The sequence below is a fragment of the Biomphalaria glabrata genome, chromosome 14 (assembly GCF_947242115.1).
Source record: "Biomphalaria glabrata chromosome 14, xgBioGlab47.1, whole genome shotgun sequence".
Classification (NCBI taxonomy): Eukaryota; Metazoa; Mollusca; class Gastropoda; family Planorbidae; genus Biomphalaria; species Biomphalaria glabrata.
In genome coordinates this window covers 26,811,951-26,923,132 of record NC_074724.1, presented here as the reverse complement: position 1 = coordinate 26,923,132, position 111,182 = coordinate 26,811,951, and the positions used below count along the sequence as shown (strand labels likewise).

The window sequence follows — 111,182 nt, the reverse complement described above, 5'->3', positions numbered from 1 at the left end:
TCGTTCACAAGAAATTAATATGGACGCAAGCATAAACGTAAGCGAATAGTTTGTTGGCCATTCTTTTCCCTTGAATGTGGATAGGTCTCTACATTTCTCTGTTGCAAGAACGTTTCATGTCACTTCCTTTTCAAATTTTCTCTTTTTTTTTATTTACATGCTTCCGTTGTTACTTGAAAATAGCCGGGGGGGGGGGGGGCGTGCAGGGTAAGAAACCTAGGACCATCGAGACGATACTGCAGAGCAAGTAACACACGAACAAGCAGCCATCAAGAGTTATGCTTTACTCTTATAGTTATATCAAAATAATGTAATAATCTAATTAAGATTGTGATTGCACTGTAGTTATTTTTTTTTTTTGTTTTTAATTGAGATTTCCTATAGTCCCTATTAAGTCTCTTTACATGTGGTGGTGGTCCTGGTAGAGATGATGGTCTTCGGCTTGTTGGCCTCCGGATGACTCTGGCTTTCTTTCACCGACATACGTCATAAACCTTCCAGCTGAAAGTCCATCCTCTCCCAGGTTCGTGACTTCTGATAATTTGCTGTTTGGTGTAGCTTGTGGTTTTTGTACAGGGTAGGGTAGCTAGCCCTACGCCCAACCCTCCTCCTTTTTCAGCCGGGCTTGGGGCCATCCTTTGGCGGAGTTTCTATTTACACGTAGAAATACAAATTAACGTCATAGAAACCCACGTTTGCATAAATGGGTTGAGTTTTAAGTAGGCCTATATCAAATGCAATCAAGTTGTGGGCAGAATCGTATGGTAATATCTGGGACGATGTTGACACCAAGTCCGCCCCTGGTAGGGCTAAAGCATTGCTTGATAGTCAATAATATGCGATTAAAAATTAAAATAGAAATTACTGAAAGTAGATCGATACCTATATGCTTAAAATCATTTTTAAAACAAGCAAAATAACAAAAGAAATGTTTTAAAAAATTATCTAAGGGAAAGAACTCGGCACTTACAGCTGTAATATTTTTCAAAAATGCAGAAGTTATTTCTCTTTTTTTGATATCAAACAAAATAATTAATTACCAACAATAATTAAATAATTGGATAATTTTAATTGATTCAAGTTTTCGTTAGATACAATAAATAATTGTTTATAAATTTCAACTTGATCCGAGAATGGATGTGGAAGAAAAAATAACATGTTCAATTACCTAAGGGAACAAAACCCTACATACTTAGCAGTATCAAACAAAATAATTGTTGCTAATAACTAACAAGATACTCGTTTGGAGCAATGTCAAGCTGTTACCAAGGAGTTTCATGAGCTCTAGTTGAATTATGTGAGGGTGTGCAAGTAATGCAAAACGAATTCACGCCTCGTTTTGAACAATGTCAAGCTTGTATGATGCAGATATACACTCGTTTTATCATCATCAAACTCTGTTTGAGTGAGTGCATGAGGGGCCTCTCTTGTAAAAACATACGAAGAAATCATACTGTTGTGCGTAATACCACCTGACTGGTCAAGAACTTGGGGCTTCCCAGACCTTTCGAAACAGAGATCAGCAAGTCTTGGGCAGTCCTTTTTCCTCCCCGCTGCGGTGTACCGTGAGTCGAAGTTTGGCCCTGACCGTGCCAAATATGAACATATGGAACAGTGTCCCGTCCCTCACTATGCTACAGTACATGCGTGGGCGGCATCTACAGCGCCTCATGTGCTCCCAGACTCCGTGAGCTTTGGGATTCAAACTACTTTTCTGTTTAAAATTTTCTATCGTCTGGAATGTTGCCAGAGCTATACGATTGTTTCAGAATCCATTTGCCAGCTCCTAAGCTGTGAAAAAACATTTTCAATATTGAACTTTGAATATACGTTTTACCATTATACTGTTCAGGAATTAAACTAAATCCTTAAAAGAAACAAAACAACAACATGGGGGTAGACGGGTTCACCTAGTCCTTTTCGACATAAAATACTTTTTTTTTTTTTAAATTCAGTAGTTCAAAAGGTTTTACATTGTCAAAGACAAAGAAAACAAATTTCATGGTCTCTCACAACAAGTAACATGCTACGTCAAAAATTGTTCATAGTTCATTTGGTTGTCCTATTTTCCGGCTGTAGACGTCATGGCTATTGTTCTCTGTTGTAGACACATGTACGAACAAATGTATGCATGACGCGTAGGACGTATTATATAAGATGTCCTCACATGCCAAACGATGAAACAGTGATTCTTCCGAAGGCAGCCGTCTCCAGTTTCCACGGAAGCCTGGAAGCCACAAAAAATCCCGGGAAATACAATGCTAAATGTTTTTGTTGGTGCGTTGACTATCTGACAGATCAGCTGGATTTTTCATTGTCTAATGTTGTTATGTCCAGCACTATATACTTAAAACTGGGCTAATCAATGCAAACAATGTTCCTGTGCATCACTCAGTCATCACGTTGTGGATGAGGAGAGTGTTCGGCGCCATTGTATACAGGTCCAAAGAGGAACCTTATTAATCTGACCGTTTTTCCACATAACCATAGGAGAAAACTCCACAAGTTGGCAGAAATTAATGCACCGGCTTCCAGGTGTTAACCTGTCATCAAACCAAGATTGAAGCCAAAAAGCATTGCAGTGAGCTCATGAGGAATTTATATATATATATATATATATATATATATACATATATATATATATATATATATATATATATATATATATATATATATATATATATATATATATATATATATATATATATATATATATATATATATATATATATATATATATATATATATATATATATATATATATATATATATATATATATATATATATAGAGAGAGAGAGAGAGAGAGAGAGAGTTTTATACGCTTAATTTTACCCCTCCCCATTTCTCTAAAACACGGCTACGCCCATGTAAAAACAGAAATGTAGATCAGTGTTTCCCACACTTTTTAGCTCTTTAGAGGAATACTTAGCTTTTTTAAAGAGAGATTAATTAATTTACGGGTGACCTACTAGATCTAGGTTTAATTAATTATTCCAGTAGTTTAATGAGCACCTATACAGGCCTCGCGGAACACTAGGGTTCCGCTAACACAGTTTGGGAAACACTGATGTAGACAGTATCTATAGATCTAGCTAGAATCTACATGTCTTTGAATTATCAAATTCAGATTTAAAAAAAAAACACGAAACAAATCTAGATCTGGGCGAAGCATTTTTAATTTTAAAAAATAGTAAGCGTCTGTTTTTTAAAACTTAGCTAAAGAATTTTGACCCTGAGTTTCAAACTCAAAGCTTTTAGCTAGAAAATAGAACTAGATCTGATCTATGTAGATCTAATCTATAATTTCCTTAGGAAAAAAAAAACAAAACCAAGTATTCCACTTCCGCTGGCGGGTTTGTCTTTTTACCTTACTTCTATAATCAACACATTGTATTGGCTACACATCCAATTTTTGGTGTGTGGTTACTATCACACACAATGACCAAGTATGTTAAATTACCAAAATATAAATCTAGATCTATGTATAAATGTGTTTACAATGAGCAGCTTGAATCTAGAATTCTAGATCTAGAAGTAGATCTAGATCTTATTCTAGAATCTAGATCTAATCTAGAATTTTAATAGTTTAATAAATAAAAAAAAATAGCATTACAATTAATAATTTTCAATTATGAATTAGATCTAAATCTACTAACTAAATGACTAGTCACTAGTAATGATCCAGTGAATTACATTTTTATGTGATTAATAACGATTAATTAAAATGTAAAACAATTACAAAAATAACAGTTACAATATCATAGTCAAAAACTCAAATATCATAATTCATAGTTACTAAAAACTTACTTAACTTAAAAAAACTTTAAAAGATTTAAGTTACACTACAGTCCTACTAGACTAAGGACTAAGTCACTAGTAACTAGTTACAGTCATTACAGTGTTACAGTATAATGATAATGATAATCATAGACGACATAGTCATAGACATACTAAATTGATAGATTGACTCAATTGATTGACATAGATTATATAATTAAAATTATATAGAGATAGATGTAGTCGACATAGATTATAGAGTCTAGTAACAATATAGTTATATAGTATATAATATAGATCTTAAATCTATGTTTACATATAAAATCATAATATATTTTTTATTATTTACATACTTAAATTTACATTAGTCTTGTCTTAGGTCTAGGAATTAGGGGTCCTAGTACTAGACTCATAGAGACAAGAGTTACAGTAGGACTCTAGCTAGACTTTAACTTTAGTTAGTAGACTAGTCTTGTTGAGTCTAGAATTATTAGAATGAACAATTACAATTCCATGATTAGCTATTTTCAATGAATGATAAAAATATGAATCATGAATGATACTGAATAATCAATAATACTGATAGATCTAGCTAGACTTAAGTTAAAATTCTAAATATAGAATATATCTAGATGCCAAGACTAAGATTCTAAGATGACTAAGATCAGATCTCTAGTAGATCTAGACTTAGATTTAGACTCTAGACATTGTATTATTGTATAATATATTTAAATATAATATATAGATTGTATATTGCTCGTCATTGGCCTCCTTCAGTCATAGAACGACTATGGTTCATCTCAGACTCAGAGCACACTTCCTCATGTGGCTGTGGAGCCCTATTTTGGAGAGACACTCCCGTCCACAGATAGCGCAGGTTAAGGTGGCTTTTGCTTCGGTGGTAGAGGAGCTGGCAGTTTTTCGGATTGTGCATTTTTCTTCCTGAGCTGAGACCCATGTACTTTCACTGTCCATAGCTTTCTTGGTCACTGTCTCTCTCCATCTGTTGCCGTCTAGAGCTATGTCTTCCCAATTGTCAGTATTGATGTTCACTGATTTGAGGTCAGTTTTATTACATCTATGTAATGGAGGTGGGGGCGACCAGTTTTTCTTGTGCCAGTCGCGAGTTGACCATAGAGGATGAATTTCTATAGTACTATTGGATCTGACTAGTATACTAGGATCTAGAGTCTGTGGTCTCGATTTAAAAAAGTAGTTAGATCTAATTCTGTTACAGTTGAGTCTGGGCTTGATTTGCATTTAATGAAAACTAGATATAGACCTAAAATCTACAATCTTAATTATTAATTTATCTATATACTATTATAGATCTAGAACTAGGTAGCTTAAGTTAAGCTAGATAAGCTAGATAATATAGATTAGATGTTAGTCTGCAACTTTTATATAGCGCTACTTTCATGCTTATAGCATGCTCAGAGCGCTTTGGTCCAATCTCATTTATGGACCAGTTGGGGGGGTGGGGGGTATCTAGGAGAATGTTTTCTGTGCTGCCTTTAGGTGCTCAGTAAACACAACTCGAGTCGGGTGTCGAATCTCGAGCCCCCTTCATAGTTAGCCAAGTTAAGTTCAAGCGTACTTAGCCTCTCGACCACGCTTCCCACTATTACTACCGGTATTCATTGTTACTCAGCAGAGGCCTCAAAGGCCATGTATACAGCAGAATGATAATCACTAATTAGTGCTAAGAGTTATGTTGGGGAGTAATCCAAGTATTTTTTTTTACTTTTTAATATATAACAGGGTTCGTAGCGCTCCTAAAAACTCCTAAAATCTCCTAAAAATGAAAAGTCTCCTAAAATCCAAAAATTCTCCTAAAAATTGCCGAAAATCTCCTAAAATTTTTCCACTCTCCTAAAATTTTTAATCTTGCTTATTTCTTGCTAAAAATGCAGGGGGGGGGGGGGGGAAGCAGCCTAACCAGGCATTCTGATCGCATAACCTTACGGGCTGGCTGTGTTAATGAGCTGACTAGTGACGCTTCTACACCGCCTTTCACCCACTTGGGAAGCGCAACCTCGTGATTGAGGATGGCCTTGGCTCAAGCAAGCATTTCACCTGGCAGTATTTTTCTGAAGTCAGCGTAGAAATGTTTGTTTCCATTTATTGTTACCACTAAAGACGCGCTAGATCTAGTCTGTAGTGACTATTGTCTATAATTAGTGCAATTACCAGACAAATGTGTAGGCTACACCCCTCCGGGCCCTCCCTCACCTAAAATCTTCTTGTTGTGAGTGTAAGAGTGACTTCGCGTTGAAAGTCCGTAAATCTTCTAGATCTAGCTAGTATCTGGTAATAGTATCTAGATCTAAGTTAGATCTAGTGAAGATAATTCGCACCTAACCTGAAAACTCAGTGAATTTTAGTCAATTTAATAATCTCGATACATCTAATGTCTCTAGAAATACGCTAGATTCTAGATTTACGCTAAATCACTTAGAGTCTAGTGAAGATAATTAGCACAAAGAAGAGAAAAGCCGGCAAATTTAGTGACTTAGATCTAGACTAGATCTACGATATATTCAGTGAAGATAATTCGCACACTGCCGCGAAAAGTCCGCAAATTTTAGTGACTTAGATCTAGACTCTAGATCTACGGTATATTCAGTGAATATAATTCGCACACAGCCGCGAAAAGTCCGCGAATTTTAGTGACTTATATCTATACTCTAGATTTACTCGAAATCACTAGAATCTAGTGAAGATAATTCTCACACAGCCGTGAAAAGTCCGCAAAATTTAGTGACTTAGAGTTAAAGTCCGCGAATTTTAGCGAATTAGTCTAGATCTTATTGTAATAACTGAAGGGAGGCAACTCAACGAGACATAGACGTTTATTTACATAGAGACATGACAAAGAAAGAGGGCATCTGCCTTGAGTACAGCATCTCCATATTGGCTCTACTTGAGCGGAAAACGTTAGTCTCTCATGTCAACATCCGACTTGTCTGGTCACTGATAGTGCGCACCTTCTTTCTGCACTATCTTGGATGGCGGTGCGCATGACAAAATCATAACATTGCCCCCGTCTTAGCACTTTTCGTCCCGAAAAGAAACACTGCAGCTGAGGTTTGACAGTTCAGGTGGAGGTTGATCAGATGGAGCCACAGGCGGCAGGGAGCGTGTTCCCCACGAAGCCATCCGCATTGTTTTCCTCCAGTGCCGCTTTCTCTTTCTCCAGTTGACCAGGCTGTTGTTGCGACGATGACGTGGCCGTTTGACACACAAAGAGACAGTGTCGAGCACTGTTTTCTTCAGCACAGCCGTTGATCGGACACGCTGTCTCAGCAGACCTTCCCGACAGACGCCTCTCAACGGAGCTGCAGGTTCACATGCAGCCACGTTGCAAACAAAGTCCAATGCTCCGCAGTCATCATCAGACAACAGTCTCACGTCCAGAATACAGGTCTCTTCAGTTTCAAGTGGAAAATGTCTTCCTCTTGACGGTTCAGATTTAGAGTGGTCCGATTGACATTCATCTATGCCAATGTCGATGATGATGGTAGAAGTACATATGCCCTGTTGGTGGTTTTGTTGGCATCTAAATTCTATGTGTGATGCGCCGCACGTACAATTCATGGTAAACTTCTGGATGCAGTTGTCGAGCTTCGAATTTCCTTTGTAGGCACCGGAAGATAGGCAGAGGTCTTTAAAGTCCATAGCAACAGGCTCGAACGCAGACCCAACGTTGTCTTGATTTGTCCGGCTCATTGAGGTATTGGTAACAGGTACAACAGGAACAAACGCTTCAGGCACATAACAGACTTCAGTTTCTTCATTTGTCGCCTTCCGTTCAACTCGGTACATCCCGTTGAGATCATCACAGCAATCGCCATCACGTTTCTCGTCTTGAAAGTCACAACCACAAGACTTGCCCACAACACAGACACAGACGGCGCTCAAATCCCCAGCGTCTCCGTCACCACTGTTTGTGCAACCACAGTCTTGACCACGCAACTTCTTGACCAACGAGTCTACAGGCAACTGCTCCTTTACCAACGAGTCTACTCCTTCTTTCAGCTGAGACACCATTTTATCTACCTTGTTCCCCATACTGTTCATTTGTTCACACATTGCATCAATACCTTCATTTATTTTGCTAATAAGCTCATAAATCTCCGGTTCAATTTCAAATAGGTAGGTCTCCGGATCTTCGTCTTCATCAATTAGGGCTTGCCGAAGACGAGCTGTAAGCACCTCCTTGCTACCACCAAGCTTCAGGCGTCTGTAACGAAGTTCCTGCCTTAGCTCTTTAACTAAAAGCTGGTCTAGTTGATTCAAAGATGCCATTGTGCTAGAATCCTACCTCCTCTCGTTGAGTCGCCTATAATCCCACTTCTGAGACCAATTGTAATAACTGAAGGGAGGCAACTCAACGAGACATAGACGTTTATTTACACGGAGACATGACAAACACAAAGGACATCTGCCTTGAGCACAGCATCTCCATATTGGCTCTAGACTTGGGCGGAAATCGTTAGTCTCTTATGTCAACATCCGACTTGTCTGGTCACTGATAGTGCGCACCTTCTTTCTGCACTATCTTGGATGGCGGTGCGCATGGCAAAGTCATAACAATATTTATTATTTTTAAAATCAAATAACAATAATTGATTTGATAAATGCTTAGTTTTGTGTATGTTTTACTATGTATCACACAAACGGATAGAAAACACTCACACATATCATACATTTCATACTTTAAAAAAACCTCCTAAAATCTCCTAAAATTTTGTCATGGAAAAGTGCTACTAACCCTGATATAAATATGATGATAGAAAAACTAGTTTAAGATCATTTTCGAAGTCCAGTGACAGTGTTGAAGGACATCATGATTAGCAGTTAGATTGTAATAATTAATATCACTGCACTGTTAGATCTTGTCTATTTATAGAATTACATAATTGTTACCCCTGGGATATCAAAATAAAATGATAGCAAATTTAGAATCTTGTCACTGTTATAACCCTGATCGAAAAGACAACCAATCAGAAACACTGACACTTATTATGGAAATATACTGGGTAGCTGTTTAAATTAAAGAATCAAGCAATACATAGTTAAATATCCACTTTGTTAACATTAAGTCTAAAAGGCGTTTAATAAATTATCTAATTACATTACTGATTGATTACATTCCACAGTGAGTTGGCATTTCTTAACACTCAAAACCACTACCATACATAAAAGGCTGCTTAACAAATGCATTCTTTTCACACATAGATAGGAAATAGGAGTACTTATAAGATCATTGTATTCAATAAAGTTTTTGTAAGAAGCCAAAGGCCTTCATTGTTACAAAGAGGGGCATTTAAGTTTGCATGAGAGAAATAAAAAAGTTGGGTACTGCTGCTCACAGCCCTTTTTTTTTTTCTCTTTTCATTCATTTAATTAAAGAAAATTCTTAAAATGCTTACAATCCAATGAGCGGATGTTTTTAGGCTTCTGTAAACCCCAAGCCACTTCATTGCTTCAGGTTTTGATAAGTTGATTGGTGGACAGATGACTGCTTAGATTATCATTGCAATGATTCTGATGTTCCTAATGAAACTTAGTAGTAGTAAGATATCCATGTTAAAGTCAACATGCATGGTAACATTCTGTGTCAGAACATTGATGTACGAGAACTTGCTTTCTTTTCTAGGGGTAGAACTGAGTTGGGAGACATAACTCCTCACAACATTAAGCAACTTAAAAGATTAAATCAAGTTGTTTTTCCGGTGACTTACAATGACAAGTTCTATAAAGATGTCCTAGAAGTTGGTGAACTAGCTAAACTGGGTAAGCATTTTAGGCAGAAAGAGGAAACAGTTAATTAGATTAATTATAAACATTTGATTAAAAAAAATAAAACAACTTAGAAGGTTGAATTATTGAAATTTAGAGTTTAGACATTGAAGGGTTCAAGGGTGAATAAAATTCTTTTATACCTTAGGCCATTAGCAAAATTTGGTAAGACTAGCTGCCTATATTCTCACTTGCCAAAGCCATAGCATTTAGAGTTGGTTGAATGTGGCTAAATTTGCTGTTTATGCTTATTCTTTAGCCTTGAGTCAAATGTGTAGCCAAAGTTTGATTCCAGTGTATTTAAGGTTGCAAGCAATACATTTACTTTCACTTTTCTTTTCATACCGGTAGCAAAAGTCAACCAAAAAATTAGCAGTTTAAAATGAGTAGGGCAGTGTTTCCCAAACTGTTTTGCAGAACACTAGGTCACTAGGGTTCCGCAAGGCCAGAGTAGTTGTTCTACAAACTACTGAACTAGTAGGCAACCACATGAATTAATCTCTCTAAAAATTAAGCCAAGTTTTCTGCTAAATACTCAGAATATGCAAAGTGTTCTGTTAAGGAAAAAGTTTGGGAAACACTGGATTAGAGAATGAAATCTTAGTGCTTCGACCCTTTTTTTTTTTCATTATTATTATTTCATCTATTTATATGCTGTAAATTTTAATGGTTTTCCACAGCATATTATAATGATATTGTGATTGGAGCAGTTTGCTGTCGAATCGACACTTCTGAAAATGTTCGACGGTTGTACATCATGACCCTAGGCTGTTTGGCTCCTTACAGAAGACTTGGCATTGGTGGGTAGTCAATCTTAGAAGTTTTGTTAGTGTCTATAAAGTTAATGTTAATTGAAATGAATAGTGGGTGAACTTTTACACAAAGTAAATATTAAGTAGTAAATATTTACATATATCTAAAAAAAATCACATTATTCAAACATTGTAATTTAATATTTTAAAAAATTTCATTTAATATTATTATGCGTCTCTGTAATTATTTGTTTAATTGATCTGACAAGCATGTTTTGTTTCTTTTTTTTAAATTTATATAGGTACTGTTATGCTTGAACATGTGCTCAACATCTGTGAAAAAGATGGTAACATTGATAACGTCTTCCTGTAAGTCTTAAACATTCTGTTGATTTAAGTATTCTGTTACAACATTGTACTCTTCGCCTATTTATGTTACAATGTGAAGATAGCAGCTATTTCAATTTTCCCTAATGCCCTATCGATTTCACATTATTGCACAATGAAATTATTGCCACTAGCTATTTGATAAATGTTAACTTTGATGTTTGTTTGTTTTTTTCTCTTTTAGTACTCATCTAAACTTAGCAACTTTATACAAAATGATGATTTGAAAAAGAATGAAAACCATATTTTATGAAAACCCACTGATACCAAAACCAAAGCAATTTATAAATGTAATTTTAAAAGATAATTTCTTGATGAAATTGAATCATAAAAATTCTGACTTAAAAGTTACAGATAATTTGTTTAATTCATTAGCTATCATTTTCTGCAAGGGAGCATGATTGCATGCAAAATCTTAGTCCCATATCATTGTAGAAAAAAAACCAACAAGCCTTGTTATCTCATGAAAAGCTATAATAGTTGCAACTTTTAAAACAGTTTTAAAATTACATAGCAATGAATACCATTACCTCCATAATGTATTAAATCAGTTGTTTTTTTAGAAAAAGACTCTGTTGTCTTAAAATTATATTGATAATTGTCTGTAGACCTTTTGTGGTGCTTTTTCATGACACCTATCATTTACTGTCAATGAACTTGACTTGATTAAGTTTCTTGTATTTCATGATCTTGTATTTCTCAGACATGTGCAAGTCAACAATGAAGGAGCCATAAAGTTTTATGAAAAGTTTGGCTTCAAGATTGTTGAGGAAAAGAAGAACTACTACAAAAGGATAGAGCCTGCCGATGCCTATGTTTTACAAAAGTCTTTCAAGGAAGGTTCCACAGATGAAAGGAAAACAGCTTCAGAGACCTCTAGTGAAGACACAACAGATAAAATAATGTCATAGCATTTTCCCATCTGCACATTTACCACCTGCTTTAGCTTTCTTAAAATTATTCACTTTTGTATTTGTGTGAGATGACTAAGAATGTTTTTCACATTTATTGACATCAAATAGTTACTTTAAAATTTTCAAAGGGTAAAAATTTATGATTTAAAAATCTCTATAATACCATTAGGCGTTCTTGGAAATAGTATAAAATTGTTATCATGTTGCAAGTTTTGGAACTCTTTGAATAAGTATACATGCAGGTACTATTTAATTAGTACTGTCTTGTCAAACGGTAAAATAAAACATTGCTAGATCTTTGATTTGTGCACTGGTAATTGAAAACTCAAGCTGTGAGTCTGTACTATTAGCATGTTTCAGTTTGTCCTGAGTGATTTATTATCAATCATAATGAATGTTATACCTTTTGTTCTCATTTTACTGTTGGCATTTTTAATTATTATTTTTTAGTATATAAAAATTGATCATGGATTTAAAAAAAAATATTTTAGTTGCTTATTTTTTGTGTGTGAATCATTTAATATTATTGCTATACCAACTTCCTTCCTGTAGGCTGACCATGCATTCCTTTATCTCTGTGGCATAATTTAACTGATAATATTACAAATGAAGGCACTTAAAATTTAAGCCAGATATAACATTGTTTTCCTACATAAAGGAATGTTGATCTTTTTTTTTTTTAAATTAAATTTTTAAATCTCATACCTAAGGTGTGAAAATATAATTTCAGTTTAAAAAAAAAAGTTACAAGTATGCAAGTGTTAAACAGAAGATTTGGTCGTAGCTGAATTCAGTGAAACAAAGTACCTGGTTATGTCATCTATTTGATATAGGCATGTTCGTCCACTTTTACAGTATACGAATGTATGCAAACACAACATGAAGCTCTTCAAAATCGACGCTAACAGCTGGGAAAAAGTGCCACTGGATAGATCCACATGGAGAGCCATCATAAAGGAAGGGTCCTGTATTGCAGAAGCACAGTGATGTCCAAACTATGGCCTGCGGGCCAGATCCAGCCTGCAATGTGGTTCCATCTGGCCTGCCAAAACGTCGGCACAAAGAGTTAAAAAAACAACCCTTTTTTTTTTTTTTTTAATGTATCTTACCTACATTAGGGCCCTCTGATCACCCTAGCCTTTGTATGCTCATGAAATGGGAGAGTTGAAGAAACTACAAGTGGAATTTAGAATCTACCAGGAAAAGTGAACAAATCATTTTTTTTTAACATGATAATAAGCCAACATATTTGATTTCTAAAGAAAATGTGGCTGTTTATTTTTTGGTACCTTTACAGTCATGTGGCCTGTGTCACGAGTGTCGGAAAATAAATTGGCCCACTGGTTAAATTAGGTTGGGTATCACTGCACTAGTAGTAGGAAGGATTAAAATGCAATTGCGCCTGGTGATTACAGATGTCCTCAAGGATTGGCCTCTTTAGTCACACAAAAAGTTGCAAAGGGACATACAATGCCTCTAAGAGTGCAGTTTAGAAGATTTAACAAACTTCAAAATAATGTTAGTGTCAGGGCTGCTAGCTTAGTTACATGTAGGCAAATAATGTGTGCAATACTGAAGCTGACAGCAATACCCTCAAATGACATTTTTCCAACATTAAGAAAAAAAAATTTGATTAAATTACACCTAGATTGACAAGAAGTGATATCTGGTACAAGTCAGGTGGGAAGATTTTTTAATTCTTTTAGCACATATATACACAGGCTAGTAATGAAGTCAGAAAAACTTGACATCTGAAGTACCCCTGAGATGAATGAAAATGTCATATATCAAATTCTGCAATTCAAAAGTGAAATTCTATGCCATGAGTTACATTGTATTCAATTCATGTCTTATTAGTTTAGTCAATGGCAAGAAAAAATACTGGATACTGAAGTCCTTCGAAGAGCAGGTCTGCAAAGCATCCACGCAATCCCAGCTGCGATTGACAGGACACATCCCTAAGCGACTCCTGTATGGCCAATTAAGGGAAGGAAAGTGCTTTAGGGACACCCTCAAAGCTTCTTTGAAAGCGTTCAGCATAAGCCCTGCCACCTGGGAGACAGAAGCACATGACATGGCGTCGCCCTGTGAAAACGGGCACACAAATTGCTGAGGAAAAGAGAACATCGCCAGAGAAGAAAAGCAAGGCCAATGACACTAGCTCCAGCTGGAATAACCTGCCCAGTGTGCTGTCGATCATTCCGAGCTCACGTAGATCTCACCAGCCACATGAGGAGGCACAAAACCCCAGTGCAAAGCCCTCAGCCCCCAGGATGACAGGTGGTCATCATCAAACCACGATGGACGAACTATATATAATATATTCAGTGTTTTGTAAAAGGTGTGGTTTTTGATTAGCCTTTTCTCTGCTCATAGCTTTTCCAAACTCTTTCCCCCCTCCCTCAGGGATGTTCCAATATGGTAAGAGATTGTAAATAATTGCTTTGATACATACAAGTATCATATTACCTATGAGACATTGTCTTCAATTCTGATGAGTGCATTATTTCATAGTGCAACCTACATATATTTTCACATCTGATGCAGACAAATTGTTAACAGGTAGTCTTGTAAAGTTCTCTTTTTGCATTAATCATCCTCAATGGCATTTCTTTGGATGTGTGTCCTGCGACCTTTTTAAGAATTCTGTAGATGTTTCAGAAGCCATTTGCTGCCAGCTTTATTTTTGTCAAAGGCAGTGAAGGCTAAAATACCCAGTATATAATTTGTTAATTACAGCATTGATAGTTACTAATAATGCTTTTAGGTTTGCATTAATGTGTTACATTTATTAAATATTTTAGGCCATTATTTATTTTTCTTATAGAACTCTTATAAAACCGTAGATGCATCCAGTGCATCTTATGGAATGAAAAAAATACAAATAATTTCAGGAAAAAATACATATGCAAACAAAGTTTTCACTAAATGCTTAGCTTGCAAACTCTTCATGGCTTCAAAATGGTGGCTGGATGTTATTTTGAAAAATAGCTCTAATGGTTTTCCAAGAAATTTCATTTTATTTGTATCTTTGGGGAAAAAACAAACAAACTAGCTAATTGGCTACACAGGGAAAACTCTGATGGTTTGACTGTAATAATTGTTTAAAATATAATCATCTTAAAATTTAATTTGGCTTTTTAGTTTGAACATGACTTCTGTGGGAAATACTGCACTTGACTCAAATGTTTGTTTTCAGTCAAGAGTTGAATAGAAGTAGTGAACATTTAGCCCATTATTTTGTGTAGAAATCAATAGCTGGACTATTAATAGAAACACTTGATTGTTCAAAGCTGACTAAAAACACTCTTGCAGCAATGAAGAATTCTCATGTCCCTCAGCTTTCCTCATAGGAGTGCTATGTCCATGTAACCAAATCCCTCCACTTTTCCCTGTCAGTGGCTGTTCTTAGCAGGATATCAAGACTGAGCCCCAGTACATTATTTTACTAAGACTGCTTATGGAAATTTGTTGTGATTACAAGGACTCTTTTCTCATATAAAAACAACACAACAGAAATATTCACATTAATAAAACAAGACACTACATAAAGAGTTCATTGGATGATTACACACAGGTATCTTGGTCCTTTTTGTTTCTTGATCAAAGGGTGGTGTTGATAAAGCCTGACTGAGTAAGGTACGAACTAGTTTTTGTACCGCTCTGTTCTTGTCTTGATTGACAGTACTTACCCACTTTGTGACGACTTGACAAACCGGTAGTTATGATGGAGCGGGTGGCTGTTGTCTTCCAAGATTTTTCTAAGATTTCTGTTCAAAAAGTTGCTTTCAATAATAAGGTGTTTGATTTTTTTGGTCATCCAGGACTTATTGTTTCCATAGACTTTTATTATAATTAACTCCTCGCAGAATAATAAATAAGAGTTATCAGTTTCTGTTTGTTCGCTTATGTCTGGACAGTTCTCAATAAAGATTTCCCAGTTAGTTTTCTCAATGCATCCTCATAGTTTTTCTACAGCTTCTTCCAACCATATCTTGACAGTTTTTATAACTCTATTGTTGTTTTAAGAGTAGGTTTGTAATTAGGTATAAGATGGACTAATGTATGGTCAGATTCTGCAAGTGGGAATAAACTTTTACATTTGTAAGCCTGCTTAATGTTTATGTAGCATTTGTTGGGCGTTCTACCCTGCCTTGTTGGGAGGGAGACGTACTGGCTATTGTTTGGCAGTGTGTTGTCAAGATTTAGGTTGTTGAAATCTCCAGTTGTTATTACATAATGTAATCCAAAGAAAAGCTGGCTGGATAACATAAAAATGAAGGATTACAAGAGGTATATAAAATGAAAAATTATAGAGCAGCATCAGCTTCATAAAGAAGGATTTGGTTTTTAGATACCTTAGTGTCACTTAATGTTCTAAAATATCTTTAAATTTCACTAGTGAAAGTTATCTACAACCATCTACAATTTTCATATTTTTAAGTGAATCTTAGTCAAGGGTGCAAAATGACAACAAAATCTGCTAATGAACACATTGAAATCACAAGTCAAATAGTGCAAGAACAAATGAAAACTGTATTGGTGAACAAAACAAGAAGAAAGGTTATGTACATAATAATGAGATTTTAACAATCTCCCCTTGTAGGAAGTTGGACAATGTCAGCTGCTAAACACAGTGGATTCAATGAGATGTATTTAGGTTTCACAAAAGTACTCTCAGCTTTTTCTTGTTGGTCTTCTGGACTTTCCTCTCCCTTGAGTATTCTTTCAACTTCTCTAAAATCTGAATTAAAATAATAACTGGTAAGCAACATAGAATTGAAAGGTTTTTCAAGGTCAAAGTCATAATTTGATATCAAATGAATCTCAATAATCAAAACTATACAGACTAACATCAATATTAGAAAATAACTTTACTGATGATAATAAGGTCATGCATAGAAAACTGACATAAGAGTACTGCAAAATGAATCAAGGTGCTTGCAAGAAGATTGAGATGGTACTATCTCCAAAGTAAGTCACATTGCAACTGTACAGCATTGTGTTAACTAATGATTCTGTCATGAATCTTTCTTTTTCTTATGCAAATAATTTACTCTCTAGTAACAAGCTTTTAAAAAAATGCTTTAGCCATAAGATAGTTATAACTGCAGTTATATGGTGAAGACATATTGTACTTGTGTTCTGAATGTCTGATTAATTTAATTTCTTTTCTCGATACCTTTGAAAACTTTGAAGCTATGGGTAAATTTTTTCAATGAAGTGATATTTAGTTAATGTTGATGAATTGCTTGTTGTCAATGTGTCTGATGTAATACAAAGTCAGTTTTAGTTTCTACTCAAACAGATAAAAAAAAAAAAAATTTTTTGAAACAAATATTAGATAAGGGAAAGCACAGTATATTCATAGCAATATCGCTATATACTGCAAGATTATCTCCTTCTTTTCTATATAAAATAAATAAATACTACTAATTGATTAATTTCTTGAGCGATTAATGTATTGTCTTATGCATGAATAATTGAGCAAAATTTCAACTTGATCTGAGAATTGGAAGTGGGAGAAAGAGCATGTAAAAAAAAATCCACCCAGACAGACAGAGTGAGCTGATACAACTTTGAAAAAAAAATGAAGTCACCTTGATTGACTGAGTTTATACATTTACATTATTTTATTTATGTGCAATTATCTATATAAAAATACAACAACAGTATCTTTAACTTGTACTAGTAGCATAAACCACTGTTACTTTCAGTACAAGCAAAGCACTCTAAAACTGCAGAAGTTTTTCAATATGGAGCCAAGCACTCTAAAACTGCAGAAGTTTTTCAATATGGAGCCAAGCACTCAAAGACTGCAGAAGTTTTTCAATATGGAGCCAAGCACTCAAAAAGACTGCAGAGGTTTTTCAATATGGAGCCAAGCATTCAAAGACTGCAGAAGTTTTTCAATATGGAGCCAAGCACGCAAAGACTGCAGTGGTTTATGTTTTGTATTTATATATACATGGTTATATATTTATACATGGTTTCAACCCCAAAAGCAAAGAGTTACATTTTACAAAATGGCATCAAGACACACAAACAAATACTGGGATCCACTGTTCATGAGATGCTGGATATTTGTTTTCTAAAAAGTATTCTTAATCCTGTCAAATACTTTTATTTTGAGCGAATATGTTTTTAGTAAAAGCTCTATTCACTTGACATACATTTTTCTGATAATCTTTCAACAGATTCAATTTTTTCATGAGATGCTGGATATTTATTTTCTAAAAAGTATTCTTAATCCTGTCATACTTTTATTTAGAGCGAATATGTTTTTAGTAAAAGCTCTATTCACTTGACATACATTTTTCTGATAATCTCTCAACAGATTCAATTTTTTCTAGCCATGACTAAACTACAAGCTATTAAATATTGTAAAGAAATCTGATCATTTTCTTCAATAATAACTTACCATTATTGAACGCCTGGGCCTCAAAGGGTCCCACAATCTCCTTGGACAGCGTTAAATATTTCTGATAGTATTTCAACTTGAGAAGATCAAATTTTATGTTCAGCACTTTGTTTTGTTCTGTTATGTCCAATTGTTCAACTGTTCTGCGAGTACTATTCATCAAGTCTAATACAACAAGAGACTCTGAAGAGAAAAAAAAATTGTTTTCTCTATTTCTTATAGATAAAAGGGATAAGAAGATTTCCAAGCAAGAAGAACTTCATGAAAAGTGGAAGTCCTGTTTCAGAGATACTATAGATGTGTAGAGTGAACTATGAAATAAATGAATGGTCTGAAAGACAGTTCAGTTTCAGTTTATTTAAAAAAATGAAATATTTGAAATAGCGAATATCAAATTATCAAAAATACTAGACCTAGCTGGTGGGTAAATGTTGTTGTTTTAAATCGAGATCATTTTGAAAGCTTAGAATACTGAACACAAATTAAGTGGATGTATTAAAAAGAAAATGAAATTATAATTTTGTTGTCTTGTAAAATTTATAAACAAAACAAATAAGAGATATAGTCAGAATAATGTTATTTTCAGAATTAATGCTTAACTAAATCTATACTAAATTTATAAGTGATTAAATACTTGTTCAAATGTTGACTAATAATTTGAATTACTAACTTGTTTAACTCTAACAAACCTTAATTTTCTTGTGTTTGATATCATTTTTTAAAGAATCATAACTATAACTATCCTTGTCTGGATTTGAACATCCAGAACATGCTTTTCTAACAAAGGACTTAAAGCTCAATAAAAACACAGAAAAAAAAAAAAAAAACCAAGTAAACTTATTACTAAACATTCCTAAAGAAAAAAAAATTCATTACACATTTAAATATAATTACCAATGTCTGTAAGAGTCTTAACAGACACCCGATCTGCAAAAAGGTCAGTAAGGTACTGGTAGATGTTCTTCCACTGCAGTCGAGGGATTTTACTGTCTTTAAATTGTTCAGTTCTAGTAATCAGCCCAAGCGTCTACAAATCAATTATTTGAATGTTTAGTTTTAAAATGATACAGCAGAATTATTGAAAACAAATTGTTACAGAAGAATCTCTATAGCACATCCATTCTTTGATTTATTAAGCTAATTATCACTTACTTACATGAAGACCTATCAACTCATTAGATTACTGGACTAAAATGTAACTGTTTCTGAAGCCAATAGTTAATATATATATTTAAGTCAAAATTTCTTTGAGAACCAAAGATCTGTATTAGGTGAAATGGAAGAGAGAATTTTTTTCTGGATGCCCTTAAGAAGGTTTTGTCTAGCCAGAATAATGATCACTGCTTAACTGACCTTGTCATCATTCAATAGGTACCTGTTAAACCAAGGCAAACTCAAGTCAAGAAAGAAATTCCATATTCTAGTAAGATTAAACCCAGGGATTTTGAGCTAATGAAGCATGAGTGGATTGCTTCGCCAGTATAATGTTCAGATGCCTTTCTTATACTCTTTAAAGATGAGTATGATACAGATCTTAAAATCCAGATCTTGAATCAGGACATATCAACAGCTGTACCACAAACCCTTAATGATAAGAGTTGATTGATTCCATTAACTATATTAAATAAAAAAAAAAATGTTTTTGTATAGAGCTATTTTCATGCTTATAGCCTGCTATGGTCTAATTTCTTATGTGGACCAGTGGCAGAAAGGGTTTATGGGACAAGGTTACAGTGCTGCCTTTAGGTGCTCAGCAAACACAACTCTGCTAAAGTTGTGATTTGGACTCAAGCCACTCAAAACAATTTGCCACAACTTAGTGCCTAGGACTTATCCCCAAAGCTCTTTGTTTTTTCAATTTGATAATACTAATAGAAAAAGTAGAAAAACTAAGCAAGAAGCAAGAGTATATTATATTCTCACTAATCTTTCTCTTAACATTCAACTGAACTATTCAAAATTGATAGTATCAAACAATTCAAACATTTGATCCCAGAGTGTAATTAATTTGAATATTTAGATGCAATGAAAAACCCAAGGTATAAACAAATGTTTCACTCACCTCTGACAATGTTTGAGAGTAGTCTTTTTCCAAAAGCATAATATCTTGTAATAAATCTGACCAGATCTAAAACAAAGTCATAACTTATTTTGAGTGGAAATATTTTCAGTTCAAACATTGAGTCACACAACCAATGTAAGGGTATGATTCTAATCATTTGGGCTACACAATAATCTAGAACCAAAATATTGTGTTCATGACAGAAATTGACAACAGTAAATAGTTTAGGCAAGTGAAATATAAATTTAATAAGTTACCTACCTCAATAGGTGAATAAACTGTTTCAGATTCTGAAAAAAAATAATTAAATAAACCACTTTCATTACTTAAGATAGTTATCAATTAATTAATAAAATAAAAATTCTGCAATGAAGAAACAAAAAAACTTTATGACTAATACTTTCAGTAGAGACACTTCCTTTGGTCTTGTGTTTCATGTACCAAGTGATCTAAGTTCAAATTGTGGATGAGGTAATCAGGATGTTGGTCAGCAAGAAGTTCAAGCATCTTTTCTTTCCCCCCAAATAAGAAATATCTTTTAAAACTAGTGGATTCTGAGATCTATTATATATCTCTAGAAAATTAATTTCAATCATCATAATATACAGGAACATAAAGTAATCAACAAAGTTTGTAAAGATGCCAAAATATAAATACAGCTATTATTCAAGGCAATCTCTAACCTTGTCCAACTTGCACATGAAATTTTAAGTCTTCAAAAAAAAAAAAAATGAAGTTAAGATTGTGTTGTGCAGTCACAGCAATGTTATTACTTTTCAACTAACTAAATTATAATAATAATAATAATAAAGGTAATAATTTCATTTATATAGTGTCCTTAACAACAAACATAAAGTAAGGCTCAGGGCAATTTGATAACATAAGAGACATAAACACAAGAGTTAAAATGACAAACTAATCTGAAGAGGTTTTGAATAGATAGGTGCTAATGATCTTCTTAAATGTAAAGAAGCATGTTGTTTGTCTGAGCTTATTTGGTCCATGCACTGAAAAATCCTGTGAACTGTATATTTTAAGGGAAAAAATGTGGCACAACAAGATGTCCATGGAGCACAGGGCTCTCTAAGAGACATAAGGAGTGATCAGTTTACTAAGGTACAAAGGAATTTTTTGTTGTAGATGTAATGACGACAAAGTGTGGCCACCTAGTAGGAGTGTATGCAAGAGAGCAATAACAGAATAGTGTCTTGTTTTTCCTAGGACTTTTCATGCTGCGTTGTTCTGAATTTGCAGCAGCTTAGCGATTTTGTCATCTGGTATACCGTTTAGTCAACGTAGAAGAGTATGAATGCTGTATCTAGCCTTTTTTTTTAAAACTTCAAACAAAACACAAATTTTACTTTATTATTTTGATAATGTTCTGGATGTTCATTCATTATTTATTTGCTTTAATGTTTAGTCAAGCAAGTTAACTTAACTCTTTCTCTCCTAATTGACGAAACCATCGTTGATTTAACCTTATTAAATTAAAGTTTCATTTTATAAACTTTACTTTCTGATGTATAAAAAAAGAATGCTTTCCCTTTTAATTCTATACCAAATAAAACATTTTCTGATAACAAACGAAAAAGCTATTGAAGCTTAATCATAACAGGGTAGTGAAACAGTAATGAGCAAAATGAAGAATTCTGTTGAAACATGAACAAATAATTAAGGAGTGAAAGAGTTAAATGGATAAAAAAAAAGGTGGGGGGTGGAGGAAGCAGTGTAAAGGAATATGCTTATTCAGAAATTGAAACGTTAAATATAAGATACAGCACATGAGTTATGTGTGTCGGAGAGGTATTAATCGCTTGGTTAATTATCAATGGGGCACTATTTCTAATCCTGACTCAAGCTAAACTGTGTTTGATGATTGCCTAAACGAAGCACGAAAACCTTCCCTATTATGTGCTAGACAAAAATAATTATAAAAAAAAAAAGGAAAATAAATAATAAAAATATAACAAAGAATTTAAACATAAAAAAAAAAGGAAAATAAATATAAATAAAGACAAACCCTTGATCCTTTCTTCTTTGGCATCTTTTTCTATAGTAAGTGCATCAATTTTGGACTCTACCTGATTTGTGGTTAGATATTTAGAAAAAAAAAAAGATAATTTTATTGAACATCAACATAGAATTGTTTATCTAACATCTAGTTATTTCATAGGATTTACTTTACATTAAATTGAACATAGGCATTCATCTTGTTTTTTTCTACAAGATGAACATTAGCCATCCTACGACTGAAGGAGGCCAACAGCAACAACAAATTGACCTCTAGCAGACAATAGCTTTGTCAGCATTAGGAATGGGAAAATATGTAGATTTCAGCTTGATCTGCAAAGCCACATGAAATGCTACACTCTTTGATATTCGGATAATGTCTTACTGCATAGGATATTATTTGGGGATTATTAAAAAATGAATCGTTGAGATTTTCTAATATATATGATGATAAATTGTATTGTAAAAATACATAAATATAACAAAACAACAAAAACTTTTTTAAAATATGACTGCGAAAAATACCTTAAAAAGATAATCTAAAATAAAACAGAAAACAAAATATTTTTTGACTGAATATTAGCTAAGAATAGACTAAATGTAAGTAGATCTCTATGTAAATGCACAGCCATGCATGCCTTCTAAGTATCAAATAACTATTTTGAATTCTTAGTTAGAATATTATATTATATATAGCGTAACTAGGTACACAATCTTACATGCACAATTGGAATTAATTTTTTAAAATTTAAACTTTACTATGTTGATAAAAAAAAAATATTCGGAAGAAGATTTAATAAAAAAATAATTAGTAAACATTGAAGCTTTTTTTTTTGGCCTAACCTATAAAATACAGACATTACTTTAAAAAAAATATCATTACGACCTACACGTGTCCCTATGTCAATGTAGTCATGCTTATTAGACTATCCAATGGTGGTTCCTTTCCTTAAATACTATCACACATTATAAAGCACTTCGCAGGACTGGCTCAAATTGATCTAAACATGTCTGATATTTAAAATAAATGTATATATTGATCTACTTAGCAAAGAATGTGTATGTGTTTCGTGTGTGAATGTTGTTCTAAGTTTTCATCTATATTGTTATTGTTACAGTAGTTATGCTGAGGTTGTCAATTGTAGTCAAACTGAATTTCCATTTGATTGGATCAATAAAAATTATCTTATCTTTTGTCAGAAACAAAAATAAAAAAAAAAAAACAAAACAACAAATTATAATGACCAAAACCTTGTTATAACTGAGTTAGATATATATGAATCCAAGCATATAATGTAATTATATACTGTTTGTTAAGCACAGTCTACCTCTTGAACAGATTTAGTTCCAATATACTGGGAAATCCTAAAATAATCATCTTGACCATAGCTGCGAAAAAAAAAAGAAGTGTTTAAATAGTGATATTTCTGCTTTTTTTCATTTATTAATTATTTTTATCATAGCTTTTTAAAAAATGTTAAATAAACAGATCAGAATCATATTTAAGGCTCAATACATCATATGATAATATAAAGATATAAAGTGTGTGCAGAAAGTTGAAACATGTCCTTTTATTTTGCCCTGGTAGAGAAAAGAAGTGGCAAAAGCAGAGGAGTTAAATCGAGGTCACAAAATGAATACCATCTGTTACAAAGTAACCAAAAGATGAAGAAAAGTTTTTGATTGATCTTGATTTTGGTGTTAGACAAAATTTGGGGGGGGGGGGGGGGGGGGGGGGGGGGGAGAATCACCAACCAGGTAAAATACTACCTTATAATCTAGGTGTGGAGTCCAAAAATAAAGATGTAACAATGCGAGACAAGTAAAACAAGCTTTGAATTATGACAATGAATAAATGACTGAGCATTAAATAATTGGTTCGAAGAAATTTTTAAAATATATATTCAATGCTGAGAAGTAAAGCACTTGGCTACCGAACTGAAGTCCTGAGTTCAAATCCTGGTGAAGACTGGGATTTTTAATTCTACCAAGCTCTAATAAGTATCTAACTTTAGTTGGGGAAAAGTAAAGGCGGTTGGTCGTTGTGCTGGCCACATTACACCCTCGTTAACCTTGGGCCACAGAAACAGATGACCTCTACATCATCTGCCCTATAGACCTCAAGGTCTGTAAAGAAACTTTAATTTTTTTTATTTGGATTGTAAGGTCCAAACGATGTTAAAAACAAGAGATGATATCCACAAGAAGTTAATGCATAGCTCTAGAATATGAAGGAGAAAGTAAAAAATGGCATTAATCATTCTCATTCATGACTTTAATCATAACTTCATGTCCACTAGAAAACTTTACTTCAGATCTAGATCTAATAATCATTAAATAGGTACCCATTAATAATGGTAATGATGAAAAGTAAACTAAAACTGTAATTCGATCTCAGTTCTTACCGCTTTATAGCTTCTAACAACTTTGTTTTTTCAGAATATAACCAACTGCCAAGCTTGCGACCACTGGTTTCGGATCTGAGCTTTCTTCTTTTTGAAGGCTGCTCTGAAATATCTATTATGTCACTATTAATGCTATCTGATTTGCAATTTTTTCTTTTCCTTCTCTTCTTTGTCGTCTTTGAAGTGCAGAACGCTTTCTCAGATGTGGTAGATGAATTTCCATCACAGTTCAATGAGTTCTCATTCAACTCATTATCATTGTCATTATGATTCTCATCCGAACTCATTTTATTTTACTTGACTAGGAATCTAGATCTAGAATGACTAGAATCTAGAATAGTAGATGATTTGGGTATACCATGATTTGTTATACTATAGTAGTATACTCTATTTAGATAGAATATAGTCATAGATTATAGATCTATCACTATAGTATCAGTATCACTATGACTATAGTATATTATATAATTATAATATATATAGGAATATAGTAATATAGTAGTCTATAGTATAGATCTAGTCAATATTTTAATAAACTAGTATAGTATAGATTTAATTATTTAATAGAGTAGAGAGATCTAGAATAATCTAGATTCTATATTAACTATAATATAATCTAGTATGATGTATCTAGACGATTTTTATAGTCTAGTAACCCTAGCTACAGTCTAGTATTACTCTCTCTCTATAAGTTAACTAATAACTATATCTATAACTAGACTAGAGTTAACTATAACTCTAGATCTAGTATCTACTCTCTAGTCCGAGTACTCGGAGTAGTCTAGAGATGATCTAGATTAGATACTATCATTATATACATCTAGATCTTGATTCTAACTCAAAACTACTCAAACTCTAAGTCTAAGACTAAGTACTCTAATACTCTAAGTAAGTTAGTCTAGTGACTCTAGTTACATAAGTCTAGTCACTCTAGTTAGTATGAGTCTATCAATATCATCTATTAAAGTATTATGTATATGACTAGCAGACTAGTAATAGTAGTAATTTTAAGTAATGTATGACCCTAAGTCGGCCTAAGTTCTAACTCAGTAACTGGCCTAACCCTAGAACGATTAAATCATCTAAATCTAAGATCTAGATATTCTAGTCCTAGGTGATGCTAGATTGCCTAGATCTAGTAATCGCTAGATTAGATCTATCATGATCAGTTGTTCGGGATCTGTCTTATCATCTTATGATGTCTGATCATTTATGCAACAGTTACAATATCAGGCAGGCAGTATCGAGTATGAGTAAAAAAAAAAAAACTTCGATTATCCAGTTTAAAACAGTTTGAAATACAAGCCGTGGATCCCTCATACTCCACGACACACACACACGAGCGCATTTTTTAGAAGATTATACGGCAGGGTAATATATAGATGTAGAATGTATTCAATTTTAAGAATATAATCGAAATATAATATTCAAAATAAGCTGAATTCAAATCCTGGTGAAGACTTGGATTTTTAAATTCGGGATCTTGGGCGCCTCTCAGTCCGCACCCAGCTCTAATGGGTAGGCCTATCTGACATTAGTTGGGGAAAAGCTAAGGTGGTTGGTCGTTGTGCTGGCCACATGACACCCTCGTTAACAGTGGACCACAGGTCGTAATCATATTTTTTTAAAGAAACGACTGTATTATATAAGATGAAGAAATACTTACAATATAGATCTAGGTCCCTTTATCAGTATATGTAGGCTTATTACGAACGGTCACTAAAGATAATCTAATTACTTCGCCTTCTACAAAATAGGTCTACTAAACTGTTTTTGGAACCTGAAAGGGATATAGGCCTACTGATGCTCCACTAAATTGTGATTCATGTTCATAATTAACGATTTTGTTGAAATCGATTTTTTAAAATTCAATCTTGATACATTCGGTGCCAACATCTAGTTCAACGAATATGAACGTGTATTAAGTATGCTATATGGTTAGGCCTATACATTTTTTTTTCTCTACATAGACGTTAAAAATGTATAATTTCAAGATGGTAGGCCTACAAATGTTTCAAAGAGAGTCGTCCTATATGAAGAACTTGTGACAGGCTCAAAGAAAAACTAGCAGTTCCGCCCACCTCCGATATGTGACTGTAATCAAATGGAACCTCAAAGCAGTGAACATTGACGTTGACTACTGGGAAGACACAACCCTAGTCAGACCGCACTATGTGGAGAGAGATGGTGACCAAGAAAGCTATGGACAGCGAAAAGGCATAATTGTCCTCGGCTCTGGAAGAAAAGCGTGCTAAACAAAACATGCCTGGCTCCTCTATCACCAAAAGCCAAAGTTGTTGGCGAGAATGTCTCTCCAAAATGGGTCTCAGAAGTCACATGAATAAGTGTACTACGAGATTTGAACCATTGTCGTTTCTACGACTAATTATCTTTACTTAAACTTGTTGTTCAATGTGATCCACCACAATGAAATGATTTTTAAAATGTCATCGAAAATGCAATACTTAACACAATTTCAAAATAAATGTAATTTTTTTACTAAATACGAGTCTCAGTTGAAAATCAAATAACAAGTAGGGGCCTAACATCAAATGAAATTATTATGAATAAATATGTAAAATATTTGTGTTACACAAATAACAAACTAGTGTTTAAGAGGGAAGACATATTAGGAACTCCATTTATTACGTAAACACAAGCGGTGTTGCACTGACGCGCTAGTGTGCAAATGTACATATAATACTATTATGTTACATCTCTCTTCTTTAATTCAGAAAATCTATTTATCAGAATAACTAACAAACTAGTCAACTAAAAAGTCAATTCACAAATCAAGTCTCTTGGGTTTGTTAACTATTCTGCCTGAGCGTGTTACGTAAGGTTCATGTGGTCTAGCGGTGTTAGAAGAAGCAGTGTGTAGTGGCGGCTCAAAATCTAGTGTAGTTTGTAATCTTGGACTCTCTAGATCTAGTGGTTCTGGTTGTTCTGAGATGTCATCTGGAAAGTCATAATTATTGTCAAATCTGTTTGCTTTCTCAGAAGACTTTCTGATATGTTTTCTGTTTCTTCTGTAGACCTTATATCCCACTTCTGACACCATGTAAAATATTTGTGTTACACAAATAACAAACTAGTGTTTAAGAGGGAAGACATATTAGGAACTCCATTTATTACGTAAACACAAGCGGTGTTGCACTGACGCGCTAGTGTGCAACCTTCTGATTCTTTATTGAGATCTTTTGGATCAATACATATTCTAACTTTGTCATTCCTGAACGAAACAACCATGGAGCTAACCCATTCAGTAGGTTCATGTACGGCAGTAATAAATCCATCAGCTTGCATTTCTTTAAGTTTTTCTTCAACTTTATTGCGTAGAGATGCTGCTAAGCGACGTGGTGGATGAATAACTCCTTTAGCATTTTCCTGTAACTGAATCTTGTATTCTCCTGGCAGTGTTCCAGTTGTTTTCAGCATTTCAGGAAATTCTCTTTGTAACTCGTCTTCTGCCTTGGATTCTATGCTGTCTATCCATTGTAGTAGTCCCAAACATTCTGCTGTGTCACCACTCAAAATGTTCTCTTGGCTAATGTCTACTACCTCAAACCTTACTTTCACCTCTTGGATATTATTTTTCAAAGGTAGCACTACTGCTCCTAAAGTCTTAATAACATGATTAGAGTAAGACTTGAGCGACTTTGCTGAATAAGCAAGTTTTACTTTGTCTTTGAGCTTTTCAAACTCTGACTTGACAAGAATGTTACATCTTGCACCAGTGTCGATACGAAAAATTAATGTCTTGCCATGCACGACTAGTTTTACAGTCCACTTGTCTTCAACGACATTGATATTCTCAATATTACCCTTTTTATACTGGCTACTTGCAGTGCTAACAGGTATAATATTTTCATCACTGTGACTGTCATCTTCTACTAGATTGACGTTGCGTCTTTTTCTGCACATTTGAAACCAATGGTTTTTCTTTTTGCAGAAATTGCATGTGGTTCCTATTGCTGGACATTTTCCCTTTTCGTGGTTCTTGCCGCATTTACTACATATTATAATTTATCTGAGTTATCTTTAGACTTCTGCTTTAGTACATTGTGTGACTGTCTCTTGATTGCTAAAACTTCTTGGCCCCTAAACATTTTCACTTGGCTTTGTGACATCTCATATTGTTGTCCAATTTCTATAGCCTTGCTAAGGGTCAACTTCTGTCCCTGATCAAATAGTCTTAATTGTACCTTTTCGTGTATGACTCCACTAATGATCAAATCAATAAGTATATCGTCTGGGTTGTCATACTCACAGTCCATAATGAGAAGCTTTAGGTCTTTAACAAAGTTATCAAAACTTTCTCCTTCTACCTGCTTTCTCTGATGTGCTCTAAATCTAGACACTCTTTTATTTTGTCTTGGCCTTATGTAGTCTTCTATTTTCTTTAATAGAAATTGCGGATCTCCCTCTTCACTATCAGTAATATTTAGAGTTTTGTAAACTTCACGGCCTTGTTGACCTATCCACATTCCCAGCCATCCGGCTTTTTGTTTACTATCGGCACCAGCTAACGTAACGGTCCTTTGAAACAAAAGCTCACCTGCTGTTGAAACCTTAAAAATTCTTGATACAGATCTTTAGCATTCCAATTCAAGATTGGTTGCTCAAAATAAAAAGAAGCCATTAATAGATTAATAAAAACCTTTGTCTGGACAGCTTTTCAAGTTTTATTCTGACACCATGTAAAATATTTGTGTTACACAAATAACAAACTAGTGTTTAAGAGGGAGGACATACTAGGAACTCCATTTATTACGTAAACACAAGCGGTGTTGCACTGACGCGCTAGTGTGCAAATGTACATATAATACTATTATGCTACAAAATATTTGTTTAGACGTTTGCTATCTCTAAAGGAAGAAATATTAAATGGCTTTTTACCAAATGGAATGGGGATAGATTGAAATAGGCCTACATCCTAAAGAAGAATTCCTATTTTTTTTTAAAATGTGTTTATTTAAATTATGATCATTATTTCATGAACTAGACCTAGATAATACTTCTACGTTTGAATCAAAAACTTTTTTTTTTGTGGCGAGATATAAGGCACATGCAAACACATTAGTCTACCTCAGGGATGCCCAAAATGGGGCCCGCAGGCCTTATCCGGCCCACGACGTGTTTCTATGCGGCTCGCCGTAAAGTCGGTATAAGGTGTAGAAAAATCTCCCCTTAAAAAAGGTTGAACTTGAAAAATGTATCTTCACCCACGTTATAGGGCCCTCAAGTTTTCTCTGATGGATTAGTATCATTATCTTCAACATTTCTGTGTCTATGAAAGGGACTCTAAATGTAGAATCTAGATCAATAAGGAAAAGTGAACGGATCTTTACTTTTTTTTTTGTGGATAATAAACCAACCAACATATTTGTTTTGTAAATTGTGGATGTTTAAAAAAACAACAACATATAAACGCCATTATGAAACAAATATTACGGCATTCTTGGTCTGAGACCCCTAATAAAAGATTTCTAAACTACGTCTAGAGATCGATGGGAATATTTACAAAAAAGAGTGGGTGGTTAAGCTAAGTACAGAAATGAAGTCATTTTTTTGACCCGTAAAAAAATATCCCATTAACTAATGTAAGTACTAGATCCACACAGGTTACTAATAAATAGTTTCAGGTCAATTTCTTCTTTTTTCTTTTTGTACTTTTTCGGTAATGTGGCCCGCGACACGACTGTCAGAAATAAAAATGGCACGTAGGTCAAATAAGGTTGGGCATCACTGGTCTACCTCGTCATGTTGGTTGGCATTTGTTGATATTGGTATTCCTAAAAAAAAATTTTTTTTTTTTTGTTTATAAAAATAAAAAAAAAATATGCCCCGGGTGAGGATCGAACTCACGACCTTCAGATTGCTCGAGCTTTTTAGTGATTATGAGACTGACGCGCTACCTACTGCGCTACCGAGGCAGATGCACTTATTGCCGATAGTAAATTTGATATAAAAATAAAACATCTTTGAGCTTACATTTATGTTTATCCCTCTTTTGTCAGTAGACTATAGAAAATGTATATTTACTTTAAAATTAAATTGACCCAAAAATATAGATCTAGATCGATATATAGATCTAATATAAATCTAGATCTAGATTTAATAAGTAAAGTTCTATAATCTTTTACAAATATTTACTCCGGACCAGCACGTATTTCCGGTAGATTTGTTTTGCTTGGAGAGCAATGTTGCTAGGGTTAATTTGAAATAAGACTATTCATTGGACTTTTTAAGTTACTTCACCAATGATAATAAACCTTACAACATTAAATATACATTTAGTGTTAAATAAGCAATATTTTTGCGCATGGTAGATGGTACTTGCCTTAGCCTTAACTTTAACAGTGCCTTAACTTAGATTTAAGACAAGTTTGAAGTTAAAGTTTTAGTTGGCATAATCAATGATAATCTAATCATTAATGATATCGTGAATTATGTGATAATATTATAATATTAAATAATAATTATGATAATATAATAATAATGATTTAAATTTTAATGATGTAACAGTTAATAACTTAATAATCCTCATATAACTTTTTTTTAAATAAGTTAATCTTGTTCTAAGTCTAAGTAACTAATTAAGTTAGTAAGTTATAAGTATTACATAAGTCAAAGTATAAGTACTAGATCTATAAGTAAGTTGTAAGTCTAAAAATCAAACAAAAGTTGATTCATTGTGATTTGTTTAACTTTTAGTAGATTTTAAAAATAATATATAAATATAATAAAAATAAATACAGGAAATATTCTTCAACTTCAACTCAAGTATTATTGTATAATGTTTAATTGTTATATTATTGTTATCTAGATTCTAGAATAGAGTATAGTCTAGAGAATAAAACTAAAAGAGATAGATATTTTTCTAGACCTCTGTAATCTATGACTATATTAATCTATAGATCTATCTAGCTTCAGCTAGATCTACTTATATAAGTTATACTATAGACACTATAGTAAAATATAGTTAATATAGTATACTATAATAGTATAATTATAGATCTAATATACAGTTTTATACTAGGGTAATTTCCACATTTTGTTCATGGTTTAACTGATGTTTAAAAAAACAACACAAAAAGAAAACAACATTATATTGAAATCTTATTATTTTTATAATTAAAAAATACAGGTACAAATTCTTTTTTTCTTATCATGCCTTTAAATTGATATTTTCAGTTACAACACATTGGGTACAATCTTTTGCTGTTTGGAGAAAGAATACAATTTTAATGAGCCATGATTATATTTGAATGAATCTTCACTTAAATGTCAACCCATAAAGACTGTAAATTGCACATTTTAGTTGTACTACTACCAAAAAGATGGAGTCACAAGAAGCAGTTTTAAAAAGAAATGGTTCACCTAGGCTTGATGGATTGCCTTCCCTTGGAAGCCCAAAGACCACCAAAGGAACAAGACCAGATGGATTTCCTCTTCTGCCTCCCATTCACAAACCTGAAAAACAAACAGAAGATCCATATGCCAATAGCAAGCTCTTGACTTTTAGACTGGCAGATCATCACAAGAATCTGTTGATCAGGATCTTGTAAGTTTGGTAGTCCAGTGCTTAGTCCACTCTAATGTTTGGTAGTCCACGTGCTTAGTCCACCCTAATGTTTAGTAGTCCAGTGCTTAGTCCACCCTAATGTTTAGTAGTCCAGTGCTTAGTCTACCCTAATGTTTAGTAGTCCACGTGCTTAGTCCACTCTAATGTTTGGTAGTCCAGTGCTTAGTCCACTCTAATGTTTAGTAGTCCAGTGCTTAGTCCACCCTAATGTTTAGTAGTCCAGTGCTTAGTCCACCCTAATGTTTAGTAGTCCAGTGCTTAGTCTACCCTAATGTTTAGTAATCCACGTGCTTAGTCCACTCTAATGTTTGGTAGTCTAGTGCTTATTCCACTCTAATGTTTGGTAGTCCAGTGCTTAGTCCACTCTAATGTTTGGTAGTCCAGTGCTTAGTCCACCCTAATGTTTGGTAGTCAAGTGCTTAGTCCACCCTAATGATTGAGTTTACGCAGATATCTTAATCCTATGAATTTTTTTTATATTTTTTTTATCAATCTCAATCTAATCTCTCATTGGAATGAGAATATTGGAATGAGAATGGTTCATTATATTTCATAGTAATTGAGTTTCTTATTAACTTTTTTTTAGGGATTTGTCTATGCTAAAATATGTAGACATATGAATGTGCCTGTGCCCTACAAAATTAAAAATAGTATTTGGGAAGGAAGTGTTTGTGAAATCACTATACTCCTCTCATACTACATTATAAGAATGAATGTTTTATTGATTCTTACTTTTTAAAGTTTTATTGATTCTTCTTTTTTACACTTGTTTTAAATTGATAAGATTGAAAATTGTATATTGATTCTTCTTTTTTTAAACCTGTTCGAAATATACTTTTCACAGACAAGAAGATGCAGTTAAAGCAGCTAAAGAGGAGAAACTATTTTATAAGCAGCACAAGGATGACCCAAAACCAGAAGAGCCTCAAATGCCTGCTGAGGTAACACATTTTTTTAGTTTTTAGTTGTTTTGTTTTTTTAATTTTGTTTGGTACATTTTAATTAAACTATTTGTACAGTCTCTCTCTTGATTTTTTCAATAAATACTAAATATTTCTACATAAATGTTGTAAATTTTTGTTAAAAATAACTGATTTTAAATTTACTTCTATGTAAAAACTATTAAATATATTAATGTTGTAAGTACTTTTATTTAGGAAAAATTATTAGAACCTTTATTTTTAGAACGTAAATACCTTTTAAATAAAAATTTTTATTGTACCTTTTTTTAGATGATGAGTAAAGATAGACGCACACAGGTGAGGATATTTTCTATCATAACTATTTTCTCATATAATTTTTTCTTTTTTTAAAATAAATAATGCCTTCCTAATTGTTACATTTTGAATTTTTTTTTTTTTTGCAACTCCTAATGTATAGTTGTATTGTTCTACTGTTTTTCACCCTCTTGTTATATTTATTATTAATGGTATATTCTAAAAGTGTTTTTTACATTTATTTTAGAACTAAGTCTTATACATATTTAAATAGCTCAAAACTTATCATGTAGCATGAATTTACTTTTTCTTCTATATTTTCTATCTGGTTGTCAATACTTGTAATGCACATTATTATAGATAATATTTTAGCATCAATAATGAAGAATAATATTGTCACTAGCTGAACTATCGCTTCTTGAAAAGTTGCGTAGAAACTGGTCATGTGGAGCCCATGCAGCAGACTTGGTCTGAGCGAGTCCTGAAATTGATTCCAGAGGAACTGAAACATGGCAAACTTTTGAGCCAACTTTTGCAGGAACTATTGGAGGAAGTTAAATCTTTATTTGAGACTAGTATGAAAAAATCTATGGGTTAGTCTTTCATTCATTTTTTTTATTTTTCTGCTAACACATTTCATTGCTATTCATAGTCCAAAAGTGAGATGCTGTCATTTTTTTTTAGTTTTTTTTTAAAGAGATTCAAGTTGTATTGAATTATTTTTTTTAAGTCAAGTAGAATCATGATAATGAGTTATATTTCACTCCACTTTGCTATAATATTGTCAGCAAAATTTGTTCATGGATTCACTTATGGCCATATAAGAGGGAGAAGTATATGTGGATATTTTTTTATGCTATATATCTCATCAAGGAAAATATTTTTCCTCCAATTAAATCACAGCTGCCATTGAATTTGAACAGAATGGTAGCCGAGTGGTAAAGGGAAGGCCACCAGTTCAGATCTTGGTGAAGACTGGGATTTTAATTTCAGAATTTTAGGATACTCAACTGTAATGAGTACCTGACATTAGTTGGAAAAAGTAAAGGCGTTTGATCACTGTGCTGGCCACATGACAGCCTCTTAAAAGTTGGCCATACAAACAGATGAACTTTACATCATCTGGTCTGCCCTATAAATTGTAAGTTCTAAAAAGGGTACTTAACCTTTTATCATATGCCAATAAATTAAATGATAAATTATGACTTTTTATATAGCGCTACTTTCATGCTTATAGCATGCTCTAGAACATTAAGGTCCAATCTCATTTGTGGACCAGTGGGGGAGGGGATATATGGGAGTAGGTTTTCTGTGCACTCAGTAAACACAACTCTGCTCGAGTCGGGTGTCAAACCTCGAGCCCCCTTCATAGGTAGCCAAGACAAGTTCAAGTGTACTTGGCCTCTTGACCACGCTTACCACTTATAGAGATTAATAGAACAGAATGCACAACTTATCATTGTTACAATATATGATTTTGATGAAATTTGAGTTTCTAAATAGTTTTAATTACAAGATAAGTCCTTATGTAAACATCAGCTCCTGTCTATGTGTGTTTTAAATCTCTGTTTCTCTGTGTTCCTTTCCCGGATGAAATGTTTAATGTTTTAGAAATATACTTTTTGATATTTACCTCATAAAAAAATTCATCCCATCACCTTATCAGGTGTCTTTGAAATAACTATCCAGCACAAGCTACAGCTCTCTGACTGTTATTAGTAATATAGTATTGCATAGGTCTAAAAGTGCAAGAATTGACTACAAGGTGGCCACACTTTGTTATTAGTCATCAACAAAGAAATGCCCTTAATGCACTGTCCCTCAGAGAGCCCTTTTCACTGTGGACACAATGCTGCCAGTTGTGCCGTGTTTTCCCCACAAAAGTTACAGTTTAAGGGCTTTTTCAGTACATTGAGCTCAGACAAACCACATGCTTGACTATATTCAAGAAGAACATTAAGACCAACCTGTTCAAAATGTATTTAGAATAGTTTGGCATCTCAATTATTTATTTATGTCTGTTATGTTCTAATAGCACCATGAGCCAATATTGTGTTTGTAAACATCCCTCTTTAAATTAAATTAATATTATTATTATCTGAGACTTGACAATAAAATTACCCAAGATGAAGAAAGCCATCCTGATGACACCAAATTAAATCCTGCCAAAGTTTTGTTTACTACATTGTAGGTGTTAGTGTGCTCCTTAGTTCATACTACTTTGCTGTCTCAACATCTGTCCGTGCATGTCATGGCAGGTATTCCAGCAGTTGATACAATACATTCACCCATAGAATACAAATAAAATTGTGATATTTCTCTTTCAGTTCAACATGTTCTGATAAAACCAGAGGTCAAAGGTCTAGAGAATGAAACAGCAGGTCCACCTCCAGAAGAACCATTGTAAGTTAAAACACTATTATATCATTTATTTAATTAAATGGATTGAAGTCACTAAGAGATAAACTTTTAAACCTGAATGTATTGCCTAAACCTAGGGACATGCATAGGACATTATCTTCTTGTTTGATGTAACCTCTGTATTTTAAAAGATAAGATAAACTTATATGAGATTATTTCTTTCTGACGTCTGGAGCCTTTTTCTCTTATCCATCCACCTAGTTCCTAACAGATTTCTTTTATCCAACTAAAGAAATTAAAAGTTGTTGGTTACTTTGTTGGCTACACAACACTCCTGGTATACTCCATTTAAAATGATGGGTAAACTTTATAACTTGCTTTATACTTTAGGGTTTGAAAGGATACTTTATATTTTTGGGTCTGGAAGAATACTTTACTTTAAATTTTGGGTCAAAATGATAACTTCATTTAGATAACTTCATTTATTGTTGATGTAATGTAACAAGTTACCTTGTTTATAAATATATATTTAAATTTATTGCTTAATCAAACAAATGTAAATGTATATTTTTTTTTTTATATAACAGAGGTTTAGATTTTTCAAATCCATGGCATGAGACCTTCCTAGAAAACACAAAAACTATATCTCACCGTTTGTATTGCCTTCATCCTTCCCATCAAACTGTTCTCAAGATGTGTCAAAGCACTCTGGGAAATATGGTTCTTGTAGATGTGAGTCAGTATAGGTAAGTGAAGCCCATTTGTAATTAATTACCCATTAATTTAAGTTTTACTAAATCATGTATTTAGCCTTAGATGGAGTTTACCACCCGCTTTGGACTTTCTTTCTTTTTTTATATACATTACATTTTTAAAAATATTTTTTTTAAATTATAACAATCTTTATGTATGTATATTGGTAACAATATAACAATCTTTAAACTTATAACAAACAAGCCAATCAATTGTCATGTTTGTTACATTTAAAAAACAACAGAAAATGCTATATTTGTTGTTTCTTTTATCTGAGTCTCTAAGATTAACCCCAAAAAATTAGAAAAAAAAACAAACAACACATACATTGTCAAAATAAACTTACTTTTTTTTCCCAGACTGACTGGCCCAATAGAGTTTGACAGTTTGAAAAACAATGTAACTTTAGACTTGGAAAAAACTGAGGAGAAATTAATGCATAGGTAAGTTCAGCATCACTTCTTGAACATTTTCTATTGTCACTAATATTTTATAGCTTTCTGGAACCATGTCACATTGAACTTGTATTTTTTATTTTCCTTATAAAAGCTGGCATCCAGGAATAATCAACATCTTCACAGACAAAAACAAGTTCTTAGAGATCCCTCAAGATGAGATGGAGCTCTTCTATTCAAGTGTCACAACTCTCATTTCTAACCAGGTACTGCTTTTTATTACACAATTATCTCCATTAATTTAAGCTTTACTTTCTCATGAAGAACAAGATTAATAAATGCAATTAACACTGACATCATTGATAGCTGATCAAGTAGGTTAAGCCCATGTCAGCCATTATCATATAAATTACAGACTTTCCTTCAAACTAGAATAATTACATCCTTTGAGTATCAATATGTTGAAGTTAGTTTTGCTTGATAATTAGAGACTTAAACTCTGTTAAGTGAATGGCTTTTCTTATTCAAGCAACCCTTTCCATGCTCTAATGGCTCTACGGAAAAGGAGAACTTGTACAAATTTGTTCTGGCATATGGATTAAGAAATTTGCATTTCCCAGTGTTTAGTTATTTGTAAACAATGTGAAACAATAAAAAAAAATTAAAGGAAAGTTATTTGGGAATCAAATGAAATTTTGTAATGTCTATCAGTAGACTTAAGGTGTAAGCTGCAGTAGTAAGGCTTTGCCCAATTCCAGTTCTATTGCTGCCTAAAAAGTTATTAAATAGATTTACCTTTTAATTCTTATAACAGCATAAACAATATAAAACATAAAAAGCAAATCAAAACAAAAAAATAATTTTAAACAACCTAATTAAAAAAAAGATTTTTCTTCAAAGCTCTGCATCTGTTAAGCATCAAACATTCTCTGAAAATTTTCTACAATGCAATCCTATGAGGATAGCCATTTTAAATACTAAATAAATAAAAATTTAATGGTCTTTTACTTATAAAAATGGCCAATATCTAGTCCAAAAAGAAAAAAAAAACTGCTTTGTTTTTTTATTCAGAAAAAAAACAACTCCTGAAACATTTGTTTGCTAATGTTTTTCATTTATCATGTTTCACAGTGCACATAGTTGACTCCAACTCTTTATCCATTTTAAAACAATGCATTTCATTCCATTTTTTTTAATAGCTCAAAGACTTGATAGTCCACACCCTTGACTCCTATGTCAGCCTGTTCTCTCCAGAGAATCACCTTCTTCTGCCTGTGCTGAAGATGGAGCTGACTTTTGATGATGAGAAGATGCAGTTCTACCCTCCTTTTGAGGACCTTGAGGAGACAGTGCTGTTTGTAGTATCACAGATATGTAAGACTCTGCAAAAGGTAATCATACAATGTGCAGCATTGAAATTGTGGAGCGTATCCACTTAATATATTTAGGTCAGTTTCATTCTAAATGTCACAGTCTGTGCTCGTTAAGCTATTATTAATATTCTTTTAGTACATAAAAAATTTAACCTATAGATTTTAATTTTTTAATTTAAAAAATTTTTTTTTCCCACTATTGATTTTTTTTCCCTCTTATAAAGTGTTTACCAGGACATATAAAACAAAACAAAATAAAGAATTGTTGTTTTAAGAAATTCTAGGAACAAGTATGAAGATCAGTTTGCCCGGACTTCCCTTCTAAAATATCTCCTCTGAACAGAGCCTTTTATACATATTTCTTATAAAAAATCTCGTGTTTTACATTTTTTTAGTGTCAGCTATGGTGTATTTATAAGAGTGAAAATTTAGAAAAAAATGTTTATAAACATCGGACGTTTATTTCTCTGCTTCCTTATTCCACACATTAACAGTTACTGATATTTTCACACAGGTTCCTACAATTCATTCCTGGCTTGGTGGTGGCAACACAGTGACTTACATTGATGCGAAAATTTCCCCACACATCTTGGATGCTTACAAACAGACACTGAAAGAAGCAGTCAGACGTCTGTTTGAGGCACCAAAGCAACATTTAGAATCCTTCAGTAGGTTTCTAGATTACTGTTCTCAATCGGCCTTTATGTAACTCGATTACTGTTCTCAATCAGCCTTTATGTAGCTAGTTTACTGTTCTCAATCAGCCTTTATGTAACTTGATTACTGTTCTCAATCAGCCTTTATGTAGCTAGTTTACTGTTCTAAATCTGTAACTAGTTTCCTGTTGCTTATTTTTAATAACTGTAGTAAAGTTGACACCCTGCTAGTTTACCTTTGGCCAAAGAAACAGATGACCTTAACATCGTCTGCCCTATAGATTGCAAAGTCTTAAAGGGGAACTTTCTAGTAAAGTTACCAGCAGCTGTTTTTTTTAACTCAATTGCACCATTATTTTGTAACCAAAGATATAATGAGTAATTAATTTATTTGGCTTTGCATAGACTGCTGACATCATTACTTAACGTAGGTATCTGTTTTGACTATAAACTATTGTTTCCTCTTTTTTACTTGACAGTGTCCAGATATAACTACATAGTCAATGGTGAAGCTCTGGCTGAGATCAAAGAATACATGAAAGATGAACATACATTTGCAGAATACACAGTGGTATGGTTTCTATATACCAGACACACACAAAAATAATTGCAGTAAAATCTTGATACTTAGAATTTGGTCGATTTCAAAGTTATTCTTTAGTCTTGGCCAAATATATATATTTTTTTGAAGCTTCATTGTAATGATCTAATTGAGTCTATCCTGTTTGATATTTTTCATTGCTCATGTACGCTCATAGAATAATATATCAAGTAGATTATTTTAATAAAAAAAAATATATAAATATTCCTACATAAAGTAATATATTTAACAAGTCTTTAAAAAAAAAAAAGATATCAGGTTTCCTCATAAAATACTTGTTCTGAAAGTTGTTTTTGAAATGAAAAAGTCGCTTTGATGAAATACTAATTCTTTGTTCTTTAGGAAATAGAAAAGTTTCGTAGTCTGGCTTCAGAAATCATGGGACTTCCAAGCATTGAGCATTACGACATGATCCGATTAGATTGTGAAGATTTAAAGAGAGGTCTGGCTAAAGTCTGCCGTAGCCATGCTGATGAGCTGTTGAGCCGGGTTTCCTCAGATCACCGCAGGGAGAATGAAGGGTATGTGTTCTTGCATTTCAGACTTGTGTGTTTATTTGTCATCAAATCATTACAATAAGATTGAAAGGTAGATATACATTTTGTGTTTATTTGTCATTACAATAAGATTGAAGGGTAGATATACATTTTGTGTTTATTTGTCATTACAATAAGATTGAAAGGTAGATATACATTTTGTGTTTATTTGTCATCAAATCATTACAATAAGATTGAAGGGTAGATATACATTTTGTGTTTATTTGTCATCAAATCATTTCAATAAGATGGAAAGGTAGATATACATTTTGTGTTTTTATGTCATTAAATCATTACAATAAGATTGAAGGGTAGATATACATTTCAGACTTGTATTTAGAAGTGGTAAGTTTTAAACTCTATTCTTCTTCTTCTTCTTCTTCTTTTAGCCAGCCCTTTGCTGCTGAGCTGTCGGCTCTTTTGCAGACTGTGCCAAGGAAAAAAAAAGTGTGCTGTTTTCTTTAGTTGTTCAGCACTGCCGTACAGGGTGTTGGTTATGTTGGGCTGTAGTGGTAGTAGGGTCTGCCTATGGTGGATAAGGAAGGGCATTCAAAAATGATATGGTTTACGGTTGCATAAGGGTGGGCGCAGTGTCTACAAAGGGGAAGTTGTGTGGAATTTATTTGATTGAGATGGTAATTTAACAGAGGTGTGTGTCCTGTCCTTATTTGGAAGATTGTGGATTGCTCTTTGTGGGGGAGGAAGTTAATACTGTTCAGTTAGTTAGGCATGTTCATTTCTTTGTACATGGCTCTGCCTGTGTTTCCTGATGCCCATTGGTTGAGCCACTCCTCTTTGTGGTTGTTGATTAAACTCTATAAACAGGAGGCATCTAATGTCTGAGATAACACTGGATGCTTATATAAATTAATTCTTTCAGTTGAATAGCAATCCTTTTGATCTCAATATATTCTCTCCATATTTATTCCATATTTCTCTTTTTATTTTGGGCTGTTCCTCAAACTGGATGTGTATGCTAATTTTGACAGTTAAAAAGTAGCACAATTCATACAATTTTTGTTTCTTGATTTTTCTCAACATTCATGTTTGTTTTTCTCAAAGGAAATAAAAAATTAAACTTCATAGTTATCCCCCTTTTCATCATTTCTCTTCAAGTCTCCTGTAGGGTGTATAATACAACCAGCTACTATACTTTTCAAAGTGAAGATCAAACTCTACAGACATCTTTCAGTACATAAAAAAATGAGATTGTTTTCTCCTTTGATTGAGGTGGGGGAGTCGCAGTGGTTATTATAGCTTAACTCAAGCATAATAAGTTCTCACTTAAACAATTTTCCAATGAAATATATATAAATACGTTGTCATTTTTTATGCTTATCTGGTCGTCCCGTTAACTTTTTATATTTTCATTTCTTTGGTTTACTATTTGATTGGGTGAAAATTCTGGGCATTATGTTTGCACATTTTTCCATTGCAGCATTTGTAAAGAGTTTCACAACATTAAGGAGAAAGCTCTGGCTGTTCCAAGTTCTAGTGAAGAACTTATTGACATGCTCAACTTTGTGGAGGTAGCCAGAACCACAGGCATGATTCAACTCAATGAAAGGATTACTGTAAGCTGCTGTTCATTTTATTTATTTTTATATTTTTTTTTATTCTGATAGGAAATACATTATGATGTTCTTTCACTTTTTAAAAATGAAATTGTGTGTTTTTTTTAAATTCTTACATCCCTTTTCCCCCCCCTAGGAATCCAAGGACAGGTTGGCTTACCTTATAGATGTTTTCTTTTTTGAGCCAAAAGATATTGAGCTGAACTGTGAGGTGCTTACCTGGCCTAAGAGAATTATGCCAATATTTGATGAAAATGATGTTGTAAGTGGTCAATTTGTGCTCAGCTTTTTATATTTTGGTTTCTTTGGTTTAATATTGGATTGGGTGAACATTATACTGGATATTATTTTTATTTTCTGATTTTACATACTAACTTCTAGTAAGTTAAAAAAAATAAGTATAGATCAATAATTCTGGCATTATAGTATGAATCACTTCAATTTTGTCTCTTAAACCACCTCACTCTATTCCTTATTTTTTATGCTTGAACAAAAATGTACAAATAAGTTTTCAAGTTTTGAGCAAAAAAAGTAGTTGCATGAGCTATACTGAAAAACTGCTTTAAACAGCAAGTGCAACTAGATTAACCAAAGAAAGCAAATGACACACTTTTGCAAAGAATTGCTTAAATCTAACAAGATTAACTAATTTAAAAAAACATACTCAGAAGTTTCTTAACAAATTTTAAACCATATTCCATTAGTTATTTAATTAATTTGGCTTCAGATTGAAATTATAGCCAAATTACTATAATTGTTGTTTGTTTAAATAAAAAAAAATTTTGTTGTGTCATCAGCTGGTGGAACAGTCAAGACAAAAGGGAGAGAAAGAACTGATCCAGAAAAGAGAGAAAGTCATGATGGAGCTAGAGAAGCTACGCCAGCGTGTGGATGAGTTCAACGACTACGGTGAGCTGGACACCATGGCCCAGTATGTTAAAGATGTTACCAATGTCCAACAGCGAATCAAAGAGCTGACCACACAGGTAACTTTAAAAAAAGATTAGAAAAAAGAATTAGATTACAGCCACTTCTTCAATCTTAAAGATTACCTATTGATTCTGGGACTAAGAAAATAATTTTCACAGAATGAATTGTGTATGTGTGTTTCTTAACATTTTATTTGAATCATAATGCTTTTTGTGTAATAATATAGACTAATTAGTAAAAAGTAAAGGTCATCTGTTTCTATGGCCTACGAGGGTGTCATGTGTCCAGAGCAAAAAAACAACTGCCTTTACTTTTCCTCAACTAATGTCAGGTACCCTTTAGAGATGGGGCCCTAAAGATCCTGAAATTAAAAATTCCAGTCTTCATCAGAATTTGAACCCGGGACCCTGCTGTTCAGAAGCAGATCTTTTTACCACTCTGCCACCACACCTTCCATTAACTAATTGGATAGATTTTGAATATTGTTTGTACAGAGTCTTAGGGACAATAGCCACATACGGGAGATTGACAACCTTCATTAACTAAACCAAACTAATCGTCTGTCCAAGATGTTTATAAATAGAAATTAAAATGAAAACTTCTACTATGCAAATGCACATGGCTAGGATAACTAGTTCTTAAAAAAAAAAAAAGAAATGTTACACTTTATAATCTTAAACATTCTCAGATTTCTTGGATAAACAAAGAAGAACAACTGTACAAGTATCCAGTCTCTGTGTATCCAGACGTGGAGGACATCAGCTCATCACTTGAACCATTCCTGCGTCTGTTCAATGTTGTGTTGAAATGGCAGAAGGCAGAGAAAAGGTAAAAAATAATTCATACAGTTATACTATTCAGTGTATAGAAATGGTTGTTATTTAAAGTTAGGAAAAATGTTTTGATTTTTCTCACACATAAACTCTTAAGTTAATGCCTTTCAGAGTGATGGATGGAGCTTTTCTGGAGCAGAATGCTGAGGCTATTGATGGAGAAGTGGATGAGTACTATAGGTAAGACTAACTACAGAAAAACATTGTGTTCTACTCAATTGTGCAAGCTCTGTGTCCACCAAATTAAGAGACATAAGCAGTAATATAAGTAGTAATATAAATGTAATATAAGTAGTAATATAAGTAGTAATATAAGTAGTAATATGCTCGATGACAGGAAAAGTCATAACTTATGGAAAGGTTACTATTAAGCATAATTGCTTGTTTGATCCTTTGGCTTTTTATGGTGACATGACGATCCTCAAAACCTTTTGACTGACCATTCTATCCAAAAATTAACTTATAAAGACAAAGCTTTTGTCTATTATATGGAAAATGTCAACTGGTAATATTCGTTATAGTAGCATTATTTATAAGGTTTTATATTATCTTTATTTAAAAAGAAAGATGTAAAAGTTTATGTCAGTGAGACTATTGGTTATTTAAAATAATCTGCTTTTCTAATAAGTGCATGTAATAGGAATAAAGATTATGTGAAACTGTGAAGAGGTTAGCAAGTTTGAGAGACTCAGAAAATTAAGACTTATAGTTACCCTTTTTTTTTTAAACTATGCCTCTTCTTATACAGTATAGACGTGTAAAAATAAAAGGCTTGACACCCTTCAAGTGATCTGTGCTAGATTGTTGAGTTCAAACATAAATTTATCTTTTTTTTTTCAATTTTAGAGAGCTCTTTAAGATTCAGAAGGTCTTCAACCAGAAAGTCAAAAAGATGCAGATGGAGATGGAAGAACTTGATAGGGAGAAGAAGAAGAAGAGAAGGGCGCAGGAAGAAGATGGGGAGGAGACAGCTGGAGACACAGCAGAAGAGGAATCCTTTAAGATGCCAGAAGCTGTGAACATTATCAGCACCATCATGGAGTCTATCAAACAGTTCAAGGTCAGAAAAATATTTAAAAAACAAAGTCAATAAACCTCTCTGACTGTGCTGTTTATATAAAAATATGAATTGTAGATTTAAAGAATGTTTGTTGGAAACTTTATTCATGGGATGCATGTTCGAGAGGCTAAGTACGCTTGGACTTGGCTTGGATTGGCTACCTATGGAGGGGGCTTGAGGTTGGACACCCGACTTGAGCAGAGTTGTGTTTACCGAGCGCATAAAAGCAGCACGGAAAACCTTCTCCCAGAAACCCCCTACCCCAATCGGTCCACAAATGAGATTGGATCATAGCGCTCTGAGCATGCTATAAGCATGAAGTAGTGCTGTATAAAAGCTATAATTATTTTATTTATTGCCTTTAGTTAGTTGTAGTGACAATTAAATGTAAAATTAAGATGTTCTATTAATTAGCCAGAAACTTTAATTTAAAAAAAAATAAATTTTCAAAACTAAATTATGCCCAAAAGGGATCAATGGATTTTTTACTTTTACTTCCTACAAGGTGGATCTTCATCATTGAAAATGAATTTACCTCTAAAATGTTTCTATAGATGATTGTTCACAACTTTAAGTTAAAACATTTTCTTAACAGAATTAGGATATATTGCTCTACAATCATAACCTGCTAAATAGTTTTAGCAATATTGTTCAACAATCATGACCTGCTAAATAGTTTTAGTAATATTGTTCAACAACCATGACCTACTATGTAGTTTTGAACACACACATTTTTTAAATGAATTAAAATACAGTAAAATAAATGATTTACAGGAAGTGATTCCAGTGATAGCAATCTTATGCAACCCTGGAATCCGCAAGCGGCACTGGGATAAAATGAATGAAATAGCTGGTTTCAACTTGACCCCAGACACTGGCTCTACCCTCCGCAAAATGTTGAAGCTGAACATTGAGCCCTACATGGAACAGTTTGAGAGTATCTCCGCTTCAGCTTCCAAGGTAATAGGTTTCAAAGCCACAAGTGAATTTTTGTCTTTGCAGAACTTAAAGTGCTGCCCACTTTCTAGTATAATATTGTTTGAGTGTTCTACCAAAGTAATTATTTAATTATTGTGATCAAGAGACATGAGGTACCAGAAAAGGATTCTTTTTTAAGAACCCCTTTTAGACCTTGCAATCTATGGGGCTATCTGTTTCTATGGTAGCAGTTAACTAATGTGCCAGTGCAAACTTCAACTTCCCTGAAGTATTTCCCTATGTGAGTTGGGTGGGCTCGTGGTCATCCTAAAATTCCTGAAATTATAATTCCCAGTCTTACTAGTTTAGAGGCTACAAAGTATTTTATTGTTAACCATGGGAAAGTTGTTCATCCTGTAAATATTCGAATATCTTACAAATGTATCGTCTGTTAGCATAGCATATGCCGTGACAAAAATAGTTGCCCAAAGATTTGTGTCTTTTGATTAGGTGTTATATTATTGAACATTTATATTTTTAACTCTTGAGCAAGTTGTTTTTTTTTACCTATTATAGGAAGATATTATTTTTTACAGATTATGTGAAATGATCCATCACAATTTTTCATCTATATTAAAACATCTCATTATGAAAAAAAGCTAATAATTTAACTTAAAATTAATGTTTTACTTAAAAAGCTTGTCAACTTGGATTTTAAATGTCAACATAATCTGATTATACATCATTTTTAACACTTTTATTCATAACCTCCACATGATATGTTCAATCAATGAATTAGTTAATAATGGTTTAAGGTAAATATAACATTTTTATAAGATTATAATTTCAATAACAAACTTCATTAAACCATTTCCTTAGGAACATTCCCTTGAAAAAGCTCACATGAAGATGGTTGAGGAATGGGAGACAATCAACTTCAACTTAATTCAAGTAAGTAGATAGTAAAATCATTACAGTTTGTGTTCTAATAAAAATAATTATTTAAAAACGTCAGAAACTGTAAGACTTTCATAGATTTAAGAATTTTAAAAAATGTCATTAGTTTTTTATATTTAAGAAAAATGATTTCAAATTGAAAAGAGTCTACCTTGATCACTAATTTTCATCTTTCTAACATCTCACCAGTCAATTGTTGCAATTTCTCACTCAGTGCAACATTTATAATCAAGGAATGCTATCCTTGGAAATCTCTCTTTAGAGGATCATTGCTATAGTAAAAATAGATATAAAAGTTTATTATTGTAGGTGAAGACATAATGCACTAGAAAGCTCATAACAACCTTGAAGTCTGGGTTTCAATTCGTCTTGAAGGTCTCTACAATGATGATAGCTACAAGATTTGTAAAATTATCTCTGAGCTCATAGTCTAGACAAGCAGAATCATCCTACATTGTCTCTTCATTTTCTAATTATTATAAACGTCTAACAAAAAATGTTCTTCTGCCAGTATCGTGACACAGGGGTCAGTATTTTGGCCTCAGTGGATGACATGCAGACAACTCTGGATGATCAAATTGTCAAGACTCAAACCATGAGAGGGTCGCCTTTTATTAAGCCATTTGAAAAAGAAATGAAGGTGAGTTGGACTTGCAAACATATTGAATGGTGTATGAGTACCAGGGGAAATTATCATATAAATAATGTCATTTCCAAGTTCAGAATTTGGTAATCACTGAAAAGTTGAGCATGAGAAGTGAATTGGCTATTTTTTTGGCACCAGAGATGAAAAAATTATGTATTATTCCCCCTAGTAATTTGCTTTTTTTTCAAAGGCAACATCACAATAAAGATTTACTTGTTCCCACTTAAATGTGATGATACAGTGATTTGAACTTTAAACACAATATGTAATATGAACAGGCGCAATAGTTTCTATCAATGTAAGGATTCATTTTAATCAAATAAATTTGTTTGAAGTAACAGACAAATCTTTACAATACTTCAGGAAGCTATTTAAAAGTAAAGACCTTTCTAAACCCTTTATTTTAGTTTTTTGAACTGTTTTGTACTTGCTGTATGATAGCATTATATATAAAATCTTAATTTAAAGGGTTGGTTCGAAATTACTAAATTTAACAAAAAAAAAGTTAACAAATAAAAAAAAAATTAAAACTGATGTGTAATAGTTTTAATTTTTAAAACGGAAATCTTGAAATCTCAGACTCCAGAAATTCTGTCACGTTAATAAATTTGCAGGAGTGGGAAGATAAATTGATGCACACCCAAGAGACTATTGATGAGTGGCTCAAAGTGCAGGCACAGTGGCTCTACTTGGAACCAATTTTCTCATCGGAGGATATCATGCAGCAGATGCCGGAAGAAGGGAGACTATTCCAAATGGTTGACAGAAATTGGAAAGATATTATGAGGAATACCAGCAAGGATCCCAGAGTAAGCTAACCTCCCTTTTTATTTTTCTCTAAGGTTTCTTTCTAGGTGTTCTTAATGTTTTATAAAGCTTGTTATTATCAAGTTAAAATAAAATGTTGATTAGTATAGCTCTTTTCATTTGTAAATGTTATTTGTAAATTGTTATTTGTGAGATGTATCCTCTCTCTTCTGAAAAGTTTTTTAAAGTAACAATTCTTAATCCCTTCAGTAATTTTTTTTTCGGTGTGTTATTTTTTAGGTTCTTGTAGCATGCAATGTCCAGGGCTTGCTAGACAAATTGCAGGACAGTAATGGTCTTCTAGATAAGATCAACAAAGGATTGAATGCTTACCTAGAAAAGAAACGTCTTTTCTTTCCAAGGTAAAATACTATGGCACAAGAGTATATATTTTCTGCTCATTACGAAGCTTATATCAACTTACTCTGTTTGGTACAAATTCCTTGTTCATAACAAAACATTAACCAATTAGTTAATTAAATAGAGGTAATTAATTAATTTAGCTTGAGGTCAAAAAAGGAAATACATCTTATAGTATTGAGAGACTGTCTGTAAATGAGGATTTTTCCCCCTTAGATATGAAAGTATTTTTGCTTTGTTTTTGTTTTTAACAATTCAGAGTACTTAAGAACATTTCTGTTAGAAGGTTAACAAGTTGACTGGTTCATAGTACTCTATTATTTGTGTAAAATGGCTTAAATCTTCTTGATGACTCTCCAATCAAAATATTCAAACTTCTTTGGGTCATCAATCCTCCAGGTCCTTTCTATTTTACATGCATGCACAGTTGTTTTCAATGACATTTGTATTTAATAAGAAGCATTAATAGCTTAATCATTAATTGATGGTATAGTATAAATAGGTTTTTAATAAAAAGCTTTTTTTTTTTGTCTTAGGTTCTTTTTCTTGTCCAATGATGAAATGTTGGAGATTTTGTCTGAGACCAAAGACCCGACTCGTGTCCAGCCTCACCTCAAGAAGTGCTTTGAAGGTATTGCCAAGTTGGAGTTTGACAACAAACTAGACATCCATGCCATGTTCAGCAGTGAGGGAGAGAAAATCAAACTTAGTCAGGTAAGAAAAAAAAATAGAGTCAAGCCTTACAATAGATTTAAATACCTAAGAAATAAAGCTTCCCTTACTTAGCTTGCCATATATAAGCAGTTGATGCAAAGATTATTCTAAGACTGAGCATTTGGCACAAGCAAAAGTCTTTACTATTCATTTAGCTAATGTCAGCTATCCATTTAATATGGGTGGATCCGATAATTGTGCACTTGAATAATATAAATTCATTTTTGGTCCTTTCTTAAAGTTGAGGGATAATCATGTCGAGTGATAGATGGATATTTGCATCAAAATTTTGTTATATTTCATGTAAATTATATAATTTAATGGAAAAAATTTAATATTCAGTTTAATAATAAAATTCTGTACTCTTTATTTTGTTTAGATTATTTCTACCTCTGAGGCTCGAGGTGCAGTAGAGAAATGGCTACTGCAGGTACAAGATATCATGCTAATGTCAATTAGAGATGTCATTGAGAAAGCTGTGGAGGTAAATATGTATGCCCTTTGGTGCAAGAAAACATTTTTATTACACAACCATAATAATGTACACATTTATTTTTATATCTTTCTTTAAAAAACAAAGTTAGTAAAATTTAGAGCCCCGATGGAGGTGAAATCTGGAAATAACAAAAATATTTGAATATGCTTATCGGTAGAAATTGTGAGTTCAGTTATTTGAGAAATAGTAATGCTTAATTCTTTTTGAAAATGGCAGCCCAAACTGGGATCTAATCTAGGAAAGGTACAGTTTGCTATTTTGTACTGAAAAGAAACTTTGATATTTTCTTAGAGATACAAAATATCTTCTATGAGATTGTGCATAAATACTTTTAATAATACAATAAGTGTATGAGTTACATTTATTAAAGGAATCTAAAATTACTATCTCTGTAATATTTGTTTTCATGTGACTTGAATGCATAATTAATGTCAACATTTTGAAGAATGTAAGATATTCTAAAAATAAGAAAATGACTAATTGGTTTAACATTTTTCAGAAAATTGTAGCTGTTTAAAGTTTACTTATTCTGTTTTTCTTTTAGATGTGATTATTTTTAAAAATGTTTTTCTCTCACAGAAAATGACAAAGAGTTTGAAATGTCACTAAATTTATATTTTATTAGTTTCACAAAATTGGGTTTTGTATCTGAAAGATGTTTTTCCATTGCTTTTTGGTGAATCTTTTATTTCAGAAATAGTTGGGTTGTTGTCTGGTCCATTCACACTTTTTAAATTATGTTAATTATCTTTTTTCTTTCATATAATTATAATTAATATAATAAAAAGACAAATATTTGTAGATTATCATAATTTAATACAAAATTAAGAAGAAAGGTTATGTGATTTAATTTTAGTAGGCCTATTCAATCTCAGTTCATCCTCTTTAAACTGTATTGTTTTTTAATTGCTATTCAACATTTTTTATCAGGCATATCCCATGACCCCTCGTACTGAGTGGGTAAAAGTTTGGCCAGGTCAAGTTGTGCTGTGTGTTTCTCAGGTCAGAATAATACCAGTTTAAGAAAAGTTAGATCAAAGCAATGTTTTTGTCATTGTATTTAATCACATTGTTAATGTCTTCATCCACACTAATGTTAAAGTGTTGAGAGGATATATATGTGGTGGCTGAATGGTAGAGCCTGGATCATAACATTCTTGATCCATGTTTATATTAAATTAAATTGAGCAAATTTACCTTTTTTTTTTTATTAACAATATTAGAAAAAGTTAAGAAAGCCAGTCAAGTTTTATTTGAAAATGAAACAGAAATGTGAAAAAAGATTTCTTAAAATGTTTTGTTCTAAAATGTATTATATATTCACTTCCCCAGAAAAATGTTCACTTTTGCCCATCCAACCTGCTTAAATACCCCCTCCCCCTTTTTGTCCCTCTCTTCTGCCCAGAATTAGATTGATATCCAAGATCTAATGTCTGTAAGCACCCCTAGCACTATGCAGATTCCTTTTATTTTTTCTGTAAAATAACTGTTCAAACTTTTTGTATGATTATATGGGAAAATAATTGTTTAATAACTTGTCACTACAAAACTATTAACTATAACCTTTCACATGCTCAACTGCCCTGTTAAGATTTACATATTAGAAATTATTCCCTTATTTGGGTTATATTTTTAACATTTGTATTAACAGGCATTTTGGACCAGAGAGGTGGAGGAAGCCATACCAGGTGGACCTCAAGGATTGAGAGAGTATTATGAAAAGCTGCAACAGCAGGTACACATGATAAATAATTGTTAGACTTACTTATACTTAGATTCTTGAGCGCTGTTTGACACATTGGCTGGCAAGTTATCTCTAAAGAGATCAGCCACTAACAACAGCTTCGTCTTCATCCCAGCTTCATATCAGCTGGTGTCCACCAGTATTTAATTATTATTATTTAATGGTCAATGAGAGTAGGGCCCTGTTTCAGTTTCCTTGTTTCATCATCATGTCATTACATCTTCAGGGAGCGTGATTTACATGGTCTAACGAATTGTATAGCAGATCTAATGAGATATTCAGAAATGACCTCACTAAGGGGGCAAGTTCCTGTTTGACATAAGATTTTTTTGTTGATGACACAGTCTCAGTGTGTGACTTATGATTTAAAAATTTTTAAAAAGTTTTTTGTTTTTAAATTAAAGATTTGTTAAGACATTTGAAATGGCAATAATGGATTTTATTTGTTTAAACGTATTATAAATTATTTATGGTTCATTCCCTAATCTCAGATGGGTCAAGTTGTTGCTCTAGTTAGAGGCAAGCTGACTAAACAACAAAGAATTACACTTGGGGCTTTGGTGACCATTGATGTCCATGCTAGAGATGTTGTCCTGGAAATGGCAGACAAAGGTAGACATTTTTAAACATCCTCTTCATTATTTTGTTTCGTAATATATTATTAGTATTGTATGGGCTATACATACAAATCAATATCTGAAGTTTATAATTTACTGCAACTAGTTCACATGCTAGAAAAAAATAGAAATGATTTATAAAAAAAGTTGGTAAATTGAAAATTGAGTTGACTTGAATTTTTTAAAACCAGTTTTTCTCATTTTTTTTGTAAAATAGTTTTTCATATCATTATGTTTTAAACAGCACAACATGTCTGATCTTTCATTAGAGATTAATTAAGTTAATAAAAAAAAATGTTTTAGAATATATATTTTGGATTTATTTATTTAGTTTAAAACACACTTTTTATTTCTCCTAGGAGTGGCCACAGAAAATGATTTTAATTGGCTAGCACAACTTCGTTACTACTGGGAGGAGGCCAGGATGCTTGTCCGTATCACTAATGCCACAGTGAAATACTGTAATGAATACCTGGGTAACTCAGGGCGTCTGGTCATCACACCCTTGACTGACAGGTGTTACAGGTAATAACTGCATTATGTTTCTCATTAGTACAACGTAGGAAATACCAACTAGAGTTTTACCATCATTATAGTCAGTTTAATATCTTTCTGTTTAATATTGCTAGTTCATCATTTTTAATTATATCAATCTTTCTCCGAAATTAATAAATTAATAAGAAGTTAGAAACTTTGACCCAATCTTGCAAAACTATATTTTGTTTAAATTCACTTTCATCTCATTCATATTCATCAAAGTTTTAGTTTTTTTCAACGTACTATTAGCATGCTTGAATGTTTAGAGTGTATTGTATTGTCTTGTAAATTAATATTACATCTGAGACATGGTATTCAAAAAGCTTGACTGCTGAGCTGAGTGCCTTTAGTTTAAATTCCAATAGAAGCTTTACAAGAAAAAGATGACATTACATCTTGTTTTACAGACAATGAGTGCAGCAAAATAATTTTGTACCACAGTCTGTCAAATTTAGTTTATGTATCACATTATTTGTAAATATTTTGAGGCCATTTTATTCTATTTTTTTTCTTTGATGCTGTTGTAGACCAATTAAATAAAAAAAAAATTAGTATTAAATATTATTTGCTTTTTGTCATGGACAATTAGTCTTAATGTGATCTTAATAATGCCTAGGACACTAGTTGGAGCGTTCCACCTCAATCTGAATGGAGCCCCTGAAGGACCAGCAGGTACTGGAAAAACGGAGACCACTAAAGATTTAGCCAAAGCTATTGCAGTCCAGTGTGTAGTGTTCAACTGTTCTGATGGCCTGGATTATATTGCTATGGGCAAGGTAAGATATTTTTTAAAAAGTTATTACATAGATGCAGAAATCTGTTTGTAAAATGTTTTGTTTGTAAAATGTTTGACATGTTCCTTCAGAGTTAAAGGTAATTTACTTCCTAGTCCAAACCTCCAGAAAGATGACAGGGGGATAGGAGTGGGCAGGGTTTGAACCTGAGATCATCAATAAATCTGAAAGACAGTCCAGTGCGCAAACCGCGCAACCTATCATGGGTGTCTGCAGCTACAACAGACATGTCAACAAATGCAAGCATTTTACTCATTCTCCAACACCATAACAATTGTGTAAATTGATAGTACATCTGAGACAATGTAATCAAAAAGCTTGGCTGCCGAACTGAGTGTCTTCAGTTTCAATTCCAACAGAAGCTTTACAAAATGTATGACATATGTTGAAGAAAGTAAATATAGTTGTTTAGTCTGATCATACATGACAATGTCCTTAGACCACATAAACATCTTGTATTTAGTGGGGATCTAAATCTCTAAAAGAACCTTACTTTCTTGCTTGCATTTCCACAATATTTCAAAACTATTTTTTTTTTATTTTGCTTAAACTTTGACCTTTAAACGTTTTCTTTTCCCAATTCAGTTTTTTAAAGGACTTGCATCAGCAGGAGCATGGGCTTGTTTTGATGAGTTTAACAGAATTGATCTTGAAGTCTTGTCTGTAGTTGCTCAGCAGGTCATTATATCTATATATAATTTCTTATAATGTGCTTATTTTTAAGCTGGTTATTTCAAACTAGCTTATAGCTTTCTAAGATAGTTTTAGGCAACAACAATCACTTTAAAAAAAAATTAATTTATAAATAATCTTATTTCAAACATAAACTTTATTGTATTGATGTGACTATTATATACTGAGCATGTTTAAAACAAATTAACATTTTAAATTTATTTTAAAACTATTTTTAATAACTATGTCTAAACACTTACAGATTTTGTGCATTATCAGAGCAGTCCAAGCTCATGTAGACAGGTTTGTTTTTGAAGGCACAGAACTTAATCTAAATCCAAACTGTTATGTTTGCATCACAATGAATCCTGGTTATGCTGGTCGATCAGAGCTGCCAGACAATCTCAAAGTTCTCTTTAGAACCGTAGCCATGATGGTAAATGAGAACTTACTATTTTTTCATCACATGATTGATGCTTCTCTTTCTAAATGAGTATTTACATTATGTATATATGTGATGCATCCTACTTTGAGTAGCCATGAGTTATATATAGCCTCCAGCTATATGGGACTAAATTTACCATCTCAAAACCTATAAGGCACTTAAATGTTTGTCTTTTTCTCTTTATCTTCACATGCAATATACCTCAAAGCCATTCACTCTTGTGTTGTCCAAGTTAATGAATGCAATATAAATAGTTGAAATAAACTTCCCCTTTCAGACCTTGTGACCTATGGGGCAGAAGATGTAAAGATCATCTTTTTCTGTGGCCCATAGTTAACGAGGGTGTCATGTGACCAGCACAACGACCAACCACCTTTACTTTTCCTCAAATAATGTCAGGTACCCATTAGAGCTGGCTGGACTCAGAGACGCCCAAAGATCCCAAAATCCGAGTCTTCACCAGTATTTGAACCTGGGAGGCAAAGGGCTTTACCTCTCAGCCACTGCGTCTCCTAAATAGTTGAAAATAATAGAAATAATAATAGTGTAATGTACTAAATAGTTGAAAAGAAGAGTAAATTACACTACCCAAGAAAGTTAAGTTTCATTTTAAGAAGATATAGTCACCAAGGAAAAAGAAATTATGAAACTATTTATATTAGATTATTCTGTTATAATGTTATTTATTGCAATCACTTTGAGGAAACTTGCTTAAAATGCCCTATTTAAAAAATATTTTGCAGGTTCCAGATTATGCAATGATTGCTGAAATCTCACTTTACTCATTTGGCTTTCTGGATGCCAGAAGTCTAGCAGTGAAAATTGTCACCACTTACCGCTTGTGCTCTGAACAGCTCTCATCACAGTTTCACTATGACTATGGCATGAGAGCCGTAAAGGCTGTTCTCTCAGCTGCTGGAAACCTGAAGCTTAAATTTCCAGATGAGGCCGAAGATATTTTGGTATGTCTATTAATTCATTTCTCTAAAAAAAAAAATATTTTAAAATTTGTTTTATTAATGACAAACCATTTAACATGTTTCAAGTACATTATAAAAAAAAATAATTCTTTTAAACATTTTTAAATCTCATCAAAAAATGTTAATTTCATGATTAATATTAAGAGTAAAGATATGTGTAAAGGTATGCATAAAGGTAGGTGTAAAGGTAGATGTAAAGGTATGTGTAATAAAATGATTGAATTTTGACATTTTTACTTCCAGCTTTTACGTTCAATTATTGATGTCAACCTGCCCAAGTTCCTGTCACATGACATTCCACTCTTTACTGGTATCATCTCTGACCTGTTTCCTGGACTCCAGTTACCTGAAGCTGACTATAAGGTGAGGGGCAATAGGTTTCTCAGGTTTAAAAAAAAAATGGCTACAATTAACTAATCTAACATAAAAGGTCTTAAAAGTGACAGAAGTTAGTTTTGTTATTTATTTTAATTGAGAAAAAAAATGGCTATGCTTATTACTATAATAATTATCTTTATTAAATTGTATTTTTAGAAGTCAATATCAGACAGGTAAAAAATATAATGAAAATTCAGTACATTTAGAACAATAGGTAGCTTGTTATTACTTTTAATATTATATGGTGCATACTTCTGAAGACCTTTTTTAACTTTCAGGTTTTCCTGGATGCAATGGTCAGAGTCTCACAGCAGAGAAATCTTCAGTTTGTCAAGTTTTTCAAGGAAAAGATCATACAAACTTATGAGATGATGATAGTCAGACATGGGTAGGTCACCAGTAGGTCAATGAGTTTACTTCATTCTATCTCATTGACAGGATACCTTTTTTTTTCTATCCACTTTATGCATTGCGTTGCAATAAAATATAAATACACTAAAGTAAATATCAGTGTACAAGATTTTTCTATGCTTAGAATTTGGTACATGCATAAGTTATTGAGCATTTCATAAATAGCTCATCTTTGGTACTGTTACTGTAAATTCTGTCTGTGAATCTTCTCTCTTTCCTTTCCACTACCAGTTAGCTGTTTCTCTCAAGTATCTACCCTAATCTCTATTAATGTTGAGAATCCTACATTCTGCTGTGCACTATAGCTATATCCATTGGATGGCTGCCTGGTCATGTGCTATATTCTCAGGACTGTTGTCTTGATGGTCCCAGGTAAAAAAAATCCTGCCCACCGCCATCCTCTGCCATCCTTTGTGAGGTTTGGGCTAAGATGTGGTAATCTTGAACTCTGTAGAAACATCTAAAAAATGTAAAGCAAATTTGAGATCAGTATCAAAAATTAAGATTCTATATTATTTTAACATTTTTATTGTTGCTATTAAGTAACAGCATTCTTATTTTACCACATTATATTTTGACTCTCAAATAAAAGAGCTATTGAACTTTGCCTTGTTTTTATTGTCTATGCTACTTGAATCTTTTTTTTTTGCAACGGTTCATGTAACTTTGTCTATAAGTTTTGAATCTTATTTTTTTATTTTGGGACTGGTTCATGTAACTTTGTCTATAAGTTTTGACTCTTATTTTCCTTGCACAGGTTCATGTTAGTAGGGGAACCTTTTGGTGGTAAAACTAAAGTCCTGGAGACTCTGCAGGAGGGAATGACTCTCCTCAACAATGAGGGGGAGGAAGAGTATGAGAAGGTCATTTCCAGAATCATTAACCCGAAGGCCATCACCATGGGTCAGCTGTTTGGTCAATTTGACCAAGTCTCACATGAGGTATGAGAAAATGAACAGATTTATTTTGATATTTAAGAAATGAAAAAGCATGTGCCTAAAATGGTTGATGTTAAAGTGCTTAAGTTTTGTCTTTTGAAAAAAAAGTTGTCACCAAGTAGAACACCGGAATATATTATAAAATTTTTGAAATCCAATTATACTTAATGTTCAAATAAAATTAGATTGGATTGAATTGGATCTGATCAGATCAATCCTGATTTTATTGAATCAAATTTGATCTAATCAGATATCATCAGATAGGATCTGAATGGGTATTATCTTATTAAATTTGATTATGAATCTAATTGGATCTAATCAGATCAGATCTAGTTGGACCTAAATGAATCAGATGAGATAGATTAGATTATCATTTAAAAAAATGGCAAGTATGAAAATCAAACCTACAACATTGGCCTTATTAGCGTGGCTGCTGTTGGTTGTTTTTATTTTATGTGTTAGTAGAATGGTTAAAAAAAAAAAGAAAAGAAAAATAGATTTATGATTGACTTTGAATTATAATTTTAACATTATATTTTTCTGTTTATTAATTTTTATATATACTTTTGTTTTGCATATTAGAAAATAAAACTAAAAATTAAGATTTTTGTAGTGGACAGATGGTGTTGTAGCTAATACCTTCAGAGAGTTTGCTTCCACTGACACCCCAGACAGAAAGTGGGTCATATTTGATGGTCCAATCGATGCCCTCTGGATAGAAAACATGAACACTGTGCTGGACGATAACAAAAAGCTGTGCCTGATGAGTGGTGAAATTATTCAGATGTCAAATGTCATGTCACTTATTTTTGAAACCATGGATCTCTCCCAAGCCTCGGTGAATATTTCAATAAAATTTATTTTTAAAACAAGATATTTTCTTTTCTTTGTTCTTAACTATATACATTTTTTGGGGAGGGGAAAATCTATTTTTAGAACCATCTTTTATTATTTATTTATACTTAAAATATTACAATGTTGAAAACCTTTTTAAAGTATTCAGATCATCATGGTCAAGCAACCATTAAAAAAAATAGAAGTAGAAAAATGGTTTGAGCTATTGATAACTGGGAGCACAAAAGATGGATCCTGTGATCATTAAAGATGCCCTGACTGGGTCTTCCTATGGTGTTGGCAACCCGAGTCTGAATAAGCCAATATAGCCCAGTGCAGGAAATGCCATTGTACTGTTAGTTCTTATTTAGCACAGTTCAATTTATATTTTAACTTCATGCCCTTGCTTCAGGATTAAAATAAATTTAATGGCACAGCTAATAGGAAGAGGCCAGGAAGCTGATCTGTATCAGTAATGCCTTATTTTTTTTGGCTGTCCCATAGTTGTGCAATCTGATCCAACAATTCAGATTAGTCAAATGCTCTTGATTGGAATAGAAACATACATAAAGTCACATGCTCTTGACTGGAATGGAAACATACAATGACTACACATTATCACAGAGTTTCTGTCTAGGGCATTTGGAAGAGAGGATTTAAGATAATGATAGCAGCATTCTTCAAATACAAAATGAAATTTCAACTTTGCCTTTGCTAAAACATGTTTATATAGCCTTTAACTTGAGGGGATACTTTGGTAATATAATTTACTCAACAAAATTATTTTTTCCCCAGCCTGCTACAGTCAGTCGCTGTGGGATGGTTTATCTTGAACCTACGACCCTTGGCTGGCGACCTCTAGTCAAGTCTTGGCTGCATGAGTTCCCTAAAGTTGTGGGAGAAGAGAGCATAGAGTACCTTGGGGCTCTGTTTGAGTGGTTGGTTGATCCTTGTCTGGACTTCATCAGAAAGAGTTGTAAGGTCAGTGCTAGGTAGTGGAATTTTAGAGTTGGCACCATGAGCTTTTCCTTTTGAAACTTCTCGTATGCTAGCAGATACTGACTTTTGATACACATCCACGTTCACAAGTTACGATGAGCTTTTCCTTTTGAAACTTTGAAACTTCTAGTATGCTAGCAGATGCTATCTTTTGATACACATCCACGGTCACAAGTTAGACTATGCCATTGTCTGTTATGGTCTATTCTCTTCTTAGATTTGTGTCTTCAGTGGTAGCTTTTCTAAGTGTTACAAATGTATGTCCTTCTTTCTTTTTAGGACAAAAATCTTGTTTAGAAAATTTTGCACACCATCTTCTAAGTCTATATCTAAATGGCTATCATTAGAATATAAAATCAAGTAGATTTCTAAATTGGCTTAACAAAGATTTTTTTCTTGAAAAAAAAAAGGGGGGGGGATAGGGCAGGGTAAAATAATGTTCCTTTTTCTTGATTAGCTATTAAGAGCAAAATAACCACTCTATAAGCTTATTAAGGAGATATTTTCTTTTTTTAAAACGTATTTTTATTGTTTTACTTTCAACACATTTGCAATCAACTTTTTTTGTTGGTGTTCAAAAGTATAAACTTGTTTTGATTATCATAGACAGCATTCTCAGTGGCTAATAGTTCTAATTTGCTTTTGTTATCTGCTTTAGGAATATGTTCAAGGCAGTGCAGCCAATCAAACCAAGTCTCTGATGTTTTTGATTGACATGCTGATGCATGAAGGGATACATGCAGAGGATGCAGCTGAGAACAAGCATCTGAAATCATGGCTAGTGGTCAGTCTGACATTGAGCTTTGTGACATCCTTTTGGCTTTAAGTCTTTTCTTTACATACAGCAGTTTAATGATTTTGTTATACACCAATTGGTTCTTTTAATAGGATTAACTTAAAACTTTTCAAAAGTTAATTTTCTTAAACTCCATATAATTTTTTTTTTTAAGGCTGCTGTTCTGTTTGCTATCCCATGGTCAATTGGGGGCTGCATTGATGTGGACAGCAGGGCCAAGTTTGATACATTTTTCCGTGACCTGGTTGCTGGGAAGATAGAGACCAGTCCAATACCAAAAGAGATTGGGAAAGTGGAAAACATGATGCCGACAGATCATCCAGTTTATGATTTTTATTACGAGGTAGTGGGTGTTTTTTTTTTTGTTATCTAAACTTTTGTTTTTCTTCTTTAATTTTCTTCCTAGAATAGATATATTTTCATACAAAAAAAACTACATATGAAAACAATTAAATCTTTTTCTGAGATACTCTGGCATTTTTACTTCTTGGTAGACATTCAAAACTTCTCATGTGACTAAAGAGGCCAATACTCAATACACGACCAGGGTTAAAGACTAATCATTTGTAATCACCAGAAACTGCAGCATTTTAAATCTTTTTTTTTTTAATTCTGGTGTGTTCATGTCTGCAATCCAAGACCCCTCCTTTATGCTTGCCCTCCATGTGGGCCTATCCTAAGCTTTTTTCTCCCAACTGTTGGTGTTGATATACTCTGTTATATATTGTAAGATATTTCTGTTACAGAATATTGTCTAAAATATTATTTACATAATTTCTTTTGTTTTGTGCTTTCTTCCTCTGTGCTTATCAAAAATAATTGTCTTGCATGGGAAATAGATCCTCTGCCATGCCCAGCTGTTGTTAGCTTCTTTAGTGCCATGAAGGCATTGATAAAGAAACCAACATAACAGATTTGTAAACCATTCTATTTGTATACAACTTGAATGCAAACTTATAAAAGAAAGTGGTTTTCTCTATCCAAACAGCAAAAGGCCAAAGGTCAGTGGAACCACTGGAATGTTTTATTGAGAGGTACAGAACCAAAGACCACCAAGATCAGGGAGATGCTTGTGCCAACTATGGACACTGCCAGATATACATTTATCATGGACTTGTGCATCCACCACAACAGGTGACTTGGCATGATGTGTGGGCTCTGCAATATTAATCTGTTTCTTACCTTTTTTGCCCCTTGTCAAAATTTTATAAATATTTTATTGTTAATTTATTATCACAGTATTTTAATATCTTAGTCTACATTTATTTTGACTTGTAGATTTCTGTTTTCTTTATAATAACATAAAAAGGAAACATTATGACCCACTGCAAATATTTATTGCTTCAATATATTTTACTTGACTCAAGTTTTTTAAAGCATTGTAATCTATATAAAGTAAAAGTTAAAATTTTTTTTTAGTGTAAATTTTGTAATTAATGTAGGCTGTGTGGTTTCTAATTTATGCATTCATAACAAATAATACAAAGAAAAATTGTCTCAATAATCCTTTTGTCTCTATTCTTTCCATCCATCCATCCCAGTGGCACTACAGCCCATGCTCTTGCATATCTTTCCATTCTGATCTATCGAGGGCTTTACATCTCCATGCCTGGATTCTTAGCTGTTTTAGATCTGCATCTACATCATCAAGCCATTATACTTGTGGTCTGCCTTTAGGGTGCCTGCCTTTTTGTTTTTTTGCCGTCTGTCATTCTTTCGAAGTGACCTGCCCAATGTAATCTATTTCTTTTTATCGCTGTATGGAAGGGTCTTCAAATAACTTGTATATTTCTTGGTTGGTGCAAGTCCTCCATCCGGTTTCCTCATGTATGACACCATACATTTTTTTCTGAGGACTTTCCTTTCCTAAGTATTGAGCAGATTTTCTGTTGTTGTTGTTTTTCTTAGTATTTAGCAGATTTTCTGTTGTTGTTTTTTTCCTTAGTATTTAGCAGATTTTCTGTTGTTGGTTTTTTTCCTTAGTATTTAGCAGATTTTCTGTTGTTGTTTTTTTTCCTTAGTATTTAGCAGATTTTCTGTTGTTGGTTTTTTTCCCAAGTACTTAGCAGATTTCCTGTTATCTTTTTCCCCAATTATTTAGCAGATTTTCTGTTGTCTTTTTTCCCTAGTATTTAGCAGATTTTCTGTTGGTTTTGTCTCTCCATTATTTAAAAACGTTTATTCAATTGTTAAGAGATTTAAAAATGATATTATCCAAGCAAGCTCATCTAAAACATGGGGAAAAATTCCACAATTTGTTTTTGTTTCCCTTTAGGCCACTACTCTTTGTTGGCCCAACCGGCACAGGAAAAAGTGCTTATGTTCAGCAGAAATTGATGCATGATCTGCCACAGGAGAAATATCTGGCAACTTTCATTAACTTCTCAGCACAGACAAGTGCAAATATGACACAGGTATAAGTGCATGTAGTCTGACTGATGATATCTATTTGATTATTTAAAAGAAAAACAAATGCAAATACGACACAGGTACATGTGCATGTAGTCTGACTGATGATATTTCATTATTTAAAAGAAAAACAAACATCTTTTTAGGAAATATTTTTACATATCTTTAAATATTTTTTTAAAACAAGTTCAACTTCAAATTTTTTTTTCAAATGTTGTGAACAAACTTTTATAAATAAAAAAAATAATTAACCAAACATTTAAAAAAAAAAATATCTTCTGCAAACCTTTTTTTTTTTAAAAAAAATGTCTCCCTTTAACAGAGCATCATAATGTCAAGGCTAGACAAAAGACGTAAAGGTGTGTTTGGACCTCAGGTGGGAAAGAAAGCCATCATATTTGTAGATGATTTAAACATGCCTGCCAAAGAAGTTTATGGAGCACAGCCACCTATAGAGCTGCTCCGCCAGTTTATCGACCATGGCAACTGGTCAGTTTTCTTTTCACATCAAATCTTTTCACCATTAAAATAATTAATGTGTCTTAATATCAAATCGATGGTTCTATTGTCTATGAATTGTTCAAGCTTGTTGGTCTCCACAGGTATGACCTCAAGGACACTAGCAAAATAGTTCTCCAGGACATTCAGTTCTTGACAGCCATGGGGCCACCTGGTGGAGGGCGTAACACAATCACGCTCCGCTTCATGCGCCACTTCAACATCGTCTCCATGAACCCATTCAATGATGAGTCCATGACCAAAATTTTCAACACCTTGATTACAACTTACCTCAGGGTAAAGCAGTTGTGTTTCACTTCCCCCCCCCCTCCTCTTTTGTGACATTGGTTACACTCCAAAGCAGTAATTTTCATAATGTTCATAGAAAAGTTTGGTCCTCTGAAAAAAAAATTGTTTTAGAGGCTATTACATCTAGACATTGTTTAATTCAAAAAAAAAAAAAAAAATTGTGTAATATGCATGTTAGGGGGGCACGTTGGTTTAGTGGTGAAGCACATGGCTTCCGAACCTTTGGGGATTGGGATTTTGATTGTCAGGAGTTTTAGGAATCCCTGAGTCCATATAACTCTAATGGGTACCTAAATTTAGTTGGTAAAGTAAAGGCGGTTAATCAATGTGCTGGTCACATGACACCCTGCTCATTAACCATTGGCCAAAGAAACAGACGACCTTAACATCATCTGCCCTATAGAGCACAAGGTCTGAAAGTGGAACTTTACTTTTTTTTTATTGCATCGTATACTGTATGCACAAAAGACCTATGTTTGAACACCAATCATGTGCAGGAGGTTCGGTCTAAAAAATCTTCACTTTTGAACATTTTAAACTCGTAAACTAAAATATTACATTGGCTGAATTTGAACTTGAAGGATTTTTATGACCTAAATGTTTTAATTGATAATTTAGACTTCATTCACACATTTTTTTAAATTTATAATAATCCCATTGATGAAGAGAAAGGCATCAAATTAATTTAATTTATGTCAGTGTGTCTTGAAGAATCACATAAATTAGCAGACTTCATTTTGATAACTAGAAACCATACAACACTTTTTAAAAAATCACATTCTTTCACTGGCAGTTGCTTCATACACTTTAGGTCAAAACTCTTTCTTATTTCCCCCATAATCTGGATCAATGACAATAAGTTTTGAAACTATTCTTGTATAATTGATGTATTTAAAAAGAAAAGGAGAAACCTTTGAACTTACTTTGCTAAGTAGAATACACTTTATATGAGTCTTTGCTTTATAACTTGTAACATTTTAGCTGCATACTGAAAAGTTTTTTAAGCATTTACTTTTTTTTTTAGCAACAAGAGTTCTCTTCTGATTACTTCTCTGTGGGCACCACCATTGTCAACGCTACCATGGAGATGTACAAAGAGGCCATGAAGAGCCTTCTGCCAACCCCAGCCAAGTCTCACTACATCTTTAACCTGCGAGACTTTTCCAGAGTGATCCTGGGTATTTGCCTCATCAAGAAGGACCAGGTGCAAGACAAGAAAACACTGATGAAGTAAGTCTTGGCTCGGATATAAATTCACACCCATTTCTGAACATTGAATGACAAAAATAGAATGACAAATAGAATTATTTGCTTTCAATGTATTTATTAATAATGGCAATGTCTTCAGTTTCGAAGATTAAAGATGATTGAAGTGTTTCACATGACTATGCAAACACAATCATGACCTGCTGTTGTCCGCCTGGAGTCTAATAAAGTTTTCTTTGTGTCTTGTGTACATGTCTTCACCTAGGGCTTTACAACATGTGATAAATACAGATTTTAAATTTCAAGTTGAGAGGAACCATATTTTATTTCATTACATATTTTGATTCCACATTTTCATTCCAACCATTTTTTTGACTATTTACAGACTTTGGGTTCATGAAGTAATGAGAGTATTCTATGATCGTCTGGTTGATGATTCTGACAGAGACTGGCTGTTTAAGTAAGATCATTTTGTTTTTTCTATTAACATGATACTTTTATTAGCATTGATGAAAGCAACTGTGGAATTTAATTCCTTGTGTTACATAAACTTTGTTATCAAAATAAATGACAAACGTGAATGAAAAAAAAAAAAAATAATGTAAAATAGAACATTAATAAATTTTCATTCTTATCTCTACTAGTTATTTTTTGTTTACTCTTTAATTTTTCAAAGAATAATTTATTTATTTTTTTGCTCCAGGACAGTGTCAGGTTTACTGAAGGATCACTTCAAAGAAAGTATGGACAGTTTATTTGTTAATTTGTCAGCAGACACACATGGTGGCAAGGTAAGTTTATTTTTGTCTGTTTTTCTTAATTAAAAATTTCTACAAATGTTATTTCTGAAAACTAGTTTCGAAATATAAACATACCTATCAAATATATTTTCACATTTAAAATAATATAATTTTAATATAAAAATCTATAAGTTTGTTTAGTTGCCATTTGCTGCGATGGACTAATTTAAAAGTTAAAAAAATGTGATTCTAATTTGCATTTAATTGAAACATTAAAACTCTTCTGCTAAAAAACTTCTATCTGCCAAAACATTGAAAATATTTTTCTATTTTCCTCAGGTAAAAGAAGAAGATCTACGTAGCTTGATGTTTGGTGACTACATGGACCCAGACGCCATACCAGAAGACAGAATGTACAAAGAAGTGGCCTCCCTTGATGATTTTTACAACGTTGTGGCAATTTGTTTGGAAGAGTACAACAATACTCATAAAAATGCCATGAACCTTGTCATATTCAGGTTTTTTTTTGTTTTTTTTTTTATTTATTTTTTCTTTAAAATGTGGAAAGTGTGGGCTATTCAGATAGGTCTGGTTCAGGCTAGAAGATTGTAAATCTTGTAATCAACATGCAAAACTAAATAACACATAAATAGACATACAGTAATCTTTTTATTTGAAAGAATGACTGTAAACAAAAGGTTGAAAAATTTCCCTCTGTAGTTGAAGAAGTCCAGCTCAAATGCCAACTTTACATATTGAAAGTTCTATTCCATCTGCTCAAGAATTTTTAGGGAAAAGGAAAGCTCTTTTTTTTTTTTTTTCACTCTCCTTGCATTGAAATGTAAATTTCAACATATTATCTTCTGCATTAAGTTGGAGGAATCAGGCAAAAAGTCCTATATGTGAGATGAACTGGGCACAGGTTTTCACGCCAGGCAGCTCTCCATAAAGCCTTTGGGGGGCACTATCTTCTTCTGGCCTCTTGATTAAGTACGCAGCTTTGAAGAGTGTGTCAAGCATTCATATGGAATACTTAAAAATGTTTTTCCTATAAATTAATTTATGACCAAAACGTTTATATTTTTATTCATTGATCATTAGATATGTGTTGGAGCATCTGTCCCGTATTTGCCGTATTCTAAGACAACCAGGTGGAAATGGACTTCTGGTTGGCGTTGGAGGCAGTGGGCGTCAGTCTCTGACACGTCTGGCCACGGCCATGGCAGGACACAACCTGTTTCAGCCAGAAATCTCCAAAAACTATGGCACCAATGAGTGGAGAGAAGACATCAAGGTGAAGTTGAATGTCAAGTCTGTTGTTTTTTTTTTCTTACTTTCTTCAAAATGAAGAACATTATTAATGTAGTCAATGAAGTCTGCAGGATGTTCATTTGTTTATTTCCATCACGTTCAGAGTGTTTTGAATGCTGCAGGAGGTCAAGGAAAGACAACTGTGTTTTTGATCACTGACACTCAGATTAAACAGGAATCCTTCCTAGAAGATATTGACTCATTGCTTAACACTGGGGAAGTTCCAAACTTGTTTGCTTCTGATGAGAAAGCAGAAATCATGGAGGTAAACATCCCATTTTGTTACCTTCTAGAATAGATAATTTAGTATTCTTATCTAATGATATGTGTAAAGCTGATTTTATGGTTTATTTAATATGTGTAAAGCTAATTAAATGATAATTTAATGAAATGTGTAAAGCTTATTTAATGTTTCATGTAATACAATGTGTAATGCTGATTTTATGTTTTATTTCATGAAATGTGTAAAGCTGATTTTATGTTTTATGTTTTATTTAATGATGAGCACAATTGAAAAATTTGCCTAGTTTCAGAGCTATAGATATTTTGGAACTTTAAATTTACTCTAGGATATTATGAACTTTCTTAAAACCATACAGAATTTTTTCTAGCTTTCTTAATTGATTCTCATTTGATTTTTCAAAAACTAATAATATTTAAAATTACTTTTAACAGAGATTTTGTTTTCACTGATAACGAACATGAAAACATTTAAATAAATGATCTCATAAGGAAATTACAGGTTAATGTTTAAACATTCTAAAATTATGTCATTGAAAATATTACATTTGTCTTTAAATAAACCATTAAAAAAACTGAAACTCCAAAATAAGATTAACGACACTAAACATTTTCACATATTATTATAGATGAATCAAAATTGGCCAAGATGTAATATGACTTATTTTGTGGTATGCTTCTGGATGGTGTATACTTTGATTTTAAAAATAAAGAGCAAATAAAGAGCATCTGGACATTTTTCATTTTTTTAGGCTGTGAGGCCTGTAGCTCAAGCTGGCGACAAGAATGCAGATTTCTCTCCCCTTGCACTATTTGCATTCTTTGTGAATCGCTGCAGAGAAAATCTTCACATTATCATAGCATTCAGTCCTATTGGTGATGCTTTCCGCAACAGGTTGCGCCAGTTCCCCTCTCTCATTAACTGCTGTACCATTGACTGGTTTCAGGTAAGAGAATTCTATTTTTTTCAGAAAACTGTTTCATCCTGTCAATTTTAAAAACATTTTTTCTTTAAATCAATATGTGTAATTTTGTGTGTAAAATTATTAATTAGGTATTCATAAAGTTTTTTAATATCTTATCTTTAAAGGCTTGGCCAGATGATGCGCTCATGAGGGTTGCCAACAAGTTCTTGGAAGAGGCTGACATTGAAGACAGAGAAAAAGTGGAAGTTGTCAACATCTGCAAATCCTTCCACCAGAGTGTCAGAGATCTTTCAGAAAGGTTTGTCTCCTCTTTTATTTGCTTTTCTTGCAATGCATTTTTTTTTCCTTGTTATAAAACTAATAAGAGAGAACACAGCTCTTCATTTTGTTTTGAATGAAACAGCTTTTAAAAGTGTTAAATAACAATAGTAATAATAATCTTTATTATCTGGGAGGAAATTTATCTTACAATTTTGGGCAACATCCAGTCATGCTCTAACTTTCATTAACATTAAAGGTGGAAGATAATGTTAATATTAATGAACCAAGGTCATTGTGATCATGGCTTGATTCTTCAAGTCAGATCAGCCATCTTACAGTACCCTTAATGGTTTTGAAATAAGTGTACAAGGAAAAACAAAAAATGACAAGAAACAGAAGTGAAGTCAACATAAAATGTGAATGAGAAGGAAGGTGAAGTATTCTCTGGATAAAATAAATTTTGTGTATACCTTTGGAACAACTGAAATGAGTATTACTGTTTATTTATTTCCCTATTTCTGATTTGAGATATCAACAGTGTTGAAGTGTGATGTCCTACTAGAGTTATGTTTAACTGTTAATCTGTATATGTTTTTAAATTTGTTAAATCAGAACTACAATTTAAAAGATTTATCTTTGCATAATATTAGGAGTAATTTTATTTTGTTTGTGTGGTTATGCATTTCATTATTATTTGTAATGGTTGATGTCTCATTTGGAATGTCTATGTAATAGGTTCCTCAGAGAATTAGGTCGCCACAACTATGTCACACCTACATCTTACCTGGAGCTGATCAACTCTTTCAAGAACTTACTTCAGAAGAAACAAGATGAGACAATGAAAGCCAAACAGAGATACATCGTAGGCCTGGAGAAACTAGCTTTCGCAGCATCTCAGGTAAACAGATTAAATTAAATTAAATTCGAATTTTTTTGTATAACTGTCATTCTTAAAGGTGTAAGCAGGACACAAGGTCAAGGCTGGTCACAAGAATGTGACATTGCATGATCAGAGATCATGAATGCAGGTCCATGTGGGTGACTGTCAGCTGAGGTCACAGGCTTATAGCATGCTCAGAGCGCTTTGGTCCAATCTCACTTGTCGACCAGTTGGGGGGGAGGGGGTATCTAGGAGTTTGTTTTCCATGCTGCCTTTAGGCGCTCAGTAAACACAACTCTGCCCGAGTCGGGTGTCAAACCTCGAGCTCCCTTCTAGCAAAGCCAAGCTAAGTTCAAGCGCATTTAGCCTCTCGACCACGCTTCCCACTAGCTGGCCGTGGGAGGAAAGTTCTTATTAAATACTGTGTCATTTTATTGTATCTCAGTAGCGTTTGTGTTATATTAACAACACCTATGAATCCACACGTCAGATGATTTGGAGCAGATACAACATAAGTCTATCTCTTCAAACACCATTGTGACAGTAATAATGTATATTATGTTTGATTTTTCTTATCTCAATATTATTTTGACCCTTTATAAGAGACTCTTAAAAAAACTATCCTACTGATTGAATTACACATTTTTAGAAATGTTTTTAAAATATTTCATTTCATTATAAATTTTAAAGAATTCATTTAAACTATAAAAAGTTTTCAAGAACAATATGCAGACTGAATTTCATTAAAGATTTTACAGATTCATTTCTGGATTTGATTTTATTTTTCAGGTAGCAACAATGCAGAAAGAATTGGAAGAGCTGCAACCTCAGCTTGTTGTGTCTGCCGCTGAGAACGAAAAAATGCTCAAGATCATTGAGGTGGACTCTGCTGATGTGGAAAAGACGACAGAGAAGGTCAAGGCTGATGAGGCTGTGGCCAATGAAAGTGCCTCCCAGGCTCAGGCCCTGAAGGATGACTGTGAAGCCCAGTTAGCTGAAGCCATCCCAGCTTTAGAGATGGCCATTGCAGCTCTGAACACTTTGAAAGTATTATTAAACATTTCTTTAGTTTAGTTTTATTGGCTAGTTTGATTTAATGTTTACTTTACTTTACTCTCACAAGGTCTGAAAGGGGAACTTTACCTATTACTTACTTCATTTTGTGAAACTTAGAATTTAAATTTTTGGTTAGAAATTTGGCTAACTTAAAATTTATTTATTGTGGCAGCCTGCTGACATCACTATTGTCAAATCTATGAACAACCCTCCAGCTGGTGTGCGTTTGGTCATGGCAGCAGTTTGTGTTATGAAAGACATAAAGCCTGAGAAAATAAACAACCCAGATAAACCTGGACAAAAGGTGACCAAATCATTTTTTTTAAAAAGTTTACTAACTTACTTAGAAATTATATTAAGTTTGTAGGGCATTACCTCCCCTGAGCATTTGTCTGTGTTGCCATAACAAGTCAAGTGACTTCTCCCAACAGATGAATGACTTCTGGGGACCCAGTAAGAAACTCTTGGGTGACATGAACTTCCTAGCCTCTCTTTTGGAGTATGACAAAGACAACATCCCAGTGGCCATCATGAAAAAAATTAGGGAGGAGTACATCACCAACCCAATGTTTAAACCAGAGATTGTTGCCAATGCATCCTCTGCGGCAGAAGGTTAGTTATGAAAATAGAGTGAACTTCAAAATGTAAGGGACAGGATATGACTAGTATGTGGATTTATGTATATCATCTAGTAGACTTTCCAGGCCATCAACAAATTATTGGTTTTGATGTCTTAAATAGAAAAAAAGGGGAAAAAAATAATTGTATTAATGCTTCTAGTTGTTTCTGTTTCTCTTTTTTATGTTGTGAAACTCTTTTTAGTAAAAGATTTAGAGTCTAATTCAGAAGTAAAATCTCTAAAACACTTTCAGATTTTATGATACATTCTAAATACAAATTTAATTTGTATATTTTGTGTGTTGTTTGCATGATTATCATGATCATTTATATTGTGTCAACTATCTTTTCCTTCTTAGAAAGTGATTCATATTTGTTTGTTTAAAGAACCTTTGCTAATTATGGATATTTTGAAAACTGAAACAATATTGATTGTTAATCTAGCCCTATCAGTGAATATTTCAACACATTATTTGTTATAATGTTACAAGATATCTATGTGATCATAGAGACAGCTGGAGGTCACTTACAAAGGCCACGGGGAACACATTTGAGAGCCGAGGACAGACGAAGACGGCGAAAATAAAAATCTTAATCAACCACCGGCGGAAAACAGTTATGCTTGCCCTGGATGAGGCAAAATATGTAGGTCACAGCTGGAGCTGCATAGCCTTGGGAAGTACTGCATTCCTCATTCATCTTCGGACTCAAAGACAAGCCTTTTTATTATGTGTTCATATTAAGCTGTTATATTTTTTATTTTTTTTAAATAGACAATCTTATTTCTCAATAAAAAAAAAATAGAAATGAAAAATATTTTTCCCCAGGTTTATGTAAATGGATTCTTGCTCTTGAGGTATATGACAGAGTTGCCAAAGTTGTGGCTCCTAAGAAAGAAAAGTTACGTGAGGCAGAAGCAGAACTCGGCAAGATGATGGAAAACCTGAATGCAAAAAGAGCAGAGTTGGCAGCTGTGCAGAAGAAATTAGAAGATTTAAAGAATACATTTAAAGACATGACAGAAAAGAAACAGCAGTTGGAGTTTCAGGTTTGTGTTCTTCCTGACTTATTGCTAGGAAATTTTTTTAATGTAACTAGTTTTAGTCATTTTTTTTCCAACATTTATTTTTGCAATAAACTCATTTTTTAACAAATTCTACAATACAGCAATTTTTTTTTTACATTTTTACAAAATGCCTCTGTAAATGGCAAAACATGTTTTAAAACTCTTTCTCAACCAGTGATATAGACCAATCAAGATCTAATATGTAATATTATCTTATCTTATCTTATATAATACAGACGTTACTTCAAAAAAGAAGATGATTACGTCCTACGCGTCATGCATTTAGTCATGCATATTAACCAATGACTTAAATTCTGCCAAGTCACTGGTTTTCCTGGCTAGCTCAGGCAACCCATTCCATGCTCTAATAGCACTAGGGAAGAAGGAGTATTTGTACAAATTTGTCCTAGCATATGGGACGAGGAATGTGCCTTTATCTTTGTGTCTTTCAGAGTATTTTATTAAATTTTGTTTTTGTATTTGAAGATTATGGTTCAGTGTTTTATGTATTATTGCTACTTTACTTTTGAGCCTTCTGTCCTGAAGGCTTTCTAAATTTAGTGATTTTACTAAAGGTGTTACTCTAGTCAAATGTGAATATTCGTTTGTTATGAATCGCACTGCTCTATTTTGTGTCTGTTCTAGTTTCTTAATGTTTTCTTGAGTTGAGGGGTCCCAAACAGAGGATGCATATTCTATTATTGGCCTAACCAAGGTTAAATAACATTTTAGTTTTATGTTCTTATTTGATTTATAGAAATTTCTTTTAATAAATCCTAATGCTTTGTTTGATTTTTTTGTAGTTTCATCAATATGTGGATTCCATGACAGTTTTTCATTTATTATAACACCTAGGTATTTTGCGTTTTTAGTCTGTGTTACTGGTTTGCCATGAATAAGATAAGTGGAATTAATTTGTTTTAGTTTTTTTGTTACTCTTAACAACTGACATTTTTCTGGGTGGAAAGACATGCTCCAATTTGATTCCCATTTCTGTAATTCATCTAATTCTCTTTGTAAAATATCTGTGTCTTGTGTTGTTTTTATTGTTCTATATATTATGCAATCGTCTGCAAATAATCTGACTTTTGTTCCTGAAGTAATGCAATTTGGTAAATCATTTATGTAAATTAAAAATAGTAGTGGACCCAAGACTGTTCCTTGAGGTACACCTGAGTTTACTGTTATCGGTGTTGATTTAGAGCCATTTATTATTACAGTTTGTTCTCTCCCTATCAGAAAGTCTTTAATCCACTGATGCAGTGGACCATTAATGCCGAAATATTTTAATTTTTTAAGCAAACTATGGTGGTGAACTTTGTCAAAAGCCTTAGAAAAATCTAGTAAGATAGCATCTATTTGTTCACTATTATCTAAACCTTTTGAAAAATCATCAATTAGTCCTATTAGTTGTGTTTCACATGATCTATATTTCCTAAAGCCATGTTGGTATGGTGTGAGGACATTATGTTTGTCTAAGTGGCTTATGATGTTGCTACATATTATGTGTTCTAGGATTTTACATGTGATGCTGGTAAGTGATACTGGTATGTAATTTCCTGGGTCAGATTTTTCTCCTTTTTTTAAATAGGGGGGTGACATTAGCTTCTTTCCAGTCCTTTGGTACTCTGCCCTGGTTAAGTGAAGCCTGAAAGAGTATTTTTAACACTGGGGCTAGCTCATTACTTAGTTCTTTGAGTAATCTAGCTGGAATACCATCAGGTCCAGAAGCTTTATTTGGTTTGGTGTTGGCTAATAGTTTTTGAATTCCATTTTCTTGTACTACTATATCTTCTATGTTGTCTACTTGGTTCAAATTCAGTAATATGTCTTTGTCTCCTGGGGCTGAGAATGCTGATGCAAAGTATTTGTTTAGAATGTTTGCTTTAGTTTCATTATCATTATGTATTATGTTATGTTCATCTTTTAATGGCGCTACGCCTGTTGTTTCCATTTTCTTAGACTTAATGTATGACCATAGGTTTTTGTTGTTGTCTTTAGATATTACATTGTTTATGTATTCACTCTGCAGCTGTCTGCTTACTTTTTGGGTTAAGTGTTTAATTTTTATATACTTTTTGTAAACTCTTTCTGCATTAGTTTCTTTAAATTTTCTATATAGGTTTTCCTTCTGTTTACAAAGCTTCTTTAGTCTATTATTAAACCAGCATTTATTTATTTTGTTTGATGTGTATTTAGTTGGTATTTGATTTTCTATAATGCTTTTAAGATGGTTTTTAATGAAATTCCAGAGGTCATCGACTGGTTGGTTAATGTCTTTTTCTAATAAGAATGTTTGTTGAAAGTTTAATGCAGCTTGGTGTAGTTGTGTTAGGTTACATTTATTCCAGAGTAAGATTTTTCTTTTGGGTTTTGTATTGGCTACTGCTTTTACCTGACTGTGTATTTTTATGATCTCATGGTCTGATAGACCAGGGATAATATCATAATCAACTACTAATCCAGGTCTGTTGGTTAAGAAGAGATCTAATGTGTTGTTTAATCTAGTTGGCTTTTTAATGATTTGATCTAAACTTAAGTTTCTATGAAAAGCTCATTTATGTCCTTAAGGTTTTGGTGTTTATCTATGGTTAGTGTTTTCCAATTTATATCAGGTAGGTTGAAATCACCCATAATCCAAAAAACTGCATTTTTATTTGTCTCTTTAAGTGTCGTAATCTGATTACATAGTTCCTGCACATGTTCTAAACTAGAATTTGGTGGTCTGTAAATGCTGCCTATTATTAGGGATGTTGAGGTGGTATTAATTTTACAAAATGTTGATTCTATATTTTTTGAGTTAGGTAAGGTAATTTCTTCTGCTATTAGAGTGTTTTTTATTGCTAAAAGAACTCCTCCATGATTATCAGCCCTATCTTTTCTAAAAATTTCATAATTACTATTGAAAATTTCTGCATTATAAATTTCAGGATGTAGCCAAGTTTCTGTGCCTGCAATTATGTCTGGTTTCTCACATTCTAATAAAATTTCTAAGTCTGCTGTTTTGTTCCTAATGCTTTGAAAATTTATTACTAAGGTTTTAAGGTATTTTGGTGTTACTTCTTTAGTAGGTTTGTTTAGTGAGGCTGTTGTATTAATTTTAGTAGATTTAGGTTTAACAGGAGTGGATCTGGCTAGTCGTTGGTGAGTTTGGTTTGGGATGGTGTTTAGGATGTTGTATGGGTTAGAAGTGTCTGCATCAAAGGAATCAAACAGTCCTGATGTAAACTGAGGTAACCCACACGGTACACAGTGCCATGATGCATCTTTGTTGCCTAAGGCATAATACATAGGTGTATTCATATGGAGACATGATGCATGGTACCATTCATCGCAGGTGTCACATTGAATGGCTTTCTGTTTCATGGTGCATACTTTTTTGCAGATGTTGCATCTATCTTTAGATCTAGGCCCTGGATTTGACTCTACATCTCCTGCTATTAATATTAACAGTGATAGGTATTTATTTCTGCTGTGTCTGATTGAGAACTTCCATTTGTGATGGGTATTCTTCTTTAGTGTTATGGATGTGTATGTTAGGTTATTTTTTAAGTTGCTTTGATCTAAAGTGTGATGATTGATTATGACTTGTTTCTTTTTTAAGTTTAGTGTTGACTAAGGTAGATCTGGTTCTGTGTTCAGCTAGTATGTATTTAGTAATTATTAGGATAAATAGCCAGAGCAATTTCATGATGACTGTTGTTGATTTTAGTTTTTAAAGGGGTCTAGTCTAAATCTAGTTTAAGGTTTACAATGCCTAATTTATGTCTAAATCTAAATTGAAAGCTAATTTACAATGACAATTAAATCAAATTCTTCTTCTTCTTCATCGTTCTCATTGTTATGTTGGAGTGTTCATATGACTAGACCAATACATGAGATGAACTGCGCAGTGGTTTCCAAATCAGGGAGCTCTCCATATAGTTTTCTTTCTATTGGGGTGATTTGGGGCCAATGTCTTATACGGGCCTCTTGGTAGAGAGAGCAGTTTTGGAGGACGTGGTCGGCATTTTCTGGTGATACTCCACATGGGCAGTTTTCACTGGTTCCAATTTTGAGCTTCCGGAACATGTGTTGTCGCATTCTGTTGTGTCCGGTCCTGAGTCAAAAGATTAGACGTTGGTCTTGTCGGGATAGCTTATAGTAAGCATCATCTTTCTTGTGATTTGGATGGGAGCTCGTCCATTTCTCATTTATTTTATCTACAATTAATTTCTTCATTTCTTCTGGATAGAGTGCAGAGTTTACTTGTTAGTTTGTTCTCCCACTCTTGGCGAGTGTGTCAGCCTTCTCATTTCCTGCTAGTTGTATGTGAGCTGGTATCCATTGAATAACAGTTTTTTTGCTGTTGTGGTTGAGCTTTGTGAGTGCTGTTCTGAGGTTTTTAATATAAGGGGAATCAGAGTTTTGCAGGCTTTGGAGGGTTGTTTTTGCGTCTGTTAGAAAGACAATCTGACTGTGAGGGGAACTTGGATGATTTGCTAGCATGGTAGCAGCTAGTGCTAGTGCTTCCCTTTCTGCTCTGTGACTGTCAGAGAGCTCTCCAGTTGCAAAGGATTTTTCTAGTTTTCCTCCATCTGGCCATTCGATAAGTATTCCAGCTCCTCCATTTGTGGTGGCTTTATGGGATGAGCCATCCGTATAAACTCTGATCCACTGATTGCTAGGGTAATTGGTATGTAGAAAACAGTTCACTATTTCCTTGAGCTCTGTTGGTCTGTAATCAGATTTTCTTTTTATGTTTTCAATATGGTCCCTTATAGTAGGAAGAGGGCTTTCGTCCCAGGGTGGAGATTTATTATAGTGTATCGAGGATTCCAGAGTAATTTTTTCAAGTTGGTGTTTCTTTTTTAGGTTTAGAGATTCCTGTATGAAATTGGTCCTTTTGAGACGGTTTTTTGTGCCAGTTTTGTGGATTTTTGTTCTGAGTGGGTGCCTCTCCAAGGTTTCCAATTTAGTGAATTGGGAAAGGATTTTTATTTCTCTTCTTTCATCCAGAGAGATCAGGGCAGCGGTTTCCTCCATAGCTCTTATGGGTGTTGTTTTGATTGCTCCTGTCATTATCCTTAGACCAATATTTTGAACCTTGTCTATTTTTCTTAGGTTGGTTTGGGCTGCTGAGCCCCATGCTGTGGCACCATATTCTAGTACAGGTCTTACATAACTGGTATAGGTCTTTTTCAGGATGTTGTGATTAGCTCCCCAATCTGTGCCAGCTAATTTTTTCAAGAGAGATAGTCTCTGGATGCCTTTACTCTGTGTTTTATCTATTTGGTTTTTCCAGGTTAGTCTCGGGTCATAGGTGACTCCAAGATAAGTAGGGCTGTCATTTTTTTCTAAAGCTTCCTTATCTAATGTTAATTTTATTGTTTGTTGTTTTGTTGACAGTGAGAATATGGTATATGTTGTCTTTTTTGTGTTAATGGACATGCCCCAGTCTTTGGACCAATTATTGAGTTTATCAAGAGCATCTTGTAATCGAAATTTCGATGTTCCTACATATTCTTCTGTGCTAATTAAGGCAAGGTCATCTGCATACATGCTGCTCTTAACTTTTTTGGGTAGGTTTTGATTTAGATCGTTTATGAATATTAGGAAAAGTGTTGGGGATAGGACTCCTCCTTGGGGGACACCATTTTTTATACCCACTGTGTGGCTTCTTTGTCCTTGCATGCAAACTAAGGCTTTTCTATTATTTAGGTATTCCTTTATCCAGTTGTACATTCTGTGGGATATGTGATGCTGGATTAGCTTGAGCAAGAGACCTTGTTCCCAGACTTTGTCAAATGCTTTTTCTAAGTCAACCCACACAATTGTTGTTGGTTTCTTTTCTTGAAAGCCGTCTTCTATTTCTTGTGTGATGAAGGCAATTTGATCTTCTGTTGATCTGCCTTTTCTAAAGCCAGCCTGGGCTTCAGTGAGTAGGTTATTTGACTCAAGGATCCATGTCAGCCTTCTATTTATCACTCTTTCCATCAGTTTGCAAGTACAGCTAGTGAGGCTGATGGGACGGTAGCTATCCAGTTTATTTCTTGGCTTGCCGTGCTTTAGTATAGGGATCATAATGGCTTTTTTCCAGATGTTTGGAATTCTGCCAGATTTCCAGCTAGCATTGAATAATTGTAGCAGTTTTCTTTTGGCTTGAGGACCCAAGTGAAGAAGCATGTCATTTGATATTTTGTCTGGGCCCGGGGCTTGTTTTGGTTTGAGGACTTTTAGGGATTCATCTAGTTCCTTCATTTTAAGATTAGTGGTCATTCCCAAGGAGTAAGCTGGATTGTTTTCTTTAAATTTATCTTGGATTTCTGAGTTTACATCTTTATTTCTACTTTCATTAATTTGTATTTGTCCTACGCTTTGGAAAAACTTAATGAATTCATTTGCTGCTTCTTGGCCTTTCAGGGGTTTGTTGTCCTTTTCTATTACTATAGGAGTTGTTCTGTTTTCTTCCTGGTTGAGACATTTGGCTATATGCCAGAGTTTGTGGCCATCTCTATCTACGTTTAGTTGTTCTGTTTTTTCATGCCAACTTTTCCTCATGGCGGAAAGGTAATTTTTCCTGAAAACTGCATTAGCTGCTTTTAGATTTATGTTATTTTCTATACAAGGGTTATTTTCTACTGTGTTTCTGGCTTCAATAGTGGCATTGTGGAGTTGTTGAAGGTGATCAGACCAGTTGGGGATATAATCTTTTCTTGCTCCTCTAGGAATTGATTCCTTAGCTGCTAGGAGTATTGCTTTGGAGAAAGCTGAGAATGACTTATTAACCTGATTTGATTTGCAGTTTATTGAAGTTGTATATAGGTCTGTGAGCTTTGAGAATAGGTGCCAGTTGGCTTTTTTGTAGTTCCATCTGGGGATGGTGGAGTTTTCTGATATTTTGAAGGAGGTATCGATACTGATCAATATGGGTCTGTGGTCACTGGTGGCTAGCTGGTCTGCAACTTCTCTAGTGCACTTTTTGGATAAGTTGTCTGTTGCAAAGGCTAGATCTGGAGTGGTTGATGTTAGCCAGGCTCTTGAAAAAAAGGTTGGTTTGTCCTCAGGTTTATTTAGCAAGATAAGTCTGTTCTCTGCTTGCCATTCTTCAATTTCTTCTCCCCTGGCATTTAGGTCTGGGTATCCCCAGCTCTGAGAGTGACTATTCATATCTCCTAAGATTAGACAGTCTTCTTGGTCAGGTATTTGTATGTGGTCAATCTCTATTTCCTTGTCTGGTGGGAAGTAGCAGTTAAATAGATTAATATTTCCATCTGGGAGAATTAGCTTAGTTCCCATTATTTCTGATTCTGAGGAGTTGGGCATAGTTATGTCTGTGGTAGGGATATATCATTTTTAATGAGGGTGAGGATTCCTCCTTTGGGTCTGATTTCTCTATCTTGTCTGATGCAGGTGTAGCCTCTAATGGAGAAACAAAGATTACTGTTCAAATGAGTTTCTTGGATGCAAGCTACATCAATTTCTTTCTCATGCAGAAATATTTTTAGAGCTTCTTTTTTCAAATGAAATGGTTTATTAAATTCAAAATATGGACCTAGACGACCTAGACTAGATCTAGATCTAATTCTAGATCAATATATTTACGTGTATAATTAACTATATAGAATATTACTATTAGTTATTATTAGTAGTATTAGTAGATGATTAGTAGATCTAAAGCCTTAATTAAAGTAAAGTCTAAGTCTAACACTAAAACTAGACTAGACTGACTTGACTAGGTCTAGATCTAGTCCTAAGGGCTAAGCTAAGAGTTGTTAATTTGAATTAATTAGTGGAAAAAAAATGCTGAATTAAGTTAAATATATAATTTAAAGATATTAGTTTATTAGTTAAATAGCTTTTTTAATGAATTTGGTTTGATTTTAATACAACAAAACGAAAAATTTAACTCATCTCTTATAACAGTAAACAGGGAGCAGCCATCTTGCCAAGAGCTCGTAACTCTTTTACATGAACATGTATCTAAATAGATATAAATTGATTGTCACTTAATACACAGGTGGACTTGTGTGGCAAGAAATTGGTCAGAGCTGAAAAGCTAATTGGTGGACTGGGTGGAGAGAAAGAGCGGTGGACCAATGCTGCAGCCACTCTTCAAAATATATATGACAACTTGATGGGAGATGTCCTGATCTCTGCAGGTGTTATCGCCTACCTGGGACCATTCACCAGGTCCTTCAGGGACTCAGAGACCTCACAGTGGATCAAACTTTGTCAGGTATTAGATGCAAGCAGTAGTTGTAACATTTTTTACATTAAAAAGCTTTTTTTTTTTTGTGTTTCAAATATATATTATAAATAAGTAATTATAAAGAAAAGATACTTTTCTTACACAAAAATTAGCTATATTTGGAAAATACAAACATTTTTTTTTTATTTTAATGGCAATTTATTAAATTCCTGCTATCGCACTGTCTTCATAGTTAAAAAAAAGTTTAAATTAAGATTTTATGGCACACCTAATAACACTAATGTCCTGGGTTTGATTCCTGTGCTGACCATTTTTTTCCTCTTTATTTTTCAAGAGGAAAACTAAAATTTGAATGTTTAGTTGACTGTACTAATTAACATGAAGTAACAATGGATCTTTTTTTTTTTTATAATAGGCCTACTTATTTTAATGAAAACATTTTCTTATAAATAAAACATACCTTATATTTGCACTCTACACCTTTGCTGCATTTATTTTGTTTTCCAAAAAAAGTGCATTAAAGAATGTGCAGACACATTATATGTTTAACCTTTATTTGTCTTAAATGATTCTGAATTGATTTTATCAATATAGAAGTTCATTTCAATTTTTTGTTTCCAGTCAAAGAAGATTCCCTGTTCAACAGAGTTTTCGCTCAGCAAAACACTGGGTGAACCAATTAAAATACAGGCCTGGAATATTGCTGGACTACCCAAGGACAGCTTTTCAGTGGACAATGGTGTCATCGTGGCAAACTCTAGGAGATGGTATTGTTGCTTTTCTCACTTGTGTTACCATTTTGTGACAGACTTAAGTAACTAGGAGTTTAATGCTTTAAATACACTTAAACTAATATGAATAGATTACAGATGTCACTGAAGTAGGGTCAAGTTTTATAAGGCTCTTTTAAAGTACATGAAATATCTGACAATTGTCAAAACTTTAGACATAATTAGGACACTAATTTTATTCAAGTGGCTGAGTGGTAAAGAGTGTGGCTTCTAAACCAGAGGGCCCTGGGTTTGAATTCTGGTGAAGACTGGGATTTTGAATTTTGGGATCATAAGGGCACCTCTGAGTCTCTAATGGTAAACCTGGAATTAGTTGGGGAAAATAAAGGTGGTTGGTCATTTTGCTGGCCACATGACATCCGCGTTAACTGTGGGCCACAGAAACAGATGATCTTTAATATCATCTGCCCTATAGACTACAAGGTCTAAAATGGAAGCTAATTTTATTCAACGTTGATTGACTCCTGTCCCATTGATCAAATCAAAGCTTTCATTTGCCATAATATATCAGACACTGTATTTAGAGACTAGATGTCATTTATTTGTAGCATACAGTGCATGTTGGTGTGTAGGCAGAAAGGAAATCATTGTTTTTAAATATCAAAACTGTGTTGTAGTTTCTCTTATTTAACTTTGCTGAATAACAAACACAATGGCATATTGGAGAAACTTATACAAGATATGATTTAGATCCAAAAAGAAATTGATGCAAATAAAACACTTACAAAATTTAACATTGGATCAATAACAATAGTTGAACTATTTCAATACAACATTACCTTACAGAACTTATCATAGATCAAACTAAAGATTTTATCATGTCTAAACTATTAACATAAGATATAGATTTATATTAAAGTTTTATTTACAATCCTATTCATAAATGCACAGCTTAGAGTTTTAAGATTGCCTAATCTCCCATTTTATTTTTTAGAGATTTTTTTTTCAAAAAGAATTTTAAAATTCAATAGTCACCAAAACTACCTTGTTATCAAACTAAGAATTACATTATTTCTTATTGTGAACCAAATCTTTTTAACCAGGCCACTGATGATTGACCCCCAAGGTCAGGCCAACCGCTGGGTGAAGAATTCTGAGAAAGACAACACACTGTCAGTGATCAAACTGTCAGACGCAGACTATATGAGGACCTTGGAAAACTGCGTGACTTTTGGCAACCCACTTCTGCTGGAGAATGTTGGCGAGGAGCTTGACCCATCCCTGGAGCCTTTACTTCTGAAGCAGACATTTAAACAAGGTTAGTTTGGATTGAACATGTAATGAAAAAAAATCACCAGAAAACCTTCAAGCTAATAGAATTCCTTGTAAATTCTCACATTATTCTTCTCTTTTCCAGCCAATTCTCTGCCTCATCTTTTGTATCATCACTAAGTTTGAAGTTCTGTTAATGCCATGAAAAGAAATTTGTTTCATTACTTCCTTTATTTCAAGAAATCAAATTACACATTTTTGTAATTACCGTTGCTATGTATTTTAGTTTTTTAAGTTATCAGATGGAATGACAAGTTTGTTTTCGATGAAACAAAAGTGTTAGTCCCATTATTTAACAAGTCTTGATTTGTGTCATAGAAAAACTGATTTTTAAACCTCAATTTTGTTTATATTGTTACATAATAATGCTTATGATTTGATTCTAGGAAAAAAAACATACATATGATTTTGTTTTCAATGAGAAAAATAGTTATAGCTGTGATTTGTTTTCATAAAAAACATGTCAAATATAAATATGTCTTTTAGTTCCATCCCCTTCAGCCCCCCCTCTCCCCCCAAAAAAAACAAAAAACAACAAGAACAAAAAAAAAACTTGTTTTATCTGTGATTTGTTTTAGAAAAAAAAAAAATTCCAATCTGTATTTTGTTTTGGTAAAATAAACTTGCCAAATCTTGGGTTTGTTTTCCTAACTACAGCTGCAAAAGGTGCACCAAGCACAGGTTTGAAATATTTCATTTGAAATCTCACTCAGTGTTACTGTTATCTGTTTGAATAGGAATATTTGTTTTTTTTTGTTTATCAGTCACATCTCACATCTGCTACCAGTTGCACCAAAACAGTCAGCCAACTGATACGTCATGTTATTGACTATTACTTTTAAATCTATTTTTACCTTTTTTTTTGGCTTCAAATCACTGATCTTACAATGATGATGTATGTTTAAAACATCATAACACTAAAACATCATAACACTATTGATTCCTTGTGATGTATATGTTGTTTCTTAAATGCATCACATTTAAGATGTTAAATAAAGCTAGAAATTAGAAGATATATTAATTGTAATATATTGGACAGAAATAGTTAATTACTGGCATAGTTTATAAGGTGTGTTTTATGCACATTTTCTTTTGTAATTTTCATTCTTGTCCAAAGTTCTGATTAATGCATCTAGTAATTCATAAATATTTATTTACTTTCCTAACTGTCGCCTGAAACATTTCTTTTCACACATCACTTGAACAGACTTCATTTTGTTTTAGTTCATTTTCTAAATTCTTCATAAATACATAAAGTTATACTAAGCATCTTAATTTATTAGTTCATATATATTTGACATTGACCAAGTTGCCAGATAAGTTAATAAGTTTCAATGTCATTAGCTTCAGGATAAAAGCATGAATCTTTGCAGGTTATTATCCTCAAAGTAATAGTGTAAGCATTTCAAATCTGGGTTTTGTTTCTAACATCTAGCTGGTGTGGAGATGATTCGTCTCGGTGATAACATCATTGAGTACAGCCAGGACTTCCGTTTCTACATCACCACCAAGCTGCGTAACCCTCACTACATGCCAGAGTTATCCACCAAAGTTTCACTCCTTAACTTTATGATAACACCAGAAGGCCTTGAAGATCAGCTCCTGGGTATTGTTGTTGCGAAAGAAAGGTGAGACTCTTTTCAACTCCTTTTATTGTAATATGTAAGTCTTTTTATTTTTGTTATTTACAAAAGATCAATATGATGTTTGTTGTCTAGGTCAAGCAACCCTTTCAATGCTTAAACAGAATTTATAAAAGTGTACCTCCCCATCACATAAACATTTTGATAGTGTAGTAATTAGAAGTTGTACAATGTTTTCAAATGTTCTTTTATGCAAATCTTCTCTTTTGAAGTAATGTCTGTAATCTATAAGATAAGATAAGGTTTTGACTAGGGCTGAATAGATTTATTAGTCAACAGTTTTCATTGTTATCAGAACTGTAACTTTGGTTTTCAACTTAAATTCAAACTTATAAAACTGTTTAGTTCATTTACTGAACTTCCTGCTTTGAGGTGTACAAACTAAATGACATTTCAAAATCCAATCTCTCAGTTTCTTTGTTACATCCCAACATTTTGATGCTAACATGTGAACATTCTAGCTTTGGGTTAATATTCAACAATTAGCTGCTTCAACATAGTTCATGCATTCATAATAAGCAGAAGTAATGAGTTCCAGTTGTAACTAAAAGGGACACCACTCTTACCACAGGCCTGAACTTGAGGAAGAAAGGCAAGCCTTGATAGTCACCAGTGCCACCAATAAGAAACAGTTGAAGGAGATTGAGGACAAAATCCTGCACACATTGTCTGCCTCAGAGGGGAACATTCTGGAAGATGAACAAGCCATTCAAGTTCTAGATTCTTCAAAAGTTCTTTCTGATGAGATTTCCAAGAAACAAAAGGTACTAGTGTATTAGTGATAGGTCAATGTATTAGATCACTTGTGAGATCCCTTAGTTTCTGAATGGAATGTCCCATCATATTGAAGGAGGACACTCATGTACCACTAGTTACAGGTTGAGTTGGAAATTCATTACGGACATAATGGTTTTTGGTTGTACTGGCTATAGAGGAACAGGTTGATGACCAACTTTCTGCAGGATATGATAATGTTCTGGAGTCCTGAGAATTTTAACTTTGGTATTGAAGACTTCCATACATCTACTTTGTTTTAAAAGGTATCAGACATGTTTAGGGAGACTAAGGTTGATTGGCAGGCCTATTTATATAGCTCAGTAATGGGTAAACTATGGTGCCTGGTCAACTCCATCCCATACAAATATCACATATTTTATAATTATAATTAAAAACGATTACAGCCACAATGTAGTTTTTGTCTATCAGATGATGTACATTAAATGTTTTTCAAATTAACCACTGTTGTTTTTGTGTTTGTTGTGTCTATTTCAAGGTGCATTTTCTTGAAAAAAAATTGAACCTTAAAATTTCAAATTTAAAAACATTGATTTAGAGGCTTTGTGTATAAAGTTGACATAATGTGGGAGTACTTTTAATGTTAATTTGTGAAGACAAATCTCTTTGTTTTTATTTACATTTATGATCACATTTCCTTACATTTCACTCGTAACATAACACCACTCTTTGTACTTTTGTTTTTATTTGTAAAAAAAATAAAAGGTTGCAGAGGAGACTGAAAAGAAAATTGAATCATCACGAGTTGGTTACAGGCCAATAGCTAAACATTCCTCCACTTTGTTCTTCTCTATCACTGACCTACCAAACATTGATCCCATGTACCAATACTCTCTGACCTGGTTTGTAAACTTGTTCATCATGAGCATTCAAGACAGGTAGGTAACTCTTGTTACTTTCTTAGCAGAAGTGGTTTCAACAGAAATTATTTTTTTTTACTGTTGTTTAATATTGTATTTTATAGTTAAAAAAAATAAAAACTTGGTTTATCTTAATCAAGAACCAAAATTAAATTGAAATAAAGCTTTTATATATATTTACATATTCAAACCTAACTCTTTTCTCATTCTATAAATTTAAGCCTGGTAACAATCTCATTTAACTTTAAATCCTGTTATTTGTACAGCTTTCATGATTAATCAGGAAGTTTGGGAATATAATTTGTCATTAGGGCAATATGTCTTAAGTGGGAGCTAAATAGAACTTGTTTAGAGCTATAAATAGATGCAGGCATACTGCAGCAGGTAATGCCTTAGCTGCAAATGTCTGGTTACTGTATAAAAAAAGGTTTGCATTTTCTGCTTGTAAAAAAAAAGTTAACAGCTTGTTGATAGATAAGAAGATGGTTCCAATGACATAAAGCCTCTGCAGAGTTTACTATTTCAGCTAAATAAAAGAAATAAATTGTAATACGGAAAGGTAACATTTATTTGAATATGTCTGTCAAATGAACTATTACTGTTTGGCCATTAGGGATAATTAGGGATAAGGAAAAAAAGATTATTAAAGAAATATTTATAACAAAATTTAAATGTTACATAAGATGTTTAAGTGTGCATTTTTCAATATAGTTAAATAATTTGTATTTACATCTGATGTCATTAAATAACTAAATTATTTAACAATAAACTTTTGTTTGTTGGTCAGTGAGCTGGGTTTTTATTTTACATAGCACGATGTTCTGACTTTGTCTGCTTTATTTCACAGTAATAAGTCAAAGATAATAGAGCGCCGTCTGCGCTACCTGAGTGACCATTTCACTCTCCTGCTGTACGACAATGTGGCCAGGTCACTTCTGGCCAAACACAAACTTGTTTTTTCATTCATCTTGTGTGCCAACCTTCAGTTGTAAGTCACTGACAACTTTCATTTTTGTCTGACAACTCCTGTGTTTTTTTTCCACAGCACTTTGTTTTCTAGGACTTCAACAAGAGAACCAATACATTCTCCACCTAATGAAGCCATTTTCTTTTTCAGATAAAAACAGAAGGTCATGTGTTAGAAGTATTTAAGTCACTAAATGGGAGAGACATGATAAAGTTTAATCATGTTCACTTTTAAACTCTGGATTTGTCTTATAAATTTCAACTTATGTCCATTTACTGAAACTAGTGCTAAAATCTTAGGGAAAGTTGAGTTTTAGTTGGCCCTTCTAGTTGGCAAAATAAAATTTCTTGGGACAGTTTACTAATATATGATCATGATCATGTGATAAGTGCTCTGGGCTATATCTCAATGATAATAGGTTTTTAGAACCCTGCCTGCCACTATCCCCTGCCCGTTTTGTGAGAAGTTTGGGCTAGGATGTAATAATCTTCCATTCTATAAACATGTAAAAAAAAAAAACATAACATAATTACAACTATTAACAAATATGGATTCCTTTTTTTTCTTTTTAGTAACTGTTGAACTCTCCAAAAAAGATGGCACTAAAATCAACTTTCCTTATTATGACTTTTTGTGACTTAAATACTTTCAGCACTTGTATATTAGATTGCCTTCGTGCATTGGAGAGCTCAGAAAAAGGGAATGAACTAAACAATGTTTTTTACATATTATTTATGCCTATCTCTTCTTTTTCTTTTACCATTTTTTATTTAGTAACAAGTCCAAAATTGTGGAGAAGCGTCTGCGTTACTTGTCTGACCACTTTACCTATAACCTCTACTGCAGTATTTGTCGCTCTCTGTTTGAGAAAGACAAACTGCTCTTTTCTTTTGTCCTCTGTGCAAACATCTTGTTGTAAGTATGTCTGATTGAAGGATTTCATCCCTGCTGTGTGTATAACACTTGTAGCTAGCATGGCACAACAGTCTGCAATAAGACAAACGACTTTAATTACTAATCTTTTTTGTTTTCGGGACAGATTGTTCTGATCATTGAACATAGAATTTCTTTTCACAAAATGAATAAATATATCTTTTGATTCAATTATATTAATCTATTATTTACAATAATTTTATTATATCTATAAACATTTTGTAAAATTTTGAAACAAAGTTATCAGGTTCTGTTATAGATTTTTTGAATCAGTAAAGCTAGTTGAATATTTTATTATTGCAGACTTCTAGTCTAGTATCTGCGCATGATTTGATTGGTTTGATTTATTTGTGGTAATGTTTGAACATATTTTTAACTGCAGAAACACTTCATTACAACATAAAGATGATAGAAGTTAAAAAAAATTCCATAAATAATACCATTAATATCTCTTCTACCCCCCCCCCCCCCACCCAACCCATTTCCACTTGTCAACAAAAAGAAATAAAACAACACCTTTATACCAGCAACTCTTTGTTGCTCCCTTTTCTTGAAAGACTATACTTCTCACCTTGTCTAAAATGACTATACTTCTCACCTTGTTCTAGAAACTCTATACTTCTCACCTTGTCTAAAATGACTATACTTCTCACCTTGTTCTAGAAACTCTATACTTCTCACCTTGTTCTAGAAAGACTATACTTTTCACCTTGTCTAAAATGACTATACTTCTCACCTTGTCTAAAAAAAACTAATTCTCACCTTGTCTAGAAAGACTATACTTCTCACCTTGTTCTAGAAAGACTATACTTCTCACCTTGTTCTAGAAAGACTATACTTCTCACCTTGTTTAAAAAGACTATACTTCTCACCTTGTCTAAAATGACTATACTTCTCACCTTGTTCTAGAAACTCTATACTTCTCACCTTGTTCTAGAAAGACTATACTTTTCACCTTGTCTAAAATGACTATACTTCTCACCTTGTCTAAAAAAAACTATTTCTCACCTTGTCTAGGAAGACTATACTTCTCACCTTGTTCTAGAAAGACTATACTTCTCACCTTGTTTAAAAAGACTATACTTCTCACCTTGTTCTAGAAAGACTATACTTCTCACCTTGTCTAGAAAGACTATACTTCTCACCTTGTTTAAAAATACTATACTTCTCACCATGTTCTAGAAAGACTATACTTCTCACCTTGTTTAAAAAGACTATAATTCTCACCTTGTTTAAAAATACTATACTTCTCACCTTGTTCTAGAAAGATTAAATTTCCACTTTGTTCTATAAAGACTATTTTTTTCACCTTGTCTAAAAAGACTATACTTCTCACCTTGTCTAGAAAGACTATAATCCTCATATCATAATAACTTACTGGTATTGTATGTGTGATGTAATGATGTTGAAAATCAGGCGCTCTATTGCAGTGGTTCTCAATCTGTTGTCACTGGATTCATTGCTGTCTTGAACCTCATCACAAATAAAAGAAACTGACTAGAAATTTGTGCTTTTAGAGATTAGTGGTTGCTACTTACAAACAATAAGCCAGACAAAAATACTTTTATTAAAATTCATAAACACCATCCAAGTTATTAATTGCTTTTATAAATTTTTATTTTAAACACAATTATAATCTCAATAAACATCCTTCAACAATTGTTTTTACATTTTAGACTTATATACTATGCAATTATGTAGCTTTTTCAGTTGGCTAATTATGACTATATAAAAGGGTCCCTATGTGAAAAAGTTTGAGAACCTCTGCTCTGTTGTAATAAATTAAAAGACAACCTACAGTAGTTTGTCAAATGATCAGCCACTTCACTTTTTCATGGTGTCCACCAAGCTCCTTTTTATGGTAAACTTTTCTGTGCACTCTTTCTACACCATAAGATAGCCTTTGAAATGAATTCATCATTCAGTTGCCCCAAGCCATCACAGTTTCTATTGCTTCACACTATTAAGGATCTTCTCATCTTCACCTGCGTGATTCTGGGTCCTTAGAACAACAAGCACTAAAAGCTTGAACCTATCTCTCTGCTATTAACAAACTACTAAGATTATTGTTATGACTCGCACACTGAACTCTTCTCTTTACAATGAGGAGTTTTCAGAAACAGGACTTGAAAAGCTGACAGTTACAAGCCCTTTGCAGTAGCATGCAAAGTTGGTTTATGTTTTTAGTTTGTTTATTCATTTTTATGTATGGAGGCGGATAAAGTATTTACATTAACAAAAGATCAAAATGTCACTTTTGTGTCACAGAAATACAGTGTGGCTTTGCATTTTTTTAGGGGCAGGGGTCAAAAGTTTTCGCTGCATTTTAACTACTTAACAATGTTGCTAGTGATTGCTAGATGCTTATAATTGTAAGAGTTTTACAGAATACACCAAACTCTAATAGTTTTCAAAAGCATGTGTGTTGTGCCTTGCAGTGATAACTAATGATTGAGTGCATTAGCTAAAAATTATATTTGTTTCATATACATGTTTTATTTTGAAGTTTTTCCATGTTTTAATCTTTCTTATTCACACATAGCACTTTAATGTGTTCATTTAGTAAAATCAGAAGAATTTCATTACTTGTCTAAGATGACACATTATGTTGCTAGATTTACACTAAAACACTGCAGTGATAAAATTATTTTCAAAGCACTTGTGTGGTTAATTTTATGTTTGAACACAATAACACATGAAATATAAATTTTGTTTATAATTGTGTTTTTTTAAGCACACATTCTTTATGTTTTTATTACCCTACTCAAAATATGCTGTTGAATATCATTTTAACTAAATATCTGAAAATTTAAAGTATTTAAATACATTAGCATTGTTCTTTTTAACTATACTATGCAAACATTGAATATTTATTTTCTTGCAAGAACTTAGTTAATATTAAAGATTCTTATTAGAAAAATACATTCATGATCTGCTAGTTTTCAATAATTTCATCTCTAAATTGTTTTCCCATTCCTGAAGAGCCAAGAAAGATCTAAACACAGAAGAGTTCATGTTTTTCTTGACTGGAGGCATTGGTTTGGAGAACAAACTGGCCAATCCTGCACCTGTATGGCTGAATGAGAAATGTTGGGATGAAATATGCAGGATGAGTGATCTTAAAAACTTTAAAGGCTTCAGGTTGGTCAGAAGGATTTCTTTCTTGCATCACCAAATCTCTAAATATTTATAGCCATCTTTGAAAGTGTCTTTTAGTTGCATTTTGAAACGTGTAAAAAATATCGGGATAAAAAAGTATATACTAATTTCTAGGTTTTATCTATCACGTTTGACAAAAGATTTTTTGAAAGCTTGTTATTGTACATGCAAAGTAGTTACTTTTTTTTCTTTAAGATTATTAAATTAGTGAAACATGGTGAATTGAGCACTGACATATAAAATAACACTTGATTGTCCATACTGACTGAAAATCTAACTTTTGAACAGGGAAGATTTTGTGAAAAACATAGAGAAATGGAAAGACTTTTACAATGAGAAAGAGCCTCACAAAGTGACTTTACCAGATCCTTGGAACACTAAACTTAATGACTTCCAGAGGATGATAGTACTTAGGACAGTGCGACCTGACAAGGTAAAGGAGGCTATTAAAAAATGTAGATAATTGTTTTCAATTTGTCAAAAATGTTGCAATAAAAGTTGGTGTTTTGGACTATAATAATCTTATGTTGCCAGGTTTTTTCTTGGCTCCCATTTACATTTTTAAATTGATGGCATTTGCAGAAGTTAATGGAAACTGAGACATTTGAACTATTTGGCCAGAAATGAAACATTTAAAAATATAAATCTTTATTTTTTTTGTAAAAAAAAAATTAATTCAATGTAAAATTACATTATTTAAATTTTTACCTTGGTGGAAACACCCTCAAAACCTAATTAAAGAATTCATCTTTTAACTTTCAAAGATAACTTAGGAGAAAAGAAATGATGTCACTGGTACTGTGTGTAAACATTTTCATTTAACTTCAGCTTTTTCATGTCCATCATATTTAGATTATATTTACATTTATTCCAGATTGGTCTTGCAATCACTGAGTTTGTTATGGAAAAGCTTGGGAAGAAATTTGTTGAACCTCCCCCCTTTGACCTGGCCAAAAGCTATGGAGATTCTAACTGCTGCACACCATTGATCTTTGTTCTGTCCCCTGGAGCAGACCCCACCATGAGCCTCTTGAAATATGCAGAAGATAAAGGATTTGGGGGCAACAAATTTAATTCAATATCTTTGGGTCAAGGACAGGTACTTGCTAACATTTTTTATGATTTTATATGTATATATATATATATATATATATTTTATTATTCATTATCATTTTAAAAAATCGTTGCACTTGCAAGAGTTGGCTTATTTCTTTATTAACTACTCTGCAGGGACCAATAGCTGCCAAGATGATCAAACTAGCCAAGGAAGATGGTTCATGGGTTCTTTTACAGAACTGTCATTTGGCTGTGTCATGGATGAACTCTCTGGAGAAGATTTGTGAAGAATTCACACCAGAAACAACAAATTCCTCTTTCAGGCTTTGGTTAACAAGTTACCCATCTCCTAAGGTTAGCATATTTCATTAAGTATAGTTGAAAACTAATTCATAGTTTATATGTACCATAGGATTGTCAACTAAGCTAATTTATAGCTAAAAGTGAGATACATTCAAGTTAAAGGGGATATGATATGTTTTTTTATAATGTAAACATAAAATCATACTTATGTCTATACAGCATTCAGAATTAATGTTTGAAAGGAAATTACATTAGTCTCATTGTTTTTGTGCTGCTATTTTAAAACCACAAAGACACTTTTTGTTAGCAACAAGTGGGGTCAAGACATAACTTAATGTACTATTGCATAACTCATTCTATATTATAACTACTTACCCAGATCAAAATATTAACATGAAAACATAGATCTAGTTTTCATTTTTTTTTTGTTGTTGTAATTAATTATGCAGCATATTAACTGTTGCATCTTCAGTTTATAAGTTTTCATTTTGAGCATTAAATAAAGAAAATTATATTTTATTCTAGCTCAAGAAATGTTATAAGATATTTAAACCACATGTCTATGTTCTGCACTCTGAATATGTGTTTTATTTCTTTTAAGTTTTCTTTTCATTGCTAAGTAGTACAGTACTCAGTTTCAAAACTTCTTTGTTTTTCTTGCCATGTTTTAAAATGTGCCATTTCACATGATGAACTTACAATGTCTGCCTAAAATGAACAGTTTCCTGTGACTGTCTTACAAAATGGTGTTAAAATGACCAATGAACCACCGACTGGACTTCGTCAGAACCTCTTGCAGAGCTATTTGAATGATCCAATCAGCGATGAAACATTCTTCAAGGGTTGCAAGGGCAAAGAGCAGGTAAACAAATGTAGCGAGAGAATCACATTTCTCATTGGGCTAACAGAATATGGATTGATCATTGTAAGGATACATTTAAATCAGGCTGTATTTATTTTAATACTCTTGATGGAAATATTGAAGCGGAAACATGATGCAAATAGGCCTACATGATTTAATAATTGGACTGTAAGTTCATAAATAAACTTTACCTAGTCCTAATAGGGTATTTTATCTCAAATGGAGAACAATAAGGGGCGTGGTGGCTGAGTGGTTAAGTGCTTGGCTTCTGCACCTGGGTTCTGGGTTCAAATCTTGGTGAAGACTTGGATTTTGAATTTTGGGATTTTTAGGGCTCCCCTGAGTCTACCCAACTCTAATGAGTACCTGATTTTAGTTGGGGAAAAGTAAAGGTCATTGTGCTGGCCACATGACACCCTGCTTGTTAACAATTGGTCACAGAAACAGAGAACCTTAACATCATCTACCCTATAGATTGCAAGGTCTGAAAAGGGAACAGAGAGAGAACAATAAACTGGTTAGCTGTCATTCTACCCATGCAAACCTCATGTTATTTATTGGCCTGAATAGAAGTTAATTTACCATCATTTGCCTGATGAACCACTAGATCACACTATTAAAATAACTTCTCTTTAACATTTGAAATGGTAGAATAAGAAAACACTTCTCTTATTAGCATTTCCTAGGCTGTGTATATAAATTATGTGTTAAAGATAATGTCATACATGAATGAACTGTCTCATTGGTTATGCATAAGAATGTTTAAAGGAATGTTTATAAATTATAGGATAAGATAACAAGGGAACTTCAATGTATGGCTCCTGCTGGCAAAATTTAAACTTTTAAAACATATGCGACAGATGCCACTTCTAACTTTTATATGTCATGTTTTCTAATCTCTTAGTCTTTTATTTTACTTTTATATGACATGTTTTCTAAACTCTTAGTCTTTTATTACTTTTTATATGTCATGTTTTCTAAGCTCTTAGTCTCTTATTACTTTTATATGTCATGTTTTCTAAACTCCTAGTCATTTAATTTCTGAAAAGAATAGCATTAGGCATTTGAAAAAACAACTTTAGTAAGACACAATGTAATTAATAACAAAATCTATTTCCTTTCTTTCCTCCAGAGCTTTGAGAAACTATTGTTTGGTTTGTGTTTCTTCCATGCTCTAGTCCAGGAGAGAAGAAAGTTTGGACCTCTAGGTTGGAATATTGCATATGGGTTTAATGAGTCTGATTTGAGAATCTCTGTCAGGCAACTTCAGGTAAACTTTGGAATTGAAAAAGAATATTTGAATTTTCTAGACTCAATAATCCCATAATGTTTGAACCTTGGAATTGAAAAGAAACTATTTTAATCTTCCTCTTGTTTGTCACTTATCTTTATATCTTTAGTAAAACAGTGTATAATTTTGAATTGACAGAAAATATTTTTAGATATCAATAAAGTAAATCAATTTTTCTGAGTTAGTCTTTTTGTAAAACCTTGTTTATTTTCTATCCAATAACTTGACATCTTAAATAATGATTTCATTTTGAAAACAAAACAGGCTTACGGGATTATTTATGTTTAGGTCTCTATATAAACAATAACAGAGTTTAAGTACTTTTTTTTATCACTGCTAAATTTGATTTCATCTCTAACGCCAGATGTTTATAAATGAGTATGATGATGTTCCCTTTGACGCCATCACCTACATGACTGGAGAGTGTAATTATGGTGGGCGTGTCACTGACGATTGGGACAGGCGTTGTCTGCTGACCATTCTGGCTGACTTCTTCAACTCTGCCATTGTCACTGACCAGAAATACAAGTTTTCCCCCAGTGGCAACTATCACTGTCCTACGAAAAATGGATACAATGAAGCTGTAGAGTTTATCAAGGTAGTGGATAAGTTCTTATCAAGACTTGTTGAAGAAAGCTAAACAACTTTTGCAAAACTTTTTATTCCCAATCTTAAAATGCCTTTTTTTTTTCCGGTGCTGAAAATTCAACTTGAAAAAAAAATTAGTTCAATATTTAATTTATCGATGTACTTGGGACTAATAAACAAGGTGTCATCTAGCAACCAGATATATAATTCCAATCAAAATTTGGTCATATCTTCTGTGATATCTTCTTTATGAGATTTAATTTCATTTGTAGAAATCCAATATCTTGTTATATTCATATAAACAAAGTCTTGATAAAACCTTACTGCAACTGACATGAGCGTGTTTCTTTTAAGATTAGAATTACATGTTGAGCTAGATAGTAAGTTCTGGGATACACTTGTCAAAGCATTTACTACATAAACTTGTTTGTATGAGCGAAATGTTTAATGAGTGGTATTAAATGAGACGTACTGGTCAAGGTTAGGGTACAGGTTTGACAATAACGGTTAGGGTACAGGTTTGACAGTACTGGTTTCTAGATATTTTTGTTATTACACTAAGAGTAAGATAATGATTAAGTTAATGGGAAATGAAAAAAAAGTAAAGTTCCCCCTTTCAGACCATGGGGTCTACAGGGCAGATGATGTTGAGGTCATCTGTTGCTTTTGCCAATGGTTAACAAGCAAGGTGTCATGTGGCCAGCATAATGACCAACCGCCTTTACTTTCCCCAACCAAAGTCAGGTACCCATTAGAGTGACATTGTGGTGTTCTTCAAGTCACAAACTTTACTCTTGGACTTTCATTACAGTCTGCACCTATTTTAACAAAAATTGTCTATTACATTAAAAAAAATAGTTCTTTTCAATTAACTGAACAATAAATGCAAAAATATGTTGACTTAATTGAAGTATTTCTAGCATTTCAGATATTTAAAATAAAACAAACTGAAAATCTCATAAATGCATCTCATTTTTATCGTGTAAGCACATTGTTTGATAATCTTTTCCTTGTTGAAATGTTTGTTGCTAGAACTTGCCGCCCACACAACATCCTGAGATCTTTGGCATGCATGAGAATGTGGATATCTCCAGGGAGCTGCAGGAAGTGAGGCTCTTGTTTGACTCTGTCCTCCTGACTCAAGGAGGGCAGGGGGGAGGAGGAGGAAACACTGATCAAGCTCTGGCTGACATTGCCACGGACATTTTGTCAAAGGTGATTGCATGATAAATATATGTCTCAAGTTTTAGTCAAATGCCTCTTTTACAAGATGAATGGATGGCTGCATGGTCATGCAGTGTGCACGCTGGACTGTCACTCAGTTGTCTCAATGGTCCTGTGTTCATAGCTGCCATCTGCCATCATCCTGCTGGAAGTTTGAACTATGAAGAAGATTATCTTCATCTCTGAAGGAACATTCGAAACATAAAACATTTTACAAACATTTACAAGATTTAGTTTAAAATGACGTAAATAGAAAGATTAGAGTGCATCTCAATATGTAGTAGAAAATGTATTTAAATAAATGTAATAAAAGTCTTATATGATATAAAAAAAATTTTTAATCTACAATAATGATGCAATTCTTATTAAAAATAAAGTTTATTAATCATTACCATTTCTGATGTAAAAAAAAGGTTAGGTTTCATACATAAGCTATTTAAACACAAACCTTTTGTTTCTTATACTAAATAACAATTCTTAAATTTTATTTAGCTTCCCAAAGACTATGATATTGAATTGGCCATCAAGAAATATCCTGTCACGTATTCAGAGAGTATGAACACTGTCCTTGTCCAGGAGATGGAAAGATTCAACAAGTTGGTCACTTTACTTCAATTAGAACTTTCTTTTTCTAACATGCCAAATGAAAAACACTAACTAAAAAATAAAGAGAACAAATGTATTTTGACTAAACTATGATGCACTTTTAGCTTTCTCAAAGTATATGCTGAAGTGCACTAAACACATTAATTGTATCATAGTAGGTATTTTTTTAAAGACTTAACTGCTGGTAATATGAAATTCACTCATTTGTGTGACCAATAATTTTTTTACATTGTTTGTAGCAAGTAGATTAACCATTGATATGTCCTTTATAAAACATTGGGCTTCCTACATTGCTGAGTAGACTTAAAATATCCTTACATGACAAATGAAAATACTGACCTCTGCCAGTACTGGAATCAAGTTACAAGTGTTAATATATTTAAATATTTTTAGTAACAGAATCAACTTCCTTGTAAAAAATGTAGCTTTGCAAATTAATCCCAATATGAACCATTTATTCTGGTCTATTCTTACATAGCAAATTTACCTAAAAGAATAAACAGTTAATTTCAATAAATAGGAATTGTAGTTTAGGATTTAGCCAGAATCAGAAGCTGGCCCTATGATCTCATAGTAAAATGTTCACAAATTTCTGAGGTATAAAGTTTAGTTAACACTGAATTCTTTTTTGTTTTTTTAGACTTCTTGTCATCATTCGATCAAGTCTCCAGAACATCCAAAAAGCCATCAAAGGACTTGTAGTCATGTCAGCTGACTTGGAAGCTCTTGCAGGAAGTCTCCTTATTGGCAAACAGCCAGCCATGTGGACCAAACGCTCATACCCTTCATTGAAGCCACTGGGCAGTTATATCAATGACTTCCTAGACAGACTCAAATTTTTACAAGTAAGCATTCAAGAAAATTATAAATTTAGTTTTTTTCTTATTTCTATGAAAACGAATTTATTGATTTTATTCTATGATAAAATGTTAGTATATAGTTCATCCATCGTGGTTCAATGATGACCACTTTTGTCATCCATTTGGCTGAGGGCTTTGCACTGGGGTTTCGGGCCTCCTCATGTGGCTGGTGAGACCTATGTGAGCCTAATGTTCGGCTGTACTTTGGGCAGGTTATTCCAGCTGAAGCTAGTTTCATTGGCATTGCTTTTCTTCTTGGTGCTTTTCTTCTGCCATCGCTGTTCTCTTTTCCTCAGCAATTTGTGCGCCTGATTTCACAGCTCGATGCCATGATTAAGACCAATAATAGACATGGCCTCTAATGATCTGGAAAGGTTCTGTAGATCTATTTCCAAAAAAAAAAAAAACAAGTAGATGTGAAGTATGTGGATGACTCTAACCTATCAAAGCTGTGACTTTCCCTGAGTTGTGTTTACTGAGCACCTAAAGGAAATACAAATTTTCTCTCAAATTGACCCCATCCCCCTACAGATCCACAAAAGAGAGCTCACTGAGCTTGCTATAGCTTAAAAGATGTGCTTTACATACAAAACAAAGCTAAACAGATCAATCAACATGCTTGTTACTTTCACTATTTAAATTTAAGATTGGCCGCCCCCTGAAATGAAACAACTAAGACTAAGACTGCTTTATTGATCCTTACGGAAATTTGTAGTGATTACAAGGACTCTTTTTTCATATAAAGACAACACAACAGAAAAATACACATAAATACAACAGACAACATAAAGAGTTCATTCAGCGACTACACACAGGTATCTTGGTGCATTTCATGTTCCCTGGCGGTGATAGAGTCTGACAGAGTAAGGTACTAACGAGTTTTTGTACCGCTCCGTTCTTGTTTTGATTGACTAACTTATAAAATACAGAGGTTACTTCAAAAAAGAAGATAATTATGTGCTGCATCAGTCTCTAGGTCAGTTTTTCCAAAACTGTGTTCTGTGAAACCCTAGTGTTCCACAAAGCCTGAATAGGTGTCTCACGCTCTACAGGAATAATTAACTAGTAGGCCACAATGTGAATTAATCTCTCTGAACATATAAACAAAGTGTTCCACTAAATACTCTGAATGTGCAAAGTGTTCCACTAGATACTCTGAATGTGCAAAGTGTTCCACTAAATACTCTGGGTGTGCAAAGTGTTCCACTAAATACTCTGAATGTGCAAAGTGTTCCACTAAATATTCTGAATGTGCAAAATGCTCCACTAAATACTCTGGATGTTCCACTAAATAGGCCTACTCTGGATGTGCAAAGTGTTCCACTAAATACTCTGGATGTGCAAAGTGTTCCATTAAGGAAAATGTTTGTGAAACACTGCTCTAGGTCAATCTAGTCATGCATATTAATCAGTGACTTCAATTCTGCAAAGTTATTGGTTTTCATGGCTGATTCAGGCAACCCATTCCATGCTCTAACATGTGAATGTTTATGAGCAATAATACCTTTTTATAACACAATCTGTCAGAATACATTGAACAACTTTCTATTAATCAGTAACAAAGACAAATGCTGCACAAGAATCTGTGTTCTCCCTTGAGCAAGTCTCAGAGTTTCTGTCAGAGATCTTTAGTTATGTTGTGAGCCACTATCCCCCTGTTCCATAATATTTGAAAGTCTCAGACTGATCACCCATTTCTTTTCTGATTACATACTATTTGATAGTACATTTGCTTTGCTCTGTCCTTGATTCATTTGAGATAGTTTAATATAGCTGAAAAATTTAAGTGTATGTAAATATCCAACATTATTTCACTTTGTTACAGCAATGGTATGATCATGGAAAACCTGAAGATTTCTGGGTATCTGGTTTCTTCTTCACTCAAGCTTTCTTGACTGGCGTTATGCAAAATTTTGCTAGAAAATACACAATTCCAATTGATAAATTGGCTTTTGATTTTGAAGTGAGTTCCTTATAATTAGAATAAGTTTCTTTTATGATTACTTTTGTTTAAAGTTTAAAAAAATAATTCATTGCAAATTAAATTTTATTCAGTTATATGTAGACCAATTTGACAATAAATATATATTTTGTTACTGTATATAAAAAAACAAAACAATATAAGCAGGTAGTCAACACAATAGTATTTCATAACTTCTGGATTTAAGTTGAAGGAAGAAACAAATTAGTATGTACTATGCCCAAAATTATTTCTGTTTTTTTTTTGTACATGCAAAACATTAACACTTAAACACTGAATGATTAAAAAGTTGTTTATAGTGAAACTGCCATCTTATTTATATTGTACATATATGAAGTTGAAATGACCAAAATGTGTAAAGCTGTGAGTTTTGCTTATCTCTTATATAAAAACACATTAGTATTTGCTTTTATTTGTACGGCTAAGCTCAGAACTTTCTTTGCAATCGAATAAAATAATTTTCTTTTAATCATAGAAATAAACATTTTTTAGCAAGATATTTAAGTTGATTCATATTTTTTTAAAACGTCAGTAGACTTTATTTATACATTTAATATTTTGTATTATTTGTCTCATCCAGGTATTAAGTGAGGACAGAATGCCCAAGGCTCCTGATGATGGTGCTTACATCTATGGTCTGTTTCTAGATGGTGCTCGCTGGGACAAAACTCAGTATGTATTTTGTTTTAAGTTTACTTGTTAAAGTTTGCAGTTAATCTGTTAGAAGTTATGTTTTGCTTCAATGTTCCATGAAAATGAATTGCTGCTTTTTGGGGGGCTGTAGTATATGTTTGTAAAATGTTTGTTTTACAAATTTCGGATGTTCCTTCAGAGCTGAAGATAATTTACCTCCTAGTCCAAACCTCCTGCAGGATGGTGGCAGATGGTAGCAGGCAGGGTATGAGCCTGGGACCATCGAGATGACCAAACGACAGTCTAGCACATATACCACGTGACCAGGCATCCATGATATATTAACTAATTGACTAATTTGAAAGAAGTCTTTTCAAGTCCTTGCACAGAAAATATCTTGTTTTATTTTTTATGAAGTTTAGATTAAAGAATTTGAGATTGATACTCCATCAATTCCTACATCATATAGCTTAGGTACTTTATATAACTACCATATTTATGGTGGGAAGTCTAAGAATGTTTAGGATAACTAATATAGACATTTGTTTTTGCTTAGAAGTTGTTGTTTTTCTTAGTAGCAATATCAAAATTATAAAAGTGTTTTTTTCTTAATGAGTATATTTAATAAATCTTGAACAAACTTGAAGTTCATGGGATGGTATAAATGATAGAGAATCCAGCTGTCAACGTACACTTATCAGGTTCTAATCATAAATGTTGAATCAAAATAGTTACTGTTAAACTGAAGTCACATAAATTTAATGGAGCCTGTGTGGCTGAGTGGTAAAGTGGTTAGCTTCCAAATCAAGGGGTCCCGGGTTTGAATCCTGGTGTAGACTGAGATTTTTAATTTTAGGATTTTTAGGGCATCCACTCTGTTCTAATATGTACCTGACATTAGTTGGGGAAAAGTAAAGGCAGTTGGTCGTTGTGCTGGCCACATGACACCCTGCTTGATAACCAAACAAATAACCTTAACAGCATCTGCCCTGTAAATCGCAAGGTCTGAAAGGGAAACTTTTTTACTTTTGTATATATTGTTATGAATCTCACTATCCAGGCTCTCTGCAAACTGCACCATACACCACCAACTTAAAGAACTTGACAAGTCAGGGCTCCAAAATAACATAAAGGTTTAATGTCCATAAATAACAGCCAATACTGTACAATTGGCAGCACGTAGAACAGTACAAATAGCTCTGCGATAACAAATATCTCTCCGATAACACCGTTCCGCCGTATCAAGTCTTGCACTGGTCTCTCCGTCTCGTTCCAGGCTTGCACTGGGTTCAACAGTTCGGGACTGACTTCACACACTTGGGCTCGTTGTGTCGGACTCGATCACAGACCAAGATCAAGACGCCGTTCGTCTCAACTGTACTTGACAGTACTCCGCACTGAACCGTCGTAATGCTCCGTACAGGACCACACCGTTGAACTGTGCTGTAGTCGACCGTGTTCTGAACTCCTGTCGTAAACCCGCTTTCTGAACCCTGCTGTATTGAGCCCCTTTTCTCAACCGTCTTGACTGCGACACCTCCGCTCTTATATAGGGTCCCTACTGGCCTTCTCGAACCGGACAGAACGCCACTTGACGTTTCTAGGTGGTCAGATGACTACAACTCTCGTGACGCTCCTGAGCTCTTGTTCACAACGGCGATCTTTCCCGAACTGTCCTGTTGACACTCGACTCGGCTGACCGTCGTAGCTCGTCACGCTTGACCGCTCGTCTAGCGCTGGCCTGGGGCGATTTGCGTCGGCTGACTACACACACACCACTACCCCCATCTGTGCCACCACCAGGTTTATAACAATATCTAAATAATCTAATTCACGCAAATGTTCTTAGTTTGTTCATTTATAATTTACTCTGAATTTTCTATATTATTGAAAAAAAAATAGTAACAAATGCTCTATAAAATTCATTATTTTAGGGGTTGCCTTGAAGAACAACTGCCCAAAATTCTCAATGAGGCAGTGCCAATTATCTGGCTCCGCCCCAAGCGCATGAATGAGATTGATGAGTCCAACAAGCGCTACAAGTGTCCAGTCTACAAGACTAGCGAGCGCAAAGGTGTGCTTTCTACTACTGGTCACTCCACCAACTTTGTTCTAGCCATTTGGCTGCCCACTAAGAAACCTGTCCAGCACTGGGTTAAAAGAGGCTGCGCCTGCCTGTGCCAGAAGGATGACTAAAGGGAAAAAAAAAGAACGAAATATTTTGTATAGCAATGAACCAATAGCTTTCAGGAAAAGTGTTTTACAAAAAGACAATATTTGCAACAAATATTATGACAATATTTAGAACAAATATAAATTTTCTGGAATACTTTTACATTTTTTATTGGATGTCTCTGTTGTTGTATTTTTTAATTGAGATTTCCTTTTTTAAAGTTTGAATATAATAACTGATGCAGCTGTGCAAAATTTAACACTTTTATGTAGAACTTTTAATGTTTCTACAAAATATGTTTGTGTCATTGAAATGAACTAATGTTTATATATATATATATATATATATTATATATTTTATATATTTAAACAATAATTCCATTGTTGGATAGGAAGAATTTTTTTTCCATAGCTGTAAAATGTGGAATGATAGCTGAAGATTAATGTTCCTGATTTTTGTATTATATTATTTATTATTTTAAGTTTATAGACTGTTTAAGGAAGAAAACATGTTATTGAGATATTGTTAAATTCTATGTCCAAATTTAAGGTACTAGAAATGTTGAAGATATATTTAATCGTCCTTTTCTTATTTTCTTGCATTGTGTTACTAAAGTAGCACTTCACTGATTGCCCAGTATTTTTTATGTGCAAGACTTATAATTTAAAATCTAGCAGCATGATTTGATGTAATGTAATCAGAGTGACTGTTACTGTTATGATATAATGCTATGTACAGTTGAAAATAATATTTTGTTACTGTGAGATATTTTTGTATTTGAATTCGGTTTTTAAATATATGAATTGCTGCTGAAGTTTTTTTGTGGCCAATTTTTGATGAATTCACATTATCCTCCTGTGATATATTTAAAACCTTTTTGTGATAATGAGCTTTTTACAAATATTTTCTATGTTGTATATATTTTTAATTGTATTTCCTTTTTTTTTTTAAGTTGGTGATAATGTGTATATAATCACAGGCAAATATATTCTTATATTCATCTGATGAAGTTAGTATTTACAAATAAACCAATTTTCCATCCAATAAATATTATTTTAAAAATTGCTGTCCGTCCATTGGATATTGACATTATTTTTTTGAATGTGAGGTAAACAATGAAATAAGTTTACTCATGTTTAATTTTTTTTATAAATTTTATTTATATGTTAATCAATTTTTTTATGTTTAATATTTTGATCAGAAAATAACAGAATGATTAGTTCCATTGAATGTAATTCAAATATTTCTAAGTTTAATTTACATTGTTTTGTTTTTTTCCTAGGATAGTTTATGCTGTGCATTCAGAGATTTTGCTAACAGTGCCTTGATTTTGTCTTGTTTTTAGTTGAACTAATAAATATTTATGTTCATTTAGATGCATAACTGACTTTATTTAAATAATTTTTTTTTAAGTGCTAATTTTATTAAAGTAAAAATTACATTTATTTGTACTAACTAAATACGATGTTGACTTATTACAGCTGTCCATGGTACACAGTAATGTGTTGTAGCATTTAAACAATAAAACCAATGCTAGCTTTCTTGATATTGAGTAAATTAAGTTTACAAATCTTGATAAAAATGAACCTTTCAACTACTTTGGATTGCAGTGTACAGTTGTTTACAAATAAACAATACAAACAAATTTTACAGCCTTATATCTTTTTAACAGTCTGAATGTTGTTGTATATCTTAGTGTGTGTAAAAGTAAAGTTCCTCTTTCAGACCTTGCATTCTATAGGGCAGATGATGTAAATGTCATCTGTTTCTGTGGCCCTCAGTTAACAAAGGTGTTGTGTGGCCAGCACAACGACCACACCATCTTTACTTTTCCCCAGCTAATATCGGGTACCCATCATAGCTGGGTGGACACAGAGGCGCCCTACAGATTCCAAAATAAAAAACCCCAATCTTCACCAGGATTCAAACCCAGGATTCCCAATTTGGAAGCCAAGATCTTTACCACTCAGCCAACACACTTTTTTGTTAGTGTGTGTGTGTGTTAAGCCTCTTTGTTAGTGTGTGTGTGTATGTTTCTACTTTAACTGATTTCTGCTGATTTAAGCTTAAAAGAGAACTAAGTAAGTAGGATTATTGCAATGGAATTGAGATGCAATTGACGAGTACAAGGTATCACTTAGAAATACCACATCACAAAGGAGATTCTTAACAGATCATGTGTGGTGCCCCAATGGATCAACAGACTAAGTGATTGGGGAAGTAGATCAAATGATTTCAATATGATGTGTGTTACAACTACATGTGTGTGTGTTACAATATATTTATGTTACTATAACTTCTTTTTTTTAAAGTTAGTTACTTAAAAGTTGCAATGAGACGAACCATGTATTAGTACGCCTTTATTTTGTTTTACTACGCTAAAAGTTTTTAGTGACACATTTGAGACCAAAGGAAAGATCAAGACATAAAAAGAGAACTTAAAATCGACCTCCGAGAGACGATTACTTGATCTGCGCTGGATCTGGCAAAATATGTAGGTTACAGCTGGGACTGTTTAGTTGCTTAAAATGATTCACTCTCCCTTAACCTTGATCTCTTAAAATAAAAAACATTAGTGAAAGAATGCATCACTGTGGCATCACATTCATTTCAATTTCATATTAGACGCGTGGCCACTTGTAATGTGTTTTTGTAGAGGGGACATAGGCTGTATTTTTTTTTGATCTAGGTAATCACTAATGTATATGTCTTCACTGAGACGGTCATTGTTCGGATCCAAAACCGAACTTCTCCAACAGGAAGTCATGAACGCATTCCAGTTTTATGGGGACACAAATAGACGCTCGCGACACCTGCTGCGTGAATGAGTCACGTGACCCCGTCAAGGTTCATTTGGTGCACGGCATCCCCGCTTATTTTAAGTATCTCATGGAGACTTAACATTTCATACTATAGTCAATTGGTCTACAGTCTACACAACACGCGTCTTCATATTCTGAGATTTAGATCAGGAGGGGCTACTAAGCTTTGGTTGGCTACCCACCTAGAAGAAGTTATGTTGTGAGCCACCATCCCCTCTGTTCCATAATATTTGAAAGTCTCAGACTGATCATCCATTTGTTTTCTGATTACATACTGTTTGACTGTACATTTGCTTTGCTCTGTCCTTAGGATAGTTTAATGTAACTGAAAAAAAGTCCATGTTAATATCTAACATCATTTCACTTTGTGACATCAATGGTATGGGTATCTGGTTTCTTCTTCATTTAAGTTTTCTTGCCCTCCCAAACACACTCACTTTTGGCCTCTAATTTCTAGTATCACTCCCTCCCCCATCCTGGCAACATCAAAATGACCATTGCTCAACTCCTGGCCTCAAAATCTGAGACTCTCCGCAAGTATTCCTTATTCTCCGACAGCATTCATTAGTTATCCATTAGAAAATACTTGAAAGCGGCAACAGTTCAGCTTCTGACATTGACTCACATGTTGATCCATTGGGGCCAGCCCTCAACATCTCATCACTATAACGACATGGGAACTCTAATTATACACCATACCATCTTCATCAGTACACACCTAGAATTTGTCCCAGTTTAAAAGGACTTTTTTTAAAAAATGTAATGTCTTCAATATCAAGTTACGTGCCAAGGAGTAGACCCCTCAAAAAAAAAAAAAAAAAAAAAGTTTACATTGTGTTTAAACAGAAAAGAACATGTAATCTTGTATTTTATGACATGTCGGCTTTAAAAAAAACAAACTATTGGGTCGAAATTGAAAAAAAAAATCGTTTTTGGTAAATTAACCGCTGCGTCATGATTTCAAAATCATGAAAATGGCTTAATTGTTCTATGTGCTCAGTAATTTTTTTTTAAAAAGGTTAAATTTTCGTATTTTTATTTTTATGGCTCTATCAGCACCACAGCTACAGTTCTCCTCACGCAGATGCGTACTGTGCATTGGAAACCTTTCTTCTATTTGAAAATAGCAATAGTCTGTTTCTGTGATCGAGATAGGAACACCGCCATTTTCATTTTCTATGGACGTGAAAATGTCTGTGGGGTCTAAACTGATTCTTGAAAAGCTGATTACATCAGGTGCATGATTCTAAAACAGCTGGTCTGTAGGTCTTTCAGTTCTGAGTTTCTGTACATTTTGCGTCACTATGTCCTATTGTTAAAACCTTGCGATGCACACCGACTCAAAGATAGTAGGCCTACAGATAGTGTGCAGTGTTAAAGAGGCTAGACTGCTAGACTGAGAAGGATATTGACATTAAGAGAGAAGAGAACGAAGCTCCGCCCAGCTTAGTAAGAGGCTGTGCTCAAGGGAGACGATGTTCTGTGTATTGGTGATGTCCCCACGTAAATAAACATCTGTGTTTGTTGAGTCGTTAAACTTGTTATTGCCGGAAGTGGTAATTGATATATGTATACAATTACCTATAAAATTCTTTCAAAGGAATGCGTCTTACAGCTTAGAAATTGGGTCCAGTGGAATGGTTATTAGGCCTACTGACTGAAAATGGGGCAAAGACGAGCAACTGTTGCCTAAACCGGTCTCTCTAGCCTTGGCTGGCTACCCGCCTACCTAGGAGAACACATTTTCTGAATTTAAACCTCTGCTAACTTGCGGCTATAGTCAAACAAGATTCAAATCTGAGATAAAATTGGCCGAGGTAATTCCAGCACCTCGGAGGAAATGTCCGTTAGTGGAAGCGGTAACGCTGGTTAACGTTTTTTTTTAAATCTCCTCCGGGGCTAGGATGGAAGAAAGACCTGACAATGCAGTCCAACAAGCCTGCCACGCCTTTCAACAAGGTGTTGTCGACAGTATGGGCAGCTGGTGTGGTAGTCCTTTCGTGGCATTGTGGAGGTTCCTAGAATAGGAATGGGAAGAAATTCCCAGTGATTCATTTTCACCTTCACCTATCCCTATCTGCTGTACTGTTGGGGCACCATACAAGAACTGTCAACCGTCTTTCTCCATTCCTCGCTGTCCTCTCTTATTCTTCTTTCTGGTATTGTTCCCTTTAGTTTTTTATAGCGCAAAGAAGGCTGGATCTGAAAGCTGCGTGGTACTATATGGTACGAACCAATAGCAGTTATTTTCGCTGCCATTGTGGAACCTCCATACAGGACTTTGGGTGAAGTGCTCTTGGTCCACACCTGGGCGTTAGGAGAAATCCTTTCTAACGGTCTAATGGATAATGGAGTGCCTTGTAAGAGGTCTAATGGTCTATTACGAAGAGAAACAGTGACCTTAGGCAGCTTGCAGTAACCTTAGTGTTGATCACCTTATGATCATTTTACATTAGATATGCTAAATGGGCATCATTTGACTATTAATTATAGTGATAATCGCTCCTTTCTGTCCCCGTCCAAAAATGGAAAAGAAACTCTCGAACCTCTGACCCCTATTAAAAATGCAAGAGCACTTTACATGATTTGCATCATGTTTATCTTTACATTGTTCCTGAAACTGACGGGTTAAAAAAATAAACCTTAATTAGGCATTCTCATCAGCTGGTAAACATTAACATATGCTTTTACGTAAACAAGGGACAGCAGAGAACAGCAGACGTGAGATCATTGTTAACTACGGATGACGTCATGACGAGTGTACTATTCTGGGCTTCAAAAACAACTATTTTACGGTATTTTTTACCATGTCTTAAACAAAGAAGGACATCTGGAATAAGGTGACATCATCAAAGGCAGGCGCCTTGCTTTGTAGAAATCTGCCCAACAGAACGGAATCCCTCTTAATTCTATATTTAGGTGTGCATTGTTTGTTGAGCTTTCCTTGACTGGTTGGAATATTGAATGCTATTAATAAAGGGAAGCAAACACAATTCTCATTTGGGCGATTCGCTCGAATAGTCTGCTCTTTAGTTCTCTTAGATCTACAAATTAGACATAAGCATTAGATCTAGTTGAGAACAGAAAGAAAAAAAAAGTTTAGTCGGCAAAAAAAAAAAAAAAAAAAAAAAACTTAAAATAATTTAAAAATCAATTCTCACTTTGTGTTCAATAAAATTAAAGTTTTGGCTTATAGACAATGGCGTGACTAGCAAAACAAGTCAAGGCTTTAGGGAGAGATAGCGAAATATCCGCCGATGTAAACAGACTACTTTATTTATTTATTTTTTTTAGGATGCCTTAGAGATAAGAAGCTTGTTATGAACGTAGCTGGCATTCGACGGTTCCCTTCATTACTATTAAACTTCTTGTTCAGTAGGCCTATCAGCGTCGACTAACTTATAGGCCTACTACATCAGTGATGTTCGGCCTTTCGTCGGTGTTATTGGATTTCGTTGAGTGAGAGTGCTACCTCCGTTTGGTTTATCTGCTTCAGACACCGCGGGAGCGCCTAACAGATAGCATAGAGTCAAACCCATGAAATTCTGATGTAGCCTGTAGCACGTTCTATCAACTGAGCCAACGAGCCATTTCCTTATACGTAATTTTAGCTTCAATTACATGATTCACTTTTGTTACTTCATCAGACTTCCATCTATATTTAGATGTGCACCCATGACGTAAGGGTCAGCTAATAGTAGGGATTGTAAAAAAAAAACTTTTGACAAACTGTTTTATATAGTGCATCATTTATGCTTATAGCCTAGGTAGTGCGCTTTGGTTCAATCTCTATTGTGGACCAGTGGGTGGAGGTGGAGGGGGGTATCTGGGAGAAGGTTTCCGTGCTGTCTTTGGTGCACTGCAAACACAACTCGTCGAGAGACGGGTTTCGAACTCAAGCCCGCTTGATAGATAGTCAAGTTGTTTATGACTCTCAACTACACAAGCCGAAATATCAACGTGACCACTTGATCATTTGATGATAAAGCCTTTTATTTTGTTGAGTTTTAAATAATCCCTAAACGTAAATTCATAAAAACACACACTCTGACACAGACATAGTTTTATAAGATTCCCCTTTCAGACTTTGCGATCTATATGGCAGATAATGTTAAGGTCATCTGTTTCTTTGGCCAACGGTTAACGAACAGGATGTCATGTGGCTAGCACAACGACCAACCGCATTTACTTTCCCCAACTAAAGTCGGGTACCCATTAGAGTTGGGTGGACTCAGGGGCACCCTAAAAATCCCGAAATTCAAAATCCCAGTCTTCACGAGATTCGAACCCAGGATCCCAGGCTCAGAAGCCAAGCGCTTAACCACTCAACCACCGCGACCCGACATAGCTTTAAACTCAACTAAAAAGAGTGAATGAATTGCAGACGTAACTACACATAACATTCTAAATCGATTCTCTTAATTTAAAAATAAAGATGATTAAGGAATTAATTAAAAAAAAAAACGGTCCGTTTAATTTCCGGTATGTTGTATCTTAAAATAATCCCATTGGTCACGTTCGGCTACGAAGTTCAAATTAACAAAGGGAGACAACCATTCGTTCTTTTATGTGATTGACGAGCAGGAACTAGTTTTAAGACCATCGTCTGCATGTAGCTGTAGATCTAGATCTATGTTCTCGTAAGAAAAGAAATGACCCGGTTATACCTTTTTGTTTGAAATGGTTGAAAACTGATTTCCATTTTATGCGTGTGGCACATTTCTTGACAACGAAGCTCTTAATCCAGTGTCTCTCAAACTTCTACTTTTACGCCCATCTAGAGGAAAAAAAAATATTCGCACCCCTACCCAATGCCTGCAAGTATTCCCCTCCGAAGTTGGGTCCGGAAGTGTCTCGCAATGTAATGAACAAGAAACACACACACACACAAAACTTTAAAAAAAATAAAAACAACCTTACACGAAGGGTAATTGCATCAATTAGTTCGAATGATCCTATCACTTATCTGGACAAGTTGGGAATGATGTACGGAAGAATCGCTGAGCGAAGGCGCGCTCTACATTTTGAGAAACGCTGTTTTAATCTTATAATACCCTCCTTTTTTTTTTTTAAAGGAGACCTCACCCCAAGCAGTTGCTTCAAATGCGGCGCCACATTTATTTGAACGGCGCTCTGTCAGAGTTCAAGGTTATGGGTAGGAAAAAAAAAAGTATGCGTGTGTGTGAACATATCGGAAGTGAAAGTGATCGCATTAATCTCTAACACCTTACTCCAGAAAACACCACAAGTGACTTCCATGTGACGCTTTGGCTGCTGACGTCCGTCAATGAGTGCAACGTAATTGTCAACTAAAAGCTGTTTTATTTTTAGCTTCTTTCTCAAGTTTGAATTTGTTTTAGTCACATGAAGGAATTTTTTGTTACTTTGTAAGATCATAAGATCTGTACTTTAAAAAAATACCTTTGACATGAGAAATTACGCTGTATTCTATTTTTAAAATGGATTCAATTTTTCACTCACTATTTTTTCTATAGGCTACAAAATCGAAGTATCTTAGGATGAGGCGGTAATTAAATTATCTCTTGCAAATAAACTATTCGCTTTTTTTTTCGGAGCAGTGATAATGAAACTTATAATACTGCAGATGTGAGCATGATAAAACATTGACAAGGCCTTTACGCTAACACTAAAACAGGACATTTTTCTTAATAATTGTAATCTTTATTGCCATTTTTTTTTTTTGCTGATATAGGCCTAATCAATAAAATTTAATGCATTGTCTAAGAAAGTACCAAGGTATCGTATAAAAAAAATGCGCTATTTCAATGTCTTCAAAAGCTACAGAAACAATGTAATTTTCCTTCTTTCACAAAGAAAATCGATTATTATTTCTTTGTTATTGTTGTTTTCATTTGGCATTTAGTATCGGGCATAGGGTATTAGGATTAAAAAGTCTTAACCACACGACGGCCTGCCAGTTTGCGAGGTATGCGCTTTGGACTAATCACGAGGGTTCCTAGATTGAACCTTGACCCCTTCAACCTCGGCCGTCTGGGCAATGGCATGATAATCTCTGCTTTTCTGAATGAACCTATAGAATATATAATGAAACAAGAAAAATATTTTTAAAAAATACTTGAAGAAAAAAAGAAAAGAAAGGCTTAAGTGTGATTGCATCAATTAGCTTGGATCAGTCATGTAACTAAATTTGTAATAGATCTAGATACAACCACATCTGTCAAGTACAATTTCTGTCCCTTGTTCCATACCAAACAAACGAATTAATTGCCATACTTTTTACCAGACAGACAGATCGAGTGAGTTGACAAAGGCTTTGTAAAAAGAGACAACTACGCCCACTTTTAAACATTGCATTTGGTGGACAACAGACGAGTCCAGTCACCCTATACCGGTACTGTATACTTTTTTACAGTAATAGTTCCGTTAAAAATAAACAGCTGTACTTATTTTGTAAAGTTTTTATTTCCTTTAGGTTAAGAACACAATAACGTTGCACTGTAAGCTATAAATAGATCAAATGTAGCTGTTTTCAAACAAGGTGTACATTTAAAACTGTATTGCCCTGTGTTTAGATCGATCGCTGGACGGGGGGGGGGGGGGCTAATTTATGTTAGACATATTTATTTATAATATGTTAATATGCCCCAGTAAAAGACCACGCGCCGAGATGAAAAGATTTTATTAGTACATGCATTAACGTTGACGGGAGTCCAGAGGTTGCATACATCACTGAGAAACGCATTGAAGCAAACATTCTAAATAAATACTTAGCATTCTCAGCGCCGGGAGACACAGACATATTGCTTAATTTAAGCCAACTCGAAAACATAAGAGCTTTAGATATACCAAAAAAAAAGGACCAAAAGCTATTAGCTAACATAAAACCAAATAAAGCAAATGGACCTGATGGTAATCCAGCTAGATTGCTCAAAGCTAGGACATGTGTTCAAAATAGATAATAATGAGCAAATAGACGCCATTTTATTAGACTTTTCTAAAGTATTTAACAAAGTTCACCACCATAGGCCCATAGCTTGCTTAAAATGTTTTAGCATTAATGGTTCATTACATCAATGGATTCAGGGTTTTTGATAGCAGATAACATTTTGTAATAATGGGTCTAAAAGTCTAAATCAACACCAATATTAGTAAACTCATGTGTTCCTCAAATCCTAGGCACACTGCTGTTTCTAATTTAAATAAATGACCTACACA

At 33.6% G+C, this 111,182-nt stretch overlaps 3 protein-coding genes and 1 non-coding gene across 8 annotated transcripts; 2 read left to right on the top strand and 2 right to left on the bottom strand.

Moving 5' to 3' along the window:
- The first annotated feature begins 3,296 nt into the window (after positions 1-3,296).
- Positions 3,297-12,012, top strand: LOC106062755 (N-alpha-acetyltransferase 50-like). Its single transcript, XM_013221061.2, has 5 exons — positions 3,297-3,448; positions 9,442-9,578; positions 10,265-10,384; positions 10,639-10,705; positions 11,427-12,012. The coding sequence occupies exons 1-5, from the start codon at positions 3,441-3,443 to the stop codon at positions 11,632-11,634; spliced, it is 540 nt and encodes a 179-aa protein (XP_013076515.1). The 5' UTR covers positions 3,297-3,440; the 3' UTR covers positions 11,635-12,012.
- Positions 12,013-16,150: 4,138 nt separating this feature from the next.
- LOC106074989 (uncharacterized) lies at positions 16,151-25,748 on the bottom strand. Of its 2 annotated transcripts, none has more exons than XM_056010170.1 (9): positions 25,599-25,748; positions 24,536-24,922; positions 23,459-23,519; positions 22,141-22,201; positions 20,382-20,410; positions 20,121-20,186; positions 18,953-19,085; positions 18,059-18,241; positions 16,151-16,381 (listed from the first exon to the last, which is right to left on the bottom strand). In XM_056010170.1, the coding sequence occupies exons 2-9, from the start codon at positions 24,820-24,822 to the stop codon at positions 16,224-16,226; spliced, it is 978 nt and encodes a 325-aa protein (XP_055866145.1). In that variant the 5' UTR covers positions 24,823-24,922; positions 25,599-25,748; the 3' UTR covers positions 16,151-16,223. The 2 variants fall into 2 exon arrangements, with proteins under 2 accessions (XP_055866145.1, XP_055866144.1); XM_056010169.1 differs by having other exon boundaries at positions 24,536-24,866.
- Positions 25,749-30,378: 4,630 nt separating this feature from the next.
- Positions 30,379-30,471, bottom strand: Trnam-cau (transfer RNA methionine (anticodon CAU)). The gene is made up of 2 exons: positions 30,435-30,471; positions 30,379-30,414 (listed from the first exon to the last, which is right to left on the bottom strand). It is a non-coding gene; the product is annotated as a tRNA-Met (tRNA).
- A 252-nt stretch (positions 30,472-30,723) lies between these two features.
- On the top strand, positions 30,724-102,808 carry LOC106055163 (dynein axonemal heavy chain 12-like). 4 transcript variants are annotated; one of them, XM_056009538.1, is made up of 78 exons: positions 30,724-30,863; positions 31,733-32,102; positions 32,968-33,064; positions 33,356-33,382; positions 33,744-33,933; positions 35,668-35,743; positions 36,289-36,447; positions 36,814-36,897; positions 37,004-37,115; positions 38,049-38,240; positions 38,737-38,890; positions 39,358-39,449; positions 39,822-40,000; positions 41,454-41,589; positions 41,726-41,851; positions 42,387-42,575; positions 43,208-43,347; positions 43,464-43,532; positions 44,199-44,412; positions 45,187-45,372; positions 46,210-46,281; positions 46,799-46,927; positions 47,548-47,742; positions 47,981-48,102; positions 48,637-48,814; positions 49,194-49,298; positions 50,241-50,312; positions 50,962-51,045; positions 51,546-51,666; positions 52,031-52,196; positions 52,825-52,984; positions 53,588-53,680; positions 53,937-54,110; positions 54,863-55,081; positions 55,343-55,462; positions 55,756-55,865; positions 56,646-56,829; positions 57,440-57,664; positions 58,456-58,641; positions 59,318-59,443; positions 59,610-59,798; positions 60,444-60,589; positions 61,731-61,869; positions 62,187-62,353; positions 62,467-62,659; positions 63,696-63,901; positions 64,263-64,337; positions 64,581-64,668; positions 64,957-65,135; positions 65,719-65,911; positions 66,032-66,193; positions 66,921-67,115; positions 67,259-67,392; positions 68,091-68,253; positions 69,025-69,282; positions 69,464-69,595; positions 69,723-69,903; positions 70,737-70,957; positions 78,975-79,193; positions 79,788-79,933; positions 81,001-81,215; positions 82,665-82,857; positions 83,444-83,636; positions 84,373-84,545; positions 86,269-86,409; positions 89,410-89,568; positions 89,875-90,019; positions 90,461-90,685; positions 90,817-90,996; positions 91,667-91,807; positions 92,940-93,077; positions 93,463-93,696; positions 94,719-94,901; positions 95,403-95,506; positions 96,157-96,361; positions 98,202-98,339; positions 98,938-99,029; positions 100,925-102,808. In XM_056009538.1, the coding sequence occupies exons 2-78, from the start codon at positions 31,879-31,881 to the stop codon at positions 101,184-101,186; spliced, it is 11,994 nt and encodes a 3,997-aa protein (XP_055865513.1). In that variant the 5' UTR covers positions 30,724-30,863; positions 31,733-31,878; the 3' UTR covers positions 101,187-102,808. The 4 variants fall into 4 exon arrangements, with proteins under 4 accessions (XP_055865513.1, XP_055865512.1, XP_055865511.1 ...); XM_056009537.1 differs by having other exon boundaries at positions 30,724-30,870; XM_056009536.1 differs by lacking the exon at positions 86,269-86,409 and adding an exon at positions 85,375-85,515 and having other exon boundaries at positions 30,724-30,870.
- The last annotated feature ends 8,374 nt before the right edge of the window (positions 102,809-111,182 follow it).

Coding starts and splice junctions, on each gene's coding strand:
- LOC106062755 (XM_013221061.2), top strand. Junction 9,579..10,264: donor TGGTGAACTAGCTAAACTGG/GTAAGCATTTTA, acceptor GGTTTTCCACAG/CATATTATAATGATATTGTG. Junction 10,706..11,426: donor AACATTGATAACGTCTTCCT/GTAAGTCTTAAA, acceptor TGTATTTCTCAG/ACATGTGCAAGTCAACAATG.
- LOC106055163 (XM_056009538.1), top strand. CDS start 31,879: ATGGAGTCACAAGAAGCAGTTTTAAAAAGAAATGGTTCACCTAGGCTT. Junction 41,590..41,725: donor AACTCAATGAAAGGATTACT/GTAAGCTGCTGT, acceptor TCCCCCCCCTAG/GAATCCAAGGACAGGTTGGC. Junction 69,904..70,736: donor TGCATCCTCTGCGGCAGAAG/GTTAGTTATGAA, acceptor ATTTTTCCCCAG/GTTTATGTAAATGGATTCTT.
- LOC106074989 (XM_056010170.1), bottom strand. CDS start 24,822: ATGAGTTCGGATGAGAATCATAATGACAATGATAATGAGTTGAATGAG. Junction 22,202..23,458: donor GAACTAAATCTGTTCAAGAG/GTAGACTGTGCT, acceptor ACCACAAATCAG/GTAGAGTCCAAAATTGATGC. Junction 16,382..18,058: donor GGCCCAGGCGTTCAATAATG/GTAAGTTATTAT, acceptor ATTTTAATTCAG/ATTTTAGAGAAGTTGAAAGA.